The 115,970-nt window shown below is 42.3% G+C and overlaps 1 protein-coding gene across 1 annotated transcript; it reads right to left on the bottom strand.

The window, feature by feature from the left end:
- Positions 1–1,202: 1,202 nt before the first annotated feature.
- Positions 1,203–115,589, bottom strand: SLCO5A1 (solute carrier organic anion transporter family member 5A1). Its single transcript, XM_073329395.2, has 10 exons — positions 115,475–115,589; positions 112,393–113,823; positions 63,506–63,638; positions 53,458–53,681; positions 43,396–43,560; positions 32,720–32,918; positions 19,816–19,975; positions 16,146–16,387; positions 5,980–6,044; positions 1,203–2,225 (listed from the first exon to the last, which is right to left on the bottom strand). Exons 2-10 carry the CDS (start codon positions 113,336–113,338, stop codon positions 1,768–1,770), a joined length of 2,592 nt encoding a protein of 863 aa, XP_073185496.1. The 5' UTR covers positions 113,339–113,823; positions 115,475–115,589; the 3' UTR covers positions 1,203–1,767.
- Positions 115,590–115,970: the final 381 nt, after the last annotated feature.

Below are 115,970 nucleotides of genomic sequence, written 5' to 3'. Positions count from 1 at the left end.
TGGCAAGAGAGGAAAATCTATACTCTACAGACCAAATCCTGAGACTACTGAAGCCCATGGAGATTTTGCCATTACCCTTAATTGAAACAGGATTTGGTCCTCTCTGACTTAGTCAATTTGTTCTAGTTGTAACTTTAAAAAAAATTCCTCTGAAATTCCTGAACCCTCATCAAAATTGTTTATATCTATTTAGAAATAATTCTTTCTACTGTATGTATCATAGCTTCTACTCGCGTGCTTCTCACCAACCAAATTTCACAAAAGACAAGATCCCCTCCTCTATTCCCAAATGCTCTGAGACATGCACCTGCAAGTAGAATACAACTCTGGCTTCTTATCACAACCTTCCACCTTACATATCACTAAATGTCAGCAACAGCCAGTTGTAATGCCCTCAGTTTAAGACTGTGGATGAGGAATTAGTACAGGAAGCAGATAAAAAAGAAACAGTCTCTCGAATATTCAATCTAGTGGGAAAACTCATTAAAATGTTTTGAATAATCAAATGCCAGAACATGCCGTGTGGGTCCTGGAATGGAGGTGCCTTCTGTGCCTAAATCTTCCGTTGGAAGGGGTCAGCTGACTCTTCATTTCCCCCATACCTCACAGAGAGTTTAAATGAAGATGGGGGTGGGGGCAGATGTGGAGCAAATTCCCCTTTGCATTCAGTTTGAGGTCTGTGCGGAATGGTAGCAGTGCAGTCCCAAAATGCAGCTATCCAAACTCTCTGGGTATTTTCACTTAGTGGAAAACCAGAACAATTTGTTTAAAAAGATCTGCATGCATTTGCAAAAGATAGCCAAGCATTTCCTAAGGACAGCCAAGCAGTTCCTGGCAAACTAAACCTGGATACTGTGTTTTCTGAGAAAAGCATGGATTTGAAGTTAGTAATAGCCACCTATAGCAGATAACTGCATAGGTAGTTACAGAAATATGCATCTACTTGTTATAGTCTCTAATCTATGGGTATGATTATCATGTCTTAATGTTATTACAAATTAATACTGTAGTTTTTCACACTGAGTTATACTTTCATACCCTGTGTACTAGACTGAATAATATTACATCCTATCAAATTAAAATAAACGTACATTTTAATAGGATAAGGATATGATGTCTTAGAATTTGAAAACTTTACCTGCTATATAACTTTTCTATGGCTTAAAATGTTATCAACAGTACTTCAAACAGTTATGTCCATTTTTAAATCTTATATCTGTCTTAAAATAGCCCCATTCAAGTTCAGCTGGATTAAAGACTTTGAAAGCAAAATTAACATGCTGCATCAACAATTATCCAGCCAAATTGCATAGTTTAGACACGCTCACTTGTGCTTTGTAGCAGAACTCACAGTAATTACTCATCTTTATGAACCATGATTCGGGGATGCAAAATTGATGATCCCTTTAAACATTTTCTTAAAGTCTTGGCATCAATGATACGCATTTCTGTCACCCTTCTATTGATTTCTGCCATTTAGAATACCTCACCCTTATTTTGACACTAGATCAGAGCAGGAACATTTAATGGACACACCCGAAGTAATTACAAACACAAATTTTTAAAACTCCATTATCTGGAAGGGAGAAATAAGAACTTGGGTCATTTTGAGGTATCCAGCCCTCAAGTATGCTATTGATGTTTGCTTTAAATTTTGTTGGTTTATCGTGTGACATGTAGATTAAAAAAGAAGGCACGGGTGTTTCACAAGGCGCCATATTTAAATCAACCAACAAAACTGAATTTTACATTTTCAAGCCTGGGGGTCTATATTTCAGCAGTGACTTCTTCCAATGCATTTTCAGTTGTGGAATTTATTGCTTCTGAAAAGGGGCCAGGATATGTCTGGGCTATGTAATTCATTCCTTGTGCCAGACAGACGTCTTCAGCGTGCTCCCCCTGAGCACTGAAAGTAGGGCAGGATCGAGTCCGTGCATAGTTTTGTTGAGGTCCAGCATTGCCAACCATCTCGCTCACTGTGTTTACAGGTGAGGCCCTCCATCTTTGCCTCTGTAGCTGATCTTCTTTATATTTAACGGAATACCAGGCCAGAAAAATAAAAAAGAATCCCACAAATTTGAGACCAGCTGCCAATCCAAAGTAAACGAAGCGAAATGAAGTTACATCGTATTCCCAACAAGATCCTTGCACACCACAATCCTGTTGCCAAAGCATGCACGTGGTGTCAATAACAGCCCCAAAATAAATTGGAGTAGGAATGTAAGCTGTAATAATAGTAACAAAACATAATATTTAGTGGTGAGTGTTTAGAAAACTTTAAGCAACTAGGTACAATGCAATAGCCCAGTTTTATGTTGTTCTAATTATTATTATTTTAATACCATCCAAAATTATGGTAGGCACTTCCTAAAGCAATGAAACACTGTCACTGCACCTAAGGAACTTACAAACTAAGGCCCTAATTCAGAAAAGCATCCCTATTAAGCATGTGTGAAAATGCTAACTGCAAGTCCCACTGATGTCAATGGGACTTGAGCACATGCTTAGGAGAGGTCCAGAATCAGAGCCTGAGGCCCGACTGATCCTCACCTGTGTGAGTAGTCCTACTGAGTTCAATAAGACTACTCACACGTGTAAAGCTAAATGTGCCCTATTTGTCTGTAGGATCAGGGAGTATTTTTAGACAAAGGGGTGGCAAGGGGACAGTAAGGAAGGACAATGGCCAATACCAGTCAAGGTGCATCTACGCTGCAAAAAAAAAAAAAAAACATGTGCCCGTGAATCTCGGAGTCACTGGGTCAACTTACTTGGGCTCATGAGATTCATATTATAGGGCTAAAAATAGCAGTGTAGACATCCCTGCTCTGGCTTGGAAACCCGGTGAGGGGGCTTGTACCTCGGAGTCCAGACTCCAATCTGAATGGGAATGTCTACACTGCTATTTTAACCCTGTTGCCCCATGAGCCCGGGTTAGTTGACCTGAGCTTTGAGACTTGCTGCCATTGGGGGGGCGGGGGGGGACGTTGCAGTGCAGCCATACTCTACTTTTACATGGCTCTTCAGTCATGGCCACTGAATATCATGATGGAATAATTTTTTTCCCCACAAGGCCCATCAGTTAGCCTCCACGTCCCACTTCTAGTGATACAATATGGAGCCCAATATTTTAAAAAATATATTTTCACTATGCAGATGTTACCATCTTCACCACGGCATCTCCATCACATGGTTAGCCAGTGCTCCTGCACTTAATGGTTGTCTACCATAAGTTTCTTTTGTTAGACGGTGACACCTCAATCCAGCTCCTATCGAAGTCAATGGCTCCACTGACTTTGATGGATACTGGATCAGGCCCTTCAGCCTTTGAGAGAGGGACCATGTTTCATTTTATTCAGCTGAAACACAATGGCACTCACCCAATAAAAAATAATAATTGTATTAGTCTGAATACTTTCCTGCTAGCAATTTCTTCACAAATGTGTGAGGCTCTTTGCCTCCTAGGGGGAGAGACTATTTATGACCTTCTATTCTGCTTGGGCTCCTAAATGTTTTTATTTGAGAACCTGACACATAACATTCACATCAATAGTGTGAATGATGTCTTATAGAAGCTTTTTGGTTCCTGCATGCAAACAAGGGTATGCCATGCCACAGCCTAGCAGAGGTATGGCCAGGAAATGTTGGTATGACTTTGCTCCTCTAGATTCTCTAAATTGTAACAACTGGAAGACTGGCCCACTGATCTTCCCAAAATTACATTTGACCCCTAACCATGCAAATAGCATTTTTTAGGAAACCCGTGAACGATGTGAAAGCAGTAAGTCCTTACAGGAATTACCCAGTAGAACTGAGCAAAATATTAAAGCATGAAACACAAGTAGCTGCCCTTATGAAAAATGACAGAGAACAGAACTATTATTTTCGAACTGTCCCTTTGAAGAGAGATTCTCTTCCATGCAAACAGGCTTCAATTTCACCAGGCTGCTACCAGTGCAGTTGGCTCAGTTTAAGTACTCATTCTTTGTCCTAGAAACGTGATTCACATTTTGTAACAAGTCATAACAATCCTCTTCAAACAAAATTTCCTGGTTAGTTATTAGATGGAACGAACCAGCCTTCTCCTCTCATTCTTCATTATAAATAATCATTACTGGCAGTATTTGAACACCTAAAGTGCTTTGGACAGGCAAGATCTGACTACTTCAGAAGCTTGATAGGAATATCTTTGTGTAAATAATAACCTAACAAGCTTGGTTTCTGCTTTGAAGAAGACTAATTAGGAATTAGTCACTAAAATACAAACATGTCTTGTCTTAGAAAGCAGAGAACTGGTTTCTAGAAGGGTAATCTAGCATCTGAAGAAAACAAAAATACCAGTTTCAAAAAAAAATCTCATGACAAATTCCATTTAGGAAAAATATTAAAATCTGGACTGGGTCTATAGGGTGAGCTGCCTTGTTTGATATTCATAGACAGCTGTTCAGGATGGAAGAACAGATGAAATCACAGGCTTCCACTGCTGGGGTGGCTCATTAGGGTTGGCCTGGAGTCACCAAAACTTAAAGATTAATCTTTAATTAAAGCTTATGTCATGTGATGAAATCTCCTAGCATACATCCAACCAAAATTGGCAACCCTATGGCCAATGCAGAAAATGGGGTTGTGGTTCTTAATGTGGTAAATAGAGGTGTCCAGGAATGTTTTTGACAGTATGTTTTTCATTGGGAAAAGCTGATTCATCAAAACCAAAACATCCTGTATTAAATAAAGGGTCACTTTCAACAAATTTCCCATTTCACAAATGTTTTGAAATTGTCAAAACAACCTGGCTTGATAGTTTCAAAACAAAAAGTTTCATTTTTCAGTTTGAAATGACTTTTTGTTTTGAAATGTAAGTTAATCTATCAGAAATAAAATGTGAGTAAGTCAAAATCTAAACACAACATTTTCACTGACCTGATCCAAATTTTGGGGGAGATTTTTGGTTTATGAAAATGTACAAGATTTTAACAGTTTGACCTGATTCAGGATGGTAAAGTTTTCAAAACCTCTAAAAGTCTTGGGGGAGGGGAAAACTATTTTCTATTCAGCTCTAGTGGTAAATACGGAGTCATCATGTGTAAAGAATGCAACAGACAAATAAGGAATATGGAACTGGTGCAGCAGTAACCAATATTAATTCCTGTTTTTGCCTGAAACGTTTTGCAAACGTTTTGCTGCAAAGGAAGCAGCGGCAGAGGGAGCAGAAAATGAAGCCATTCACCCTGGGTCCCAGTGAGAATTCTCCAAGAGCTGATACTGGAAATTATTTGGTAGAACAGGCTAGAAAATGGTATTTTCTTTGGTAGGAAAGGAGGGGGGATTCAAAATAAACAAAAAGTTTTGCTTTTCCCCCCAATTTTCCGTGTATGGAATTCTTCCAGATTTTCAACGAAAAATCATTTTTCAAAACATGTTTACCATTCAAAAATTAACTGACATTTCTGTGAAAACTTTTGCATAGATTTTTACTTTTCATGTAAAAAAGGTTTCAACCAGCTGCACCATTTAGCGAATAAAATTATCTAGGAAAGGCTAGCAACAAAGTAACACAAAGAAAAGGCTGCTGAACAAAGGGAGCTGTTGAAATTCCAACGGAAATTCCCAATTAAAAAGATATCCGCTATAATCTGTTGCAACTGCTACTTTAGGGAAGTGTTGAAGGAATGGGAGCTTAAAACTGCTGGTAGAAAACTATTGCTAAAGAATGGTGCAAAATCCAGGTGTTTATTTTCTGTCAATGTAGGTGTCTGTCTCCATGGTGCTGGTTGGCCAATTCAGTACCATGTGGTTTGTATAAACCAATGTAGTGTAAAAAAAAAAGTTGCTAGGTTCAATGGTGATTTTTGGCTCCTACTGCTATTCACTGGTGGAATTTCCCTGTTTTACAGAATATTTGTTTCTGGAGAATTTTGTGAGGATTTTGCAAATGGTGTTGTTCAGGGAGCTATCAGTGCTTACATTTGTTATAGGACTTACCAAGAGTTCGTAATAAAACAAATTGCATTCCTAGTGCAAAAGGCCGCTCACCATCTTCCACAGACCTAGCAGGAAAAGAGAGTATCTTCTGAAGACACAGTCTCAACAAATAATCTTTTTAGACTGTTTTGGCTGTACTGTCCTGGTCTTCTCCAGCTGTAATAAACCCCCGCTGAAATTTCCTCAGTTTACTTGGTAATGAGGATAAAACCTAGTGTTAGTAACAAGGAGCCAAACTGTGCTGGCCTTAGCCAAGCAAAAAATCTCATAAACTTGAACGGGAGTCTTGCTTGAGTAAGGACTGCAGAATTTAGCCCATAGCTGTTAGAAAGGTCTGTAACACAATTCTACAGTTGCTCATGGTTTCTGGTAATACTTCCCAGATAATCTAATCGATGGAACTTCTCTCAGTGAGTGCACATCTGAGCTAGGTCAGAAAACATATCAGTAGAAGCATACGACAGATTTACCAAGGCCCTAATCCAACCCCCCTGAAGTCAAGCGGAGGTTTCCCTTTGGCTTCAGTGGGAACAGGATCAGGTCTTTGTGGCACCATTTATATATAATTACAGTAAACCACAAAATTTCCCTCTAGACTGTTTAAATATTTTGAAATACGATAAATTAGGACAATTAGCCAAGTCTTCACATAGTCTGACACTTAGGTTAAATAACAGCCCATTTTAAGCACACGTTTACGACATATTTTGTGTGTGCGCCTGCACTCTCTCTCTCTCTCTCTCTCTCTCTCTCTCAAAAGAACACTAAGGTTGCAAAGACAAGCTCCAAAAATTTAGGAAATGCCAGAATTAAGTTACCCTTTTCTAATCTAAATTGGGCTGTTTTGTTCATATGCATTATGACACAGTCTTTAATTACATAACTGTTTTACCGTCCCACACCAGGGCCAGTTTTAAAACTGGAGTTTTGTTAAATTTAGTATCTACAAATGAACGTGCACTGCTAACATGAGGCCCGCTGCCACTGAGTCCTTTCAGCACACACTAAACTCAGCTGCTGCCACCAGAGCGGTCCCCTTTGACTGCCTGAGCAGACCGTCAATCCCCAGACGGACAAAGTGCAGGGAAATCTAACCCTGACATTCTCTTGAGAGGGTTACAGTCACATACTCTTTTTATTCCACAGGCCCCAAGCGTCCTTCATTGCACAGGATCCATAGTGCTCCCTTAAAGAGAGCTCTGCAATGTTCTGTTTTCTCTTTGTTAGTCAATGTGTGCCCCCACCATAGCATATTTACTGCACACTATTCAAACCTTGCTCTGAAAACTGAATTGTTCATTTCCCCATGGCCTTTCTATGGCATTCATCGCAATGAGATGAGCAGGTATTAGCCCCATTTTACAAATGGGGAGCCGAGCCATCACAGGTGAAAAGTAGCCACTATTTTTGAGGCCCATACTCCTCGGGCCTGATTTTTCAGAGTGCTTATTGCACGTCATATGGTCAAAGCACAGCTCCCACTGATTTCAGCTGCAGATCTGAGTGCTCAGCATTTCTGCAGATCAGACCCCAGGGTCTCAAATCAGGGAGTCAAAAAATGTAGAACGCACAATTAGGCCTCTATTAACTAAGGGCACTGAGGTGTTGTAATGCAGAGCATTGTAACTCTTAGGCAGCTGACCTCTCAGTGCACTTCATAACCCTGAGTAGGCACTCACGCTACCCATACAATGACAGTGTGAGCAAGAGAGCGCCCAAGAATGGTATTCACAAAAGCCACTCTGCCAAGTGGGGAGCTGGTTAAGAGATACCAAGCAAAGGGGTCCTGAGCCCTGCCCCTCAAAGGGCTTTAAGTGCCTAATTCCAGGCTGGAAAGAGGCACCTACACAAGGGCAGCAGAGCCTTCCCAAAAGTGGGGGGGGGCAGAATCCCCCCCTTGGCCACACCCCTGCCCCTCTTCTTCCCCCCCAAGCCCAACCCCCAGCCAAGCTCGAAGCGAGAGTGGGACGTGGGAGTGAGGGCTCCTACACCTGCCAGGGGAGGTGAGAGCAGCCCCCAGCCCATAGCCCCAGGCCCCTGCCCAGGGCAGGTGGAGGGTCCGTGGCTCCCCTCAGTTGCCCGTGCAGCTCTTACCCCCGGACCCAGCTCTGGCCAGCTGCGGGGAGCCACGGGCCCTCCATCTGCTGTGGGCAGGGGCCCTTGAGGGTGGGGACATAAGCCAGGGACTACTCTTAGGTTCCCCCCACCCCCATATCCAGGGCAGGTGGAGGGGCCTGGGCTACTCACAGCTTTCGGCCTGACTCGGTGGGGTGGAGGGAAGACACCCTGGGGGAAGAGGAGAGGGCCAGGCCCATCCACTATCAAAAATAGGAGGGCCATGGCCCCCTGCCCCCCTGTTCTGGTGCCCCTGCACCTATCTCTGCTTGAGATTCACAGCCATGAAGCCGATCCTGGAGTAAGGCACCTCTGGTTAAGCACCATTTCTTGTAAGAAAGGCAGCAGCACACACCTAACTCCACCCAAAGGTGGGGTGGGAGGGTAGGAGGCACCCTCCGTAATGAGCTTTATCCCGGTGGTTAAGGCACTTTCCTGGGATGTGGCTGACCCAAGGTCTATTCCGCTTTCACCCTGATGAGGTAAAACGCCTTGAACAGCCGTCTCCTACCTCTCCGGTATGTGTCCTCCCCAGGGGACCATAGAGTCATTCTCTCTCTCTAGCCCAAGGGATAGTTAATTATGCACCTCGGCACAGTTTCCACAGGGAACACAGAGAGCACCCCATCAGACTATCCCACAGCCTATGGGTGAGGGTACTCACCTGACAGGTGGGAGACCCCTGTTCAAATCCCTTCTCCTAATCAGGAAGAAAGGGGAGTGCACTAGCACTGGGCTAACAGTTGTAAGGGAGGCCACTGCCCCCTGCAACGCATTGCATGGAGTTAGCTGTGCTCAAAGCACACCTATTGGATTTCATTCTGCAGGCAAAATAGTGGGGTCCATGCCTAGTTTGAGAGTCCCGCTGGGTCTTAGACATGGGCCAGGCCCTGGGGCCTGCCTGAGGCAGCCGTACACATGCCCAGTGGCAGAAACTTAGGTCCTAGAGAACTTTAACAGTGAAAACTTAAACACTTAAGGAATTTAGTCACCTCCAGAGTTAGGCAGCAGCTGAGCAGGGATTTTGCGACTGTCAGTGGTGCCTAAATCCAACAGTGGGAGCTAGGTGCCTAAGTTCCTTTGTGATTTTGGCCTTTAGTGGCTATCTAGAATCATAGAATATCAGGGTTGGAAGGGACCCCAGAAGGTCATCTAGTCCAACCCCCTGCTCGAAGCAGGACCAATTCCCAGTTAAATCATCCCAGCCAGGGCTTTGTCAAGCCTGACCTTAAAAACCTCTAAGGAAGGAGATTCTACTAGGTAGATTCTACTAGGTAGATACTAGATTCTCCCTAGGTAACGCATTCCAGTGTTTCACCACCCTCTTAGTGAAAAAGTTTTTCCTAATATCCAATCTAAACCTCCCCCACTGCAACTTGAGACCATTACTCCTCGTTCTGTCATCTGCTATTATTGAGAACAGTCTAGAGCCATCCTCTTTGGAACCCCCTTTCAGGTAGTTGAAAGCAGCTATCAAATCCCCCCTCATTCTTCTCTTCTGCAGGCTAAACAATCCCAGCTCCCTCAGCCTCTCCTCATAACTCATGTGTTCCAGTCCCCTAATCATTTTTGTTGCCCTTCGCTGGACTCTCTCCAATTTATCCACATCCTTCTTGAAGTGTGGGGCCCAAAACTGGACACAGTACTCCAGATGAGGCCTCACCAATGTCGAATAGAGGGGAACGATCACGTCCCTCGATCTGCTCACTATGCCCCTACTTATACATCCCAAAATGCCATTGGCCTTCTTGGCAACAAGGGCACACTGCTGACTCATATCAGCTTCTCGTCCACTGTCACCCCTAGGTCCTTTTCCGCAGAACTGCTGCCTCGCCATTCGGTCCCTAGTCTGTAGCTGTGCATTGGGTTCTTCCGTCCTAAGTGCAGGACCCTGCACTTATCCTTATTGAACCTCATCAGATTTCTTTTGGCCCAATCCTCCAATTTGTCTAGGTCCTTCTGTATCCTATCCCTCCCCTCCAGCCTATCTACCACTCCTCCCAGTTTAGTATCATCCGCAAATTTGCTGAGAGTGCAATCCACACCATCCTCCAGATCATTTATGAAGATATTGAACAAAACCGGCCCCAGGACCGACCCTTGGGGTACTCCACTTGATACCGGCTGCCAACTAGACATGGAGCCATTGATCACTACCCATTGAGCCCGACAATCTAGCCAGCTTTCTACCCACCTTATAGTGCATTCATCCAGCCCATACTTCCTTAACTTGCTGACAAGAATACTGTGATCTCTAAGAAGTTTGGCATAAGTGACTTCAGTGTTGCCAACGCCAATCATCTGTTCACACGTGTCAAGTTTTTGGCTGGGGCTAGAGCCCGTCTGGTGATGACAAAAGCTGCTCCAGCCTTTTAGTGCATCTGAGCCTTCTGATTGGCTGCCCACCCCACTTCCTAGGACAGAATAACCTAGGACAGACTAAGCAGAGCTCTCTCTCCTGCTCCAACACCCCACAGCAACCAGGAGAGGCGCAGGGAGCTGAAGAGCCCAGAAGCTCTGGGCGGGTTCGCTCCTATGAGCAACAGGGACAGGATGATGCATCTTTGCCTTCCCCCTCCCTGCAACACCCAGCCTGGGAAGGGACAAAAGGGGAGGATGAGCCCTTGCAACTGACTCCCAGCATCGACGAAGGCGAGGGACCCTTACCACCACCCCCAGACCTGGGAGAGGTGGGTGAAGAACCCCAGGAGAAGCAGAAGTGGACGGGGGGAGGGTGCACTGAAGGGGGGATCAGAATTGAGAGGTTGGGGGCGGAGGGCATGAACTCATGGGATGTGGATGGCTGGAAGGCAGCAGAACTCATTACTGGGCAGACGTCCTATCTCCTGCAGCAGAAGCCAAAATCACCGTACCCAACAAACTGGGGAGAATGGGCAACATTAACTGTCGTACACAGGTTGGGGGGATGGGCAGGTGAGAGCAAAAATCATATGAAAGATGAAAACACAGTATAATCATTCTTTTAAGAAAACACATGAATTGGGGGCGGGGGGGTCCAACACATCAATTTTGATCTGCTGCGGGCCAGGGTGCTGACTTTGATCCTGGGAGCTCGGCAATACTAGCATCAGCCAGGAACGCTGTGGCAGAGCCAGGGAGACACTCCCATTTCCAAGGATGCATTCAGTTGCCTTAACCATCCTTTCCTCTTCCTGCAGTCGCCTGGCTCATTCACTTCCCTATGCGTCAGCCCAGCCTCTCTTCCAGCTCCTCCAGAATCTTTTAGTGACGTTCTGGCTGCATGTCTCCGTAAACCTCCTGATCACTCGAGAAGGAAAAAGCTGGATTGGGTGGGGGGGCCGGAGGTCGCTCTGCAACTGTGAAGCCCAGTTCCGGTCCATGTACACTCACACCTACAGGTAGAGTGTACTCAAGCCTGTGGCAGAAGCAGCATGTGATCGTGTAATAAAAGTCTGTGTTGCAACACACACGGAAGGTGGTGAATTAAGCTTATACAGACAACTTTAATTCTGGCATTTGCTAATTTTTAAGTTTGCAACTTAATAATGTTCTTTTAACATGCTGCGTGTGTGAGAGAGAAAGCAGGCATGTGCTTTCCTAGGTTTTTAAAAAGCAAGCTCAAAATACAGAAATTCCATCACGTGGTACCATACGTCTCATCAGGAGGATCATAACTGCTAAATCCACCACATAGACTCTGCCACTTGAGCTCATGGAGTAACTGATAGCAGTAGTAGGTTGTCCTCCTATGTGGCCCAGCACAAGAGGAGGCTAGAACACATTGCCGGTGGGTTTCACAGCTCTTTGCTCATAGCAGAGGAATGATGTGACTCAAGAATCCTGGGTTCCATTCTAAATGTGATTTAGACGGCACAGACTCTTCTGCCCAATCCCCCAAGCTTGACCTTTACTCTCCTGTCACAGTTGTGTCTCTGCCCCACCCCAGTTCCCTATACTTCTCACCTAGCCATTCCTAGTCTCCACCTCCTGCTTCTCATCCAAGTCCCAGGCTCCTTGCCCAGCAAGTCCTAGTCTCACCCTTCTAAATAATCAGCCCCAATCTTTCCCCATATCCTGCGCCGATGCTCCTTTCCCAAACATTCCCCATCCCAAACCCACAACTGCTTGGCCGCAGTGTCCTTGTCCAACTATCCCCCATTCAACCTCAGCTCCTTCTCCTCACTATGCTTGCCTGGCTATTCCCAGTCCCCACCACACCCCCAGCTCCTTATTCCTAGTCTCCTTGACCAATCAGCCCCCATTTCCCTCATCCCTCAATCTGTGTATCTCCCCCTCACCTCCAGTCATTGCGCCCCCCCCCACACCTCTGTTCCCCAATTGGCTCAGAATTTCAGCCCCTTTGCCCATCCAGCCTCAGTTCTTCCCCCATCCCTGGCTCCCCATCAGGTCTCCCTTCCCTCATCTCCTTCTCCAGATCCCACGCCTTCCCAGTTTCTGTCTACTTACCCAGCCAGTCGCAGTCTCTTCTCCAACTCCTTGCCAGTCTCCCGTCATTTCCCTTCCCAGCTCCCAATCCTAGTTTCTTTACCCAGACAGCCCACCTTTCTCCTCCACCATCTACCAAGCCAAGTCTTTGCCTCCCCCATCTCACAGTCTCAGTTTCCCTCTCCGCCCCTTTCCCCATCAGCACCTAGTCTCAGTCTCCCCTCCCAAGTCTCCTTGTCCAAATTTACTCTCCCCATCCAATTCTCCTGTTCCAACTCTTGTTCCCTCTGCATTTGAGTCAAACAGCTTCTTTCTCCGTGCTGTATGAGTACCAGGGAGTGTGAGGAGGTTGTCACTGAGTGCATAGAAGAAACAGGATCCCTTCTCTTAGTGCCAATGACCAGCCCACCTTGGCCCAGAGGAACTATGAGCGGTCTTTATACGGAAAGTCTGGCTTTGCCCCATAGGACTGTGCTGAGGGGAGCACATTCAGTCAGTCTGTGGAGATGGTGTACGGAGAAGTCCAGTCACACATAACAGCTGTAAGGGGATGGAGCATGCTCAGTGAGGACAGAGTAATGGGAACAGTGGGTAATAAGTGATGTAATCTTAATGATGGGCAATGCTACCAGACCTCCTTATACTGACTCAATAGGGCAATAGATCAGGGGTCCTCAAGTTACTGAGTCATCTTGCCAGCACGGTGGTAAGTTGTGCCTCCATTTAAGTCCATGTAGAGGAACTATAGTCACAATAGGGGTGGGGAAGACTGGTTTGAGTGAAATAAAAAAGCTCCGAAGTTCATCTTGGTATTCTGACACTACAGCGAAACATTCTGATGTCTGAAAAAGACTGCTTTGATTAACTTTTTTAAATTATTATTTTAATTGATTTCATGTCCGCACATCTAAGTTCCTATGAGAACCCAAGAAAATACTGCAAGAGATTCCATTCTACCATTAGTTCTGGTCCAACTAGATATCTGACAAGACAGCTTCTTCTGGCAAGCTTCTAAACTCTGAAGACCCAAAAAGCTTGTACAGTTAGGAAAGTAAACCTTTGGGTGCTTAACAGAGGGCCTTATCAATGAGAAGCCTGAGATTAAACTGTAAATATGAGAGACTTAATTTAGGCTTTGGTTTCTAACATTTCATGTTTGGGATGAGAGAAGAAGAGGAATATAGTCATAGGGCAGCTTCCTTTTATTTTCCCACGTTCTTCACCCCATTGATGACGTCTCATGGAAGCCCCCATGTACGTGTGTAAATTTAGCTGGACTGTAACTTTGAACAGTTTCTAAATACTTACTCCTAGTGGCTGAAATTAAAATTATTCTGTTAACACATACTGATAATATAGCACCAGACCTGACACTACATTTACCCTCACTGTATTTAACATAAATTCCTAATTCTTTCTGTCCCTAGTATCTGTTGAAAGTCGGCATGCGCTTTGCAAAACATGCTAAAAAAAATTGAGTTCTTTCAACTTCTCCCTCTTCACTGTTTCTAAAACTGAAATATTGGTCTAGCAACTCTATGTCTGTTCAATTGTGTTAATATAAGACCATATCGTGGTTTCTCATAGAGTTTAAGGCCAGAAGGGATCACCAGATCATCTATGGAGTCTGACTTCCTGTATACCACAGGCCCCTAAGTGTCACCCAGCCAACCCCATAATAAGCCCAACAACCAGAATTAGACCAAACAATTACAGCTCTTGGGATACTAAACTATGTGTACCACATGCAGAGACTGAGATGCACCAATGCCCGAGTCCCCTGAAATGGCAGGGAACTGATTAACTGAGATATAGCCAGATGATCCTAGCAAGTGACCTGCATCCCAGTGAGAAGTAGGCTTCGCTTTTTAATTTTAAATATACATTCTTTTAGTCAAGACAATAATTACTTGATACCATTCAAAGCTCTTGGGGGGGTGGAAGGAAGACCCAGGAAAAGGTATAATATAGGGCTGAGTTAAAAGTTTCAAGAAATTAATAGACAAATAGATGAGTACAAGCCCCTCTTGATATTTTGAACAATATCCATTCTGGGCTGACATCTAGATGAGCCAAATATTAAGAGTTTTTCCTGTTCCAGACCTGAAAATCTAACCAGTTTGGGTTTGAGGTTGTGGGTTTTTTTACATTTCTCTCTTTGCGCTGTGTCTGCTGGACATTTCTTGTCTCACAAAGTATATACATCATCATTTTATGGGTAGCACCCTATCCAATTCACAGCCACGAAAAATGCACCACAGACCATAAAAACTGATCCTTCCCCCCACCCCCCGCCATGATATCTAGCTATTGTAGGGTAGGGGCATGAGTGGTATATGAACCCGTTTTGGGGAGACTAGCCCCCTCCCAGCCCCACCCCTTCCACCTGAGGCCCTGCCCCTACCCCCACCCCTTCCACCCCCCTCACCCACCAGAGCCCCAAGGCCCCTCTACCCACCCACTACAGCCAGAGGAGCCCCAGCCAAACTGCCCTGAGAGCCAGCCCACCTGCCCCCGTCGCCCTGAGCTCAGGGATGCCAGAAGGCCTGCCCCAGCCACACTGGGTGCTCCAAGTCCTGGGCTGAAACCCCAGGCCACCGGCCAGCCCGAGTACTGGCCTGACCTGCCCCAAGCCGCTGGCTGGCCCGAGCCACCAGCTGGCCAAGCCCCGAGTTCCAGGCCGCCGGCCTGAGCTCAGCCCCTGCTGGCTTCAGGGGATAGGAGGAGCGAGGGTGGGGCCACAGGCTGGGTTAGGGGATGCTTAACCTCCCCTGGCCTATTATAGCCACCTCCCGTGGGGAAGAGCAGAGATGGGAGTGCCCTAGCCAGGGGCTCCAACCATGTGCCAGGCTCCAGCTGCTAGTCCTGGCCAGGCTAGGAAGGAACAGGACTTTCTCTTCCGCTGCACGGGCTGCTCCCAGGCTGGGTCAGACCGGGAGCAGCCTGGAGGAAGTCCCATCACTCCCCAGCCCCATGGGGACTATCAGCTAGACCCTGGTAGGAGTCCTTGGTTGGAGCGTCTCAGTCCTGCCTTTCCCCAGCTCAGGCATTAAAGGGACTTTGAGCTGGCTGGCAGGGGGAACGGTCCACGGCACACTCTGACCCCGGGGCCCTGGGCGGTTGCCATGGGTGAGGCCGGCTCTGCCCCTCCCCACCACAAGTAACGACCCCCCCATACCCAGTGACCTCACTTCTGTGCTACTAGCCGCGGCGCTGGCTTTAGAGCTGCCAGCAGCAGCGCCGAAGTAAGGGTGGCAATCCCATGCCCTCCCTACAACAGCTTTGCAACCTCCCACCACCCCATTTTGGGTCAGGACCCCCAAAGTTACAACACGTAACATTTCAGATGTGTGTCTCTGAAACCGTGACACTGAATCTTTTACAAGTCCTATGATCATGAAATTGTCCAAAATGGATCGTGAATTTGGTAGGGCTCTAGTTATGGCTATAAATAAGGGATCAAATTCTTAACAAGTGTAAATAGACATAGTTCCATTGACTTCAATAGAGTTGCACTGCTTTACACCTGCTGTGGATCTGGCCAACAGTCTCTCTTACGTGATACAAACACTAACGATACGTATAATATATGTATCTAGATAGGTATACAGCTAGATTCTTACCTGAGTGTCACTATGATTGCCGACGGCTGGGCACATGCTGTTATAAGGGTAACTATGAACAGAAATATAAGGAATGGGATAAGTGTACTGCAGGTCCGATCACACTTCCCGGAAACAGCATAGCCATTCTCATTCAGGTATGTTTTGACAATAACCACCCTAAGCTGACCGCGCTGTCCCACAGTGGGTGGAGTGATAACTTGGCGGCTTTGGACACAGGCACATTCAGTATAATTTCTTACCTAAGAAAAGCAAAGAGGAGAAACATAAAATATTGCAATTTTTGCCCCTTCAACCAAGACAAGGTGCAATATTTACCACATAGATGTTTTAACCTCTGTAGTGAAAAACTACCACTTAAAAAGGAATTCTGTGCATAAGAGATTATCCTAGTTTTAGGCAGGGTTGGAGATAATGTTCCTATTATTAAGTTTGCTTGACACTTCCCATCAGTCACTTATAACATTGCCAAACTTTAACCCTTTGTACTGAAACTTTCCATACTGTCTGCTTCAGGCTGGATTTTTTGGCACCTCTCAGCCAAAATGGTTCAGCCGTTTCTGAGAATGAGGCTAGGGAAAAATATGTGTTGCCCACATTAAACTTTCCTGTGATCTTTTCTCTGAACAGTTCTAATGCCCCCATGCTTTTGAAGACGGGATTTGAAATTTGGCAGGGATGTGGCCTTTGTGTGAGGGGTGTGTCTTCTGGCCTCCCTGTAAAAATCTGCCCTCGTCTCACCAAGTGATAAGGCTTTGAAAAATCGCAGTTTGCAGTTCAAAATCACAGTTGAAAAATCTCCGAAGAGTACATCTTCACTGAGCATGCTGCATCCCCTCACAGCTTCCTTGACCAGATTACACACATGCCTTCCCCATACAGCAACTGAGCAGTCTCCAGCCCAGGACTACAGAGGTGAAGCTGGGCTTTTCCTGTCATGGCTGCTCTGGCTACTTCGGGCTGGGGCCAGGCACTGGAAATGAAAGCAGAGAGTCTGGGACTGGGAGCTGGTCAGGGAAATGAAAAAGGATATTGAAACTGAATGCTGAGCGGGAGGAGGTTGGAGACTGGGACTAGGAACCGGGGGGGGGGCATGGGAGGGTGGAACCATATCTGACAAGAAGCTGGGGAGTACAGGGAGTGTATGTGAAAAAAAGACTTGGACAAGGAGCCAGGGAGGGGTAGATTGCAGCAAAGAGACAGGGAGGAGGAAGACTGAGGAGGGAGATTAGGATGGGGAGCGAGCACAGGGTGAAGCAGAGGAGGGAGAGGGGAAATAAGACTGGCTGGGCAAGGAGACCGGGATGAGATGAAAAGCCTGAGGAGAGGAAAAGGGTATTATGTGGCAAGGAGAATGGGGCTGGGTCAAGGAGCCAGCAGCAGAAAAGTGAAAGGTCAGAGACAGATTGGAGGAGATGGAGCAGATGAGGTCAAGTTTGTGGGGGAATGGGCAGAAGTCTCCCCACTGGAACACATTCCCTTCCAGAGCCTGGACTGTGCAGAGGATGGGGACGCCCCGGCTAGCTCGGCCTTTGTACCCGGGTAGCCAGGCCTGGGCAGGGAGCTGAGGGGATAGGCTGCTGCCACCCCCAGCTGGGCTCTCTCTCAGGCAATTGCTGTGCTGCACAGAGGAGTGGCCACAATCAGCTGGCGTGCAAAGTGACTCCATACCACCCACTCTGCTCCCCACCCGGGCTGAGCAAGCTGAAAATGTACTGGGGGGAGGCACAACGGGAGGAGGACACAGTGCCCCCCAGCAGGTAATTCTGGCAAGAAGAGTGTGGCGGCCCCGGGCCAGATGTAGGGCAGAGGGGGGGGTCGCTGGGGAAGGCGCTAGAAGTAGGGTCCCTCTGCTCAGCTGGAGGTAGGGACATTGTCCATACCCCTCCCATGCTGAGGTGCCTGCAAAGGCATCTCTGGGGATACATTGGTGCTGTGAGTCTTCCTGGCTGGGACCAACCCCAGCCGGCTCAGAGTCACATGTGTCCCACTCCTGTGGCCCTAACCCTTCAGGAGCTGGTGGGATTGGCTGCTCTGATTCAGGAGGTGGGGCAGGAAGGTTCCTCCCAGAGGCAATATGTGGGGCAGTCACATGCCTCTCCCCTTTACATTGTTCCCCCCTAGTATCAGGAGGCACGAGTCATCTCTGAAAGACAGAGGTCTTTTTGATGAATCTAAAGTTTTCAGCTCTGCTGATGATCCATGTGGGTGTCACTACGGAAGGATGGAATAACTTTTTTCAAAAACAGAGGGAATTTTACACACACCCATGTTAAAAGAATATTGTTAAGATTGCAAAATAAAGCAATCAAAAGTTAGGAAATGCCAGAATTAAGGATGCCTGTATAACCTTAATTTGGCCCCCTTGTGTGTATTCATTATGATACAGATAATGAACATTTTCTTAGTATCATTTATTGCAGTTAATAGGTTGCTTAACCCATTTGAAATTCATGGTGAGAGGTAAGCATTCTCAAAGTTCCTCATGATTAAGTGAATTAATAGGTCTATTTTAATAATATGTGAAAAGCAGCAAAGGTCAGAACTATGAACTCTATTCAGCAAAGCACTTAACCATATACTTAAGACCTACTGAAACCAATGGGTCTTAAGAATGTGCTTAAAGTTAACTACACATGTAGTGGCTATTGTGAATCCTGCCTATAGCAGTTGGTTACCACAAAATTGTTCCCAGCCCCCCAATATCTTGTAAAAGGAAGCTTTCAATTTTATCTGCACTACACTGATTATACGGACCTTCAAATTTAGAACTGTTCTGTCAAAACAAAATATCAAATTATTGTCCTAGGACTGACAGTTCTCATGTTCCACTGACTGGGCACAAGTTTGTAAGGCAAGAGTGTGACATGTAATGAATGTGGTTTCTAGATGCTGAAAGCAAGGCAACATTGTTTCACACGATTTCCTCTCTTTTGTCTTTATTCCATTTTAATAGACAATACTTTATAGAAGACAATATTTTATAAAAATGTTTGGTCTTACATTGTTTTCTGTGTGTTATACCGAATGAATTCCAAAGCTTTGTTTTTTTGGCAGCCCAAAGTATTCTGTTGACAACAGGGACAGATGCTACTCTCACCAATTTTCCTGTGCACTGGCCCAGAAACTAAGTTTCCAGTCACCAAGTTTCCTTTGTATTTTTCAAGCTTTAACCAGGCAACCCCCAAAGAAGCGTTCAGCCTCTACAACCCAGCGAACGTAGGACATGAGCAGAGGTCCAGGCCATCAATGAAAACACTCCGTGCTTGTGCTGCAAACCCAGCCTCCCTGCCACCTTGCTATAGTGGAGTACAATTCCTATAAGTGCCATGGTCCCATCGTCATTTCCAAATCATCCCTTTGGTTGGAGGTGGTTCACTCGGTGTAAGTTAATGTCGATATAGTTAGTGTTAACTTACGCTCAAAATTCCCATACTGCCAAAGGCTGGGATGATCTTATGGACAGCTGGTGTTCCTGCCATCTTGAAACATGGAGAAATTCATGCACACAGGGCACTTGTGAATAAGATTCTCTGAAGCTAGGAAGAAGCATACCTTGGAGCTGGTACACTCATCCTTTCTGTACCCATCCACTCCAGCTGAGATCTGCTGATCTTTGGCCCCACAGTATAAATTTACATCATTTTGGATGGGTTTGTTATACACTCACCCCTATGCTATGATTTCCACCATTGATGCAGCCAGCCAAACATGGATTGAAGTATGTTATTCCATCTGATCCACAGACGGGCTCGTACTCATGAATTTTGCATCCACAGTTGACATTACAGCTACCTGTCAGATTTCTGTGTGCCATAGTGAGTGTAGGACTGAGGAGAGGAAAAATAGATGACATTAGAACAGCATGTTAAACAAGTACGTGCAGAGAAACTCCCCCTTTCATCTCTCCTGTGGTTATTTAGTGATTTTTAGTATTAAAAAGGTTGCATGGACTCTAGTTATTTATTTGGATGTGAGTAACATAAAAGCATGCTCATCCTGGTCTCTAGGCATCAGTGACTTTAACTGAAAACTGCAATGCAAAAATCATAACAAAACTGAAAGAGCACATCTCCTTCCAGGTACCGCCCACCAGTCAGAAACCATGATGATTATTTCTATTTTGTACTGCAGTAGTACATATGAGCCCCAGTCCTAGATCAGAACCCCAGTATACCATAGAAATCTTAATCTCCCAACCCTGCCCGTTCCCAAAAAAGCCTCAACTGCCTGAGCCCTCCCTAAAACCTCTCTCAAACAAAGGACTTTGCTGTGTGCCCTTAAGGTCAACAGATTGTTTTAGGTGAGGGGGGTGAATGCCAGAACTGAGACACACACGGGGAGCATTGTGCCAGCAGCAACATTTCTCATCTGCCACAGAAGCGCCAGCCAATCTCGGCTGCAGCAGAATGGCACAGGGAGAGAGACAATCTCTGATAGGCCATTTAGATCTTAAAATGTCAGAACCAACACCTCAAATTCCACCCTGAAGCCAACAGGCAGCCAGCAGATCCCAGAGCACTGGCATCACGTGCTCGTTGCAGGAGACGACACTGAACAAGCAAGCTATCCCACAGTGCAGCAGCTTCAGTGTCCGAATCGATTTAAGGTGTAGTCCCACTAGAGTCCACTGTTGCAGCCCATTCTAGAGATGATCGAGAAGCAGACTGCAATAGCACAGCCCACATCCGAAAGGAAAGGTCACAGCCTTTCAGCCAGATGGAGACAGAAAAAGCAGTCCAAGTCAATGCTGCTGTTGGATTATTTAAATGTAGAACTCATCAAAATGTCAACTGTGGTTAAAATTGATGGCCAAATACCTTTGATCGGAGTGGGGGCTGATACAGCCTCCTTCAACTCATCCAGTTGCTCCCCCAACCACCATAATCACCTCAGTCTTATCCAGACAGAGACTCAGTCATCCATGTCTCATTCTCACCCAGACACTGGGAAAGACACTTGGCCACATTCTGCATTGGGCAAGATATAGTTATAAAGCTGGGTGTCACCAGCATATTGAAAACTGCTTCAACTCACATCTAGTTATAACTGCTTTAGGAAGGAAAACCAGAGTAGAACATTGTCATAGCCTGTTAGAACCCTCCAGGTAGAAGATCATGGGCTCAACACTATCCTTTGGGAGCTCTCAGCAACAAAGGCACAAAGCCACTGAAGAGGGGCCCTGTCCACTCCCAGCACAGACTGCAGTCATGTCAACACTTCCTCACTGACTGGAATGAAAGCAGCTGGGAGATCTAATAATATCAACATGAACAGCTGTTCTTCATCGGTTGCCAAGAGAAGGTCATCAGTCAATGCAACAATATGTTATTTTGCATTATGAGGTACTGCAAGTGTGTCAACAACACGTGTGTAATGTAAGATGAGGGCATGGTGTGTGATATGAAGAAATTACAAAATGGGACTAGCTTTCAGAGATGAGTACCAGAAATCACTGAATGAAAACAAAGGTGGAAATAGGATTATAAACAGTGAGTATAGAGAAACAAAGTTTAAAAAAAAGAGTCTATCATAAAAAGCCTTTGCATATTAATTTAAATTAGACACCTCTTGGAAGAGCTATCACAGACGATAAAAGGAATAGATGCTTACCCTGCTCTTCCTTATTAATGAGAAAGTATAAGATATAATGATTTAATTTTTTTGCTAGACAGATTTATTTGGAAAGACTTAATTAATTTCATGTGTATATTTTGTTTAAATCTTTGGGCTGATTGTGAAGCCTACTCTTCCAGTATTTGATAGTCATTATTTGAACTGTGTTGGTTAGTTGTGATTGGTGAAATAAGTCACATAGCCTTGTTTCTTGGATCAGGCAGTAAGAACCTCTCGCATGAATACTCCCATGTGCAAATCTGAAATTTAGTTTTCGCAAATTCTCATGCATGCTACTTTGAAATTTGCTTCCTATTAGCATTCTTTCTAGTACTAGCACTTGACTGCATTAATGTTCATGAAATACAAACACAAAAGGGGCTTGTCATGACCAAAGTGAAATCATTTACAAATTCTAATGAATACCTGGGATCGCCATTAAGAGTATCTCATTTATCAGTAGTTACCTCACGACAGTAAATGAGATACAACTGTTATTTCCTGATCTGAGTATACAGCCCATTTACGATGGTGACCGGCTTTTTAATGGAGCAGATTATATTTACATCTGTATTTCTATTGCACTTTCTGGGCTTTGCACTCTGTTTCCATATTGCTTAATTCATTTAATAAGTGGAGGAACAGAGGAAGCAGCATAGAAAGACATTGGTTTATTGCTTCCTGTGATTTTCTGTATTGGATCTGTAAATTTCATCTGGCTCTGCAATACTGAGAGCTGTTTAAGCCAACAGAAACTTATTTCATTTTGCTCATATATAACACAGCTTATAGATTATTGGCTTTTTGGCCAAGGCACTAAGAGGAGTCTCCTCCCCTTCCCACAGTGGACCCAGTGGCAGGAGAACTAGTGTAGTTCAGGCGGTCAGGGGCAGAAGGTCTGTCCCTCTATGGGGCATGGAGGCCCAGTGTGGTAAGTAAACACGGAGTGCAAAGGGTGGCATGAGCAGAGAGCAAGGGAGTGGAAGGTGGGGTAGAAGGACAAATGAAAGCTACGTCAACAAATTTACTTTTTTCATAAAGAGTTTATTACCGAAATGGGGTCTGCCTAAAATATTGCTGATGGCTTATTACTATCACTAAGGATGTCTATCGTATGGCAGTTGGTGTCACTCAGCTTGATGTACTCTATTGGTTATCTTTCATGAGGTATATGGAGGCTTGGCAGAAATCAATTTTTATATGTAATTTTGATGGCTAATATTGACCTTTATTTTAAGCATTATTTGAGATTTTTATTTATTTCAATTTTCACAGGTGCACAAAAGTATGAGTTTTAAGTGTTTTTTAAATTTTTATCTTTTTAAATTTTCACAATTGTGGGGAATTATTGGGAGGGAAGGTCAGACAATTATTTAATGACAGTAGACATTGATATTCAAAAAGTGAAAGCTTTATAAACCATTAAAACACAAAATGTCGACACTGCATGTCAAAATATACAAAGGAAATATACTTAAATCAACAAATCATACTTGCTTTTACTATTCATCTGTTAAACCATTTGTAACAAGCCTAATTTAAAAGTGTAAATCACTGGATTTTGACTCTAGTAAGTTCTCAAGTAGCTTTTTTCTTGCTTTGACGATCTGTAATTTTCTATTATTATCGACAAAAAGAGTTTTTTCATTGGAGTGTGTGTGGGGGGAGGGGTGAAATTGACATTTACCAATAAAAACCTAATCCTTCCAAAGCCAACATCTATGAAATCCACAACCATTAGGAATGTAGGGTGCAATGACTCTGGGCTATATATGACAGAGATCTTTGGAGCACAACAGTATTCAGGCCCTCAGACTGCTGCAAGTTGAGGAGAGGCTCCTAACAGGTTTGCTCTGCAGCCTGCCTCCAGATCTGTGATATAAGTATAGTGTGAGGGATAATGCTGTCCCAGACACCTGCACTTACACAGAGACACTCAGATTGCAATCCTCATGTATATACAGTTACTGTGCCTGTCACGACACTTTCTGTGGCATAAGGGGCATGATTGCAGCTTAATGGATTAATCTTGCAAGGTTTATTTTTTACATATAATGATTTTTTTTTCTGAATACCTCTGCCTTGCTGTACGAGGTGCATTTTTGCAGACAATATAGTATTACATAGTACAGCTTAAATACTTATTTGCTTAGGGATCCCAGGTACTGACTTTCACAAACTCAGCTCCTATCTTCACACTTCATGGTCTATTTAGAAGTTTTTATCAGAAATCTATTTCCTGTGCCCCAAAAAGACACGGTACAGTTTTAGATACAAGCTAGAGTTTGAGTATATAATTAAAAAGTTGTGACTGGTAGCAGATCTGTTGCTTTCCTGCCTTTCTGCTATCAGCTCAAACTTGCCTTAACTGTATTATACTAGAAAGCTGAAAACTTTATTATTTTTTGTGAAATCTTTGTTTCAGCAGGCTCTTGGGGTAAAACAAGAACTGATGTGAACCACTGCTCAAAACTCAAACAAAACGCAAAATATTTGGAGGTTCAAAAAAAGTTAAAAGTAGACAAGGCTCTGAACTTCCTGATTTGAGCCAGGACTATAAGTGGAATTACCACTACACTACAAGAACCAATAATTAGTCTTGAAGTATTTCATAACTAGCTGACAGGTTAACATCCCGACAATCTCAGGTGTTTATTTAATGTACTATCTTTCCAGATTTCAAGCGACACCACAGTGATTCAAGCTAAGGAGATAACCAGGAGAAAGGAAGGGTCCTATTTTCCAAAGCACCTTCCAAGTTTGGGTGCCAAGACACTGATTGCAACACACAAATGGTATTTATTTATGTATGTTTTTGTCTGCATAAGTCATGCAGTTATATATAGAGCTGGACAGAAATGTTCTGACTCAGCATTTTTCCACTGGAAAATGCCCATTCATCAAAATCGAAACATTCCATGGGAACTGCACAGGTTTCTGCAAGAAACCTGCCTGGTTTCCTGCCAGCCCACCTGCCCACACTGCTGTGGAACTAGGGACTCCCAGGGTCTCCAGGCTGCTGCGCTCCTCAGACAGCTGGCTCTCTGTGCTCTTTGACTCCCTGGGCAGCCCAGGGAGCAAGCTGAAAAAATTCCACTTCAGCTCTCCTGAAACAGAATTTTTTTTTCAGTTTCTGCCTCCCATCAAAAATTTTGAATTTTTGACCTTTTGTCACAATTCAGGGTGAAAAGTTTTTTTTTGCAAAAGTTCACATATTTTGTGTGTCAGGGAAAGACAGTATCCTGGCCAGCTCTAATTATTGTCTAAACTGCTTGATTTGCATTGCTATGTTGTATTTATATGCACAAATCAGTAAACCAGTTTAACAAAACATAAGCACATACAATCACCGGTACCCATGAATTCTGAAGCCCAAAATTAGAAGCTGAATTGAGGCTCCTTTGACATTTTAGTCTTAAAGGTTTATTTTCAAAAGAAGCCTTATTTCTTAGAGCTTGTAACCACAATGTGTATGTATCTGACCTTGGTATGTATGACCTATTTCTGCAGTTCCCAACCTGTGGTCCATGGGCCATGAGCAGTCTGTGGAGACCTGGTTGATTGCATGGTGCTAGTTGTTCTCCTTTCCAACTGCTAAATAATGTTAAAAACTGAAGATACATTATTTTTTCCATGTAAAGAAACATTGTAGTTGAGGGGGTCTGGATGTGGAAGGCTCAGTGAGGGGTGGGCCGGATGCTGGAGAAGTGGGGCTTGGTGGTGTGGGGGTCCAGGTGCAGGGGGCTCAGTGGTGCAGGGAGGTGCGGATGCAGGGGAGAGGGGCTCGGCAGGGGTTCGGATGCAGAGGGGTAAGGCTCAGTGGCACGGGGGTTTGGGTGTGGGAAGCTCAGCTGGGGGGGTCGGGGTCTAGGGGAAGGGCCAGATACACATGGGCTGGGTAGATGGGGGAGCAGCTCCCTGTACAGTGACCCCTTCCCACCTCCCACAGCTGAGGAGCAATGGGGTGCAGGATAGGAAGGAGCAAAGGGGTCAATGTACAGGGAGCTGCTTCCCTATCCACCCAGCCCGTGCGTATCTGGACCTCCCCTTACTCAGACCCCCGCCCCAGCAGAGCCCCCCGCACCAGAGCTTCCTGCAGCCAGGGGAAATTTCTGGGGTGGGTCTTACCTGGCCCCAGGCATTCCTTGCAGTGGAAGAGAAAGTTTATCCTCCCTCACCCTAGCCCAAACAGGACTAGCAGCTGAGCCCGGTGCAGGGTAGGAGCCACTGACTGGGGCGTCCCCATGCCCGTGGTGATTTAACTATCCACCGGGTGCTCTGGGCACCTGAAACAATGGGCCCACGCTTCTGGGAAGGGACGCATGACTGTTTTTTGCAGCTTCCCTTTGCTTCCCCGTGTCACGGAGTCCCTGGGCAATGCTCTGGAACTGCTCCCCGTGAAGCCAGTCAGGACTCTGGGGAAGTCTCCTCTCTGGGAGCAGACTGTCTTCAGGACACAAAGCTCACACAGCTTCCACCTTCCTGGGTCTGACCTCGGAGCTTTAGCATCCTCTGCCCCTCCGTGCGCTTCCCACAGCGAGTCCGCTCAGGCAGGGCTCCTGGGGAAGCCAGAGGATCCTGCACCCCAACTTTGCAGTCAGATGTGACTCTCAGCCAGCCAGTAAAACAGAGGTTTATTAAACGACAGGAACATGGTCTAAAACAGAGCGTGAAGGTGCAGAGAACAGAACCCCTCAGCTGGGTCCATTTTGGGGAGCAGTGAGCCAGACAACCACGTCTGCCCTTCACTCCATGTCCCAGCCAGCCCCAAACTGAAACTCCCTCCAGCCCCTCCTCCCCTGGGCTTTGTTCCTTTCCCCAGGCCAGGAGGTCACCTGATTCCTTTATTCTCCAACACTTTAGCTCTCACCTTGGGGGGGAGGGGGGGGGGAAGGGTCCAAGCCATCAGTTGCCAGGAAACCGGGTGTCGGCCATTCTCTGTGTCCAGACCCCTGCACACACCTGCCCTCTAGGGCTCTGCAATGATCATACACACTTACCTCACCACCTAGATACTTAAGAACTGCCTAGGAGAAACTGAGGCACCCCCACAATATTCAGAGGAAACATTAAGAACAGTCCCACTTCGTCACACCCAGTCAGAAATCATCTTTCTGCAGGGAAGCAAAGAAATCTGCAGGGGGCATGAATTCTGCGTACACACTGTAGTGCAGAATTCCCCCCAGTAGTAAGGAACTCAGTCTTTCAAAGCTCTGCTTTGAAAGGGAAACCCATTGTCTGGCTGATTCCCTATTCATGGTCTTTTCAAAGATCCAAACTGCATAAAGAAGGGATTCAGACTGATGAGCATGCTTGTTCTGAGCTGATGCTGTGATGAATTTGTGACCACAGGAAAAGCTCCTGTGTGGGTTTGAAGAACCAGTCACCAACCATCCCTCCCTTACTGGGGATTGTTTTGTTTTCTTGAAGCTGAGCTATGTTTCCAGAAAGCTGTTGGATAAAAATACTCACCTCATTCCGACTGTCATAGGACACCATGTCTGAGGAGTGGCCAACTCTACTGGTTTAGGCTGTCATGCCTGAGCATCTGTAACCTAAACTCTTCTGCAACTAGAGGCCTTAAGCTGCCAAAGAAGACTGGTACATGCACATTTTAAAATTTGGTCCAAAATGACAGCATTTCCTGAATTTGTCTTCCAGTTACAAATTGCTCCACTGCTCCTTTCATTAATATGATTAGCTGCAAGTTTGAGACATGTACACGCCAGAGACAAATCCCAAAATTCCATTTGATAAATTGCATTGGTTAACCTCTCAAAGAGACTGTTCTATATCTCGTTTCCATTTATATAATATTGGCAGACCTAATTAGGGGAAGAGCTTTTAGACAGTCTAATGATAAAGGGGAATCTACTTTCTAACAAGGATTTTAGTTTCGATTCTTCTTTCTCTCCAACTATTACTCTATGGGAGGGAGAAGTAAGAAGGGGAGAAGGAAGATGCAGAGTCTAGACTTTTAAGAGTTGTGAGGCCTCTTATTATTTATTCATACTGAGGGATACACAATCAGGGACTGGAACTCCTTTCCGTTAGGCAATGGGCACACACACACACCCCCAACCCCCACAGGATGGCCCAAAGAGCTTAGAATTGAAGGAATCCACAGATAAATCCAAAATATAGGAAGGCATTAATGTTATAAACAGCAAATGGATTTGCATGTGGTTTCATTTTTATTTACTGAGATTGCAGTAGCACATATAATGTACTAAGGCAGTTCCAAACACAAAGAAAACATAGTTCCTGCCCCGATGAGCTTACAGCCTAAAAAGTCTTCAATCTGAAATCTGGGATAAAAAGTGAAAAGGAGAAGCCTTGGCTACATAGCAAAGACATTTCTGTCTTGATTAAACTAACCATCATCCCAAAATAATGAATAAATTGGATCCACTGTTTAAAAGGCTGCCAAGAGCATGCTGGGAAAATTGTGGTTTTGAGAAGTGTTTGAGTAAACCATTTGCACAGAAGGATGTTACATGCCTGGCTTCTTCAATGCTTCTTCCTTGTACAATATGATTCCCTCATAGACAAACTACCAAGCGTTCTTCTGAAATGGCAAAGAGCAAGGAGAAAAGCGTGGGAAAGGCTGGGTTTAGTTACTGAACCTTTAAGGTGTAGAACAGTGGTTCTCAACAGGGGTACGTGTACCCCTGGGGGTTCACAAAGGTCTTGATGAGGTACATCAAGTCATCTAGATATTTGCCTAGTTTTACAACAGGCTACATAAAAAGCACTAGCAAAGTCAGTACAAACTAAAATTTCATACAGACAATGATGTGTTTATACTGCTCTATACTGTACTATACACTAAAATGTAAGTACAACATTTATATTCCAATCAATTTATTTTATTATATGGTCAAAATGAAAAAGTAAGCAAGTTTTCAATAACAGTGTGCTGTCACACTTTTGTATTTTTGTGTCTGATTTTGTAAGCAAGTGGTTTTTAAGTGAGGTGAAACTTGGGGGTACACAAGACAAACTGACTCCTGAAAGGGGGTACAGTAGTCTGGAAAGGTTGAGAACCACTGGTGTAGAACATTGTGTGTGCAGAGTTCAGAAGCCGTGTCATGTGGCATTATATGTGCAGCTAGAGTTGGAAACTGAAGCTAGGAATGATGTGGTTTTTACCTACGTTCATTTTTTGTTGTTCTGAGCCACTTAGTTTTGATTGGCTGACTGGATTGAGAGAGACATAACAGCAAAACCTGATGCTTGGGATGGGAAGTTGAGATTTTTTTGTGTATTATTTGTCCCAAAAATCCAACAAACCAATTATATCTTTCAATTTATCTACAATAATTTTAACTGCTCTAGAATAATAGAAGAATATAACCCAAACCAGCCAGTGTTGTATCATTTTACATATCATAAAAAGACGGGAAGGAATTAAACTAATACTGGGACTTTGGTTGCTAATAAGCACCCTGGAAACCTACCCTGGCTAGTCTCTCTCCCTATACACTGAACGGACAAGAAAAGGCATCATCCTTTTCTCTCATTTGACAAATAAAGAAGAGTCTCTTTGCAGCTATTTTGATTATTTTCAGGTAAGACAGTTTAATGTTCATGAAATGCAAAAATGGCTTTCTGTAGAGCAGGCTGAAAGAGGCCTGTGTTGAGCCTGGATCACAAGGAAATAATTTTGGTGGTCTCCACCACCACTAGCCAACACAGACCTGCCCAGTGCTCGCCCTCTTCCCATCTTCCACAATTCCTGATCCCACAGCGGACTCCCTATGAGGTTCCATAGTGCGGGGATTGCGCTATGGGGCACCTCCCCTTTCTGAGTGGAAGGGTGAGGCCTATGTGCAGTAGGGCCCTTCTATGCATGGATTTGAGGAGTACAATCTGCCCCTCGCTAATTTTTTTCTCTTTATTACACATCTTCTAAATATTCCGGATATCTAAGAACAGAGACTACTGCAGTTCATATGCTCTTACTTCTGCATTCCTCACAGGGGTATGGCAAAGCTTAACTCATAAATATTTGTAAAGGGTTTTGAGATCTTCCTATGGAGGGTACTATTGGTTTGATTCTGTGAGGTGCTGTGCACATCTGCAAGGGGCTGAGCTCCTTAACCCCCACTGCAGTCAGTTAGAGCTGAGGATGCTCAGCACCTCGCAGAACTACTTAGAACCTTGCAGGATTCAACCCTAAAATGCTGAGCACTATTATGCTTTGCAATGGCAAACGATTTCACAGTTGCGCACTGTGGTTAAAAAACAGATCTGTTCATTTCACCGACATTTATTCCCTTTGTCTCCAGGTACTATTTATTTGGTTTGGCTTATATGACTGAATTAATGATCGTTCTCAGCAATTAATTCTTAAACTATTCCAATAGGTCAAGAAGTATACTGTAGACATTAGGGCTCAGGCTGAAATCGATTAGTGACATCATGCCATCTTTTGCATCTTTCTCAATTTCAAATTGTTGTGTATCTTGCTTCCATCAAAAAAATCTCAGGGTGACGTATCAGATAGGTAGTTAAGCTTTTTCTTTAAAGTATTTTATGCTCCTCATATTCAATTTTTCTGGTAGGCAGAATTTTACTCTCTTTGTGACACATTGATCCTGATTCTCCTCTACATCTGAGTGGGAGCTTCAGGAAGCCAGCTGCCTAATACTGAACTGCCCAGCCCAGTGCATATTAGGGTTGCGTAAGACCATGCCTAATTTATACTGCTGGCGGAAGGGCACTCATGTTGTATTTAAATGTTACGTATGTCAGGTTGTCCTTAGATGCAAGGCTAGAGTCATTCAGCTGCATCATTTAAGATGCTGAAATGTGAAATACAGAATTGCCCTGAACCTTACTGATAACACAAGTCGGCAATGACAAATTAGCAAATTCAAAACTACCTGTGTCCAATGTAAAATTTCAGAAAATCTTTGCAAACATATTTTAATCCACCTGAGCTTCCTGGTCCATTTACTGTCCCCAATTTAGAACATGCCTCATATAGGTAGACTACATTTACATTATGAAATATCATCACCTGTTTTCCTGAATTTTGAGACTTGTGTTTGTTTTTTTATGCTAACTAGAACACAGCTATTCACTCTCCTTTCTATTGGATGGGTCGATTATGTCCAAGCAAGAAAAAAGGAAATTACTTTGATGTGACTTTTGACCACAAAAAGAAATAGTTATAAACAGATTCTGCATTTGCTTACGAAAATGAGACACAGAGTTAGTAACTGGGATCTATTACAAGCTTAACTTTCGAGAAGGATCTATCTATTTTTGGTATCCTTAAAATGAAAAATTTCCTTTAGAAAATGTGTATATGTTTTTTTTAAATGCTGGCTTCTTTGATGTCTGAGTAAAAGAGTTTCTTATTAATGAAATGGTTTACAGCTAGATCAAATGATAACAACTGAATGAATCTAGAAGTTTATCACGCTGATGACCAGATTGTAAAGATGAATGTGGGGGTCAGTACTGCTTGTTTTATTAATCTGTAGATCAACTGACTTACTATGTGGCTTTAAGTAATTCACACAGGGCCCACTCCTGCAATGTGCTGAGCACCTTCAACTTCCATTGACACTGATGAAGTCCCAGTGACTTCAGTTTTCATTTTGATTTCAATAGGAGTTGACAGCAATCAATATTTAGAAGGATTCAGCTTTTAATATGCCTACCACCATGTCTAAATGAGAAAGTTGTGTGGGTTTAACTAAAGGAGTTACTTTAAACCTCTTTAGTTAAAGCCAGCGAAGAAGGCTTATTTTAGTTTAATTGAAGTCAATTAGGAATTAGTTTAGGCTAAACTGCTGCAAGCTACTCTTAAAACTGAAATATGAGTGTCCACACAGGGGTTTGCACTGGTTTAACTACACCAATTAAAAAACAATTTAAGTTAAACCAGAGCAACTTACTCATGTGGACAAGCCCTCAGTTCTCTTGTTTGTGACAGCAGGGCCATAATACTTACTTCACTGAAGAAGGAACAGGTTAGCTACATTTCATCTGAAAGATTTAGAACAAATCATATTAAAGGCAGATTTCTGTTCACTTGCATTTCTTCATTTTACTGCCAGAGGGTGTCACAGCATTTCAGAGGCAGACTGATAACCTATGCCACCCCTTCCTTGCTAAATAATGCACCTATGGTTTCTGTCCCCATATCCTGCTTCTTCAGCCAGGCAGTATGACACGATGCCACCTCCCCAAGATCATTTCACGCTACAGCCTGACCCTCAGCACTGGCCCCTACCTATCTGAGTCAGGATCAAGGAGGTCCGTGGCATAGGAGACACCAGGCCAGCTTTACAACAATGCAGGATCCCCCTGGCATTTGGATGATTCTTCAGGGGCTGGTTTCCCCGGCTCTATGGCTAGATTCTGCTGGCAGAGAGGTACAAAGGAGACACATAACACCACAAGAAGATGGGACCCAGTATTTATATTCTTATTTGATTTTTTTCTATTTTTTTCTCTCGTCCTTTTCTCACATTCTTCCTTTCTGTTTTACATGTGATCTATTCTCTGTCCCCTCTTTGACCCCATTTTTTTATTGGATAGTTTTCTCTCCTCCCACTCTGCTTTCTTCACGGTGTCTCCGAGTGCAACACAAATCCACTAGTGTTAGAGTTCAAAACTGAACTTCAAAACCAAGATACTTGAATGGGTTTGATATCAGGCAAAATAAGTTCAACCATCTATTCCCTTTAGGCTCAGGCAGGACCAAGAATACCTAGGCCACCCAAATGAGTGTTTGACAGGCTTTTATTGTCAATCAGCTGTAAAATAAAAGAATTCTGGCCATACAGTCAAACTATGTATTTATCTGACTGTATTCACCAAGTTCTTGTTTGATTAATGGACTTCAAAATAGCTCGTTTTTAAATAAAATAAAATAGCTAGATTTCTAGCAGGCTTTTGCAAATAGCTGGCATTAGAATCACCAATTCAAAGACACTTACCCCGTTGTGTATGGGATATTTATGCCCCCTAGATTAATGCTGTCACATCCAACAATGAAAAGTGTTGAAAAGCACAGCAAAGACACGCCACTGCAAATCATAGCCAGCTTCGCAGACTCTCTTGCACCAAGTTTGAGCTTTTTAATAATGTAGCCACCGAGCACAATGCCAACACCAGCACTTGGGACAATAATCACACCTGTTTGGAGGAAAGTAAAATGTAAGGTTAAAACAGGAACTGTGAAGAGAGAATAGAAAATAAATATTGGTTTCACCCATTAATTAGATTATGACAAATTCCACAATACGGCCCTCATTGAATAATTCACTACCAGCAAACTGAGTCAGAAGTTTTAGAGCTCTGGACTGATGTCAAAGGATTAATAAAAGCTTCTTTATGATTTTCCCAGCAGCAGAAAAAGAAATATTGCATATACAAGCAGAAATACTGATTTGTATTTATTTCAGAGTGGTCTGGCTACTGGTGGCAGGGAATCAAAACATAGCTGCACAGCACAAAGACCCCAAAGGTTACAGGGCAGGTGATGACAGGACCTCTTACTGCTCTGGGTAGTCCCCAGAACATCACAAGGAATGCAGATTGATCCAGTTTAATTAGTGAAATTCTGAAGAATTAGTTCAAATGTTGGGGTAAATCCTGCTTTTCTTACTCCCATGATGAGCACCAGTGAAGTATATGTACTAATCCAAACCTTCAGGGCAGGATCAAAACTCGTTCTAACAACTAATGAGCCTTTTTTCTAGGAGCTCTGTAAACTTTTATGGTCATAGACTAACCAGCTGATATCCAGATTCTGATATCTTTACTCATGTTGAGCATTACCATGTCTCATGAGTGGTCCTGTTGATTTTAACAGGACTACTTGCAGACTCATTGTGAGTGAAGGTACCCAAATCTGGTCCTTAGCATTCCACCACTTGAAAGACTTGGCACTTAAAATTTAGAGCACAATAAACTTTAAGCCCTGACAAATTTATGGACAAGAACTGTGACTTTGCTGCTATGAACATCAATTGGTAGTGCTGTAGTGGGGCCACAGGCTAGCCCTCTCTCCCAGTGCCTTGTGGAATTGCTAAACTGTGCAAAGTTCCTGTTTTTCCTAGATTCTCCTGCCTCTCACTGCCCATTGCTTCTTATTGTACATCTTTAAGTGATGGTCTTGCTCATGAAGATTCATTCAGCATCAAATGTGAATTTAGCAGCTTTCAGACAGTTGCAACCAGTGAAAGGGGGCTGAAAAAATCATGATAGGCATTCTTATTTTTTTTAAAAGATGGGATATGTAAAACAAAAGTCTATTGAAAAACATTTTGTAATATAGTTGCAATCGTAACAGAACATTCACATCCTCCCCAGCTTTACCCACAAACATTTGCAGAAGGAAATCTCTGTAACAAATGTGAGGTTGGAAATGTGAAAATAAGTGTTAATAAATAAGAGTTATAAGCAATGCCACACTTGTAGGTGCAGAGAACAGGACCCCTCAGCTGGGTCCACTTTGGGGGGCAGTGAGCCAGACAAGCACGTCTACACTTCACTCCATGTCCACAACCAGCCCCAACCGCCTCCCCCTCCAGCACCTCCTCCTCTGGGCTTTGTCCCTTTCCTGGGCCAAGAGGTCACCTGATTCCTTTGTTCTCCAACCCTTTAGCTCTCACCTTGCACGGGGGAAGGGCTCAGGCCATCAGTTGCCAGGAAACAGGGTGTTGGCCATTCTCTGTGTCCAGACCCCTGCACATACCTGCTCTCTAGGGCTCTGCAACGATCACACACCCTTCTCCCACCACCTAGATACTTAAGAAGGGCATAAGGGAAACTGAGGCACTCCCACAATATTCAGAGGAAACATTAAGAACAGTCCCGCTTCATCACATCTCTCCCCCCTTCGAGACCGAACTGAGTGGGGTCACTTTAGCCGGTGACCTTGGGAATTTTGAAGCCCCCAACGTTCCCATGGATTCCCCAGCATCTCTCCTATTCCTTGGTGGGAGTTACACCAGGCCCTTCCAGTTTCACGCCCTCCCTTAGGTCGGGGGTGGTTGATAGCACTCGCATGCCTCATGTGGGAAGGTTTATGCGGCCCGTGCCCTTTTGCCACCCCAAAACCCCTGGGGGTCAAACTGAGATCAGGTCTTCTCCCAGCGCTCCAGTCTGGAGGCCTGCAATTCGGGCTCTCTTGGTTAAGAGCCCCCAACTTGATCTGGGCCATATACTGTTCACTTACAGAACTAGCATGGAGACATCCTTTTCTCAACAACCTTGTCTCCCCAACAAGCTGGCCAAACACAGCCACTTGGTTATAGGACTGTTTAACTTTTTTAACAGCTTTCACTTCATCTGAGACCTTCTCAAAGCTATCCACACTGGATCTTTCAACAGGAAAGTCAGTAGCTTCATTTACAACAGAAAATTTCTGGCTGTTAGGAACTGAAACTTTCTTGAGTAAATCACTTTCACACCCTTCAGTTGCAGTAAACTGCTTGCAAAGACTACCATGAGGATTCCTTTCCCTAGGGGCTTTTCTATGCAACAATTCACCCTTCACAGAAATTCTGCCCTGACCCTCTTTACCTAGGGCTTGCTCTATAGGAACACTTTCCTGAGCAACAACAGATTCTTTCTGGGTCTCACTTACATCCAGAATTACCTCTGGCCTATCAGGCAGATTCCTACACAATCCCCTTTCAGGCAAACTGACAGACTTTCTAGATAAAAGGTTAGAAGCATTCTCCTTCCCTTTGCCACACACAAGTTCAGGAATCTTTTCCTTCTTGCTACAGGTTTCCACACCCTCAGTAGGTAACACAATCAAATCACTTTTATGCTCTCCTTGTGCCCTGGCTAGGATCTCACCCTGATTAGACAGAGTTGCTACACCCTTTCCCAACAACACACTAGCAACAGGCAAAATACAAGCACCAGAATTGTCTGGTCTCTGGGATTTTACATAGACACTAACTGGATGCGACCTAGTTACCGTGCCATTCTCCCTAGCAAACACAAACTTAGGACCATTCCCTTCCTGGGCTTTAGCTGAATCCAGAACCAACTCTGAGACAATTGCACTACCGTCAACTATCACAGGCTGAAAGGCCCCTTCTGTCCGCTCCCCAGACAAAGAGCCGGAGACACATTCTCCTTTCCCAGACACACAGCTTGGGATCTCATTCCCCTGGTCCCAGCACACAGGGGTGTTCACAGACAACTGCTTGGAGACTGGGGTAGCTCCCTCCACAGGCAAGTCAATACCCCTGATAGACACAGGCACATTTCCTTCACTGTCACAATTCTCCACCCAGGTAACAGGTAAGGTAAAGGGACACTCATCTTCCACTATCCTCGCCTTCCACCCTGCTGACTAGACAAAGCTCACAAGGCTGCCTAGGCTCATCCAGACTTTCCTTACCAAGCACCTTGCCACTCCCAACAGATAACCTGCCCTGCCTGTGTCTCCCCACCCCCTCTGGGGTCTCAGCTCCCACTGTGCTCAGTGCTGCCCTTGCTGTCCCAGTGGGGGTAGGCAGCGAGCTCGCTTTTTTCCTCACTGCACCAGAGCCAGCGTGAGCACCCTCTCCGGTGCGCAAGGGGACGGGGAGCATCTCTCTGTCCCACCCAGCCCCAGGGGTCTGGTTACAGGCAGGCAGGTATCCTGAGCCTAGCAGCTCCTCCCTGCTGCCAGCCAGGTCATCTGCATTTTCACTGACCATTTCCCACTCCACCGATTGGTTCCCTGGATTCAAATTCAAACCCTCGGCAGTTACAGGAGCAGGGCCTGGATCCTGTCCCAAAGAGAGACAGTCACCCCACAACAGGGTCTCGCAGCTGGTATCCTGGAGAACCCCAACAACCAGCCAGCCCCACCCCTCCTGGGTCTGCACAGGGATCTGGGCCATAGGCAGGGCGAGGGGCTTCATCCCTGGGACCATAATTAGTGCGTCGACTGTGAACCTAAGATCTTAATAATAATTCTGTGTGGAATTAGAAAGACCTCTCAATCTCCCAACAGGGTGGGCTTTAATATCTTTAATTCTTTCTAAAAGAAGGTCTCTTTTGAGGGATTTAGAGTAGCAGCCGTGTTAGTCTGTATTCGCAAAAAGAAAAGGAGTACTTGTGGCACCTTAGAGACTAACAAATTTTATTTTCTTCTGAGGGAACAACTTCAGAACTGTTAGCTCCCAGGAGAATAAAATATTGAATATGAATGCGAGAAGGACATAATTCCAACCTTTTCACCCATTCTGAACATTTTCTCTCTCAATATTTATCAAAAGGACAAATAGGAAAATGATAACTTGATTAACTGACTCCACCAGGCAGTACCTGCTCTGAGGTAGCGCACAAATATAAGATTGAAGAGTAGGACAATGTGGAACGCTCTTTAAGCATCAGTCCTTCGCTATATCAATTTACAGCAAGTCAGGATCTGGCCCTGTGTACTGCCCATCTTGTTGCTCTTCCCAACTTTCTGCAAAAAATCCCCTCACACTGTTTTATTCTCCTTCCCCACTCCCTCTAATTTACCTTCATTCTTCCAGTTACATCCTTCTGAGCCATCCTTTGCATTCAATGACCTTGCTACCTCTGTCTTGCTTGGTTTTCAGTTATTACAGAAAGCTGTCCTGCTCTCCCATCCATTCTGGGCCAGACTGTCCTTGGCCCTAGAACAGGAGCTAAGGGGATAAGGAGAATGCTTGCCGCCCCCTGCCCCCCACCTTCCATATTCATCCAGCTCAGGCAAGAACTAGGGAACAATTGCAAACCCTGCACTCAAGGAGCACATGGACTTCTTCCTCTGTGTCCCTCAGGGGAAAAAATTCACCCTTAGGGGAAGGGGACAGGAACATGCTGACCTGCAGCTAGTTGGTAGCACAGAGGGAAGCCTGCAGCAGTATACATTCTCTCAGTATATCATGGAGCTTGGGATGCAATTTTGCCCCTTGTGCAAAGCAGAACTTGATACTTATATTTTTTTCATACAGTGTATGTGAAATGGAAGGTAATAAACTATCAAAACAACATAGTCATTACTACAATGGCTCTTCCAGAGGAGCTTCCAAAGCAAAGCATAAACAACTAATTGCGGTATTCATTTTTCACTTTCAAAGTCATATAATGGAACAAAACTGAGATTTGATAGTAAGTCATTGTATTGCACTTTGCTTTATTTTACAATAAAATAATGTAAATAATTGTAAAACAATACAATTTGGCATACAGGATTTTTTGTTTCAGAGTAACAGCCGTGTTAGTCTGTATTCGCAAAAAGAAAAGGAGTACTTGTGGCACCTTAGAGACTAACCAATTTATTTGAGCATGAGCTTTCGTGAGCTACAGCTCACTTCATCGGATTTTTTGTGTGTGCACAAAATCTGATGCTGTGTATAGTACCCCAAGGCAAGATTTTCAGTCAGCAATTTTGGGGATCTGTCCTTTTTGCTGTTGACGGAATGCTGCAGCACTTGAAGCTTTCCCACAGGAGAAAAGATGATTATAGCAGCTACTAACAGTCTGCTTACAGAAATCTGCAATATTTGCTACCAGTGTTGCATTTCCAATGGTAGTAGCAAAGAGATTTTAAAAATCTATTCTGTGTGAGTTGTACACTGCACCTTTCCTAGAAAAGAAGTTGAACCAGTTTACGGTATATTACTATATGTAGGAACAGTAGAAGTTACTAGTGAATGCAAAATGGTTTAGATTGCAAAATATAACCCTCTTTCTTCACAAACTTTTATAATCTACTGAATCATTTTATCTTTTGAGCTGAAATTTTCCAAGTTTAGCCTCTGCCCTGAAGTCAACTTCTTGTTGTTTGTTTTTAGAAAGTTTAAGAGCTTTGTGTTTTGTTTTGTTTCTGTTCACTGTGGGTGGAAAAATTACACTTTTCCCATTTAAAAAATTCTAACCACTTTTTTCTTTTTTAAATAGAAGACTTCAGCAAAGGAAACTCAAATTCAAAACTTGAAATCTGGCATGAAATCTTTAATCCTCACTGAAGACTAATGCCTTTGCTTTGTTTGAGAAAAGAAACTGAATGAAATTTAACAAAGAAATGGTTGTTTGTAAATTGCCAATTGAAAATGCACTATGCAAAATCTCATTAGGTCTTCAGCTGGCCACACAAAGATAGATGCACTGAGCACGTGTGTACAGCTAGTTAAGTGCACAGCTGAAGTGTTGATATTTTGGTTCAAAGAATTTACAAATTACACTGCAACTGAAGCTAGAAGAGCTTGTAAACTAACAGTACAAGTAATTTACAAGCTCCACTGGTATAACTGTGTACACTGGCTATCTCCAAATCTTCTTTTACCTTCAAAAGAAGTCTAGAAAAATTAAACGTTACTAAACAACTGTAGGAAATTATCCACCCGCCACACTAGTAAGTGGGCAATAGAGGGGGAACGTTAATTTTTTAAGAGTCACAATTACTCCCTGAGGATCTTCTCTGGGGCAGTGCAGCTATAAACTGCTCCATACTCAGGATACAGCAAAGGCTCAATCTAGTCCTAACTTTTTGGAATTTCCCAACCTTTGTGTGTGTTATTGGCACATGAATGTTTTATTGGCACTCGTTCTTGTGTGTATACAGCCTCTAATGTGAGTTATGGGTCAATAATTCCATCAAAACTACCGGTGATGCCATAAACCATGAGAGCAAAACTCCTAGTTTGTATAACCACTAGAACCATCATCTGGAATTAGTCCCATAAATCACAACTACCATTATATTTTATATGAGAAACAAAGTAAGTAATATCTTTCATTGGACCAACTTCTGTTGGTAGAAAGGATAAGTTTCTGAGCTACCCAGATCTCTTCTTCAACTAATCTACTGATTTTTCAGGAGACCTGAAGAAGAGATCTGTGAAGCTCAAAAGCTTGTCCCGTCTACCCACAGACGGTCCAATAAAAAGTATTACCTCACCTACCTTGTGTCTCTCATATCCTGGAACCAACACGACTACAACATCACTGCAAGCATCTGTATGATATAATTCATTAATTTCGTGCCCTGCACAGAATGTCTCTCCCCACTCCACAGGCTCCCACAGAGAACTCCCACTGCTGCTACTTCCCACTGTCCCGATCAGGATCCCAGGAAGACTGCTCTTTTTTTCCCACCCACCCCAGACTAGACAGACACCCAAGGTTCCAACTCAGATCCTCTTTCTCCCTGTCTCTCCATCTCACACTGCTTCCTCTCCTTTCCTGGATCCATGCAACCAGACAGCTTTCTCTCTTTCTCCTATAGCTCTCCCTTCTCTTCTGAAGTGATCATGCGTGCCCAGTCCATTGGTACTTCACTCACCCGCTGGGGCATAGCCGGGGGTGGGAGGTGGGGAAGTGACTCCATTTTGGAGTTTGGAGTACTTGAATAATGGCCATGGATTTGTTGATGCATTGCCTCCAAGTAACATAGGAATTGCCACACTAGATCAGATGAGTGGTCCATCTAGTTCAGTATCCTGTCTCTGATGGTGGCCAGTAACTTGTGCTTCAGAGACAGATGGGAAAAAAAAAACCTTTGAAGTTGGCAATTATGGAATAGCTTGCCTATAGAGGAAGGTTTTTCCTACCATTCTCAGTTAATGGTTCACATGTCCTGAAGCATGTGGATTTATATCCCTCCCATTTTTTTAATCTTATTTAATGTAACTGGATAGTCTATCATATAAATGACAGGTTTCAGAGGAACAGCCGTGTTAGTCTGTATTCGCAAAAAGAAAAGGAGTACTTGTGGCACCTTAGAGACTGATGAAGTGAGCTGTAGCTCACGAAAGCTCATGCTCAACTAAATTGGTTAGTCTCTAAGGTGCCACAAGTACTCCTTTTCTTTTTATCATATAAATGTTCATCCCTGTTTTTAATCTTGCTAAACTCCTAGCTTCAATAATCATTTGTGACCATGAGTTTCATAAGGTCATTGTGCATCTCAAGAACTATGGAATTTTTAATGTATGTTGTACAGATGTTGTACAGAAACAAACTCTTGAACTGCTTCAGAGCCAGGAAAAAATGGGAAAAGAGAATACCTTTAAGAGAATTAGTGTTTCTGACTACAGAAATGAAAAGATACTGAAAGTGAAAAGGTGGAATGGTTTTCCTTCTAAAATGGTGCATATTGAAAGAAGTTCAAAATAGGCCATGCAGGGAAAGATCAAGGCTTATTATTGCTTGTTTTGTTATTATTTCTTCATTATTTCTGAGTATCAAAAATAGTGGTGGATGCCTTTCAAAGATGTGGTCCCTGCCCTGAAAGACTGACAATTTAATAGTGGTTTGACAAAAGAGGCAGGGTTAATTACCAACAAAAACAGGGAGAAAAGGACAAGAGTAATCTGTATTATACCAGCATGGACTTTTGTCTCCCTCTGGCGGCTGAACAACATAAGAGTTTTATGAGTGTGTTTCTGCCTCCAAGTTACTGGGCCAGCTCTTTTCACTCAAGCAGTAGAAAGTCATACATTTAACTCCAGAGTTTCTGGGTTCAATCCCCATAGATGGGCCCAACCAGGGGCTTTGTTACACAGGGAGGTATGTAACAGGTCAGTTACTCAGGGTGGTATGATCTTGATAGTTTTGTATTATTTTTTTAAATGTTGTGTTTCTCTCCCTTGGTTCTCAGAGGTGAGATGAAAGATGTGAGTTTTTAGGAGGGATTTGAACAAAGAGAGGGAGGTGGGCTGGTGTACAGGTTTGAGGAGGTCATTCCATGCATGGGAATGAAGGAGGCAGCTCAGAAGAAAGCACAAAGAGAGAGAAGGAAATGAGAGGAGAAGCAAAGGCTGCTTTCATCAGCAGAGTCGAGAGAGCAGGGCCAACACATGGTCCCCAATTCTGTAAATTATTCTGCGTAGGGGGCCCCTTGCACCCACACAGAGCCCCAGTGAAATCAGTCGGGCTGTATAAGGTAGGACTTTTTAAGCAAGGACAAAAGTTTGAACTGGATGCACGTTGCAATGGCGAGCTGGTGAAATGTCTCCAAGAGGACAGGTACATAATTTAAGTGATAAGAAAATGAGTACTAGTGGCACCTTAGAGACTAACCAATTATTTGAGCATAACCTTTCGTGAGCTACAGCTCACTTCATCAGATGCATTCAGTGGAAAATACAGTGAGGAGATTTATATACAAACAGAACATGAAAAAAATGGGTGTTATCATACACACTGTAAGGAGAGTGATCACTTAAGATGAGCTATTACCAGCAGGAGAGTGGGGGGGGGGGGGGAGAAAACCTTTTGTAGTGATAATCAAGGTGGGCCATTTCCAGCAGTTAACTGGAACGTCTGAGGAACGGTGAGGGGTGGGGGGTGGGAAATAAACATGGGGAAATAGTTTTACTTTGTGTAATGACACATCCACTCCCAGTCTTTATTCAAGCCTAAGTTAATTGTATCCAGTTTGCAAATTAATTCCAATTCAGCAGTCTCTCGTTCGAGTCTCGTTTTTGAAGTCTTTTTGTTGTAATATTGCAACCTTTAGGTCTATAATCGAGTGACCAGAGAGATTGAAGCATTCTCCGACTGGTTTATGAATGTTATAATTCTTGACATCTGATTTGTGTCCATTTATTCTTTTACGTAGAGACTGTCCAGTTTGACCAATGTACATGGCAGAGGGGCATTGCTGGCACATGATGGCATATATCACATTGGTAGATGTGCAGGTGAACGAGCCTCTGATAATGTGGCTGATGTGATTAGGCCACATGTTGGTGTCCCCTGAATAGATATGTGGACACAGTTGGCAACGGGCTTTGTTGCAAGGATAGGTTCCTGGGTTAGTGGTTCTGTTGTGTGGTGTGTGGTTGCTGGTGAGTATTTGCTTCAGGTTGGGGGGCTGTCTGTAGGCAAGGACTGGCCTGTCTCCCAAGATTTGTGAGAGTGATGGGTCGTCCTTCAGGATAGGTTGTAGATCCTTGATGCTCAAATAATTGGTTAGTCTCTAAGGTGCCACTAGTACTCCTTTTCTTTTTGCGAATACAAACTAACATGGCTGCTACTCTGAAACCTGTCAATTTACGTGATGAGAGAGATGATTCTGGCAGCAACATTATGGATGGGCTGGACTGTGGCAAGGCTGTTATAAGTAAATAAACAAGGAGGAGATTGCAGTAGTCCAGGTGGAAGATGAATGAGTAGGGCATAGACGAGTCATTTGGTCACCGGAGAGAAAGGAAGGGAGAATATTATAAAGGTTGAGGAGGTCAAAGTAAAATTAGCTTTTAAGAAATTAATATTAAATAATATAAGAACTTATAAGACCTTTTAAACTAATGGCAGATTCTCTGTAACTTGCACGTGATCATGATGGTCACTTCTGACCTTAAGGTCTATGAATGTGACGGTATATCCCCTTATTTTTTCCCCTCACAATAAAACTTTAATATAACCTAAAAAAAAATGGCAAGTTCTTCACTTGTACAAAATAAAAACAACAACATTTGGCTCGCGTTTTAGTAAACAAACATAGCAAACACCCAAGGAACTACTGGAATTCTGAATGGAAAAAGTAAAGTTAGACATTATTTAGCTTTAGTAAGATTATCATTTTAAAGCCAGTTTTAATTTTTTTCCTCTATTGCTTTTGTTTCAGTGGTTAGAGAATGATAATCCTTTCAATGTTGTGCTAAAGGCAATGCCTTACCAGTGTAGATGCTGGCATTGGAAGCTGGGATGCCAAACTGTGACTCGATGAACTTGGGAATGAAGGTAATAAAAGCAGTAACAATGGCACTCTCAGCTGTGTATGACAAACTCACAAAAAGGAATGTCATGTTGCTTAAGATCCTGACAGCTGCTCTTGGAAGCTCTACAAAATGACAAAAACGACAAATAAATGTTATAAATAATGAATGGAAAAGAAAAACAAATTGACTTCCTTTGAGATGGACTGTAAATAATGGTTTCTTAACATTCAGCCATATTTGAGAAGTTTAAAAAAAGAAAAGAGTATCTATAATTTGGACTGGAAATATTTTCCTGTGTTCTTCTGCTATTTGAATGTACCCCTCTAGGCCCTACTCCAGCCCTACACAGGCATAGGAGTCATTATAGCCCATCTGCTTGCAGGAAGAGAGGCTTTGGATGGTAATGCTGAAATAGTAAAAAAGCAGGAAAAGTTTTAAGTTATTTCAGAATTTCTTTGATGTAACTTTCACTTCTGAAGATAAAAAATTCTGATGTTTCTGTAGGAAAAAAGATTGATTTATATGGCCTATTTTGATCATGCAGAGTGCAAGAAACAATCTACTACTTGTAGTATGTTAACATTTTATTGTAATTTTGCCTAAATAAACGTTTTTAAAAAATTGTATTTGGGATCCATTGATGATATTGCCATAATTTGGGAAGGTAACCAGTAGGATATGATATTTAGCCATATTTGTTAATAATGCATGTAGATCTAACATACTGAAAGTTAAAAAGCACATAACATACTCCTGGGGAAAACATAACACATAACATACTCCTGTGCCAAAAAATTAAAAAATCTGTGCACAAGATGTAAAAATCCTGCAAATTTTATTTATCAAAATAACACAATATAATCACACCAGTTTCAATTATTTTGGAAATTTATTTCAAAATACCTGTTGGCAACTATGACTGTAACAAAACAGACAAGAAAAAAAGATTTCCCAGGATTAGAGAGTTAAAGAAACTCCTACGACAACCCATTTCCTATTTCTCTGTCCCCTCCCTCCAGAACCCAGCCATGCGCCCACCCACCCCCAGCCCAGATTCCCACAACCCCTTCCTTCAGAGCACAGCCATGGGGTGCCCCCCAGCACAGACACTTGCACCCCCTCCCCCCAGAGCCCAGCATCAGGGCCCTCCCAGCCCAGACAACTGCACCCCTTTTCCCCCCAGATGCCTGCTATAGAGTGCCCCCCACCCCAGACATCTATACCACTTCCCCTAAAAAACCAGTTGCGCCCCCCCAACCCAGACACCCACACCCCCTCTGCCCTGAGCCAAGCTGCAAGGCCTCCCAAACCAAGACACCTGCACCCCCTTCCCCCCAGAACCCAGCCATGGGGTATCCTCCAGTCCAGACACACATACCGCCTCCACTCCCCTCCCCTCCAGAGCCCAGCTGCAGGGCCCCCCCAGCCAAAATACCTGCACCCCCTCACGCCCAGTGCCCAGCCACAGGGCACCCGCCAGCCCAAACACCTGCAACCCCTCAGCTCAGCCATGGGGTATCCGCCAGCTCAAATAACTTCACCACCTCCCCCCAGAGAGAGAAAAAGCCTGATGCTGCGTCCCGGGCTTGTACAGAGTTTCCTGCATGCCACCTCCTTCCTTCAGGAAGTACTGAGAACCAAAGCCACCTGGAATGCTCCAGCTCCCCCTTCCCATCCTCCCTGGCAGTGTCCTGTATTTGAGAGCTGGAGAGGTGGGCTCTGCTGGGTCCAGTGGTCCCTAATGGTAGCCAGCAGCTCTGCAGCACCAATTCTGCAGAGAAAAGGGAAATTCTGCACAGAACATTAATTCTGCACATATTCTGAATTGCGCAGTGGCACCAAAATTCCCCCAGGAGTAATAACAGTACCTTAAAGGTAAAAAAACCCAACGTTGTAATTATCCCAAAAACAAGCACTTAAAAGAAATTTGAACATGAGATATAGAAATTAATAGTCAAGGCACCTAAACAACCCTCACTCTGCCCTGTAGTGATACCATGGGATAACCATATAATTATGATTCATGCATTTTCATGTTTATGGTCCTAGATTAGACAAAAGTGATTTTAAAAACTATTTTCCCGTTCATGGTGTCACTACAGGTCAGAGTTTTCAATTAGCCTTAACTCCAGTTTAACATTTTCTTGTGTGGGAATGTACTGATCCCAAACCCACTGAACACTTTAATGGGCTCCAGATTGAACATATTACAGAGATGATGAATGGTTGAGTTGGTGTGCTTGTTGGAAAGCACGTATTGTGGGGTCTAGTATTCTGAGGTCAAATCCTGCTCTCCTTGCTGAGTTGACTTCAGTGGGATTATTTGTATGACCAAAGCAAGACAGATTTAGGCCCTTATAATTTCAAAAGTGGTCATGTTGCAAATCAGCATGTAAACTGTCTGTCTGCATCCAATTTTAATCTCTTCTAGTCCTCCAAAATTCTAGTAAATCAATTATAGATGGGAGGATTTATCATTTTGATCCAGTTTCAAATGTTTTCTTGCCAGCTTTACAAAGAAAAGTATTAAACTTTAAATATAAAATTTTGTGGAAAGAATTAATCCATAAATTGTGCTAAGAAGCTTTCATTTATTTTGAAACGTAAATGTTCTAGAATAGCCAAGGTAGTTAAACCTGCATCACTATTATTGAACATTTATGATATTGCAATGTCAAAACAGAAAGAAATAAGGTGACATTGGGGCAGGAAGATATTGATGCAAATGTAAGGAGATGGTGTTACAGTTTCTTGACAATGCCAAAAATATATCAATAAACATTTTTGGAAACCAAATTAGAATGACAAGGATGAAAAGGAAACACTGCTAAAATTTTATGATAGCTATATTACAGATTCAAGACATAAAAATACAAGTTTATCACACATTCAAAAGGAAATTTAAGAGAAAAATATCCAATTCACTACAATAGCATTAACTCCTAGTGTATCTCCCATTCCTCAGTCTGTGGGGTGATTTTTAAAGGGGCTAGGGGACTGTCAATGTTAATTATAGCCCTAACTGGGCCAATTTTTTAAAATAATTTTTGAAGGACCTCAGATATCACAGCAGAGGGTCTGGGCTCCCAGGGTTAGCCAAGCTGCTGAAGAGAACCGCTAATGTTGGGCTCGTGGAGGGGAGCAGTACAAATGGTCCCCCTGAGATAAGGTGGAGGACCAAGAACCTCATTTTCCTTCAAAACCTGGATTAATAGGGAAGGGAAGCAGAACAAGCACCAGTGCACCCCACCAGCAACCACGCAGCCATGACCGCCCTCAAAAATATGTGGCTGGCAGCCTCCCAAAGCAGTGGACTTCTGCTGCTGGGAGCATGAGACTGGAGAGGAGGAGGCAGGGAAAGCCATGGCTGATTTTATTGCCACTGGAAACTGGATTTCAGTTTGCCTATTTGGTGTTTTTAAACATATGTAGTGAGCAGCTGCTGTGGTGATGAGCACAGTAGAAAACCCTAGATTGACAGGTCACCCCCACTCCCACTGCTGCCTGCTGGCAGGGCCATGCCCTGCGCTTTTCTCTTCTTTGAGAAGGGAGCCTTACAAAGCACCGCAGAAAGGGAGAGAAGATGAGGACTGTGACTGGCTAGTCCATGTCTCCTAGCCCAACCTCCCTCAGAGTTGAGAATGCCAAAAACTGCTATACTGAATTCTCCATGATCCATCTGTAATTTCATGAACAATCCCATCAGAGAGAGAGAGATGAATTTGGTTTTCAGTAGTGAGTTGGAAGGAAAACGATGCAATAATTAGGCACTGAACAATAGTTCACAACAGAGTGAATGCTGGCCAAAACATGGACTATATTCTGTTCATTCAAACTTCCAGAACAATGGCCACCACAAATAGAACAGTCCTTTTATTATGATGATAAACTAAGTATTATCTCTAGAAATAAGATGAAACCAAACAGTGGAAGCTGAACTCTGGACTCAGGATTGAATCACAGTATCTCTATAAAATGCCAAATCCAAATGTCACAACACTTGGTAAAGTTCATAGTTCAATCTACATGATGAAACTCAGTTTCAGGAGTGTTTGGATTCAGGATTTTGGTATAACTCATTATAGAGATACTAAATTGATATTTTGTGCTGGACTTCTGATCTGGGGTTTTAATTTGAGTACATTTCTAGTCACATCTTTCAGGTTACTGAGAGCTCAATTTAATATGCTAAAGTTCATTGTTAATTAAAAACTAGCAGCTTTATTTAATATATCCTTTTGGGCTGCATATTGCACGTCTACATAGGGCTAAGTAAAACTCTAAGGATATGTTTACACTACCTGCCAGATCAGCAGGCACCGATCGATCCAGTGGGGATCGATTTATCGCATCTAGTCTAGACGCGATCATTCGACGCCCCCTCCCACCCCCAAGCGCTCTCCCGTTGACTCCTGTACTCCAGCTCCGCGAGAGGCACAGGCGAAGTCGACAGGGGAGCGGCAGCAGTCGACTCACCGCGGTGAAGACACCACGGTAAGTTGATCTAAGTATGTCGACTTCAGCTAAATTATTCACGTAGCTGAGGTTGCGTAACTTAGATCGATCCCCCCGCAGCGTAGACCAGGGCTAAATGTCCTGTACCATACCTTAGGTCTCCTATAAAACCTGTGATAGATTCTTCAGAGGCAAACTCTAATTTGATTATTCCAAATTATTGGCTTGAAACAGAGATTTTTTTCTGGACATTATACAATGCAAGTCATCTCGTAACAGCCTCAGGCTCCAGCTATATAACTTAATATCAGTATGAGCCACAGTTCTCTGGAAACTAAACTACAGTTCTCTAGCACAGAGGATAAAGTTAGTGCAAATTAAACAAATCCACTATGGAAAGAAAATGCACATCCAAAATTAGGTTTTCACTACTATCCTAACATGACAAAAACAAAACTCTGTCTGGCAGAAGCTTTATAAAGTTTAATTACATTATGAATAAAAAAAACTATACAAAATGGGTACAATAAGCGAAAAAATTGAAAATAGCTAAATTTGCCAGTCATAATAATTATTTAAGATAGGACAATATGTTGGAATTGTGGGTATAAAATAATGGATCCTTAAAGTCTCTACAATATCCAAGTGTCCAATATTTCAAGTATTATCTTTATTTTTGTAAATAAACAACGGCTTATCACAAGCCTAGTCATTTGCTTCAGAGTTGTCATGAAACCTTTTGAAATCCTACTGCTGTTTCTTCTTAAAACAAAAATATTAGCACTTATTTTTGCATAATTGTACATCAACGGCACAAATATAAGACGACTGTTGTTTAACAAGAACTTGCGGTCTTCTACCGTTTTGTCCTTTTCTAAGGATGCCCTTTCATTCTCTTACCATGTAAAAAGATTAGGTGGAAGAAAACAAAATAAATCTCTATCAGTTACATTACTTGTTAAAAAAAAATCACCCTTATAACAGCAATATATACAAGCTACTTTATTTACTCCTGGGGAAATTCTGCACAAAAAATTAAAAATTCTGTGCACAGTATTTTAAAATTCTGCAAATTTTGTTTGTCAAAACACCACAATATAATCACACCAGTTTCAATTATTTTTGGTCATTTATTTCAAAATGCCTGTCAGCAAGTATGGGCATTGGGGATTGGTCCTGCTTTGAGCAGGGGGTTGGACTAGATGACCTCCTGAGGTCCCTTCCAACCCTGATATTCTATGATTCTATGTCTGTAACAATACAGACAATAAAAAAAAGATTGAGGAAATGCTTTTTGACAAATAGATTCCTTACTAGGCATATTAACACAGAACTCTGAGTAATAATTCATTTAAACTACAATACAGAACCATATTTCCTGCACCCCTCAGGAGCAGTGCAAAGGCTTGGGGGAGTCAGGGGTAACGGAGGAGCTGAGGGAGAGGGAAGTAAATTGTTGGGAAGGAACCTGGGCAGGGTTGATAAAAATCAATTAAATCGGATTTTTTTAATTTAAATAGGATTTTTTTGATAAAATGCTTTGAGGAAAAAACCTATCTAAAGACAGTTTTAATTAAGATACTAATCTCCTGATTCCCAGTCCAAGTGTCTATTGAATTCCTGACGTTTGCTATTTTAATGGAAGACCTCAGGCACTGAGCCAGTAGCGTGTTTCTCCAGTGTCTTCTGACTTTTGCAGAGAAATATTTGCCCATTATAGAATACGAAATTGAACTCTTTCTAGGTGCAGGACTGAAGTCTGGCTCTAGCAAGATCAACCCAGCAATTTTGCTGTGTCCTCACATATAATGGACTATCAGCATGCTGCCATTCTCTTTTGCAAAAGTGATTGGAAACAGTATGAAACAGAGGACTGGGAGATGTGTAAACGCCGAAGTTCAGAACTGTCTGGATACAGGCCCATTTCTATTTAAAACATATAATTTAGAAAGAAAAGCAGAGATTATGATATAAATCCACTTAATTGATGTACCTGAGGAGTTTATAGAATGTTTAAACTCAGTACAGTATTTATCTTCTATACCATGCCAGCTGCAGGTTAATTAATCTAATTGTACAATATGCTTAGCTGAGGTAATTGCTGAAGGGTACGCAGGCACAGTGCCATACAATGAAACTATGCAACCTACATAGTAAAAGGAAAACTATGAGTCCATCTGTTTGTGTTCATGATTTATCGGCACTTATGGGATCAAACCTTGGTTTATATATTATACACCTGCTCTGGCCCAAGATACTTACACTGTACAGTACTCTCTATTTTCCTTCATATGTTATACCCAACTTTCTCTTTACTCCATTCCTTTTATTTCTTCTTCTGAGTCTGGCTTGGACTTCTCCTCAAGAGTTTAAATTATGTTTGTCCTTTACCATATTTTTTGTTTTGTTTTGCTTACAAGGGCTCAGATCCACAAAAGGACTTCTGCTCCTAACTCCATCATGTAGGTGCCACCAAAACTCTTAAAACCCCTGCTCGGCTACTGCCTAGTTATGGAGGCTCCCAAAATCCCTTGGTGCTTACATTTTTTTATGTTCAAGTCCCATGAGCACCTATATTTATGCTGCTGGGCACAATGCCTCAATTTAGGCACTGAGTGCCTACCTCACACCTAAGCCCCAGCAGGACTCTCAAACCACGTGAAGATCAGCATTCCCACACCTATCCTGGCTGCAGGGCCCGATCCAGTAGGCATTCTCAAAAAGTGCCTCTCTCTCAGAGGTGAGTGCCTTAAGCACCGGACTATAGAGTCATACTGTCTCTCTGGTCCAATACATATTTTTTATATAAAGTGGAATGGCTTCGAGAGATAGAGAGACCCCCTCTCATCAGAATATCCCACAGTCCATATATTAAGGCACTCACCTGAGAGCTATGAAACCTATGTTCAAATCCCTTCTCCTCATCAGGTAGAAGAAGGAATTGAACAAAGGTCTCTCATATCCTGGGGGAGTTCCCTAGCCACTGAGCTAAAGGCTAAATGTGGCTTCCCCATCCATTGTGTGGATTTGGGTGTGTACTGCCACTGTTTTTACAGGGAAGGGTTAGGCACCTGACTCGAGGCATCCTGTTTGAAAAGCTATCATGATTTAAGGCAAATCTCTTTTCCTTGAGCAATCTCAACTTGTTCAACATCTTTCTCACCTCCAAAATATAGTGCAGTTCTTAACCGTTCCACATGGTGAATCTCTCTTGTGGTGGAACTGAAAACTTTTAATACAATAGCCAATACTGGGGTGATTTACTAATGTTTTCAGTGACTAAAAAATTGTGAATTGATCCCTATACAGTATGTACCATTGTTATATGTAGTTAGGATGAGTACATGAAACAGAAGGAAATATGAAACTACTGGTTGTTATTCCCTCAGAGTAAGTATCTGGAAGGATCTCTCTAAAAAAATTATTTTGTTTTTCTTCTTTATTGTGGCCAGGTGCCTGTACAAACAGAACAGGCCCTTCATCTTAAAATATTGTGCGGTTTGAGAGACTTGGGCATGTCATGCTGATAACAGGAAACGTGCTCATGTTTCCCAGACCTCCCAAAGCTAGTGACACACTCTGGACCTAGCCAGAGAGCTCAGAATTACTTCTGCCAATGGCATGCCCCTAATGCCTGAAGAAAGAAATCCAACTGGCTACATCAACTTGTGAAAACAATTTTTCCTAATAAAAGCCACTAGTGCTGTGCGGATAGCAGTCTCTAGAGAAGTAACTACATCCAATTATTTGCCTCTGAATCCATTATCTTTTGAGCCTCTCTGAATGCACCATTGTGTCATCACTACTCACCTCTGATTGAGACACAAAATGAAGGAAGTTCTAAAGAACGTGACCTTGTACCTCTGTCTTGTTTGCTATGCACATCTGGTTATGACCCAGTTATTGTACTGCCAAGACAACCAGCACACAACACAATTATGGCCCTTTTGACTTTCCATTATTTTATCAATTTTCCACAGAGACTAACAGGACTTGCAGCTGTTATAACTATACACATCTGAGAGATAGCAAATGCCTTGCAAAGAAAGGTATTACAGATGTGGGCGGATGCTCCTTACAATTACATTAGAGAATACCATTAGTATGGTTAACCCCTTGTCTAATGGCTAAACAAAATGGTTAAAAGAACAGATTATTTATAAATATGTAATCAAAATTCAGGACTGTCACCAACACTAAGAGCAATTGTAACATTCAGTCCAGTGCTAACTGTACATCTAGGCTATGTCTACATAGCAATTAAACAACTGCAGCTGGCCCAGATCAGCTGACTCGGGCTCACAAGACTTGGGCTCTGGGGCTATAAAACTGCAGTGTAGACATTCAGGCTCAGGCTCCACCTGCAGCTGGCCCAGGTCAGCTGACATGGACCAGCTCTGGGCGTTTAACTGTTGTGCAGACATACCTCTAGAGTCGGGAGTTCAAATTCTGTCTAATGGCACAAATGACAGGAGCTTTCATGGTCCTTTTCATGGTCTCTTCATAGTTCCCATTGTGCTAATCAGAAAAATGCCACAAACTTGGCACCTTTAACAACCACTTCACAGGTGCCCAAAATTAGAACAGCAATAGTATAAAGACCCAGATGGATTCACAGAACTGTAGCAGAAATCTTGTCCTGTACCACTCCACGTTATGCCTTACTTAATTAAGCCTATGCTATCAATCTCTCTTTCACGAGCTCTAAATTCACGCATTTTTTAAAAAGTGACACTATTGCCTTTCTTCCAGTTACATTTCAACAATGTTTAGACTTTACACTAATAGTGTTATTGAATAAAATGTAAGTCTAATATAATTACTGGTGGATCCCTTTGCTTTAGTGAGTATTATTATTATTTCCTGATTTCAGAGCCTGACAAAAACATAGCACTCTGAAAGTAGACCCATAGAAACTTAATATCGAACTGGCAGAAAATGTATACGGAATAATAAAATATTCCACAACTTATTGCCCCAACACAAGAAAAGATGATGAGCAAGGATTCCTTTTTCCATTTTTGACAGACTATTACAAGTAAGAGGAGCACTTTATTCCAATGAGAATAATATGGCTTCACTGAAGATGTATATATTTACATTAAAGACTGTGAGGCACTCAGATACTATGATAATGGAGGTCATATAAATAAGTAAATTAATAAGATAGATAGATAGATATGGTTTAGCCAAGCTAAAAAGCTGTAGAAAAAAAACTATTCATTTTTTTCTCAGCACAGAAGACATTTGTTAAAACAAAGCACATGTGTCACCTCTCTGCAGCTAAATATTAAACACACTGTGATAATTTAAGGAAAAGGTATTCATATTACTGTGCTTTCACCATTCAGTATATCAGTCGTAACTGTGCTTTATAATTAGAAGAACAGACCATCTATTAAAACTTTTCTCCTCAAAAATATCCATCTCTTTTTAATATCAACAAGTATAATATGGCCAAATTCTGCCCTCAGTTAAATTCATGCAGGTCCAGAATATAGCCCTGTGTACGATCTTAAACCCTATTGTACATGTGCTCCTTTAAAAAAATATATATGCTTTACCTTTAACATTCTTTCCAAATCCCATAGAAGCAGGAATTGAACTATCCACTTGTCTTTTGCTGTTGGCTTTCTCTTTCATGACATCATCATCACTTGAAATGTCATCAGAGCTCATCTTCTTTTTCTTCTTCTTTTTATGTCGCGGTGGGAGCTTTTTTGGGAAAGTAAACATTGGGAATATCACAAGGAGCATTGCAATGGCACAAAGGAGGAATCCACTCCACCTAAAGTGAGGAAATACGAGTAACAGTTGAGAGCTAATGCATTATGTGGAACAAAAATAGCAAAGAAAACTATGTGGCGATCACTTTCTGTAACTAGATAGAAAACCGTATTTCACGCGAATGTTTGGAAAACCAATAAAAATATTAACAGAACAGAAGAGTCAACACAAAGCTTCTTCTGGGGTACTGAATGCAAAATGAAATCAAAGGAAGCATCTATTAAGAACACCACCATCATTCAGTTTAATTTTAAAAGAATTTACCTAGAAAGTATCAATTGATATGACAATAATGTCACTTTTGTGCTCTCTAGAGTTTATTGCTTTCAACAATACCGTACCAAATATTGAGGAGATGCTCTTTATTCAGATTTACTTAGCTCACACTCAGGCAAATTCCCACTGAAATTAATGGGATTTTGCCAGATTAAAAAATGGACCTTTGGAGACCCGAGCCCAGGGTTCCCTTATGCACAGATGGATCTCTGCTTTCCCATAGGCAGCAGGTATGATCAAGCATTTATAGAAAAGCACAGTCTCATTCCCTGGATCAGACGAAGGCATCTTGCAGGATCAAGTGTGTAGGACGGAGGTGAATGGCTGCAGGAATGCAGATCATCCTCCCTGGAGCCAGTAGCAGAGCCAGGTTTTGAGCAGTGGCAGAACCAAGAGGGACAATGGGTCATCAGTAGTGCCACTTTCAATTATACCTACTGGCTTGAAAAGGCGCCACAAATACACCTAAAAGTCAGTGGGTTGGGAGAGAGGAGGGTGTTACACCCCCTGCCTGCCACACTATAAGGCCTGCCACTGCCTGGAGCCCATAAGCTTTATTAACTTTCTCCAGGATCGCCCTCCATGCAGGGAATCTTCCTCAAAAAGGGATTTTAGGGACAGGTGCCAGATGGCGAATCCCACACTGCCAGCTGGTAGCCATATGGCACCAGAGCAGGGGATATAGGATAAGCTCTTGAGGTCCTTCCTCATCTCAAGAGATCTGCAGTAAGGGGAAAGGGTTTGTGGACTCCTGGTTTATTCGGGGGGGAGGAGGGGAGGGGGAGATTGTGAAGTTTCCTGTCCCCTACCTGGGTGTTTCCATAAAGAAGTCCAGCCTTAAGAAAGGAGTCCACAATTTGCCCAACAGAACTGCTCCAACCTACTAAAAACATGTGTCTCAAAAAAATACTGAAGTCTTTGGTCCTGATTCTGATCCCTCTTACATGGATGTAAATGAAGAGCAGATCCACTGAAATCAATGGTGTTACACCAGCATAAAACCAGTGTGAGAAGAGAGTCAGGCCCCTGCACTTCAAATCACTGTTTGTAGGGCTGAATTTCACATCTCTGTTCATCACCTGCACCTAGGGACCCAGCACCACTCACATAAAGACACTGAACCGAATAGTATACACTACATATAGGAAAATAGTCACAAAAGTCAACAGGACTATTTACATGAATAAAGGAAACAGCATTCGGCCCCCTTTTGCAATGCACAGAGAAATACAGGATATAATTTTAAATTGGGCCTAATCTGACATACATGTATGTGTGATGACTTGTGTGCCATGCAAAATGGGATCAAGAGTGGTTAGAGCTAGGACAAGCCAGGCACTAAAAACTATGCAGACAGCTTTCATAATAGCTAGGAAACATGAAGTGATGGCAGGTTTTGGCTATGTAGTTTTGATAGTAGGTAAACAGAAAATCACTCCTTTCAGCTGATAGGATACATAGAGAAGTTTGCATTAGAAATGGGAGTTTTAGGAAGCACTATCACACAGAGAATAAATTAGTACAGTGCATCAAAATACAGTAATAATTCCTTTTGGGATCTCAGGGCATGTCCACATGCAGCTGGGAACAGGCTCCCTGCATGGGTTCCCAGACACGTGCTCACTTTGCTTGAGCTAGCACCCTAAAAATAGTAGCAGGGGCGCAGCTTGGGGTAACTGCCTGAGTATGACCCTGCCGGATCCCTGGGGACCTACGCAGGCGGCTAACCCAAGCTGCTACCTTGGCTACACTGCTATTTTTAGTGCGCTAGCTTGAGCGATGCTAGTGCATCTACCCACTTACGCTGGAAAACCTCGTTCCAGCTGTAGTGTAGACATACCCACCAAAACATAAAGCATCGATCAAGGGGATCAATGGGGAGTGTGGCAAATTGCCAGCACTACTTTGATGGGTCTCACGCTTTCTCTTCTTGGGGAGGGTTCAGGACACCATTTCCTGCTCCTGAACTGGGGTATTAACTTCCCCACTAGTGTCCTAGAGGAGAGGAGTGGAGAGGGAAGGACCCAGGCCCACCCTATACTCCGGGTCCCAGCCCAGGGGCCCTAGGGATAACGGTAAACCACTTGAACGAGCGGTTCCTACACCTGGCCTACTTCCCTTCCTGCACAAACTAGGTGTCCCTTTACCTAGGGTCTTGGTCTTCTTAGCCCACCACAGCACTTCTTCAAATCTCCTCTGCTTCCCTCCAAACTGCTCTCTGCTCCAACACCAATCCACTCTGCTTCAACTCCTCCAAACTGCTCTCTACTCCAACACCAATCCACTCTGCTTCAACTCCTTCCCTTGTCTGATTAAAGCAGGGGGGTTTTATCAGGTGACTGGCTTCAGGTGCTCTAACTGGCTTCAGGTGCTTTAATTAAACTATAGCAAACTTTCTTCCCTCTACAGGGCATAAGGCTCCCTTCTAACACTCTCCTGCTGGCCCCGGTGGGCCAGCCTGTATTCCACCTTGGTCCCAAGGCCCATCGGGGACATTAGTTGGCGGCTCCTTCACGGAGCTGTGAGCACGGGCATGTTTTTGACACGGTTCATCCCCATCCCGGATACTTGCCCTTTTTGCAATGTGAGGGAAACCCTGGCACACGTATATTTAGAGTGTGCCAGACTGCAGCCCCTTTTTCGGCTCCTCACAAATATTTTATTATGCTTTTGGCTCCACTTTTCCCCTCACCTTTTTATCTACACACTCCCCATCCGTGGCCCCACAAAATCGCGAGATCTCCTGGTTAACCTCCTAGCCCTAGCTAAAACAGCCGTTTATAAAACCAGAGAGGGGAGATTGGCTAATGAAGCGTCCTGCGATTGTAGGGCCGTTTTCCGATCCTCAGTACATTCACGTATCCGGGCAGAGTTCCTCTGGGCGGTGTCCACCGACTCCTTTGACACCTTCGAGGAGTGGTGGGCACTGTCTGATGTTCTTTGCTCGGTGACCCCGTCTGGTTCCCTCCGCCTGACCCTTTGATTGAGGGGAAGTGCAAGAGACCCCAACCCCAGCCGTTGCCGCTGTGGATACCATCATCATTGTCACCTAGGAGGGGTCCTATAACACGTGGGTATACTCCTCCCCACCCCAAACCGCCCACCCCGCAGCTGCGCCCATCTTTTCGGGCACTCTCAGGAGAGGAATAATTGGTGACACTGGGCATGGCACTAGGTAACTCGAGGGGGTGGAAGACCACGAGTGTCGAGGAAGCCCCCCCGCTCTAGGCCACCAGGTAACTCAGGAGGGTGGAAGACCACAAATGTCGAGGAAGCCCCCCCACTCTGGGCCCAGGCTAGCCTGAACACTTCTCCCTCTTGAAGGCTGCTGTGTTATACCTTCTGTTTGCTCTTGTTTTGTTGCATAGTTTTGCTTTATCCTCTTTGGTGATTTTTTGTAAGTGTTACACAAATAAAATTCTTTTCTGCTTCAAAAAAAAAAAAAAAAAAAAAAACACTCTCCTGCTGGCCCCGGTGGGCTAGCCTGTATTCCACCTTGGTCCCGAGGCCCGTCGGGGACATTAGTTGGCGGCTCCTTCATGGAGTTGTGAGCACGGGCGTGTTTTTTATGCGTTTCACCCCCATCCCGGATACTTGCCTTTTTTGCAACGTGAGGGAAACCCTGGCGCACGTATATTTAGAGTGTGCCAGATTGCAGCCCCTTTTCTGGCTCCTCACAAATATTTTATTACGCTTTTGGCTACATTTTTCCCCTCACCTTTTTATCTATACACTCCCCATCTGTGGCCCCACAAAATAGCGAGATCTCCTAGTTAACCTCCTCCTAGCCCAAGCTAAAACAGCCATTTATAAAACCAGAGAGGGGAGGTTGGCTCATGAAGCATCCTGCGATTGTAAGGCCGTTTTCCGATCCTCAGTACATTCATGTATCCGGGCGGAGTTCCCCTGGGCGGCATCCACCGACTCCCTTGACGCCTTTGAGGAGTGGTGGGCGCTGTCCGAGGTTCTCTGCTTGGTGAGCCCGTCGGGTTCCCTCCGCCTGACCCTTTGATTGAGGGGAAGAGCAAGAGGCCCCAGCCCCTGCCGCTGTGGATGCCGTCATCACTGTCACCTAGGAAGGGTCCTATAACACGTGGGTGTACAGCTCCCCCCCACCCCAAACCGCCCACCCCGCAGTCGTGCCCATCTTGTCGGGCACTCTCAGGAGAGGAATAATCGGTTGACACTGGGCGTGGCACTAGATAACTCGAGGGGGTGGAAGACCACGAGTGTCGAGGAAGCCCGCCCGCTCTGGGCCCAGGCTAGCCTGAACACTTCTCCCTCTTGAAGGCTGCTGTGTTATACCTTGTGTTTGCTTTTGTTTTGTTGCATAATTTGCTTTATTCTCTTTGGTGATTCTTTGTAAGTGTTACACAAATAAAATTTTTTTCTGCTTCCAAAACAAAAAACAAAAAAACACTCTCCTGCTGCCCTCTGGCCATGCTGTATCACATGAGGCACCAGTCGTCTGTGGGCAAAATACTAAGTGCTAGAGATGACACAACTGCAGCATTGTACGTAATCTTGTACTTACATGATAGATATCAAAGAATTGGACAACAGACTAAAGAGATAAGAAGTTTCAATATTAACAATGAGGAACGAATAGGTCCCTTCTGACCTAAATATCTATGAATAGGCAAATGACATTTACATTAATTAGAACACAGGAGATAGAAAATTTTTTAGTGTTTTGAAGGATAAAGATATGGGGCACACCTCAAAAGGTATCTTAACAAGTACTAGGGTCAAACAAAAGTAATGGAAGCTAGGAAAGATCCAGACAGTGCAGAAGAAATTCCTTTCAACTTCTTACGTGGAACAGACAATGAAAGGCAGCATTAGAAGATCAAACTTATTCAATGCATTTTACAAAGATGTATTAAAACGACCCAGAATTCAATAAGCTGAGCAAAATGAATTTCTACTGAAATTCAGATGAAGAGTTAGAACAGTAGATGTCCTCAGAAGGGCTCTTACTGGATTCAGTTGACCTCATAATGTCTAAACCAAATTACATTTCTGCATAAGATATGTTTGTAAGGAAGAAAGGAAGGGTTGTTGTTTTTTCTAATAAAAAACAGAACCCACGGCAACCAACACTTTCTCCCTATAGTTACATTTACTCTGCAATATTATCTTCATACTTATTATTATTTTGATTATTAATATAATTTCCCCTAGGTTTCTGTGACAAGTGGATTTAGGCACTTCACAGTTCTAACACAAGCAAAGAAAGACAATCAGACAGTACATTACTTCAAGGGACACGGTTGAGGTTGCCAGGTCCCAAATGTGACTCTTCTTAAACTTCAACCTTATCTTAAAATGTATCGCTACTTTGGAAAAAAAATATCAAACCTCAGAAATAAGGACTGCAAAACGCTTAGAATTTTGAGATGAAAATCAATCAAATAAAATCTGCCCAAATGACACTCCCCTCCTTGGGGGAAATTTCTGGACCCCCATAAAATAGATGTTAGTGGCATGGATGGCTACATTTTGGATCTCCCTGCAACTGGACTAATGAATGTGTCAAAGGAACGAGCACATGATCCTGCACCATTAAAGTCCGTTTTTAAAACACCCATTAATTTTAGTGGTTCAGAATCAAGAACCAAACACACATTGCTCAGAAACAATTGCCTAATACTAGCTGGCCAAATTCTTTTACAGACTCTTATAATAATTTGCCAGCTACTTTTTCAATAGTGTTTCTCTACAGTGGATAAGTTGGAACGCAAATTACTTCAGTAAATGCTTCAGGACAGAAGTTTATTTAAACTTAATCAAATGTCAAGAAGCTTGTGAAGCCAAAGTTCAAAGACCAGCCTCTGGTCCTGAACAGGAATATTCCTGAATCAGTATTTAAGGGGTGAAAAACAGCTAATCTGCAATACCATGAACAGATCAAGATAGACTGGAGATGGAAATCTACTTATTAAGGATTATGTACTGATTTAGGCAGTTCCTGGAAGGACTAGGTGGATCATATGGGATTGGCCTTTTACTTCTATGTCATTTTTGGTTCAAATTTGGCACTAAACAGTAGTGACCTAGTCCAATTTCACCATCACAAATGGCACATGTTTTGGCAGTCTCATCGGATCAACCAAATAATGAATGGGCATGTAGAAAGAAACACACTCTTGCTCAAAGTGGTACCAGGTCAGAATTAAGGCACATTGGTGAAATAATATGGAAGACATTTCAGTGCTGCTGTCCATGCTATGCCTGTTCTGTGGAACATTACTTACCAGTAATTCATATTCTATAATTATAATACCTCTTTGCTCTTTTGTTCATGCTTCCAACAAGTGGCTTGGATGGAACTCTCATAACTGAATATTTTAAGCCATTAAGCCTCCGCACCAGTGGATGACTTGAGCATACCTGCTGATAGATGTAATACTTACCCTACACGTCAGTTCCTTTTAACATCAAAATGGTAACACAAAAGACATAACAAAATATCCCCATCTCTGTAGGTAAAATGGGTGGACGAATGAGAGCCTATTAAAATTATTTCCCTCTGAAAATATCTCTCTCTTGTCCAGGGTAAGTAATTTTGACAGATCCTACTATTGGAAACCAAAATGTTCTAGGGATGTTTCAGAATAGAAATAGGAAATGAAAAAAACGGTTATAGAAAAAAAGGAGAACGGATATTAACAACATTCCAGTGCAACAGGCATGGAATGCAACATTAATAAGAAAAAAAACTTTCTTTCACATAGTTGGGAAAAAGATACCTGTCAACAAATAGATAACACAGAAAAACTAATATAGAAATTTCTCTTTAAAAATATACACCTACAGGGCAGACAGAGTAAATCTCCACTCAACTCAAAAACAGATTTCATAATACATATAAGCCTAATGTGGATACATGATGCCCCACTTTGGAAAACTATACAGTACAGATACACCCATTTGGATGCCCAGCAAATCATTTGACAAGTACTAATCTGAGGCTCACTATCATTTCTGACATATCTCTGGCCAAATAAGCTTCAACATGCCCTGAAGAATTGCTAAGAATTAAACATATTTTGCACTTATGCCTTTTACTCAATATCTCAAAGCACTTTTTGATCACAAAATTAACCCAGAGAACACCTCTGTGAAGTAAGTAAATAGTAAAACTAAGACAGACTGGTTAAGCCCAAGGTCACACAGTGAATGACTGACATAGAACTCAGGAGTATGGATTTCTAGTCCACTACAGTGAAAATTCAGTCTAACAGCCATTTAAAGATCATTGTCTTGAACATTGTTTCACTGGATTTAAACTAATAAAACAAAAAACCTGAATGGATCTTCTAAGGGCTTTACTACATTCCAGAGAAGGAATAATTTCAAGACTAATTTGTGGAGGAAGGGGTTGTCAGAATTAGGTATATACACACCCAAGATATGGCTACAGTCATATAGCAGAAAGTATTAACCAGGTTGTACCACAGCTCCAACTTGGTTTGGCCTGCTGGAAATGGTGACATAGTGTTTGTAGTGAGAATAGATCTCAGGAAGTCCAAGACTGATGCTGAGGACATTTGAGAGTTGTTGATCTATTGGCTGAGGCTTTGACCTGAGCCAGAAGGAATAGCCTTCCAAGGGAAGCAGTGGGGGCAAAAAAATCTATCTGGCTTTAAGAGTAAACTCGATAAGTTTATGGAGGAGATGGTATGATGGGATAACATGATTTTGGTAATTAATTGATCTTTAAATATTCATGGTAAATAGGCCTAATGGCCTGTGATGGGATATTAGATGGGGTGGGATCTGAGTTACCCAGGAAAGAATTTTCTGTAGTATCTGGCTGGTGAATCTTGCCCATATGCTCAGGGTTTAGATGATCGCCATATTTGGGGTCAGGAAGGAATTTTCCTCCAGGGCAAATTGGAAGAGGCCCTGGAGGTTTTTCGCCTTCCTCTCTAGCATGGAGCACGGGTCACTTGCTGGAGGATTCTCTGCTCCTTGAAGTCTTTAAACCACAATTTGAGGACTTCAATAGCTCAGACATAGGTGAGGTTTTTCGCAGGAGTGGGTGGGTGAGATTCTGTGGCCTGCGTTGTGCAGGAGGTCAGACTAGATGATCATAATGGTCCCTTCTGACCTTAGTATCTATAAATCTATGAATCTAAACCTCCAAGTTGGAGCTGAGAATCAGAGAGGAACTGCATCAAGGATCTGGCAACAGTAAAACATAGGCATGCCACTTCATCTCTAACTTATATGAACCAACAAAATGATTCAAAGATACTGCAGTATCTACTGAACTGAACCAGCAAGGAAACCAGTTGCTCAGATGCGAAGTGTATACTCCCATGTGAAATAATGGACTACAAAATCTTCAAAGACCACTTATTTGAGGCCTTCATGACAATTTCAAGTCAGACTTATGAACTGCTTTGGGAAGGCCAGCCAAAGCCTGATACACTCGCTTCAGAACCTGACTGCTCATGGTGGCATTTCCAAGGAAATCCCACATGCTCACCAAGTCATTATGTTCCCAGACATATTCCATAATCATGACAACTGTTATACCGCAGCAGCAGCTAAGTACCCACCAATTGTTGGTGAATGATTTTAATGATTTGTATCTTTAGTTCTGTGAGTTCCAGCCAGTTACAAACTAAGAGTATGTCTGTACTAGCGCTAGAAGGTGTAAATTCCAGCTTGAGACATACCTGCACTAACTCAGATTGAGTTAGCTTGCTAAAGATAGAGTGTAGTCAGAGTGGTACAAGCAGCAGGAGGGGCTAGTACAATCCTCTCCATATTTGGGTCAGCTAGCTGCTCATGCTGTTGCAACTAGACTTCTATTTTTAGTGCTCTAGCTCTATCAGACCTAGCCCACGTATGTCTCCTTGAGTTGGAATTTACACCTTCCAACTCTAGTGTAGACATACCCTCAGTCATATGAGATACAAGAGCTGAGAGGTGTAACAGTACAGTACTTAATGGTTGGAGAATGTCTTTAGCACAGTTTTAAATGTATAATTAATTTTAATATACAAATAAATTATTCAATAAGATGTTCTAATACAAAAATACCTATTTTACTCACATCTGCACAATTCACAAGAGCACATGGGGCTGGTATGTTTTGAAGTGATCCTATTATTTTTTCCCTGGGCAGAGCACTGCTCTGGATCACCACATGATCCTGCCTCGGTGTGAGAGCAGTGACCCCATACATCTAGATATGCTGCTGCTGTGCTATATAGTACTGGTATTTCATCCCACCTTTCCTGTACCATATGCAGAGCACCAATCAAAAGGAGTCCTGCAGCAGTAGGAAGATGGTGTCATTGTATCCATTTAATAGTATGTGTTTGTGTCTGTCAATAGCAAACCTTTCCTGCCTGCTAGGTCTGTACTGCTGAATCCTACGGCGATCCAGTAACTGTTAGCTACGGTCTCTCTCCTGGCTTCCTTTCTACATATTTCAACAGGCAGTCGAGATATCTCATATTTCCCAACGAATGATTGGGACCTGTACCACTGATAACTCATAGTCAGTGTTGAAAAACAGTTGATTCTTACCAGTTTCCAATGAATCGAGGGTCACTCTGGTCAATATAAACAGTTGTTCTAGGATCAACATAAAAACCAATAAGAACTCCTCCTAGTAAATAACCTGCGGCAGGACCAAGTGCTCCCATTACATACATGATGGCTACAAAAATACAAGAGAAAAACAATACATCAGATCATGCTAAGTCATGCATTAGTAATAAACATGCTTTTCAATAATTCTTTATATTTAAAAAATATGCTGCAGAACAGGAAATTGGGGATTGATTTACCAAAGGACATAGGCACCTACCTGCCACTTAGGTGTCTAAATTCCAGAATCAGGCCCCACTAGAATTCACAAAACCCTCACTCAGCCACTTCCAAAACCTGTAGGGGCCTAAAAATGCCCAGAGACTATATTTTTGCAGTGCAAGTTGCCTAGGCACCTACGGTTCTTCCTCTGAGCGTGTACACTGCAGCCCCATGCCAGAAGTTTGGATGCCTAAGCCCCAGTGTGATGCATGAACCAGGAGAAGATAGGTGTCCTTCCGTCTCTCTTGCCTGCCAGACCCAATGTGGAAAGGGTGTTCAGAGCTTGCCCACAGGCTGGGGCCCCTATAGGCGAGCTTACCCAAAGCAGCAGCTGGTGGGAGGAGAGAAGGAGCATCTCCCTTATAACTTTTAGACCACCGGTTAGGGTACTCACATTGAATGTGGGAGACCACCCACTCCACCTCAGAGGGAGAAGGCATTTGAACTGGGATCTGCCACCTCTCACGTGAATGCCCAAGTCACTGGGCTCTAGGATGTTTTAATGAGGGGACTCCCCCAGTTTCTCCCGTTGAAGCTTTTCCACTGTGGCTAAATAATTAAAAACATAAGTCATTAGAGGAGAGGAGCTGGATCCCCCACATGAATGCTCCAACCACCAGACTATAGACTCATTCTCACGCTTACATGCACACTCTCTTCTCTCACCCAATATTCTTTCATGAGTTATCCACAATGGAACACACACAACAGGAACACAGGCACAACAGGAGAGACTGAGGGATTCCCCACATCAGACTATCCTATAGCCCAGAGGTTCAGATCCCAGTTCAAATCCCTTTGTCTGATCAGATGCAGAGGAGGACATGAACCAGAGGTCTCCAGCATCTAGATGAGTACCTTAATCACTGGGCTAAAAGTTCTGAGGGAGGTCTTCCTCCCCAACCCCTGCCAGCCTTCTTGCTAAAATGTCATGGACACCTAATGCCAAGAGAGGGTTTGCATCTGAGAATCCCATGCAGAATGTGGAGCCTCCCAGCAGCCCAGATTTAAGCAACTATCTCCAAGACAAGAGCAGGAATTAGTACATACCCCTTACTTTAGCATCTCCCATTGGCTAGTTTACGCAAGGAGCCACATAGCATGCTGGCTTTTGGAATCCTATTCTGAGGTGCCTATATCTCCCCGTTCACTGTATGGGCAGTCTATGTGCCAAACTCAGGCTTTGTGAATCCCAGTGATTTTCTAAGCACCTAACAGCTAGGCATGGTAATGCTCAGTGCCATCATACCTACATTCCTTTTGAATCTAGAGCCCAGGATGTTAGCTTGTGACACTCCACATTCAAAAGCAAGTTTTGCAATGCTGTAGGTGCAGTCCTTCATCACATTAGACAACTGGACAATATTCATTCCATTATGTTCACAGATGAGTGAAATTTTCAACAAGAAAATTGCACCCAACTTACATGTCTATAACTGACCAAATGTACGCATGTAATTTAGGCCCAGACCTGCAAAAGTATAGGCTCCTAGTTTTCATTCATTTCAATGGAAATTAGGCATATAAATATCTTTGTGGATCTGGGACTTAGTTTCAACATGTAGTGCTTAAGAATAATATTCTGTATATTCGGTACAGTTAGCCAACTTACATTTAATACATTATTATGATTTATTTAAAAGCACTCCTTTTGCATAGGACAGTTTTGTTACTATATATGTCTCATACTATACTCGTCCATCAATCTAGATGGCTGCTAGGTAATTTGTCCTCCACCAGGTAGATGAGGTGACACTGTCTTGGATCTGAACAGCTACTGGGAATTAATAATAAACAATAGTTTGCTCTTCTATAGCTCTTTTCATCAGTAGATCACAAAAGTGCTTTACAAAGGAAGTCAGTACCATTATCCCCATCTTACAGAAGAGAACCCTGAGGTACAGAATGGCAAAGTCATCCAACAGGCCAGTTAGCATCAGGAAGAGAACCCATGGACTTATGAATTCCAGTCCTGTACTCTATTCCCCCTAGGCCACACAACCATTCAGTAGTAGAACAACATCGGGCAGGGAAGGTAGAGAGAGAGAATTAGTAGGACACTAAAGCTTTCAGGATCCAACAAATCATACTTTAACTTTCTTAATGAAAATTTGGTCTTGAAGGTTTCTACATGAGATGTGCACGTTGTTGCTATGTATCTTGTAGAGCATATCTTAATTATACGATTTCTATTTATCCAGTCTATTTATATCAGAACTTGACCCAATCAAATATGCCAGCTTTAGAGACTTTGAGACTTCTGTGCCTGCCATAGAGAACAAAAATCATCCTCATTTTCTGGAAGGACTTATCCTTTTGAGCTAGTACTTAATCATTCTTCTAACATCTTAGGAATGAAACTTCCACTTGACATCATGCAGTTCCAAGAAAGTGAAGGTAGTGAAAGGTCTTGTTTCAAGTAGAATGTCGAAGTGTGTTTCCACAAAGTCAGGGACTGTTGTTGGTACAAACTGATAAACTTTAAGACAAAGGTCTCTACTGCAATGAATACAAAGGGTGGTTTCGTGATTGCTCAGAGGACTAAGCTGAGGGTTCAAGTTTGGAATGTGTGAGGCTCAGGCCAGTCTCAGTCATTTAAATACCCTTTGGAACCTGGCAACAGATGGTGAGATAAAAGATCCTTTTTTCCTCTAGGCCCCTAATGTTGCCACTCAGATCCACAAGGAGCAGAAAATCAGGTCCTTGTGGAAAAAGAGGAAAAAGGCAATGCCAATCTTAACTGCTGACTAGTTCAGATCCCTTCTATGGGAACATGAAGGTGGATTACATCTGTTAGTACATGTAATACACTGGTTAAGGTCATGGGGACATATGTCCCTCTAGCAGCTGGCCCACATAGAAAATAATAGCCTGCTGCTTTCCAGCAGTTAGTGAAGTAAATTTACCATTATAGCTCCAATGGTAAGAACTGATGGTAAAGTTTATCACTTTAGCACAAGTGGTAAGGATTTGTGCTTTTGTTGCTGAAAGCCCAGAGTTTTATCTTCACTAAAAACTGAGTTCCTTCTGGATGGATTTCAGAAGATCAGAAAAGTTATCAAAACATTTTAACTGGAGCATGTTTAAATGTTTAGTTTCCATTCTGTTAGTGCCAAGGAGCCAGGTGTACATGCTTCATTGGGCTTAGGAGAGGACATTCACAGATATAGAATGTAGGTTATATGCCTTTTACGGAGGAAGTTTTGGCACCCAAAAGTCTTCAAAATAACAGCTTCTATAATCTTCAAGGGGTGGGATCTACACACTGGACATTGGGGTTGATAGATAAGTAAAATGTGAGAAAGCTTTGTTTTCTAATTCTTTCAGATCAGATTATGCATTTTGTGTAGAGTATTTCAGATAGATATTTGATTCTGTAATCATTTTGAAAATGTTTCTTGTATTTTTTTATATCCTTTGTATTAACATTTTACAAAGTTTAAAATATAAGTACAAAAATATAACCAATTGTGACCACATAAATATAAAACAACATAAGGCAATACATAATCAAATCATCATACTAATAGCTGCATTTTCATTAAAAACTGTAATAAAAGAATATTAAGGTTACAAAGTCAAAATCTCAAAAATTTTGAAATGTCAGAATTAAACTTGCCTATGCAACCTTAATTTGGCCCCTTGCACATGTGCATTATGATATAGTCCTTAATTACAAGATCACAAACTATTTTCCATGGAAACCCTGACTCATCCCCTGAAAACTTTGGATGCTGAAGCTGTCCAGAAAAAATGAATCCCAATGCAGACACCAGATATAGAAAGTTTTAATCCAAATAGTTAAAGTTTGGCAAAGTAACAAGCAACTGAAAAACAGGGTCTTATACTGGAAAGGGTTAGGTAACCTTAACTACAGGCTATGCTACTAGCTTCTCCTACAATAAACATGTCTGATTCAACAGCTTATTCATATAGCATATCACCTACCCAGAGAGAGCCCCAAATCCATATACCATCTCACAGGTCAAAAAATACAAAAAGGTTACCAAATATGCCTGATTAAATCCAACTAACTTGTACGTTTTCATCTTATGATTTGAAAGATGTGACTGATGAAAGGGCACATTCTTGTGGAAAAAAAGAAGCCTGTTTATCTGAGATCCTCATTATAGGCCCAACAGCCGAATTTAGCCCTCTGGCTAAGTACTGCCTATACAGGAGACCGGAATGCTTTTACACTGCAAATTGATTAAATAGACTTATTGGAGTTCTTAACTTCTTTTCTTTAAACAGAACATCTTTATTATTTATGGAACCCTGATTAAAAATAATTATACTTTGCCAAATTTCTTGTTACTTACAACTTAGACTATGTGATGCCGTGAGTCTTACAAAGAGATCATGACATGCCCAGAAGGCTTTTAATCTCTCCAAACTGATTTGGCATTTTAGAAACATGCAGTGTTCCTGAAGCCATTAAATACTACATTTTTTTCTAAATACTAAGCAATTTCTTGCTGACACATTGCTCATTTGTTTGATCCTTGAATAAATAAACAAGTATGTTACTGTTACCATCAGACTCAATTCTACATAGCCCATGTTATCTTATTAGTCTATCAGGCTTTATCTTACCTGCAATATTCTAATTAAACGGAACAGCCTTTTGGTACATGATGTACACTTTTTCCATTCATTTTCTTTTTTGAAGTGAACGAATTTAAAGCTCATGAAAGTGAGAGACTAACAGCAGTTCTCAATCTTCACCTGCAATAAATCTATACATTCCTTTCTTCTCTTTCCTCCTTCTCTCCAATTGTCACACTCACTTGTTTAATCTCTCTTAATTAGACCATAAACTCTGAGTAGAATTTGTAACCATTAAAGTCAATGGAATAACTCCAGAAATTAGCAGAATTTGCCCCATTCAGTATATATCAACCAGAGCCAAACAAATAATTCACTCTGAATAATTTATGCAATGAATTGAGCCCCTTTTTCAGCAACAGCACAATGATTTCATCAAATTTATTCATTATTTATATTTCTTCAACCTTTTTGCCCCTCTGGATGGACTGCAAACAGTTCTCTGAAAGTGCAGAGTTATTTAAGGAAAATATTTTTGCAGTGTTTGCCCAGCTCCAATTCCATCACTGAAATACAGCTACATACAGCATGCTGAAGTGCAGCAACACTACTCAGCAGCTGTATTATGTATGGTTAGTAACTCTGAAGAAGGTTTAATCGTAAGCAGAAATAGTGTACAGTAGAGATAAAAATAACAATGTACCCTCCATTCCATTAGAGATGGGAATGCTGCCTAAAATTTCAAATGTATTTTAGAGATACTGTATATTGTACAAGTTCCAAGCTCCTCTAAATATATTTTACTGGCAAGATGCATCAAACATCCTGTGCCTTTTAGACAAGAGATAAGCCTTCATGCTTCAGGATATAAGCCAATTACTAACTGATGGGGGTGAGTAACCTAGTAGACAAGTTACTCCATAATTGTCTATTACAATGTTCTTGCACCTTCTGATTTGGAAAAAAAAATCTAAAATTTTGAAATTCTCCTTGAAAAGGAATGGAACTCCACCTCTGAGGCAGTCTACCTGGTGGGCTGCCCCAGAACAGAAGATCCTGGAAGTCCTCCAGTCCCTGCTTCCAAGGCAGTCCAGCAAGTGGGCTGCCAAGGAGCCAGGCAGGAAAGCTGGCAGAAAACCAGGCAGTGCGTTATTGGAACTTCATTTAATTGAGTCATCTCAGCAAAATGTTTCCATTTGGAAAAATCGGAAAATTCCCACATGAAATTTTCTGACAGGTTCTAAAGGTGAATCTCTAAAGAATAAGTTGCTGTGAAACAACATCTATTTCAACATCAAGCTAGGAGGAGCCATGATGGCCTTTTACTGCAATCCCATCCAGCTGTCCATGGCCAGGGAGGGTTGCAATGATGCACAGCCTTGACTGGGGAGGTTTCTTGATTCAACTAGAGTGAGGCGTTCACTTTAGATATAAAAATAAATAATTTTTTTTTTAAACAACAATTTTTTATCAGGAAACAAGTGCAAAAAATGAAATATGTACGCTCTTCACAGATTTCCTATCCTGCATAACTGATAGAATATCTGTGTATTAAAAAAATACCTTTATGAAAACAAATTGGATGGCTAACCCTAAGAAGCTCAAAGAAAGTACATAAAGATATCACCAGCCAGGCTATAATTCTGGCATTGACCTCACCGGTTGCCTCCAAAACGTCATCATTTGCACAGCACTAAAAAAGTCCAACTAATGACAGGATATACAAGATCATGTTTTTGGAGATGGCCTCTTAATGTGATTGTCAAGGTCATCTAGTAGAAACCCTAAAATTTTCCACTATCCAGCAACAAAAATTTGTTCAAGAACATAAAAGGTAGAGAAATTAACTTTAGCGGGTTTCCAAGGATATCTTTTGGGTTTTAGAATGGTGTGTATATATATATATATATACACAACTCTGTCACAAGACTTGTTAACATTTTCTTAGCAGATATTATTTTTCCATACCCGGATCAGCAGAGATTAGGGATGGACTAAAACCAGTACCTCCAATCTGAACCCTCAGAATTTCTGGGGTTTCAAATCTGAACCCCTGGATCTGAACCTACACTTATGGTTTTGATTCAGCATTAATAAAAAAATCCCCAAAAGGTAATAGTGTTTCAGATTCAGTTTGGATGAGGCTGAAACCTCGTCCCAAGATGAAAGAAATCTTGTAAAGACATCTGGTCCCAGGAGATTTCTGGTCCTGTTGTGGACCAAAATTTGCTCATGAGAATTTGGCACTATCTAATCCAAATCCTAGCCCTGATTTTGCCTCTAATCCAAAACCTGAACCATAGCTTAACACTAATGTTATCTCCAAAGTGTTATCTGAGCTCTACCTTCCCAGCCCATCTCTGCTAGAGAGAGATCCAACAGTTCTGGGAACATGGTAGCACTATTATATGAGTAGTATAAGTAGTATACAAAGAAAGTTGAGAAGACTGTCCCTTCACTGCCACCTGCACTACATAGAACTCCTTGGGAACATGGACTTGTCTTACAGAGATTAGGTAAATCCACACTTTCTGCAAAAATAAGCAATTTGGGACAGTTTTCATTTTTAAATAAAACCTAAAAGTTATTCATTCATTTTTGCAGAATATTTGAGTTTACCTAACCTTTGAAGGCTGCCTCTTTGCTCCCACAGGGTTCTGTGGCTTGTGTAAAGTCACAGCATGGACACTGAAATATTACTTGGAAGGGGAGCATCCAGTGGTACAGAGAAGAATATTACAATATTTAGATGATTTTTTTAATTTAAATTAATTATGTACTGAATGTGTCTCTTAGCCTCAAAACCCTAATCTTTATAGTTGTTTATATTTGCGGGTTATCTTTAAACTTCTCAGGTCACCAACTAAATACCTATGTTATAAAATAATAATATTATCTCCTTCCTTGTGGTAGAAGAGCTAGTTTTGAATCTGTGTATTATTACACAAATATAGATTAAGGCTCTTTTCCAAAGCACTGACCATCTTGAAAAGGCATAATGAGGAAGCCATTTATGGAGCCACTCTCTATTTGTGTTGACCATATAACTCATCTACTTTTTATAATGTCTTCTGCATAGCTCTCACTGAAATCAAAAATTGAATCTACAAAAATTAGCTGCCTTTTCTATTTAGGGCATGATTATGGCAGCTATTTATTGCCCTCTGTTTGAAGTTGTATGGAGTCACACTACGCTCAGAGAAGTATAATGACTCCCAGAGCTCCCTGATTCACAGAGAAAGCCTGCTCCCTGCATCACTCTTTAGGAGTCTGAGCCATTGCTGAGGGGGATGGGGCCATTGCCTTACCCCTTTTCTGGTGGCTCGTGTCCCAGGAGTTGTTAGCATGGAGTAGCTGCTGTGCACAAGTACTGCAATTTTGTATACCATGGGCCAACTGTAATGGGCCATTCACAATTTGGCCTGTATGTGAGAATTAGCTGGAAATGAGGGAGAAGGATATTAATAGAAAATAATGCTACACGACATCATCATCTATTCTTTATGGATATGTGTGTAATATATTCACTTTTAAATGGTGCCATTGTGAAGTCCATGCTGTGAAGTTCATGCTTCCCTGATTAAAACTTTGCTTCTGGAGACAATTTTCTACAAGACTGGAGTTAATAAAGCACACGGTAACATGGCAGCATACTGATAACTGGAGCTGGCTGGAAAACAAAATTTCCATTCCAAAGGAAATTACAACATTTCAATTTTTTTCATCCAAAATCTAAATGAAAAGCCAAAATTTCAAAAGTCCTTGTGAAACAAAAATGTTGAAAGAAGAAAAGGAGTACTTGTGGCACCTTAGAGACTAACCAATTTATTAGAGCATAAGCTTTCGTGAGCTACAGCTCACTTCCTCAGATGCATATCGTGGAAACTGCAGCAGGCTTTATATATACACAGAGAATATGAAACAATACCTCCTCCCACCCCACTGTCCTGCTGGTAATAGCTTATCTAAAGTGATCATCAGGTGGGCCATTTCCAGCACAAATCCAGGTTTTCTCACCCTCCACCCCCCCACACACAAATTCACTCACACAAATTCACAAAATGGGGGGGTGGGGGGGTGGAGGGTGAGAAAACCTGGATTTGTGCTGGAAATGGCCCACCTGATGATCACTTTAGATAAGCTATTACCAGCAGGACAGTGGGGTGGGAGGAGGTATTGTTTCATATTCTCTGTGTATATATAAAGCCTGCTGCAGTTTCCACGATATGCATCTGAGGAAGTGAGCTGTAGCTCACGAAAGCTTATGCTCTAATAAATTGGTTAGTCTCTAAGGTGCCACAAGTACTCCTTTTCTTTTTGCGAATACAGACTAACACGGCTGTTACTCTGAAAAATGTTGAAAAATTTTGATACAGAACTATTGAGCTGTTTAATTTCAATAAGGCAAAAACTCTGTTTTGATGTCAAAATACAATATTTAATGTCTATATATATTATATTAAATATTGTCTGATATTTTTCAACCAGGACTGTTCAAAGCGGAGGAGACAGACATGGGGATGCAGATGCTGTTCCCCCTACAGAAGCAAGCTGAATACACAAGTAATCCCATTGACATGGCTGGGATAATACTATACTGGAGTGGTCTCTCAGGGGCTCATAGGAGCCCGTTGTTAAAACTTCATCATACACTTGGAGGCATATTTGGGATGATTCCCTTGCCTATGATGGAGTTCCCCCACATACTATAGGTATGCTGCTGTATCACTATGGCCAGAGATTATGACCCCAGCAGCTCATAAAAATACTTCTGAAGATCATTTTTCTTCACTATGGTCACACCAGATAGCAGATATTTTCCACAGGAGAATCTATACTCAGATACCCTTACAATGAACATGGCTATGCAACACCTCCCTCCCAAAGGCTAATGCAGGTGAATAGCACATTTTAATTATGCTCAGAGCAGAGGTGACTAGGGGAGCGCTGCAGGTGTAACAGCTGCTTCCAGACCCTGCCCCTTCCCATTCCCTCATATTCCTGGAGACCAGACCCCATGGGACAAGGGCAGAATGGCTTCCAAAAAGGGTGCAGCATGCAGCAGAGGCCCTGCTCACTCTCTCCTGTGCACTCCAGCCTACCTCCACCTGTTCAGCTAATTTTTTTTCTTTTCTCCATAAGCACACACGAAACATTTCTATGTGTTTATAACCTTTTTTCAAATTCAGTTATTCCCTCAGGAAGAAACAATGCTGTGAGCATTGTTACAATTCAGATAACAACATACAGTTAAAATCTCTAAATCATTTCCTTTCAAAATGTATCAGCATTACACTGACTTAAAAGGTATATCAAACCAGCCATTCCACTCAACGTAATAAATGGAGCAACTAAACTCCGTCAGCAGGGATCCTCGATCTTTGTATAGAAAATATTTTCTGCCACTTAGCACAAGATGAATTAAGACATGAGTCTCAGGCAAGTAAAGCATACTGAATTTTACATGCCTACTGCACAAACTAAAGGACTAATGATGAATGTTCCAGCATCACCATTCTATTACAGAACGCTGAATGTTAAATTCTTATATGCAAATATGTCTAAGGACTGGCTGATGCCACGTGAAAAACACTGCATCTTCTATTTTCTCTTCCTAATTTATTACTAGGAATTCATCATTTGGACCAAGACAGCATCCTAACTCTGGTTTAAAGAACTGTTGTTTCTAAACTGCTTCTACTGCTTATTCTCCAGTTGAGGTCATACTTTATAACACCAAAATTGGTTCCTGAGAAAATGATTACGATGTCACTGAGGACAGAAGAATCAGTCCAAGCAAACTAAGTAAAAATAAGTTATTTACTTAGAAGTGGAGTTCTCTAAAGATATTGCCACCACAATGCTACTTTCTTTAAGTCTCTCACTGAGCCACAAAGATAAAGAATTACAGGAAAAAGTATTACGACCAGTCATAGTTCCATATGACTCAATACATATGTGCACAATGCTAAGACTGGGTTTATAAAACAAGGCATACTGCCCCAGTTTCTGTCCATATATCCAGAATAGACAACACAGGAGAGAAGAAATTTGTGTTAATTCAGTGCTATATCTTTGGGATCTCTCTCCTCCCTCAGATTCTGACCAGAACTTTGAAAAAACCAAAGAGGCTGCCCCAAGATAATCTACCCCAGTGTTTACAGGGACTTTTTATCAGACACTTCATTCATTTAACCTGACAGCTGAAAGCAATGGCCAACTTGTCATGATCACCCCAGCTCTAGGGAGTCTGTTTTACCTTTCTTTTCAGATAGGTATAAAACAATACATAATAAAAAATAAAACACACAGTCAACCTGTGGAACTCGTTGCCAGGGGATGTTGTGAAGGCCAAAACTATAATGGGGTTCAAAACGGAACTAGATAAATTCAGGGAGGGTCCATCAGTGGCTATTAGCCAAGATGGACAGGGATGTAACCCCACGCTCTCAATGGCCCTAGCCTCTGATTGCCAGAAGGTAGGAGTGGATGACAGGGGATGGATGACTTGATGATTGCCAGTTCTGTTCGTTCCCTCTGAAGCACCTGACATTGACCATTGTCGGAAGACAGGGAACTAGGCTAGATTGGACCATTGGTCTGACCCACTAGGGCCTTTTTTATGTTTCTTATGTAATATTATTCTTTTTTCCCAAAAAAATCTGGATTTTCTCCTTTTATACCTACACGTAAATATTTGCCTATAATCCAACCTGGCTGGATATATACTGTAGAGCTAAATTTTAAAAAAGACATATCTTCCTAAATCAACTTATTTATATTGGTGCAATTTCTTTGCGGGGTTCCTAAATCAATGTAGTTAAATCAGCCTAATGACACGCTTAAATTTGTTACTGAATTAAGATGAATCAGCTTTAGTCATTCCTAAACTGATTAAAGAGTGTCCATACAAACGGGGGGCTCCTGCAAACACTTTAAAGTTAAGCATGCATGTGTTTGCAGGATCAAGGCCTAAGTTGCAAGCGAAAATTGCACTTCAACATTTTCCACATGTTGCCAAACAGCATGAAATCAATTGCATCCCTAAGTAAAAGTGTAAAAAAGTGGGCTGGGGCTGGCAGTGTCAATATCTAGTTAAATGCACAATTAAGGGAACACTCAACATAGACTTTCTTAAACTTAGGAGGCATATTTCCGCATGTAACACTTGGGGAGAAAGTTTGCTCTCAGATATATAAATGCAAATAACTCTGACGTCAATGAGAGTGATACAGATGAACCTGAGGGCAGAATTTTGCCCTCTGCTTCCAATGCTTTGCTATTTTCTAGAACCCAATTACGGAAAGCAACACATTTTGGGCATTTTTACTTTAATTGCTTAAAGTGCCTTGTGATAATATGTCACAAAGCTAAGACAAGTGTATAAAAATCCCACAAAACATCACTAACTACATAAAACAAAAAGTATATGTAGAAATAAAAATGAAAACTAGTATGAAATAATACATCGCAAAACAATAGTTTAACTTTATCTGACTCACTAAAAGAGGCTCCATTCAGACGACAAAGAACTTATTCTTAGACAGAGTGAGCTCCATATCTACATTATTTTGCAGATTGTCTTCTACAGGACAACACCTGCAAAGGGGAAAGAAAACTCTTCTGAATTCCCACTCCTAGAATTTCAAATGAACACTTTCATTATGGAGATTTCCCCATCCCGCCCTCAAGCTACCAGGCAGTTCAACTCCCTTACCCTTGCAGAGCTTCGGAGGCCTCCCGCCCTTCCCTTGAATCCATATACAGGGCTAGTCACAGTCCAGCCCAGAGACTGCTGATGTCTTTAACCAACATTATAAAAACCTTTATTACTCTAAATCCTCTAAGGCAGTGGTTCCCTAACTTGGGACGCCGCTTGTTCAGGGAAAGCCCCTGGAGGGCCGAGCCAGTTTGTTTACCGGCCACATTCGCAGGTTTGGCCAATCGCAGGTCCCACTGGCCTCGGTTCGCCACTCCAGGCCAATGGGGGCTGTGGGAAGCAGCAGCTGCTATGTCCCTCGGCCCGCACTGCTTCTCGCAGCCCCCATTGGCCTGCAGCAGCGAACCGCGGCCAGTGGGAGCCACAATCAGCCAAACCTGCAGACGCGGCAGGTAAACAAACCGCCCTGGCGTGCTAGGGGCTTTCCCTGAACAAGCGGCGTCCCAAGTTTGGGAAACACTGCTCTAAGGATAAGAGCAAAACACCACAGTCTTTGCCAGTTGTCCAAAAACAACTATATTCAGATTACTGAAGGGAATGTTATATTAAAGAAGCAATTAAAAACCAAAGAAAGCTCAGCCCACCTAGTTCCCCAGCCATGTTCATAAGCACTTCCAAAACCTAAGGCAAATATCGAAACTTTGATTTAAAAACTCTGAAATCCCCGAGTAACCTTCAGGGAAACTTCACAAAAGCAATGATTACTTTATTTCCAAGCCAGAATGTGATGCACTTAACCGGGCTATCAGCCTGAGTCCCTTGTTACAGCAACTCTAAAATAAGTCCTAGACTCTAGAGTCCAAAAAATAAATTCATCTCTTCATTCTGCATTAATCGAACACAGAAAGCTAAATCCCACTCACCTTATTCATTCAAGAGGGAACTGGCCCACCGCACCTGTGCCTCTTTAACAGCTTGCAATGGGGCCTGATACGAGAGATCAGCTGGTTTCTACAAAGAGCTGGTCTCTGTAGAAGCAGGGGAACAGAAAACAAGGAAAGGAAGCTGTGGCAGAGACTGCAAAAGAGCCACAGTGATAAGGTGGTTCCTGCAGGAGGTTTTTGATAGGGAGAAGGGTTTGGGCCTGAAAGAACCTCTGGCTTGGAGTACAAGCAGGACAGAAGCCTGGGACAGGCTGCCAACAGCAGACTTTAGGGAAGAAGAAATGAAGACTCCAGCTAGGAAGGGCTGGGAGTGGCCTGCTAAAAATAGGGAATTGAATTGAACTTTGTAGACTTTACTTATTATCTATCATTTTATTATTATGGAATTTTGTTCTGAACTTCTATATTTATAAACCAAGGCCCTAAGGAGAGGTGTTTGAAGAGAGCAGCGTGTGCGGAGCTGTCATGGAGTGCACAGGCTCGGTGCTCTGGAACTGCTCTGAATGAAGTCAGACAGGACCTTCTTGCAGTGTGACTCCCCTCGGGGCACACTCTCACTAGGACAAGCCTCCTGGGCTTCAGCGCCTCCTTGGGTCTGATCTTGGCGCATTCAGCACCCGTTCCATGCTCTGAGCTCCCTGCAGTGAGTCCACCTGAATGGGACACCTGGGGAAGCCTTAAATGCCTCCCAAAGGGGCCATGCACCCCAACTTTGCAGTCAGCGAGACAACAAACATCTCACCAGCGAGGTAAAACAGGGTTTATTAGTCATCTGGAACACTGTGTAGAACAGATCTTGTTAGCACAGAAAGCAGGAAGTTACAGGAAAGTCCATCGGGCGCCCTGGGCTCTCCCCACTGAGTCCCAAACCAGGAGACTGACCAGCTTCCAGCAGCCCAGCCTCAGTCACGCGCAGCTGCCCTCCTCCTTCCTTTGTCTCTTTCCTGGGCAAACAGATCATCTGGCCTCCACCTCTCACTTTGTTCTCCAACACCTCCAGCTGATTCTTGCATAGGATGGGCCTGGCCTTCAGTTGCCAGTATACAGAGTGTCAGCCATTGTCTGTGTCCAGGCATCCAGTCAGCAGTCACACCGGCCCTCTAGGGGTCTTTGCAAGGATCACATACCCTTATCTCACCATCTAGACACTTGAGTAACACATAGGGGCAACAGAAGCACACACAGAGTATTCAGACAAAACATTAAGAACATGCCCACTTTATCACAGGAGTGTATTAAGGAGGCATGAAAAGAGTAAACTGAAGCATGGTGCTGCAGAGATACCAGTTGCCATGAAGGACTATGTGGAAGACTGATGTCCCAATACAGGGAGGATGTTTTAGGACACACATGTTTGCTGTGAGCTCTCAGACTTTAACTAAATGGGGCTACAATGTTGAATCTCCTAAATTTAGTCTATGAGTCTTACGAGTTAAAAAGGTGTTAACAAAAACAAATAACCGCTCATGCAGACCAGTATTGCCTCATTGTTTCCTTGTACTCCCCCGTCTGGCTGGCTGTTTTTAGCTGTTGTATCTTCTCTTCTACTTAGCTTGGGGGCAGAGAGGATAATTAATGGGACACAGTAATACCAGGGTTTTTTGTAAAGGGAAATCATGCCTCACCAATCTACTGGAATTCTTTGAGGGGGTCAACAAGCATGTGGACAAGGGGGATCCGGTGGACATAGTGTATTTAGATTTTCAGAAAGCCTTTGACAAGGTCTCTCACCAAAGGCTCTTAAGCAAAGTAAGCAGTCATAGGATAAGAGGGAAGGTTCTCTTATGGATTAGTAACTGGTTAAAAGATAGGAAACACAGGGTAGGAATAAATGGTCAGTTTTCAGAAGGGAGAGAGGTAAATAGTGGTGTCCCCAGGGGTCTGTACTGGGCCCAGTCCAATTTAACATTCATAAATGATCTGGAAAAAGGGGTAAACAGTGAGATGGCAAAATTTGCAGATGATACAAAACTACTCAAGATAGTTAAGTCCCAGGCAGACAGCTACAAAAGGATCTCTCAAAACTGGGTGACCGGGCAACAAAATGGCAGATGAAATTCAATATTGATAAATGCAAAGTAATGCACATTGGAAAACATAATCCTAACTATACAAATAAAATGATGGGGTCTAAATTAGCTGTTACCACTCAAGAAAGATATCTGGAGTCATTATGGATAGTTCTCTAAAAACATCCACCCAACATGCAGTGGCAGTCAAAAAAGCAAACAAAATGTTGGGAATCATTAAGAAAGGGATAGATAAGACAGAAAATATCATATTGCCTCTATATAAATCCATGTTACACCCCCATCTTGAATACTGTGTGCAGATGTGGTCGCCCCATCTCAAAAAAGATATATGGGACTTGGAAAAGGTTCAGAAAAGAGCAACAAAAATGATTAGGTGTATGGAACAGCTGTCATATGAGATTGAAAAGACTGGGACTTTTCAGCTTGGAAAAGAGATGACAAAGGGGTGATATGATGGAGGTCTATAAAATCATGACTGGTGTGGAGAAAGTAAATAAGGAAGTATTATTTACTCCTTCTCATAACACAAGAACTAGGGGGCACCAAATGAAATTAATAGGCAGCAGGTTTAAAACAAACAGAAGGATGTATTTTTTCTCACAATACACAGCCAAGCTGTAGACCACACAGCAAATAACCGCTGAAGTAACAGACAGCAGTGAAACTGAGGAGTTCAGACCCAGTGAAGCCCTATAGTAGTTGAGCAGTTAGGATCATAGATAACAGGACAAGCACAAGAGAAGTGTGAAGATCAGTATGGATCAGAAGTATTGATCAAAAGTTGATGCCACAACTCCACCACCGAGCAGCAAGTCCAAAAGAGAACTGGGAAATTTCATAATGGGAGCTGAGCTAGAATTGCAGGCACCAGACAAGCTGAATGAGAGGACCAGGGGAGACTGAATAGAGGGCAGCCAGTTCCTAAAGTGTACTGTGGACCTTGTTTAATAACCCTGTCTTGATATTTTTTTTAAAAAATGAATAAAATCATACGTCCTGCCCATAGTGGGGGCAAAACAGTGCAAGCAGGAAGTATTTTAAAATTTGGTTTCTTTAGTCCTTTTTGTGGTGCAGGGCCGTAGGTTTCCAAAGGAAGATCACTGGCACAAGGACCAGATTTTTAAGAGTACAGCCATGCCCTAGTGAAACTACATGTACAAACTGGGTAACTGCACACAAATCTACAATTTGGATATGCAAGTTAGACACATTTTGCACGTTCAATTACTCACCTAAACTATTTAAAAATCAGGACCATTGTGCCTAGGAGAGAAACTGTAAGGGGTGGGTTAAGCTAGGATAAGCATTCCCTGGCAGAGGGGGAAAGTCAGTGATAGTCAAAGGATTTTGTATACAGTTTTCTTCTGCTCACCCTCAGAGGGACAGGAGTCACTAATAAAAAGTAAACTAGTAAAAGCAGGAAGAAATTCAAACACATTTTAAATTAATTCCTTTCAAAAGCAAAACTGTGACCCCTACACCTAGATCCATTACTCAGGATATTGGTGATTGGGGATTTTTTTTAGATCAAGCTAAATGAGTTCTATTGTTACCTTTTATATTAAACTATAAGAAAGATCAAGTGACTCTATCCTAACTCTATTGCTTCTTCTTCTTCTCCCTCCCCCACCCTTTGGTTGCTGTTATATTTTCATTCTTCATCTGAAACAATAATAACAGTTTATTACTCATATCTGTATGTACATCGGCCTTTAAGCAAATGTGCATTATTACAGCAGCCTGCAGCTGACCCTGGTAGTTATATTATCCAACATTTAGTGTATTGTTGAACAAACTACTTTCCTACCGTTCTTTACTCAAAGAGGTCTAAAGGTGTGACAGTGTGAATAAGTAATTATTAAATAATGATTGGTACAGTAAAATGTAAAGTCCTGTCCATGGTAAGTCTGGAGCCATATTTGAAACCAAATTTAAAACACTGTCACACCTTAAGAACTTTGCAACACCATTTACTTCCACACCTACCAGGGTTACAGACTGATCTCACCGAAGGATTGCAGCAACTTTTGAAGTACTGTATATTATAATATAAAAATATAAACAATGAAGTCTACAAGAAACATTTTGACTTGATTGGAATGAACTGTTTTGATAATTCCATGTAAAAATATTGACAACATTAATACAGTTTCTGTGAAATGTTTTGATTTCATTGAATCAGAGTTTTCCAAAGGAAAATTGTTCCACTGGAAAATTTTCAAGCAATTCTATTTAATATCATGGTTTATACACCAACAGTCTTGCTTTTAAAAAGAGCCACCAAACTACTGTTACTAAAGCTGGTCTTAAACTATTCTAATTAGATGTGTCTGCTTTTATTTTAGCTATGAAATGTGTCTGTGATTCAGGGTTTTATTTACAGCTCACTTCCATGTACAGTAATTGTCATTCATGTGTTAATAAATATGAACAAAAATGTTACTAACTTGCAATGTCTGATCTCAGGATAAATTGATTTATGTTACTAGAAGGATGCCTCTGAGATATTTCAAAAGAGCATACACAGCTGATCTGGGAGAACCGAAGGCTTTAAAAATTAACCACAAAGATAATTATTTCACTAATTAGACAATTTAATTATTCTTCTGAGATGCTTTTTGGAAATTGTCCAAGAACCCTCTCATTTATTCTGTAAATACCATATTGTCAATAAAGGCTGTTCATTCTGTTTCTTCCTTTCGTCTCACAAGAAGAGTTAGGCATGAAGACTTTGATTCTGAAGTATCTAGATTAGGAGATTATTTGATTTAATATTTAGTCTCTGATACTAGACGGCTCCTTCATTTAGCAGATAAAGGCATAACAAAATCTAATGTCTGGAAGCTGAAGCTACACGAATTCAGACTAGAAATGAGGTACATACTCTTAACATGGTAAAGAATTAACTATTGGAACAATCTATCAAGGAATATGGTGGATTCTCCATCACTTTAAATCAAAACTGGATGTCTTTCTAAAAATTAGCCTCTATCTTAACCAGCAATTATGGGCTAGGAGAAGAAATTGTTGGGCGAAATTCTATGGCTACTCCACATAGGTGGTCACATTAACTGATCATCACAGTCCCTTCTGGCACTAAAATCTATGAATTTGTGCAAGGTCATCATTTTGACACCACTGCACTGGATATGCAAACACAATCATCACTTTATTAACCTTCTCTTTACATGTCCATACTAACCAAAACACTTAAAGAAAATGGTATTCTCCACTTGGGTCTCAGCAGTCTATATGGGAGAGGATCAGAGGTGGCCTTACATTCCCTTTGTGTCTCCCTGATTCTAGGGCTTATCAGGGGCTAGTTAAAACCACCAAAGTCAGAAAAGCCTTAGAACTGGTGTGTATCACCACAAGGGGTCATTCTGACAGCAAGGAATAGTGGGATGCAGAGGTGCTCTACCCACACAGTGCGGCACCAAGAGGAGGTAACTTAGAGCCACTAGGCCAGCACTGTGCCACCCCAGGGATTCCATCGGTGTTGGGGGAATCTCCAGCTAGTTTGTTAAGATGATTTTCTACCAGTGCAAAGTAGCAGGAGTGTACAGGAGAAGACGTCCCTTAGTTCCCATTACTGTATAAGTTCACACAGGTTTAGCCAGCATTAGTCCTATTAAAAGATCAAATAAAATTATAATAATTAATATAGGAATCCCTAGAACATAGCTTTTACCATCTAGATTTTGCTTATCAAACTGTACTTTGAATTTTCTCTGGGATTTGTCTTGGTTATATCAGACGTCAGAGACACAAGCTACTCTATAGTGAGTGCTCTCAGTTATTTATATTAGGATGTTTTTATCGTGAGACTACATTTCCATAAACAATCTGTAAACCATATCAAAGCTTTTAATCAATTTGCCACAAACTCATTATTTGTTGAAAATTCCGGGTGGGTTTTCAAAGAAACTAAAGGGAGTTTGGTGCCCAATTCCTAATGAAATTTATCAGGAGTTGGGTGTCTGGCTCCCTAGACTCTTTTGAAAATCCCAGCCTCAGTTGCTAAATCACAGTGACAGATGTCCTTTAAAAATTATTTGGAAGTTGCTTTGAATAAACACAATTTTAACAGTACCAGAAGTGTTACTACTCATGTTTGCTGTTGGCGAGGATGGTTAGGGGTTGATGAAAATGTGATGTGTGATGAAAGTGTGATGAAAATCCACTTGGCATCATGTCTGGCTAGGCCAAACGAATGACAGGAGACATTAGATATGGGTTTAATTAAGCCACAACTTTATTACTGACAGATGTCTGGGACTACCCCAGTGGATAAAAAAAAATTTTTTTTTTGTAGTGCAGGTGCAAAATTTGTGTCCCTCCAGCAATTCCCTTGCCAGGACCTTACCAATTCCAGCTAATTTGGGGGGAGAGGGTTTCCACAGCTCCCCCACTATATATCCAGGTCCCTCCAGCAATTCCCTTGCCCGGACCTTATCAATTCCATCCAATTCCAGGGGGGTGGGGGAGAGGGGCTTTCACCAGTTCCCAACCCCCCTTTTCATCCAGGTCCCTCCAGCAATTCCCTTGCTGGGACCTTTCCGACCCCCCACCTTGTAGGAGGGGTTAAGGTGGACTATGATGGGGGGTTGGCTCCCTGCTGAACTAACCTTAGGAGTCCCCAACTACCCCCCACCTTGCTCAATTAGCAAGCACCTCTCCTTAATTCCTTTTCCAGGCCATTTTTTCCATTCTTTTGTGCCTTAATTTATGGAATGCCTGCACTGAACATCCGCTATACACTTAAATAAAGAGCTGCGACATATGGCCTACTGCCCGTCATGCTGTGCATGAACAGAGCCCACCTGAACCCGCTGCGAGGAAGGCGAGAAAAAAACCCACTGCACCTGGCCAATATGGTGGTAAGGGAAAAATTCTTTCCCAGCCCCCTTTAGCAGGGCAGCTAGCATGATGCCCACAACAGATATAGCAAAACACCCAGCATATCTGTGACCTAAATAGGGTCGAAGGGTGGGTGCTGCCCAGCCTGCTCCAAGTGAATGCGGGAGGGGCCAAGCCCCATGCTGATCGTTTAAAACTCCTCATTCTATGTAGGTTTCAGAGTAGCAGCTGTGTTAGTCTGTATCCGCAAAAGAAAAGGAGGACTTGTGGCACCTTAGAGACTAACAAGTAGTCTCCTATGTAGTGAGGAATCCACCACGCTGACTACTTTTCCAGCAGTTTTACATCCCCTCTCCTCCCTGCAAGCCAGAAAGCAGTGATTCACCACGCTGACTGCTCTTCCAGCAGTCATACGTCTCCCCTCCTCCCACCAAGACAGAAAGCATTGCCCTCTTCTCCTGGCCAGCCAGACAAACCACCCCCTGCTTAAAGTGCAGGGTGATTCTACTGAATCGGTGATTTTTACTGAAAGTAACAGAATAGAGGTATCTCGGTTCATGGTTTGTCCCTTAACTAAATTTTCAGATTCATGTAAATAATAAACCAGCCACCAAAACTAGCACAATCATGACAATGGGGGGGGGGGGGGGAATAGTATAAATATCAATCAGCAAAAAAGTAATAAATCTACTACTTAGTGGATTAAGTATGGTATATGCAATACATTTCTTTGTTCTTAACTGGGTCAATGAAAATCAATGTTTTGGTTTTTTTTAAATCACAAAATAGGATTTTTTTAATTTAAATTGGATTTTTTGAGTTTGTTATTTAAACTATACATTTTTTTAAAAAAATAAACCAGTTTAAAATGAAATCTGAATTTAATAAAACTATGTTAAACTCTAAATTTATTATAATCTCTTAAAACATTCAAATAAAAAAAATGGTGAATCCATGAGCTTCTATCACAAACTTTGAGTTAAAGGCTGCTGTTCTATATAAAGAATGAATCAGGGGAAAACTTTATAAATATGACACGACAGGTCATGTACTGTATTAAGGGCTCTTTCTTAAAATAAAAATAAATATTATATGTTATGTGTGTTTAATTAAATTTCAGTTACCATCCTAATGCAGCTTGACACACCATGAGCAAAAAGATTATTATCTAGTAAATGAGCAATATCATTCATCATTTTCTAACAAACTAAAAATGTGCAATTAATAAGAATCTGAAAATACTATGATGCATAATTGCTTAAATAAATGTATATAGTTAAAGTGTACACTCCTAGGTAGCAAAAAGATGCCTCAAATCTGTGTAAAGGCTCTCTTTTTAGCTGTAAATCAGCATGTTTTAATGGTTATATTAACCAATGAGAATGCACTTTACTTTAGAAAATAACTGAAGTACAAATAGAAAAGTTGATTAAAACTGAGACTTTCCACTTGGTGATTTAAATCAATACACCCTGTTTTTTAACAAACTATATTGTAATTTATCAGATGATCTTCTGTTAATAAGGAATATAAATTCAATTATGCTGAAAATATATACATAAATATACCCTTATCAGTGCTGAAGTTTATGCCTTGTGAACTTTGTGTCTTGTGAAACAGTTATGGTGTGAAGTAATGTTTTGAACATGAACAAGGAATCACAACTTCTAAATTTTAATCCAGCTCTGACAAAGTCTCCTTCTATGGCTTCTGGCAAATAACATAACCTCTCTGTCTTTTGGTATCTCCATATGCAAAATGAGGATAATACCTACCTACCTGACAAAGTTATCATGAGGATGAATTAGTTAATGTTTGTAAAGCACTTTGAACATAAGTACTTCATACGCTGCAGGACAGATTCTGATCCACACCTAAAAGTGGCAATTCTTCAACAAAAAAACTTCAAAAACAGACTCCAACGAGAGACTGCTGAATTGGAATTAATTTGCAAACTGGATACAATTAACTTAGGCTTGAATAGAGACTGGGAGTGGATGGGTCATTACACAAAGTAAAACTATTTCCCCATGTTTATTCCCCTTCCCCACCCCCTACTGTTCCTCAGATGTTCTTGTCAACTGCTGGAACTGGCCCAAGTTGATTATCACTACAAAAGGTTTCTCCTCCCTCTCCCCCCACCCCCGCTGGCAATAGCTCACCTTAAGTGAAAAGAAAAGGAGGACTAGTGGCACCTTAGAGATTGGTTAGTCTCTAAGCATCCAATGAAGTGAGCTGTAGCTCACGAAAGCTCATGCTCAAATAAATTGGTTAGTCTCTAAGGTGCCACAAGTACTCCTTTTCTTTTTGCGAATACAGACTAACATGGCTGCTACTCTGAAAAATTATTTTTATGCTGATGCAACTGTGAATTCATCTGTGAACTGGTGCCATTGAATTCTTTATATTAAATCTTTTTGCAAGTTGTTTTGTTAGAAGTTAGCATTTTTTTCAGGCAACATTCAAGGCAATTACTTCCCCCCATCCACTACCTATCATTAGACCTGCCTTCTTCTTTCAAATTTGAAATCAATATTCTTTCCTCATAGTGAACTTCAAACCCCTTTCTCCTCTTCAAGACCACTCTCTCATCTATTTTCTTCCTGAAAAATCCCATGCCTTTAAATGTAGACAAGAGAAAATCACCGTCATCAAATCTGAGTATAAATTCTCCCTCCACTTGATCCACATCTGTTCTTCCTCCAAGTACTCACTCTGTGTCTCTGCTTTTCACAATTGCCCCATCTGAAAATATCAGCTATTTATAAATCACTTCATTTCATTTCAAGCAGGATACTTTGAACTCTGCAATCACTATTGTCTTCTCTTCTTTATTCTGATCAGCAGAGTTCTGTGCCCATGACAATGATCCTTACAAACACCTTGCCTCTAATATCCTTCCCCTTGGTCTGTCACAGTCTTACTTATGCAACTGAAGAAAACTTAATACTTGCATAAAAGAAGCCTATAATTTACTCTAAAAGGAAGATCTTTGTTCTGCTGGGATTTCCAAACTACATAATATTAGTTTTCTCAACAGAAACATGTATTATTACACCATATATTACAGGAATTTTTCTGCTGATATGAAGTTGAAATTTAATTAAACAATAATAGCTGATAGGGCATGGTTGAATTAGTTCCCCCCAGTGTTTTGTGCAAAAAGAATGAAGACTGTGCACCTAGGCAATAAAAAATGCTTCAAAATTCTCACACTGGAATGCCTTCATTCAGGTATGAAATGGTCGTTTTATGAAGTGTTTGTAATGTAAATTAAACAATGAGGGTCAGAAAAATAAGCTGACTGCAATCGGCATAACTAATGAGAATACGTAAGGCTCAGACAGTGAACTGTGCCACTAACATTTACAATTCAGAAAAGTATCAGGTAATAATCAAATTTCTTGATAGCTCTTGCTTATTGGCTTTGTTTGCAAATTTTCATCAGCGTCTAGATGACAATGATTAAAATGTTATCTCCCGTTTGATGTATTTTGCTCACAAAAAAAGAAAAAATCCCTTTGACTAACAAGTTGTCTTGAACTAAAAATAATATTGAGATTATAGATTACATAAGGCACTCAAATCACTACTGTTATAATATTATAATGATTATCTTTTATATTTGATACCAACCTACCCTTAACCTAGATTTTGTGCCTCTAGTAGGTACTGAAGGAATGTCAAAAGATTAAAGTCCCAATTCCACCACCTTTGCTGGACGTAGGGAGGCAGAACTGAGCTCTAAGTGAATGTATACAGCGCTGTGATACACACAGTTTAGACATAACAGCACACGTGAAGGATGGATCTGTGAAACAATCTGCTGATAAAAGCAGGTCAGAGACACCTCAACATACTACCTGCAAAGGGTTCAAAAAAGAACTAGATACGTTCATGGAGGATAAATCCATCAATGGCTATTAGCCAGGATGGGCAGGGATGGTGTCCCTAGCCTCTGTTTCCCAGAAGCTGGAAGTGGGCGCCAGGGGATATTCTGAAAGCTAAAACTCTAACGGGATTCAAAACAGAACTAAATAAGTTCAGGGAGGTTAGGTCCGCCCATGGCTATTAGCTAAGATGGTCAGGGATGCAACTCCATGCTCTCAGTGCCCCTAGCCTCCGATTGCCAGGACCTAGGAATGGATGACAGGGGATGGATCACTTGATGATTACCTATTCTGGCCACTGTCGGAAGACAGGATATTGGGCTAGATGGACCTTTGGTCTGACCCAGTAGGGCTGTTTTTATGTTAATTCAAATAAATCTGAAATTATTTGGCTATAATATATTCTGAAAAGAAGAGCGAGAAATCTAAGTCTATATTGTGTGTAAAACACACACACAGAATGCTGAAATAAATGTATTACACAGTGAACTCAACATATTTCATGCTCACATTGGCGATACTCTTCTAAACCAAAAATAAATAAATCATCCATTGAATCACAGATATTACTTTTTAGATGCACTGATGTGATTGGTTTATGTACAGTACACTGGACTGATACATCACTGGCTTGAATCAGATTATAATCTCCAAATCTGTGCAAACCATGGTTGAATACATTAGGGCTGCAGACCATGCATTGTCAATATTTTGCTCATTGATTTTAAGATTTTTTTGAGCTTGAAAGATACATGAAAAAACAAATTTTGCTCTGTTGAACCAAATGCATTAAAATCACCATCTGCTGAATCACATAAATCACTTAGGGCAAAATTCCCCTCTCAAAACTGAACAATGATAGTAAACGTTGATATTCTGCTTTCCATACATCTGAATTACTGAGAAACCCTTACATACACGAAGATCAAAATACTGCAACTGAGGACTACCATGCAGATCTGCAAGCAAAATTGGGTATTTGTCCTTAGCAAGTATTATTGAACAACAGTAATAAACACTTCTTACTTTGTAATTTTTCTTGTTTGAAGTGATGTCCACTAATTCATTTCTAATGGGCTGCACCTTCCTTTCCACAGACAGGACAACTCATAGTTGCCACTCCAAAATCTTGGGAAAGTAAATCTAAGATAGTTTGCTTCCTCATTGAGGGTGAAATTCACCCCAGAAGGCCAGCACCACCTCAATCCCTGTTAAACCCTATTTTGCATGAGACAGGATGTGATTGATATTTTCTAACCCTTTCACCTGGTTATATGCCAGATTCAGTAGGTCTCATAAAGGTATCTCCCTCCCGTAGGCGGCAAGTTATATGGGCCCATAGTGCCCATGCTCCATCAATATTCAGGAACATGAGCCCAGCTCCACCAATGTTTGGGCTTATATTTTCAGAGCTATCCCCAGCTCACCCCACCTCTTCTCACCCTCCCTCCCATACCCCCATTCCACCCCTTCCGCCAAGCCCCCACCCTGCCTCTTTCCAGCTTCCACCCACACCCCTGAGCAACGCCGGGAGCCGGCAGGGCGGGACGGAGCGGAGCAGGGCAGACTGGGACCGGGTCACTTGCTGCTGTTGGTGCCAGGCCCCCCACTAGCCTCCCAGGCCGCCCTGGACCCCACATTCCACTGAAGCACAGGGGCCCCCAAAGCACGGGGTCCGGGGCAGTTGCCCTGGTCCATCCTATAGAGAGGATGGCTCTGCTTGGACCCATTCTGGGTACCACCAAAAATTATAGAAACCTGGCACCCATGCTCCCTTCCTCAGGACTGTTTCCATTTCTAGCCACTGCCACAATTATCAGCTTTTCCCCCAACTCCTCACCATGCTGCTAGGATTCTCTCTCCCTCTTTCTCTCTGTGTGTGTGTGTGTGTGTGTGTGTGTGTGTGTGTGTGTGAGAGAGAGAGAGAGAGACACACACACACACATTCATGTGTAGCAAGTCTGCTGCTTAGCCTTTGTAGAGGGGCTTGTGATGTATACATGAGCATAAGGGGTGCTACTGTGTAGCAGGCTTTCCCTTCTCCACTGCCTCTTTGCGTTCAAAAATATATAATTAGTGCCCAGATTTATTATTTATTACTAATACAATAGGGCCCCAAATTGCTGCAATACTAGGTACTGTACAAATAGGCCTATGCCACTATGTTGGAGAAGACATAAGGGGAACATATTAAAATGGCAAGTTATCTTAGAGGTTTATAGGCCACATAGTGATTTCTTTTACACTGATGTAAATCTGAAGTAATTCCACTGAAGGCTGTGGAGTCATTTCAGGTTTTATACAGGTGTAAACGAGACCACAATGTGTCCTTCTCTCCTTATTGCCTATGTCAGCAAGTTTCAAAACTGTTGATACTAAATTTGTTCCAGTGGAGATGAAATAGCCTCTTTTAATTTATTTTGGAAAGGAGTCTGAGTTGCATTTTGGGGAGAAAATATTTCACTATTTATATGAAAATAGAAAGTTTATTATATATCTTGATTTGCACTTTTCACTCATGATACAATTATTCCAGTCAAAACTAATAAGAAACAGAAGCTATTCATATTCTTCTGGAGATATTTTGTTCTAGGAGTCAAACATTTATGAAATTTCCAAAATATTTTTATCATATAGTACATATCAAGTAGTATGTTCAATTTCCTCTCAGAATTCCTTCCCAGAGACCATGATATAACTACAGAATGGCTTCCCAAAACACTTGTCCTACACAGTGTCCCAGGAGCAGCCTGTCATAACAGTTTCAATGCAACTTCAGGTAGCAGTGTTTAGGAAAGCTATAGAAGAATACTATGCAATTGAACTTTAATGATGAAGAACAGAAGTCTATTCCCTCTTCAGTTACTTCAAATCCTTGATGAAAATACACATATAAATGTTCATGACCTGGATTAATTCTAGAAGATTGGGTGTCCCTTCTTTACCTTTATAGAAACACCCTTTCCGAGGATGTATGAACTACAGCACAAGCGGGAAAAGAAAGGAGTTTAGCCTTAAAACCAGGAGCCCAAGCAAAGTAGAGCAGATGGGTCTTGACAGATATTTCTTCTGGACATATGTGTTGTTCTGGTCTGTCTCTAAACAGGTATCTAAACATAATCTTAAAATTTAACATTTGAGCAGACCAATTAACATTCATTAGGGTATCTAACTTTTTACCCATTGCTGGAGTATTTTGGTTTTTCCCCTTTTTTAAAAGTAAAGCTATTTGACTACCTCAGTGTAAAGATAATATATTCAGAACCAAAGAAAATTCCTTATTGGAGTTAAGATATTAAGTTTTCTCTATGGTACTCAAACACCCAATGAAGTTCAGCATTCCATCTCAAAAAGCTAGTCTATACCACTCTATTCAGCTTTTTCTACCACAGTCATCACCATGCTATCCGAAAGACAATCATGGTATGAGCCTCAGGATGCATTTACTTTGCACTGGACTTCAGCAAGACTTTGAGCAGGAAACAATACAGACCACCTTCCCCCACCCTCTACATAGCTGCAGATTCCTAACCTTGTGGAAGGAGCTCTGCAAGAACCAGGATGTTGGGAGGGAGAATGATGCTCTAAAGGTTAGTGAACCTCTCTACAGGAGAGGAACAGTAATCCCGAGGTTCTCCCCACTCCACCCCTCCCAGCCAAGGGCGTCAAAACCTTGGTAGAAGGTGGTGTGGGGTGTGCCAAGGCCAAAGCGCCCCCTCCCGCTCTGCAGTTGGCTGCTCCAGTGGTGAGCCAGCTGCCCTCTCTTCTGGCATCACTGCAGCCCCTGATGGGCAAAAGGTGTAATTGCAGCGCCTCCCCGGCAGAATCTACTATTCTGCCAGGGAGAGGGAAAAATCTGCAGGGGACATGAATTCTGTGCTTATGTTTCTTTTGTTAAAAAGTACAAGGACATGGCCAATTGCCTTCCCCCAGTTCTGGTGCCGGTGCCCCCCACCATGTTGATAATTTTGGAGCACTAATTGGGCTTTACATTATGATGATTCAACAGTGTGATAGGTGCCTGGAGGTTAGTGCACCTGGCATCAAGCCCCTTGTCTCTCTGTCGGGGGTGGTAGAGATGCCTTTTTACTGACCCTGACCATTGATAGTGCAGGGAACAAGTCCCCCACCCCAGCTGGGCCCAGATCCCACCGTCACTGCCATCATTGCACCAGGCCAGGAGGTAACTCACTAAGCCAAGAACCAAGATATAGGTTCAGACTCGGGGCCAGAGAGCCAGGGAGTTACTTTCAACTGCAGCAGCAGACCAAGTCAGTGTGAGGACGCTGACCTGTCCCCACAGGTGACTAGAAAAGAGGGGGGACTATATGGATACACTCCCACCAACAGCAGGAGTAGAGGTTCAAGGAGAGGCAGGACTGAGAGCGGCCCCCCAGCCACACACAAGGCAGAGCCTCCACACCTCATTCCCATGAGGAGGGCAGCAACCCCACAGGCCTGAGCCCTCTTTGATCCCCCATGCCCTCCTCAGCTCCCCATCCCTGTGGCAGAGGGGAGGGACCCCCCAAGTCTGAGACCCCAATCTCCTTCCCTCTTCTTAAACTCTGTTGTCTCCATGGTAATGTTTTTGGAAGTTTCAGATTTTGTCCTAGGCCCCCAAAAACCTCTGTCTGACCCTACATGTACTGCGTAATATTATTTTTTGTAATTAATTTAAATGATTTCAATAGATTATCAAATCACAGAACCATAGAAATGTAGGACTGAAAGAGACCTAAATAGGTCATCTAGTCCAGTCCCCTGCACTCAAGGCAGGACTAAGTAATAACTAGCCCATCCCTAACGGGTGTTTGTCTAACCTGTTCTTAAAAACCTCCAATGACTGAGATTTCACAGCCTCCCTAGGTCATTTATTCCAGTGCTTATCTACCCTGACAGTTAGGAAGACTTTCCTAATATCGAGCCTAAACCTTCCTGGCTGCAATGTAATCCCATTACTTCTTGTCCTATCCTCAGTGGTTAAGGAGAAAAAAATTTCACACTCCTTGAATCAACCATTTGTTCTTATTGAATTTCATCCTATTTACTTAAGACCATTTCTCCAGAGCATTTTGAATTTTAATCCTATCCTCCAAAGCACTTACAACACCTCCCAGCTTGGTGTCGTCTGCAAACTTTGTAACTGTACTCTCTACGCCATTATCTAAATAATTTATGAGGAAGAAAACTGGACCCAGGACCAATCCCTGCAGGACCCCACTCCATATGCCCTTCCATCTTGACTGTGAACCACTGATAACTACTCTCTGGGAATAATTTTCCAATCAGTTACACACCCACCTTATAGTAATTCCATCTAGGCTATATTTCCCTAGTTTGTTTATGAAAAGATCATGCGTGGGGACAGTATCAAAAGCCTTACTAAAGTCAAGCTATATCATATCTACTGCTTCCCCACTCTCCACAAGGCTTGTTACCCTGTCAAAGAAGGATATTAGGTTGGTTTGACATGATTTGTTCTTGACAAATCCATGCTGTTACTTATCACCTTATTATCTTCTAGGTGTTTGCAAACTGATTGCTTGATAATTTGCTCCATTATCTTTCCGGCTACCAAAATTAAGCTGACTGGTCTATAATTCCCCAGGTTGTCCTTATTCCCCTTTTTATAGATTGGCACTTTATTTGTCCTCTTCCAGTCCTATGGAATCTCTCCCATTTTCCATGAGTTTCCAAAGATAATCGCTAATGGCTCAGATATCTCCTCAGTCAACTCCTTGAGTATTCTAGGATGAATTTCATCAGCCCCTATATAATAAGTTTAGGCCTTAATATAGGATATCATAATTTCAAATTTAGTTAAAGCAGGTCTATTTTTTAAAAATAAGTTGTATTTAATTTCAATTTTAAAAAGCTGATTAAAAATAAAATTAAATATCAATTTTTATCCACCCTGTGTGGCAGTAATGGAAGTAGTTTATTCATTTCTTTCAATACATGAAAAGCCTTTTATAATATGAGCATTTAACTTATAAAAAAATTTCTGGGAGATGTGCCACAAGGAAGGCACATGAATAAGAAAACCCAAATGTTTTTGCTCAAACTTTTCCTTGTTACAGAAATAATTAAATTAAACACCTCTGATCCTACATCAGTATTTTGAATTATGCTTCAGATATACAAAATAGATTAGGTGAGGATATACACTAGCCATTCTAGTATATAAATAGATGTATTCAAGAAAGCAAATTTTAAGAACTTCATAATCTTATATAAAAGTTGATGAATGTGTATAGCAGTAGACAATGTGCACAGTAAAATAATATTATAAAGTTCAACACACACATTTTTCTGCCCCAACTTGTGAAACCTCCCCCGTTTACTCACACGAGTAGCCCCAATGACTTCAATAGGACTATTTGTATGAGTAACTGCTGATCCATGTAAGGGGTGGCACTCTGGTCATTAATGATACTCTAAACAAAACTGGAAAGTCTGTGGGTGTTTCCTTGCTGCTGTCTCTGAACCAAATACCCCCTGTGGAAACTCTACTGAAATCAGGGGTGTTTCACAGGGAGTAAGTCAGTGCAGAATTTAGCACTTTATTAATAAAGTACTGCTGTGGAATGCCATTGCTGAAACATTTACAAAATGTCAAAACAAGTAAGTTTGCACTACAGTGACAGCATTCTTTGCAGCTATGGGAAACAACCACAACATTCTTACTCTGTAGGCTAGTAGAGACTGAATATACCATGAGTGACATACTAGATCTCCTGGGGGAAGATAACAGCAAACAAAGAGCTTCACTGCCAGTAGCCTCAGAAAAGGGGCACACTGTGCTTTTCCTATTAGAGGATGTGTGCTAGTTAAAACCAACCAGGAAAAAGAAAAGGAGTACTTGTGGCACCTTAGAGACTAACAAATTTATTTGAGCATCAGCTTTCATGAGCTACAGCTCACTTCATCGGATGCATGCACGAAAGCTTATGTTCAAATAAATTTGTTAGTCTCTAAGGTGCCACAAGTACTCCTTTTCTTTTTACTAAGGACTGAAGACTTTTGCCACCAAACCCAGATCTGTTAACAAGGAAACATGACACCATTTCTCCATTTTTATCAAAGTGTAAAAGAAATTTAAGTTTTATATTTTTCCTGAAGCTTTATCAGTGGTTTGTTGGTTCATAAAATCTTTAGCAATCCAAATGTACTTTATTCTTTCAAACTATTATGTATACTTGGTATAGAAACCTCAAGATGATTTGTCCATAGTTGTGACATTTTGGGGATCACCCAGACCAGTAAGGGGTTCTGTCACCACCTGCCTTGTAACTTTGGGTGCCTTAATGCTATGCTGCTATAGCTCAAAATTCTGACACCACTACAAAGGCTTCCACCTGCCTAGTTACTCCTTGTAAAGTGACCCCTATAGCCCTTCAGGTCCTGAGTCTCCCCAAATCCATTCCAAGTTCTTAACTATCAAACACTAAAACTTTTCCTTTCTGCTTCATCACCCCCTGTGACGATATTGACATAAACTGTGACCAAATAGATCATTGTTGCAACCACTATTATATATTTGCAGCAAATATCGTACAACGGTTGTCGTGTAAGATGTCTGTATGTGTGTATCATTTTTATAGTCGAAGTTATGAATATTGGCTTTGTACTTGTATCGCAATGTGTTTTGATTCTAAGTAGCCTCAGTGAAGAATTTGGTCAGCTTCTTGAGAAAGGACTATTCTCAGTAAGTGTCCAATCAAGAAACACTTAACTGACAATGGACTTTGGGAGACATCAATCCACATCTGAGCTTTCCTGGGAACATTCAAACTAGCATGTGAACAATGGCATGGGCCTGTAAAGAACTGAGTCATACATGGACATGTGACTTGCCCATGTGACTCCAAACTCCATCTTTCTGCTGTGATCTTCCATTGGGCAGAGAATATAAAAGGCTGCTGCATCTCCTCTATCTTGTCTTCAATCCTGCTTCTAACCTCTGGAGGGACTTTGCTACAAACTGAAGCTCTGAACAAAGGACTGAATGACCCATCCCAACTGCGGATGTACTCCAGAGACTTGATTTGTCCCTGTAGCTTATTCCATCACTGCTACAAGCCTGAACCAAGAACTTTGCCATAATGTATATAATTGATTCCATTTAACCAATTCTAGATCTCATCTATATCTTTTTCCTTTTATGAATAAACCTTTAGATTTTAGATTCTAAAGGATTGAAACAGCATGATTTGTGGGTGAGATCTGATTTGTATATAGACCTGGGTCTGGGGCTTGGTCCTTTGGAATCAAGAGAACCTTTTTTCTTTTACTGGGGTATTGGTTTTCCGAACAATTCATCCCCATAACGGTGGACTGGTGGTGATACTCAGAAACTGGAGTGTCTAAGGGAATTGCTTGTATGACTTATAGTTAGCCAGTGGGGTAAAACCAAAGTCCTCTCTGTCTGGCTGGGTTGGTGTGACTTAAAGGTGGAGAAACCGCAGCCTTGGGCTGTAACTGCCCTGCTCTAAGCAATTTGTCCTGAATGGGTACTCTCAGTTGTGTCCCGTCAGAGGAAGTATCGTTACACTCCCAAAGGAGTGAAACCTGCCCCTGAGTTATCAGTTCTCTTGGGGCTGTAGACTCCACCCAGATTGCACACCACAGACCTGCTTAGGGTACAAATAAACAAAAAATGTACTTAGTAGCAAAATCACAAATACAAACATTAAATAGGAAGAAAAAACAAATGCATACAAGTTACACAGCAAATAACTATAAAGACGCAACCTCAGGTTTTACACTTCTGTATAAACTATATTTCCTTTTCTAATACAAGTTGTCTATGGCCTCTTAACAGTTTCCCAGCATGCCCTCGGTCTCAGACGGGATCCAGTGTTTCACTGACAGCAGCCCACTTAGATAGCCTGAACTTCAAAGCCCTTCCCTTTTATCATGGTTTGCAGATTTTTGTTTATTCTTTCCACTGTAGCGCCTCAGTGTAGACACTACCTACACCGATGGGAGGAGTTCTCCCATCAGCATAGGGAATCCACCTCCCCAAGAGGCAGCAGCTGAGTCAACAGGGGAATACCTTCAACAACCTACAGCTGTCTACCCCGGGGGTTAGGATGACTTACCTACATCACTCAAGAGTGAATTTTTCACATGCCTGACCAACATAGTTGGATGAACCTAACTTTTTAGTGTAGACCAGGCCAGACAATGGTAATTCATGGTTACACAGAGCAGGGGAAACTCTCTCCTTCCTTAGTTTTTCAATTCTGGGGTTTTCTCTTCAATTTCAATGTTCTTCTAATAACTTTAATGGGACACCCCACGAGCTGGCCTGAGCCCTACCCACTGCCCACCCACACGCAGGACCAGCCTGAGGTTCCCCTCCCTGGGGCCAGCCAAGGCCCCCTCTGCCACCCACACACCCCCACCCCACGAATGGCCTGAGCCCTCCCAACCTCCCGTCCACCGGCCCGAGCCTCCCCAAGGCACTCTTCCTAGTCCTCCCTCCAGTGCTAGACTGGTGTTGCCACTCGACACTCCACCCACCTGCATGTTCTTCCACACCCCACTAAGGGTCACACCCCACTTTTCTGGCAAAACTGGGCATTTGTCGAGTTTGATCTTGCCAACTGTTTTGCACGGTTTTGTCAAAAAAGTTGGGATGGCTGGGACAGTGCCTAAAAAGGGACTGTCGTGGCCAAAACGGGACATATGGTCACCCTATTGTGAGGTGATGCTGTAGTTGCACTCTGGTTTCAATTACCTACATATATACACATGTATCCATCCATAACTCTACACACACCGCCTAATGGCCATCAAGGTCAGGTCAGAATATTACACGCTTCCATAAAAGCCCTTACTTGACATACATTTATACACAATAACATTGTATGCAACCAGCTGATTCAACTGATTATTCTTTGAGGTTCAGACTCCCTGATCTCTCCTTGAAGTGTCTGGACCCTGATTTTCACAATAATTTACAAAAATAAATTAAAAGTTGCACAGGTCTATTCCTGCGCTCATTGAATCAATGGCAACATTCCTGCAAATATACATGATTTATTAACCTTCTGAGTAGTAACCTTTTCTTGCTTACAATCGGCATTCAGTTTAGTCCTCAGAAGTAGTAAGTTTTCATATCTATCGCTCTTCATGAGCACAAACACATCAATACTAAAAAAATATTGAGAATTCTTTTTTACATTTTAACTTGTTTTATTTCTAAACAGACATTTAACTCCTCCATGCCATGAAGCACTAGTGCCAACTTCAAATTTTCTTAAGAAGAAGATAGTTTTCAGGTAATACATTCTGTTTCAAACCCTTAGGATAACCCATAAGAGAGTTTAAACATTTTGTACAGAATAAATTATCTTAAATGATTTGTTTTCGCACTCTCATATATTAGGAAATATGCTGAATTATACAACTCAGATTCCCAATGGCATTTTTAAAGCAATTGTATCCGTTATAAATATGAATACTTAGAGGTCTTGATTGCAGCTAAAACAACTATTGTGAAACATTAGCAGCTCTAACTGGAAAAAAAGGAATTAGTTAAAAATAAATATTAAGAAGTATTATAGAACTGGAAGATGAAAATGCCAAGTATGTTTACCAAAAAACTGCTCTGAACTGATGGCACTGACTTGTGCTCTCTTAATACTTGCTTCACAATCCCACATAAGAGGATTAATGTCTATTTTGGCACTATATATAACAAAAATCAGCACAAGTATACAGTACATAACCAAAAGTCTGTACCAAAAAACTGAACCATATAATCACACTCACACATTTACTCTTCAAATCAGGTCTCCCATATTAGAAAGCAACCAGCTGATGGTTCCCCTAAATCCATCAAACTGTCTGTTACTCACAGACAAATCAGAAAATGTGAACAGGACTTTTTTATTTTTAGTTTCTGAGGAAAATGCAGCGAGGCACATATTCAAGAGAAGAATTTTCTCTTTCATATTATTTTTCAGTGCTTTTGCGTACAAAAACCTCACAATACAGCACAGATGCTGGACACTGGCTCCATTCTTTATTCACCAGCCACACTGAGGGCACAAAGGCAACAAAGAATAGCCCTACCACAACATTCAGAGATTTCACTTACATAATAGCTAGTTCTATGCCACCAACTTCCTCAGCATATGGATAGTTTCTGGACAGGCCAGGGATGAGGCTGAAACCACTCTAGCCTAGAGGAGTCACTCTAGCAACTAGAACTTGGGGCAGCCCTTAGACCCAAAGCCTAGGTTCCACCAGCACAACACAACTGGGCTGAAATGGCTGAATATCTTTATTAAAAGAGAAAGGGAAAGTTCATAGTATTCCTGATATATTACTCCATTGTTTATTTTCTTCTGTCAAATATAGGAAAATGTCTACCTTCTACCATAAACCTCAGTGATGTCAACACTTCTAACACAAGTACTCAGCAACCCACGCAGTATCTGTACATGGTCTATCTCTTCCAGTTTACAGACATGCTTTCTCCACCAATACCTCCACACAACATGGACAGTAGGAACAATCTAAAGGGTATTTCTCACATCTAGTGACCCTTAAGCATGGTACCATGATGGGGTCCTTTTGTTAGTCTTTACAGTTATTCTTGCAGTTTGTCTGCTTCTCTACATCTTCAACAATAGAGAACTATAACAATGAGCTTTTTCCAAAGTGCGGCTTTGTATTCGAACCATGCTAGGTTTTTGTTTGGGGGGAAAGGGGAGGTTAATGACCTAATTCTGTTGTTTCCTTACATTAATAAATCAAATACTCCATTTGCTACTTAAAATCTTACTACTTATTACAATGGCCCAGATTTGAATTCTGTCAGTGGAAATCTGGAGGGACTCATAACTACAGTATATTGTGTACTCCTTCATTTGTCTCTGGAGACCATCCTCTACCATCCTAATCTTGGGTTGGGAAGGAACAAATGGACACATTAGCCTTTAACAGCCTCTCTCATCCCCCTTTTCCATTAGCTTTCCTGGCTGTTAATCCCAGAGACTAATCAATCAGTTTGATCTCATTTCACTTAGAAGGACTGATCTCCTTTTAATTGTCACAAATGCTAATCTGGTCTGTTTGACCGGCAGTTGTCCCATCTAGTCTTCAAGCAAGTATTTCAAGATGAACTGTCTATCCGCTTTCTGTTTGGAGAGACTCTAAATACTAGTGGCAAAAAGGTTCAAGCCATTCCCCTCAAAACCTTTCACAATGGGCCCCCAAAAGCTTCTAATTCTGAGCCATGATTGACAACTCAATCAAGCCAACTTTCCCTCCTCCCTTCGCAATGCGGAGTGGAAAGGTGTGGAGCTGACGAGAGGGATGTCAGGACTTTGTACTCTTCTGTACCTGTGGCATCACCTCCAGAGCAGGAGCATTTTGGTATGAGAGAGATTGCTCCTTCAAAGATACCTCCCTTCCTTCTGTGCTCCAACAGTCACTAGAGCAGCTATGGAAGGAAACATAGGGATGTTATCATCCATTCCCAGCTACTTGTTTCCTCCTCCTGTTGACTGGTTCTAGGATAGCCAGACACCAGTCGAAAGATTCATCTCCCTACCCACATCTATCATCGGGGTTTAAGATCACCCAAAATAAAAACCAACTCAGGTATGTTTATTAGAAACAAGGTAAGTAAATGGGGTATGTTATACAGGACTCCCAATACAGGTAAGCAAGATAAATAGGTAAAGGTGACACTATAACTATACTGTGACCAAAAAGGGTTTACTCCCTTCCTAAGATGGGTCCCAGGTGAGGGATATGGAGGACTTAAAAGGGCTCTACCATTTCTTGCAGCTTGTGTCTGGAACCTCGATCTCACTACGCAGATCAGGTCCAGAACTGACCAGGTGACTCAGCAGGGTGAGGAGTGGACCTCAGACAACAGGTAGGTGGTAACTCTGCTTGATGCTGGTGATTCTTCTTTCTCCTTCCCTGCAGCATCGTGGGTACAAATTCCAGATGAGAGGGTGGCAGCTAGCAGCTCTCCCTGCATGCAAGTGTGTTAAACCCTCCCACAACCCTAAGACGTGGTGCTCTGGCTTACGCACCTGAGTAGAACACATTTCTGTGGCCCAGCACTCTGCCACTCAGATGGGCAGCAGCTTCCCTCTGACATGCTAACCCTTATATACCCTGCTGTTACTGGGCAGATCACATGTCACACAGTTGCCCGGTTGCCCGCCTTTCAGCAGAAAGGGCAGGAAACTATACCTGAGGAGTGGGGGGGGAGAAGGGCAGCCAAGATGGATTCTTAGTTGTTGTTGTCTGGAATTCAAGAGGGCATGTGTGTATTAATGCCAAAACAGAAATACAGAAATTCTCCCCCTACACTCCCGCAGTCAAGAGAGCACATGCAGAACAGCAACACCTCTGTAATATAACAATTACCGCTCCATGAAAGTATTCAGTCATTGAAGCAGATGATGGATCCCAGAGCAATATGGAGCCTTCAGAGATCCAGGTAAGTGCAGGTGCCAGTTAGAAGCCAATTTTAGAACATGGTTATATGCTGTAGGCTACTCCTTTTTTAGCTCTGCTATTGAATAATTATTCAACAAGGACTGAATTGTGGCATTAAGCCTCAGTAATGCATTGTAGATTGTGTAGTTCTATCATGTCAGTACAACCTCAAGGAAATATCATGCCTTGCGCTGCCTCCTGCAGAGCACAGAAGTTTCACCAACCTTAAAGAGGGAGCATCATACACTTCCCCTCACCTCCATGACCACCCAACCCCCATGACTGGTGAAGAAAAGAGGCACCGCCATATGGCACTGGATTCTAGGTGCAATAAATGACTTTTGTGATTATAAAATACCAGAGCTTTACTTCAGCCTTCAGCCAACCTCAAAGTCATTTATTGCCTTCAATTACTTCATCACTATTGACATTATTACTGAAATAAAAACATTTCTGACTTCTAGAATTTCACTTTCTGAAGTTCCTATTTTAAGACAACATATTGAAGACTCAAAAAAAAAATCACATTATCTATATTCCCCCCCAGAGAATAAATTTTCCAACGGATACTCTCACTGATCCTTTTGCAAGACAGCTGCATTAAATCAAGTCTATATAAACTGCTCATCAGGTGCACAGAATCTTTAGTCCTTAATATTTCATTAAACTAGTAGAATGTTTGGAAACAGGAGGATTATAAACTACTACTGAACTTGTTTTCACCACAAACAGCTTAAATTCACTATTAAACTTGCACTTCATTGGCTAGAACTAATAAACTGAAAGACACAATCATTTTAAAAATCCTATTTAAAAAAAATATTTTCCTTACCTGTGATTCTAGTAAATTAAATTATGGAAACAGAAAGGATTTTATGACCCCAAATCTGTAGCTCAGGGGGTGCAGGGCGCGGGGCAGAGACAGGTTTGATTCACCTTTGTACCTTCCAAATTCTGAGCCCTGCCAGGGGCCTCCCTGACCTCCAATGCAATTTAGAGCACCCGGTGGGCTCCTCTGAGTTAACTCAACCTTACTGGTCACTAGTAGGCTACTCCACTAATGCAGAACAGCTGAGGGCTCTGTGCTCTGACCAGGTCCCTGTGCCGGGGCTACACAAGAGGTTGATACAAGACGGCTCCTCCAGCCCTGTATTGGTGGGAGGAAATATGTCCCCTTGACATGTGTGCACAGTGGGGGTTGACGGGGGAGGAAATGTGTTTTCCCTGCCCCCCACCCCATATGTCAATGGGACGATCTCCCTGGATTCCTATGCCTTTATGCAACCAGAGCAATGTAAAGCGGCCACAGTGTGGCCTAAAAATCAAATTTACCTTTCATTTTGTTTGTTTGCCTTTTCCATCGTTCTCAGGCTGAACACTGGAAGTAAACTAGCTTAGCATCAGTCACTAATGAATTTCATGTTCATGTTTTCATGTACTGCTGCAATAGTTCAGTGCACAGCAGCGGAAGTCTCAATGGAACAAAAGCATTTTTTTAAAATACAAGTCTTTTGATTTGTCTTATATTTAATAAAACTTATTTACAGAAAATAAATTTGCAGCTATTTTAACAATTCCTCTTTAAATATACATAGAGAGAGTACAACTTGCATCAAATGTCTGATAATATATATAGTGGGTTTCCAATATACCATTCCCTCAAATACAAATGAGGCCTTGCTTACACTATTCCACTAGAGTGTATCAGTTTATCAACCACCCCAGTTCCCTTGTGAGTAATTTCACCATCTCCTCTATCTCAGCTACACTAATGTACCTCACAACCTGACTCCTGTGGAGCTCCAGTTTTCAAATATTAATCTAAACAGGAATAGGGTGAAAGAGAAGTTGATCAGATCTAAAAAGAGAAGGAATAATGACAATGCCCAGATAAAAGCAAGTCCCCCGAGCTCATTCTAGATAAAAATCTAACCAGTATACTGGTTCTGCATTTTTTACATATGTAAAGTTCTAAGGACCAATTGGTTTTGTTTTTATTTTAAATAATGCCACTAAAAATCCATTTGACTCTTTAATTCAAAGTTGCAAAACTGACAGACCTTTCCGCTAGACACAGGTGATTAGTGTTGTTTAGCTTTGGGATTTGGCATTTTACACTTAAAAGGTAACTTAATGCTTTACAAAATTTAAAATGTTTTTAAGTTGTTGCTGCAGCAGGGCAGTCAAAATCAGGAGAATAGAAAAAAAATTCTGGATTCTCTTTGTTTGGTTGGTTGGTTTTTGTTTGTTTGTTTGCTTTTGTAACAAAATAGCAGATGAGAGCTGTAGGGGGAAAATAAATAAATAATAAGAAATTAAAAAAGACAGTGCCCCTCTGAAGCAACAGCAGGGGTGAGGTGCACAAAACAAAAAGAAGCAATGTTAGAAACACTGAGCCTTAAAATGGCTCTGTGTAATCAGACTGTCACTTTGATAAAGGTGCATGAAAACTCTGTAAGCAAAAAAAAGAAATAGTTACACCTTATGTAAAAATGGATATGGATAATGTTATAGAAGTTAAACTATGGAAGGAATGTGCATTTTCCCCAGAACACGTGCAGGGTATATTGTACAAGGGGCAAAAGAAATGCAAACATACCATGCTACTTAATTAAAATGCTATTAGGGCTCCAAAGGGAGCCACAATAGGTTGAGTTTTCTTTTTCAGATTGCTGTGTGTTTTGGAAGCAGAAGTTAAAAAAGTAATCAAAACTCTGGTGGAAGTTGATTGTGTCCCTTTTAAGATATAGTCTCTGAGCTGCTGATGGGTTTAAATCCAAAAGCAGGAAGCGTCTGTGAAAATGCAAATTACCTAAATGATAAAGGAAGGAAAGAACTAGCAGCACAAAGAAGCTGCAGATAAAGGACATACCTGGTCAGCAAACTAATTGTCTAAATAAAAGGCATGGGATAACAAGATAATTTTAAAAGAAAAGGAGTACTTGTGGCACCTTAGAGACTAACCAATTTATTTGAGCATGAGCTTTCGTGAGCTACAGCTCACTTCATCGGTGTAGCTCACGAAAGCTCATGCTCAAATAAATTGGTTAGTCTCTAAGGTGCCACAAGTACTCCTTTTCTTTTTGCGAATACAGACTAACACAGCTGTTACTCTGAAAGATAATTTTAATAAATTTAATGATAACAACTACCCCTGTAACAATGTATAGTGTGTATGATTTTTGGAAAAATCCTTTAAGGTCATATTGTAATGATGCTTCTCAGCTATTACTGTAAATAAACTTAAAGCTTAACACAGCAGGAAAAACATTATAAACTTGGTCTGCTGTATAAGAAGGGAAACTGAAGTACCCCACCTCATGAATTTAAGGACTAAACAGTGGGATAATTTCCCCATAACCCTTAAAAGATAGAAGCCATTGAAACCTGGCCTGCCTATAGAACAAAAACAGGAAAATATGGGGGTAATTCCTCTGTTTTGCCTGCAATCAGTAAGGGTATTTGTAAAAGAAATATTTTAAGCAATAATCTGCCACCCCAAAAAGGGATAGAAACATGTTCTTTTGTCTTTCAGAAAATCAGGAAAAGCTGATGTCAGCTGAAGAGCAACCCAATACCATGAATCTACTGTCACAATAGAAATTGTGTTTTGTGTTCTATGTTTTGTCTCGTCGCTAGCACTGTTGTGTGTTTTAAAAAAAAAAAATACTGCAGACCTGCAGGTAATTAAAAATAAATTAAGCTCTCTGTCACAGCTACAGGACAGCCTGATACAAAAAATAAGTACATGCCAATGCAGACTTGGTCCAAATTGGTCTGAGTAACCTAAAATTGGTCCGGGTAACCTGGGTAACCGATGGAATCTTTGGCAATGGCTTAATACTACCGCATGGCTTACGCATAAGAAAAAATTTAGAAATAGAAAACTACACAGCCATAGCTATGGGATGCACTGAAAGGCAGATACTTGCCCTAGCTACTTTGGAACACAAAATGTTCTGGGTCGTATTGGGAAATATTAAGGGTTTGATGCATTTGTTAAACAATGATCTCTTTCTTTGTTTTGACACTTATCAATATGAATGGATGCAATATGTTTCCAGTATTGTAAAACCAGATTTGTTAATGGGAGAAATTGTTGTCAAAATTGCACGCCAACAGTCCCTGGAGGCAAAGGTATTGAAGGTTAGCCCACTCCCCATATTACACATGGGATCCTTCTGGCTACCCTGGACCTCGAGCCGGTGGGCTGGGGAGGGAGGGAAGCTATTGGACACTAGAGGTTGTACTGAATGGACTCCTCAAAAGTGGGTGTGCCTCACCTTGCTTGTTGCCCCAGAACCTTGTAGTAAAGATACATCACTAGGATCATGTATGTGGGATGAATTGGAATCACAAACTCAAATTGCCTCACAGTACCTTCTCTTGAATAGGCTACATAGAAAGTGACACTGACGATTATAAATCTTAGCATCAAAAGGTGGATTATGTTGGATCACATTAAAGAAGTTCTGTATTAAAATCACAAATGAGTTTGATTCTCCATAGTTTAAATTCCAGGGTATTGCTAATTAAGAGGTCTCTTGGTTTTTGGTACTGTTTCTCTCCCTCTGTGTGTGAAACTTGCAAGCCGCTAATTGTGTTAGTACATTCTAAGACAGAGTCTTGTTCTCAAAGCAATTCTTTGTAACTACTACTCACACAGAGAGAGACTCAAAGCAATACTCTGTAACAACAGAAACAGCACCCAGAGACTCCCTGCCCTTTTGTTGTATTCATCTCGCTTTGTTAACAATTGTGATTAAAATAGAGATAGAGGATGTATGTGGATGGATGCTTGCTGTGGATAATAACTGAATGATCAGGGAGGTGCCAGCCTAAGAATCCAGTGTCCATCGGCTGAAGAAGGCGTCAAGTGGAAATAACCAGAGGACCCCACCCGGAGGGCAGACTGGAATCCACCCAACAGCCTCAAGAATGGGAGAACCAAAGAACAAGATAACATCTGGCAGCACAGAGCCATCAGGAATGTGCCATCTGCTGATTGATTCAGCAACAGTATGATGAAGCAATTCCCATAGACTGGCATAGGAAGAAACTCCTATAAAAATGGACTCTAAAAAGTGAGAACTTTGGGGTCTGATTCTGCAAACCAACTTCCAGGAGCATCAGATGAGCATCTGACAAGGCCCTGCTCCCTCTTCATGTCCAGGCCACCTGGACAGGTGGCTTGGCATGAGCAACTCTAAGGCTGGTAACTTTTATAACAACCTTATAGAACCTGTATGTGTGCGTGTATGAATGAGTGTGTGAATAAATATGAGATTGAATGGAATGTTATAACTATAACTAACTGCTTACTGTGATTCTTTCTGTATTCACAATAAATGTGGCATTTTGCCTTTTCCCCTTTAATAAGATCCTGATGGTTTTTATTGTATTGGTATAACATTGGATGTCCATAAAATAGCAAGTATTAGCTTTACCTTCCCACTACTGTTTTTTAAAGTCCTTGGTGGCATTATTCTTGGCTACGTACAAGACTTACTCCTTGAAACCTTTAATTTGCAGTTATCAGTGCTCATAAGCCATCCAATCTGGATCCTACCACCAGTTGTGAATAGGGTTCCCAGGCATCCAGTTTTCGACCAGAATGCCCGGTCGAAAAGGGACCCTGGCAGCTCCGGTCAGCACCGCTGAACAGGCCATTAAATGTTCAGTCGGCGGTGCAGCAGGGCTAAGACAGGCTCCCTGCCTGCCCTGGCTCCGCGCACACCTCTACACAGGGAGGCTCTGCGCGCTGTCCCCACCCCTAGCACCAGCTCCACAACTCCCATTGGCTGGGAAGTACAACCAATGGGAGCTACAGGGGCAGCACCTGTGGGCAAGGGCAATGTGCAGAGCCCCCCGGCGGCCCCTGCACCTGGGGCCACAGGGACATGCTGGCCGCTTCCGGTAGCAGCCTGAAGTAAGCAGTGCCCGGAGCCTGTATTCCGAACCCCCTCTCATACCCCAACCCCCTACCCCCTCCCACACCCAAACTCCCTCCCGGAGCTCACATCCTGCACCCCAACCCCTGCGCTCCCTCCTGGCACCCAAACTCCTTCTCAGAGCCTGCACCCTGCATGCCCTCCTGCATTCCGAACCCCTCGGCCCGAGCCCAGAGCCCCCTCCGGTAACCCAAACCCCTCAGCCCTGGCCCCAGACCAGAGCCTGCACTCCCAACCAGAGCCCTCAAACCCCCCACATCCCAACCCCCTGCCCCAGCCCTGAGCCCTCTCCACACCTCAAACCCCTCATCCTCATCCCCATCTCAGAGCCCACACCCCCAGCCGGAGCCCTCATCCCCTCACGAACCCCAACCCCCTGCCCCAACCCAGTAAAAATGGGTGAGGGTGGGGGAGAGCAAGTAAAAGAGGGAAGGGAGGGGAGTGAATGGGGGTGGGGCCTCAGAGAAGTGGCAGGGCAGGGGCGTGGCAAGGATGTTAGGTTTTCTGCAGTCAGAAAGTTGGCAACCCTAGTTCTGAAATTAGCAGGGGATCCCTGCTTTTGGTTTGGTGATCCCACTTCAAATGTCAAACGAAAATTAAGCTAACAGAAGACGACGGATGCTGGATCCCCACTAACGGATGTGCCATAATGTAGAGAGAAAAGTTTTTTAATGTTAGAACAGTAAGTATTAGACTGCATTCCAGAATTATTATTTATTAATACAGTAGTGCCTAGGGCCCCAATCAACAGTCAGGACTCCACTGTGCTAGGTTCTGTACAAACAAGAAATAAGAGAACTGTCCCTGCCCCAGGGAACTCACAATCTAGCCAAAGAGCTTTCTCTATGTTTGGATTATATTATATATAATTAAACTTCCTGGGTTCAAAACATGGAGAATTTAAGATAGGTAGGAAGGTAGAAGGAGAGCTATTTAAACTCCTCCCCACCAAAAAAATATGACATATTTCCAGTACAAATAATAAAGTGCTCTGAAACAAAGAGGGAATTTTGGGAAGAGGTGAGCTTAAGTGCCTTTACACAGCATGAGGGGTATGGGTATGAGTGCCTAATAACACTCTTCCCATCAAATGCTCAATATCTCATCTTTTCAGGAGATAAATTATAATCAAGAGCCACAAGTGCATAAATCATGGTTCCTTAAGGCATCCAAGAACACCTTCACTGGATTGTTAGAATTATTCAACGTGTAAGTCAGTTTTAGAATTTGTCAGTTTGCAGGAATGGTGCCAAGAGTACAAAAAAAAAAGTTAAGGCCCAATCCAATTCTTATAGAGATCAATGGGACTTTGCCATTGATATAAATGTGAGTAGAAATGGGCCACTAGTGGATAATTTGCATATATCAGACCACTGAAAGCAGATATGTCTCATAATAACAGAGCCTACAAGGAAGAGAATGGAGTAGTGAATAAAAATAACCTACTGATTGCCCCCTTCTGTTTTGGATTCTGCTGCTTTGACTCTTCTTATATTTCTTAGGTGCCTGCCATGATAGTGATTTTTTCAAAGACATGAGGGCCTCCAAATTTCACATCTTATACTTTCTCACTATTCATATGTTGGCACAAAAGTGTCAACAGGTGTTAAGGAGCATGTGGAATCAGTGCAGCATTGCTGTTACAGAAAAGAAACTTTTTTTTGAAAAAAAGAAGAGTTTACAGCACTGTGTATATTTGGGCAGTTCGCACATCACTGCTTGGCACCTTTGTCTTAATAAAAATGACATACCACCTTGTAAATTGGCACAGTGCCATCCTGACAGATGGGCTGAAGTGTAGGCAGCCAAGAGACTATGTATAAGCATCAAATGTGTTTTCTGAGAGCAGGACTTCCAGCCAGGAACGTTAAAACAGCTGTCCACCCTGAGCTTGCATGAAGAGGATATGCTATTGCCACTCAACCCGTGAGCTGGATTAATTTAGAAAATAAATAAAATAGCTTCCACAGCCCCATACGGTGAGTTTTCGTAGAATCAGGATTAATGATCTGCAGGGGCTTTACAGAATTACAATTAGTGTAAAAATGGGCAAGCCTTAAAGGGTTGTAAGAGGTTTTAAGCTCTAAGGTTTTGCAGAACTTTTTTAAAGTTGTATGGTTATAAACAAAAAGTCTCAATTAAGAAATATTTTTCAGAGCAAAATACTCAGAAGCAGAACAAGTTCAATTACCTATGTCAATGTCTTTATATTTTGAAATATGAACGATTTTTTTTTAAAAAAAACAAAATACATGCTCCTCACTGAGATATGCTTTACTAAGCATCAGCTCATTGTTTTTTCTCTTCAGAACATCTCTCAGCACCCATAACCCCATCCCTTCCTTTCTGTTTGCACACAACCCACACACATTTATACTTTGCTAACATTTGTTTAGCTTGTCCTGACGAAGTCTCATTGAATTGAAAATTGAATATTACATACCACAGATGTGGGGGTAATGCCCACGTGACTAAGTTGCAGAGCCATGTGACAAATGCATTTATTCTTCACCATCAGCTACCTTGCCTGCCCTCTGCCCACTAATCCATCTCATCATCAGGACTTCTAAGAGTTCAATCCTCTGAGCAAGTCTCAAATAGCCTTATTTGTTTAAATCAACAGATAAATGTTTTCTGTTTTCACAAAAGATGAAATATAATATCAAGTTTACCAACATAATATCACTGATCTAAGCCCCAAATGTGCAACATTCAGTCCTGAACAAGTGGCAATTTTAAAAGTCCAATATATTATTCAATCCCACAGAGCTTTACACTGTTGAAGAGAGGCAATACCCAGATTTCCAATGGAAAACAACACTTGCTTATAGCCCTGTAAGCTCCTGAGATACTGGACTATAAAGCTGTGATATTTTTTATATACAACAAATCTATTTTAGAGGTCTTTGTATTGTATTCATTGACATTTTTCTCCCCATAATCCCTACATTGATGGATTCATAGGCTAAATGGTTCAAATGTGGGTGCCTAAAGTTAGGCACCTAAATAAAACACATCTTTTTATGAGTTGTACATCTGTAGCAAAGAATCTGAAGCCAATAATGTTGCAGTCAGGGTAAGTGAGAGCAAAATCAGTCCTATAACTCCAGGCTCACATCCATTTCTTCATACATCTCCAACTCCCTTTTGCTTTGCTAATCTAAAAGACAGTCTTTTAATACAATGAAAATCAAAGTATTTGTTTTATTTCAATGTCCTCCACTCAGAGCACTTGGGCAAGCAGAAAAACTTTCACTACAAACACACAATTTCAGAATCCTGATCTTGCTTCCCTCTTCACCCAGGACTCAGAGACTGTCCTTCTGCTTGCCACAGAAATCTCTCTCTTTTTCGTGAAAGTTTCAAATCCCTTTCTCTGCTACTACAATCTATAGTTACTAATCCTGACCTGATTGCTCCCTCCCTTCCAAAAACCAAGAAAGCTCACTCCATGCTACTTTGCATTTCTACATCAACACCACTTAACCAGGGGGGAGGAGGGAAAGGAAAGGTACTCTGTTGCCTACTCAATATTTCACTATGATAAAACATATTAGGTCTTTTTTGAAAACCAGCACTGCCCAAAATGCCTTGGGCTTTGTAAAGACACCGCTTAGAGAACTAGCTTAAAAATGGTTCAGGGCACAATCAGATTGCTGATGAATAGGTCAAAAGGAACAAAAATAGTGAACCTGGGGCCTTCCCCATGTGATCTAATATTTCTGCTTAATACAGTAATTACATGCAAACCTTCTCACTTCATTAGGCATGTTTCATTCATGAATGCCCATTTTCCATGGAACTATTGCTTTTAAGGTTAACTTGAGGGCAAAATAATTTAACTCTACAAAAACAGGTTTCAGAGTAACAGCCGTGTTAGTCTGTATTCGCAAAAAGAAAAGGAGTACTTGTGGCACCTTAGAGACTAACCAATTTATTTGAGCATGAGCTTTCGTGAGCTACAGCTCACTTCATCGGATGCATACCGTGGAAATGTTTCATATTCTCTGTGTGTATATAAAGTCTGCTGCAGTTTCCACGGTATACATCCGATGAAGTGAGCTGTAGCTCACGAAAGCTCATGCTCAAATAAATTGGTTAGTCTCTAAGGTGCCACAAGTACTCCTTTTCTTTCTACAAAAACAGTAATGATGAGCATCCAAAACCATTTAGTAGTCCTCTCAATCCCTCACAGAGACTCTAAATTCCTTTAAAATAGTACAGTATAATGTAAGCAAGCTTAAAATAGGATAACACAAAATACTACTGTAAACATGGAAACCAGTGGACTGCTTCCCCCATAAGCACATTTGGAGTGCTAGCCTTGATCTCTAAAAGCCTACTGGTCTGTGACCCAATTATCTGAAAGATCACCTGTCTTCCATCATTGGAATTACTCTCAGGATTAAACTACCAAGGGCCAGGTGCCGGCTGTTCTCTGGGGGTGACCTAATATCTCCTACCAGTTGTCCGCCAAAATCTAAAGTTGGAGAACTTCAGGGGACAGCCTGACATGCATTTCTGGTCACGTTTTTGATTGATTTAAGGATCAATTTAACAGTTGAGATGTGGGGGAGGGACTGTTTAATTTTGTGACGTTTCCATGGAGGTTGATTATTTCCCATTATTTTACTAATGTTTTTTAAATTATGTAAAGTTTTCAGATGATTTAGTGATGAGTGCCAAAACACATTTCTAAAAAAGGATAAATAAATGTTAGGAAAATAAAGTATGTTATTCAAATATGACAACTCTTCCACAGTATTCACAAAATGTTATGATTCTATGGTAAACGTATGTTAGCTGAAGTTTTGAAATACAAGGCTTCATTATTATCAAAGATCTCTTATGGAACATTGTAAACTGTAAAATAACATTTAGTTCTGAAAAACTGTTACCTACAATTGTTATTTATAACCCCAAAAATTACTATAACTGACAAACATTAGAGAAAAAGACCCACTGTACATTTGAGACCGTGTGTGTGTAGTCAGTGTCACAGTTTCTCAAAAACAAGTGACACTAACTGATTATATATAAGAGAGAGTTGGTCAATACAGCAGGGGAGAGAATAAAATAAATTTTAAAATGTCACCATTACACTACAAAAAGTAGCAGGGAAACTCAGGGCAGGTGTAATACCTGGAACTAACTTTAATTCATTTTTTGAAAAGGATTAGATTTTGAGCCAATGGTGTCCCTTTAAAAAGCTTACAGTTATTTTTACTAAGATGCCTTACCTAGGTACAGTGATGCATTTTCTTTCTTGACATTGTCATCTAAGTAGGTTGGTCCCAAGGTATAGATGGGTGTGGAGCCCATGCCAATGAGAATTTGTGCACAAATGAATAAAGCTACATAGAGGGAGTGATCATTTCCACCTGAGTCCTTGACACAGGCCAGTGACTCCAAATGGTCTTTGGCGGTATTATTGCCAGTCACACACAAGCCCTCGTTAGAGAGGGAAGAGTTCAATTCTTGGATCTGATATGGTGGAGAGATGAAATGAGGTAAAGAAAAAAGTGCAGCCCCAAGAGCAATGAAAAACCCACCTATGGCAAGCCAGAGCGGCCTCCGTCCGCGCCCCCCAAAGTAACTGATGAACACCACAACCACCAGACTACCAATATCAAAACAGCTGACCAGCAGCCCAGACTCAGAGCTTTTCAAACTGTACCTCCTTTCAATGGTGGTAATAACACTGCTCAGATACCCAGAGACCATTAAGGACTGAATGAAGGTCAGAAAGCACATGCACACCAAGAAGAAACGGGAATCTGTCAGCACCATGCTGAGACACTTTCTACCTGGGAGAGCTAGCAACGTGGAAGCTGGGGAAACACCTTTGCTTGTGCCAGCAAAGTTATTACAGTCTGTCCTCTCAGTGAAACTCCTGATCCCTGAAAAGCTGGAGGCTGTGAAAGAAAACACAGTCCCAGAAGCACCAGCACCGTTACTGTGAGCTGATTTGTCGGTGTCAAGGCCACATCTCAGGTCAGACCTTTCTTGGAAACTGTGCAGGAAACTCTGTTCTGCCTCAAGGAGGGTGCTTTGTGTTGCGGTAATCCGAGGAGCAGACCTGTTCAGAGCCGGCAAACTTTTGGACCTGAAGCTCTCCGCTTGATCCTCCAGTTGCTGTTCTCTGGGGGAGAATGGGTGCTGCTGCTTTATCGCCCTCGACGCCATGCTGGCAGCAACTCTAGTTTGGGTTAAGTTAAAAAAAAAAACATTGGACACATCGTATTGTTCAGTTAGAACCTCCGTTGCCGTTTCATCATGCAAACCCAAGGAAGTGTAACATATTCTCTGTGGATTTACTTCTCCGACTCCAACACACAACTAACCGTGGCACATATCAATGTATAAGAGCACATGTCTAGCGGTGTCCTTTGTGGCTCCATCCTTCTTAGAGCTTTTCAGGGAGCTATCCTAGCAGCCGAGCTATGAACAGCTTGGACGGTGCCTCTATCCTTCTGCTGGAACATTTCCTACGTGGATTAACTGGCCACGTTTAACAATGAAAAAGTGCCAGGGTGTAAGGTACAGCCCAGCCTGGGCAAGGGAGAGCCCTTGGTCATCTGCATCTTTGCCTCTTCCTATCCGCAGGCTGCAGCGGGGAGGCTGTCGGCACAGAATCCTGTTTAAAACCTCCTGAAGTTAAATCTGCCAATCTGTAACGCAGAGAGATCAAGCAGAAGGTCAGTGTGCTGCTTTTGTCCTGCTTTGCCCGGCACTAGCTCCCAACTGCAGCTCCCTGACCCGAGACTAGAAAAGGACATGAAGGGTTCTGTTGCCAAACTCCCTCTCCACTCCTGAACAATAAGAGCAGGACGTCTGAGACCCTTTCTCAGCAATCGTATACCCCCCTCACCCCCACCCCACCCCCATTCCCTTGACTCTGTCCAGTTTAAAGCTTCTCTCTTGTAGTGGTCTCATAGTTAACCTCTCAATTACGACTCACTCAGATTCATTTTATTTTGAGGGAACTAATTATAACCATTTTCATAATCATAACCACCCCCTACTGGATTGCTCCCACTGAAATAGAAGAACTGCAAGACATTTGAACACACTCAGTTTATGTTATCTGTGAAAACAAAAGTACAGATATTTGTATAAGATGAATGTGTAATATATATATATATATAAAATCCATGTGCCTCATTCAAAGAGAGATCCTATTATTTACAGCCAAATGCATCAGCAAAAGGTCAACATACCAACTCCTTTATTTTCAGTACTAAAAATAAACACACTGGAATAAATATTCAATTACAAATATCAGGGACACTGCAGACTGTCTGCATCCCACACCGAGTTCGCCTGGCTAGCTTCCTAATCTACGGAGACTTGGAAATCATGAGCGGTATTTCTCAAAACAAGGAAAAGAAGAGGACACAGGAAACAAAGAGATTCAGAAACGCGACTCTCTCTAGGCACCCATCTGATGCACACATGCAGCACACAGAAAAGCAAATAAATTTGTTAGTCTCTAAGGTGCCACAAGTCCGCCTTTTCTTTTTGAGAAAAGCAAATAGGGTCCTTACAATACACATAGATCCACCTGGTACATACACAGGCACAAAGAGCTAATGGAGCTGTAACTGCAGGCACAGATTACATGCATACGCAGAGACATACAGTACATATACAGAATACATGCAGACCTACTCATATGTAGTGCACACACATGGTAATCAGTATACCGCTAGTGAAATATGTCTCTGCGTGTGTCGCCATCTGGGAGAGTAACTGCTGGCCTTTGTGTGTCAGCTCTCCTTTTGTCTTTCCGGCCAGCTCCGCTTTGTGCAACCGGTGAAGACAGACACAAATACACTGAAAGGGAGAAAGCAGGGGTCGAGGTGGAGGGTATCAGTTCAACTCAGCAGCTGCCACTACCATACAACTCGTGCAATAAGTTCCATGTACTCAGCGCGTGCAATGACCCCCATACAATAACCAGCCTGTCTCCAGCCTGTTCTCACAGCATAAGCCGCACGCGTGCATGCACACACAGCACCTTCAATGACTCCCACTCTCTCTCCATGGAGCTAGCAAGTGCAGCAACTCCCGCGCAATAACGTGCACGTGCGTAACACGCTGAAGAGCCCGCGCGCCTCTACGCTGAGTGGCTCCCAGTTACAACCTGCATGTGTCGTACGTTCCGCGACCCCCGCGCACTGTTCTGCGCGCCTCTCCACTGCCTCCGACCCAAGCACGTTCAGACACAGCGGGCGGGGGAAGCGCGGCACGGGGGAGAGTCACTGAACCGCAGGAGGGCTCCCAGTACCGACGATAAAGAGGAAAGAGCCTGTTACTCACCCCGCAGGGCGAGGCGCTGCGTCAGGGGAAGGGGCATGGGAGGGCCCGGCTCGGCGCGGTCCTGGAGGCGGGAGCTACACGCTGAGCCGGACTCCCGCGGAAGCCTCGCCGGCCGCCGCGTCCCGGCAGCGGAGCAGCCCACGCAGGCGCGCCGGGGCAGCCTCCTGGGCGGGGCGGGCGGGGCGCGGGTCTGCCGGCGGCCGCCCCTGGGAAGGGTTCTGGGGAGGGCGGCTTGGGCGAGCGCCCAGGAGCGCGGTGCGCCCTGGAGAGAGGGATGCCCCCTGCCCCGCCGATCCGCACCGGTCGCTCAAGGAGCCAGTGAGCGAGCTCGGTCGTTTCGCCGTGGCCGGGGGTAGGACCGGCCAGCGCCCGCGGGGCGGCATCTGGGACTGGGCCAACTTCTGTGGCAGAGAGAGAGAGGCGCTTCTGCGGCTGGGAAGCGCGTCTCTCTCACCGGCAGAAGTTGGTCCAATAAAAGCGATGGCCTCAGCCCTCT

Source organism: Lepidochelys kempii, chromosome 2 (genome assembly GCF_965140285.1).
Source record: "Lepidochelys kempii isolate rLepKem1 chromosome 2, rLepKem1.hap1, whole genome shotgun sequence".
Classification (NCBI taxonomy): Eukaryota; Metazoa; Chordata; order Testudines; family Cheloniidae; genus Lepidochelys; species Lepidochelys kempii.
This window is presented reverse-complemented; position numbering and strand designations above follow the sequence as displayed.

Bases quoted from the DNA above. Each gene is read 5' to 3' on its own strand.
- SLCO5A1 (XM_073329395.2), bottom strand. From the start codon at position 113,338: ATGGCGTCGAGGGCGATAAAGCAGCAGCACCCATTCTCCCCCAGAGAA. The intron at 32,919-43,395 runs GTAAGGCATTGC...TCCTCCAAACAG, and splicing joins CAATGCCAGCATCTACACTG to GTGTGATTATTGTCCCAAGT. The intron at 2,226-5,979 runs GTAAGTCCTATA...CTATTATTACAG, and splicing joins TGTTTTATTACGAACTCTTG to CTTACATTCCTACTCCAATT.